The sequence below is a fragment of the Megalops cyprinoides genome, chromosome 2, assembly GCF_013368585.1.
Source record: "Megalops cyprinoides isolate fMegCyp1 chromosome 2, fMegCyp1.pri, whole genome shotgun sequence".
NCBI classification, from domain to species: Eukaryota; Metazoa; Chordata; class Actinopteri; order Elopiformes; family Megalopidae; genus Megalops; species Megalops cyprinoides.
The window spans coordinates 43,077,338-43,221,225 of NC_050584.1; the positions used below are offsets into that span (position 1 = coordinate 43,077,338).

Sequence of the window (143,888 nt, forward strand, 5' to 3'; positions counted from 1 at the left end):
TGTGCAGATAAACTGTTATAGTGATGCCAGATCAAACCAGATCAAGCTTATTCATGTGACAAAGCTCACGGGAGTTGTCATCCTGTGAAAGGGGCATAATGCTTCATCTTTGAGGGTGTGTTCTCATGAAGAATGTGTTGGTCTTACCCTATAACAGTGTCCCAGACAGTGTCTCTGCCAGTGTCTTTGACAAGAATAGGATGTTAAAGAAGACAATGTTAATGACAATGTTGTGAAATGAAAAATAATTATAATTAAACTCTTGTTTTCTGAAGAGCAATACTCAAATTTAAATACAACGCACATTTTGACTTTACATTAAAATTTTACCATTATGTGTCAGTGGGAGTGACTCCTCATACTATTATGATTTGACCAAAGTAGAGTCTCCTAGACTCCAGGAATGGTGTTGAAATTGGCCAAATGTCAGTGTAGCCTCCACGATTTCCCAATATTTCCGAATGAGCTGTCTGTTTCTGTAGCCTACACATTGTCTAGCCTTTGTCTCTACAATGCAATGAAAAGCAACAATCACCCTCCTCACCTTCTTTTTCTTTCTTTCTCCTACTCTTATCTCTAATATTTGCGAATCACTTCCTTACGGTGTCAGATGGACCTGTATCACGGCCTGTTCTCAGAATTAGTGGTTTTCCTCCACAAGCAAGGAGATAGTATTAAATACAATCTTATTAAATGATTCATGTACATCTGTCTTATTACCTCAGTCTAAAGGCCTGAAAGCGAAGACATTGCACATAATTGCTGGAATGCATTTGTAAATTCACTATCTATGTGCATGCTTTTCTAATACAAAATAAATATTTTTATTTTAAAAATTAATATTTTACACAGGGCGTATTGGGAAATCCATGGTACCAGATGAAATCAAAGCCACAACTTGGTGGATTCCAGCACCTTCTGAAGAGACCTTATGTTCTCCTGTGATGGGATTAGCACGAGGAACCAGAGATGGACCATTGTGGCTTCGAGGAAGTGCCAAGCCACACCTGGCACACCTTCAAAGTAGAGTGGGAGGGCTATGCCTAAACTGACAGGTTTGTCGTAAGATAGGATATCCTATGATGCAATAATTATGATAGGCACACATGTAAGGCATCTCTGTAGTCACTGCATGGTGGAAAGCTGGGTTGGGAGTCCGTGACTACTTCATGAGTCATAGCCCAGGTCCGAAGAATAGGTAAATAGAGACTTGACCACTTACATACGCTCTTTATAAATACACACATATTCATTTAGCACTGTAATGATGACTTATGGCATTTTAATGATGTTCAGATGCTACCTATAATGTACATGATAATATTAACTTATGAGGTAATGTCTTTTTGGATAAAAGAAGAGCAAAATATGTCTAAGAGAAACAAAACCCACTAAAACTATGCCATTTTATTTGCCACATTTGGACGTGCCCCTTTTGGGGTCTTTGATTGCCTGGTTGAGAACAACATGTTTTGTGTGTACTATTTGTAGATATCATTATGTGGGATTTTTTTTTATTTTTAACCCATCTTTTTTCGTTACCAGAAAGGTTTTTCTCTCTGCTCGTCTCACGAGCATACCCTCTTATTTGAAGGAAATAATCTGTAAATTGCAAGCTGGTTTGTGCCTAATCATAACAACTCAAAGTAAATGGGTCAGAATGCGTGCCCCCTAGTCTATCCCCCCCTCCATTAAATGAGAAGCACATGTGTCTTCAGCGTTTATTTTTACTCTCCTTGCAGCAGTTACGGCACAAAACCACTTCATGGCCATAATGGAGAGTGGTCTTGGTGGAAGAGAGGGGATGGAGTTAAGAAGGGAGGGCACATGCAGCACACAGGCGGTTTCCTCGCTGTAGACTGTGAGGGAGATCTAATTGAATAAGCAGATGGAGACGGGGACCATGGCGTAAAGGGAGAGCCCCGGTCCACACAGCTGCTGAGCAAGAGAGCACCTGAGCGCAGCAGTTCTGAACAGCGGTAGAGAGCCGGAGCACAACAACGCCTTTTCCCTCCGTCTACCTGAGTGGTGGTGTGCGTGTGTTTCTGTCTTCGCAGGCCGTGTTTCCAACACACAACATCACCAGGAGACTGCCGCCGCACCTGTTCACAGCCAATCACAATCGCAAGTTTGTAGGCTGCAAATCCGAAAGGGAGGGATGACAGCGTGTTTCTGAAGGGAAATTCTGAGGGCCCCAGCTCAGTGAAAGAGGCCTTTAAAAGAAAAGTAACTTCAGTAGCAAAGGTTTTGCAAAGATGAAAATCTTTTTTTTTTTTTTGCAGATTTACTGTAGCTCTTATTGTCATTATTTAACAGGTGCTTAAAAGGCTAATAAAACATTAACCCAAGATGACATTTTTGCCTTGATAACCATCAGGAGAATGCAGGCCTGAGCAGAGGCAGCCTGTTTGGATTGGGACAAAGACAGCTCAGTGCACCCTCGTCAAAGCGACACTGATTCTAAACACATGTAACGCGTTTCAAGAAACCAAAGCCCAACAGAAATAGACGTGCCTATTTAGAGGGACGGTTTGCATGCCGTCTCCAAGCACTGATGTTTGCAATCTTGAAGCCACAGTGGGTTTTTACATGATCAGTAATTCACAAATGTGGCTTATGAAGGAATTTATCTCCTTTCTTTCTGTTTGCCTGTTGCCATGCTCATATGCTAAAATATCACTTTGGTCCGTTAAAACGGCATTAAATAAGCAGAAGATATGCGAGGAGCAATCCAAAGCCCAACAAGTTTAGCATTCAAATATTTTGCAGTAGCAAAGAGCAAAACCAAAGAATACTTAGAAATTTGCTGTACCTTCAGAATTAATTATGAGTTTTTGACAACCAATTGTATCTGTATTACAGCTGTTGAACTGAGCATTCATTTTTGGTTGTAAAACCAACTTAAAAGTAAAACTACAAATTACCCACAGTGGTTTGGACTTGATGCGTAATAAACATTTAATTGTTGAAGTTAATAGGCTTGATTATATGGGTGATACTCATAATACATTGGTTATGGTGTCTTGCATCTGCTAATACACATCATTCACACCAGAAATAATAATGGTAACTGAAACCTGATCAAGCATGATTATCATTTCTGAGACAACCTTCCTGCAGACAGTGGTCTGACAAATCATTAGAAAGCTGATGGTCAATACCATAAATGTAGCTGTAGTCGATGAATGAATGAATGACTCAATGGTTGTTTAATCATTGTTTCCATAGATTGTTTCCACGGGTGAATTAGGGCCCTTTTTTCCATTTGTTCTTCCCTGAGACTCAGTATTACTGAAAGTCATTGTACTCCAATGTTACTCAAATGATCAAGATTTCCCATGACTGGACAACCACAGAAATCACCTTCCAAATGCTCTTGTGTTATTCACTGCCTATTGTGAGCAGAGGTGTGTAGATGATCATGGGAAAGCAGGAGGTGTGTTCCTTGAGTAAGACCTGTTTTCTCATCCTTTCTGCTTTAAAAAAAGACATTACCGTTATTTCAGAAAATTAACCTGATTTTACTGTGTATGTCAGAATGACTTTTGGGAGTTAATAACAGTGTGCTGCTGCCAAGGCAAGACTTCTTTAGCTCTACAGGAAGACATATTTAAAAGAAGTGGAAAGCTTCTTTAAAGAGTGCTGAGAAAGTTTACCTGTTGCCAGTGGAGGAGATATGACAAAATGCAATTATCGGCTGTAAACCTACACATTACATTAAAGTATGTGTTTCATCTGTGGCTCCGTGCTGTTCCAGACACGTCAAAGCCTCTGTCAATGACTGATGAGACTTTGAACTCTCCTAGTGAGTTTGTTTCCATGACATCGGTGTTCTAAAACATGTTGTATGTCCCGTGGAACCTCTTCCGGAAGACAAATATGGCAAATATGGCAACAGTCCAAACACTCACCTGTGGTGTCCTCACTAGTGCGTGTCAGCTCCCTTCCTACTGTTATCACTGAAAAGCATAGTGAGGCCTAACAGCAGTATTCCCAGAAACCATGGGGAGGAATTATATATATATATATTTAAAAAGCTACACATATTTTCTGAAAAAAAAATTAACTGTGCATATTTATCAGTGGATTTCAACTACTGACTTACACTGTATGTGAACTCTGTTGTCAGCCAAAATTGCTGTACTATCTTTTAAATGGCAGCTGAAATATGTAACCTCTACACCTTTATCAACAAAACAGCATTGTAAACTCCCACTCTTTCTCTGAACTCACACAGATTAGAACAGAATGAAATGAAGTTCATTCCTGTCTCCTTGCTGGGCTCTTGGACCTTCCTGCTGCTTCTTGTGCCATCTTAACTTTGCAAGCCTCACATTCTTGAGCAATAGATATTTGGTGCTAGCCAGCGGGTGAGCAGCTGGTGCGCTTGGTTATTTTACTAAGGACATCCCAGACGAGGTGCATGCCATGTTGTTTACTTTTGAATGAGGAATTCTCAGAAGAAAGAAGAGAAAACTATTTGGCAGGTCCTCCCACAGAGAAAATCCTCTACTAACCGCCCCCGTGATCCACCCCCTACCTTGGTACCTCTCACTCTCTCTGTGTTTTAGCCTGTTATGACATGCCTCGTGGCTCATCCACCAGGTCCGTAATCAGATGGGCTCTTCGACTGAAACTGACTAGAAACAATTTGCCATGCTGTCCCCCTTTATTATCCCCTCAAAGTGAATCATCCACTGTTTATCTTTCAGAACCGTGAGCCACAGCATTGTCTGGGTAGATTGTGGTGCCATTGCCCTCCCCACTGGGGGAACGACTGGCTGCTGACGTCAGGTGCCGGGAGCAGAGTCCTTTCTGTGTGTGCTCACACGCAAGGGCTTCCCCGAAAGAGTGGCAGTTGCTAGGCAACAGCCTTCAAGAAATACACAAACACAGGGCTTCTGTGCGGTGCCTCCGTGCGCGGGTGCAGGTCAAATCCCACGCAATGAGATACGGGATACTATCTCCTGACTGTGCCAGGCCAAAACGTATGGTTGTCATCTGACACAGGGCACTTTGAAATGCCAACAGACTTTAATAGATTTGAAGTCCAATCCTCTCACCCTATGCGGTCATCATCCCTTTCGTGACTGTCCCACTAAACTATGGCCACATCGTAAAAGATAACTGATATACCATGACACACTTTCTGCAATGTAGATGATTTGATCAGAATAGGAAAACAACATTTGGAAAATGTGAGAAATGAGACAAAACATTCAGTTATTTAGGTATTCAATCATGAGATAACTAATTGATTATTTGGATATAATACCTGGATCACTTTTATTTAAATACTTGTTAAGTACCACAAAATGAATAAAGTTTTGTTAAACCAAAATCTATTTTCTCTTGTCAATACTCATAAAGTAGAGACAAAGAGCCCTGTATAAAATGTCAGATTGATATTCATTTTGTCTGAGCAGGTGGGTGAATGCAGATCACTTTGAAGTGGGTCATTGTTTACACAGAAAGACCAGGAGTTTTATAAAGGGACTGGCGAGAAAAGGCAAGAATTAACAATTTGAATTTTCAATCCTGAAAGCAATTCAAATATGACAATCAAAATGCAAAAAAAAAGTTTTTTTTTTTTAATTTAACGTTTGACTCTTCATAGGATATTTTTTAATCAACATAACATATAATTTTGGATTAGAATTAATGCTAGAAATGTGACATGAATGTGCCCTCATCCGTGTAAGCCGCAGGCTGTGCTGCAGTCCTAGGAAATTTCCAGAGCTCTGCTCAGTGATTCACCTCTGATCTGATCTCCAGCCCCCCTCGACTGAGCAGTGAATAGGGACAGCATTTTTGTGGCTCTGTTTCAGTTGCATGTGTGCATGCAGTGAAAACCTGTTGTGAATTTCTCCCGCACGCTCTAGAAGAGAATGACAGCAGCTTACCTGACAGTGGAATGCAGGGAGACCCACGCTGCTCTGACGCATCTCTGCAGACACGCCTCCGGCTCTGCTGATTCCTAGTACTGCTTGACGTCGGGTTCCAAAGCAGTGGTGTGTGACCATGCCGTCTCCAAAGGACAAAAGCTCACACATAACAACCAGGCGTACAGTCTTTGAATGTCTGTTTTGTCTGCTACAAGAAGATAATGGTGCTATGTTTGACACAAAATTGGTGTCCCTCTGTATTTGAACTACAAATACAGGCCAAAATACTTTTATCTGCATTATAATGACAGAGGATTGTGCCTGGCGGTACAGTACAACACAAACATGGCTTACATAGCTGGTTGCATGAATTTTTTTGTTTGTACTTGTCTATCCACAATACCATGTTGCAGAGATCACTGACCATATTATAGCTATAAAATACAGTTGACAGGGTAAGGAAGGGACACATGCAATGGTTATTATGGAAGATGTGACAGTATGTTTGTAGTGCATACTGTCATAAAGAATTTCCTTTGACCAGTAATAATTTCCATCAGTTAAACCGTTGGACACCACCGTTAACACACACCATATTTGTAAATGTGTGTAACTCCATGTAACTCCATAAACTCTAGTCAGCAGCCTACTGAGAAAATAAATGCATGCTTAAGGGTCAACTTCATAAGGGTCACCTTTCACGTGTCCCTAAAACACCTTTGGTGCTGAGGTATGCAAAATCCTAAAATATCTATGAGTAATTACATGTTTGATCTCTAAACATGCTGAAAATATAAGACAATAGAGGGAGAGATGAGGGCTGTTTGGAGTAGGGAGAATGAATCTGCCAGTGAATCATTTCACTGAATCATTTCTACTCTGGAAAATATGATATGGCTGTAATATGGTGAAATTGGAAGTTGCCCTGTTTGCAAATTGTAATATAATGTGATATCACAAGTGGCATAAATACGTGGCTGTGTGATATATAGCACAATAGAATGGCAAAATAGGATTTTCTATAAACTGGTGACACTGAAGATGGTGTGTTTCAGTGCCCCTGGGGAAGAACTTCACATCAATGCAGTACATTGCTGACACACTCACGTGAATCAGCTCAGGTTCATTGTCCACCTCCCTCCCCCAGACAACGCTTAGATACCCCCTGATGGAATATTACAAACTCCACTTCAATGGTACATTTTTTTACTTAACTATGTGACATGAAATAGGCATTTTCTTGCACTCTAACAACACAAACATCACTACAAAGGCATAACAGTTTGCCACTAATACATAGTACTGGGTTGTGATAACGGAAGAGATGTTGTGGTTAATCAGGTTTAGACAATACCCTCCAGGATTTTAGGTGCTGCTCATTGTCTCATCGGCCTGCGGGTGGCAAGAGTGTTTACCTGCTAGCTTCACCCAGGCTGGGTACAATCACAGGCCCAAGAGTAAACAGCTCTGTAAAAGCAGGCGGTTTCTGTGCTGACACACCACAAAGTCCCACAACAGATGCAGCAACCCAGGCTTCCTCTCACCAGTTTACAGCCAGAGGTCTTTACATGCTGCAGCCAATGGGATCAGAGCACAGCTGTGTCCTGGTTCTCAGCACCGCAGCCTCATTCACTTCAGCACCTCCCTCGGCCTAGCACTGTCATACTAAAGTAATAGCCTTGTAAACACAGCAAATACCTATGGGTTTAGCAATACAACCCAACATACTTGTGTGAGGACTGACCGTAAAAGTGTTGATTTTCAAATTTATATTCTTAGTTTTTCAAATCCCACTGCTACAGAGCGATTGAATTCTTGCCCCATTAAGGATGGACATGTGCTGAAATGCTACTTTTGTATTGCGTGTATTAAGTGGAGTTATGCTGTGACCGGTATTTCTGCAGCGCCTGTCAGTCAGTTGCAACCACATTGAGATATTGCAGTTTTCATTGATGAAGCCGGAATCATTTCCTCATTAACTTTTGAGCTGTGTGTCAGTGGAGTGAGAGAGTTTGCAGAGGGGTGATTGATTTGGTCAGGATTCAGAGCTCCAGTGTGGCGTATGATAGCGGAGGAGCGGTCGATTTTTAATGGTTGAACAATCAAAAAGGGCCTCACACTGCAGTGACAGAAGAAGTAAGATGGAAGCTAAATTGGAGAACAATTTAAAGCAAACATACCAGTAGCCAGCTCCACACAAGGGTTGACGGCGTAGGCATGCATTACTCAAACAAGGCAGTGAGAAAACCAAGGTTTCATGCTTGAGAGAGTTTGGGATCCTTCAAAACACATTCTCTGTGTACCTTCACAAAAATATTGGGCAGGACATGCATACAAGGTGGCCAGTTTACTGAAGGATTTTCAGTGATAACATAGGACACTTCTCCAAGGTTGCAAAAACCAGTCTAACCAGCAGTTTTTTCTTGTGTGTCTGGTGTCACAACATAACAGTGTATTATACAGATGCAAAGACAAACAAGAAAGATTGCATGGTGCCCTCTTTCTCTGTGTTTGACTATAGTAGCTATTTTGAGACAGATCAGTAAAGAAGGTACAAGCTGGCTATGATGCCAGTGCCCTCCTGCAGCTATGGACTAAATTTCCCCTTCTCTCCACTGGTTTCAAGGAACATATGGCTTTCAATCAGCCTTCAAATTCTCCCTTCTAACATTTTCTTCTATTTTTTTTACAATAATCTAGACAAAATAGAGAAATAGAGAAGTAAACTACATCAAACCACATCATGCATGTGTTGAAACGGATTTACAACAGAGTCTAAATATTTTCTAACGCTTCATTTTCCTCCATAATTCGAGAACATGCAAATATTTGTTCCATTGGCTTTAATGTGGAAGTGGGCCCTCTATTGTCAAATATGGGATATTGCAGACAATGCCATCAGATTTACAGCACCTAGACTGAAAGGTCAAATTCTGAACAACTTCAAGTAGGTAAATTGGTAGGATTATGTGGCCAATAACTAATTCTTTTGAGTCTTCCATAAAAAATAAAAAGTATAATTATCTGAAACGCTACACTGGCAAATTTTAAAAGTGTTTCAAGATGTGTTTGCCATTACTAAAATGAATCAATTTAGCACACTTGTCCTTCAGTGGATTTTTTTTAAACCAATCTGGTCCTAAAGCAAGCTCTCTGATGGTGTCAATTTCATAAAAAATTTACATTTGATCGCAGTTTATTCTGATGTAGTACCCCTGAGAAACACACACCTACCTGTTAACTCTCCTTAGACTATTCCTACTAACCTCAGCCTGAATGACAGCATATTCACATTGTTTAGCAGTGTGTGTTACAGGACAGGCACAGATGTGACTTTATTATAAAGTCTTGCACGGTTAGAGAACGACAAGGTCATAACAGATTTGATATATGTGCAGTGTTTTCACCCTTTCCACCTCTTTTATCCATTTAGTTACAGGGAGATGGTAATGGTGATGGAGGGTGTGGGCTGGACGTGGTATTTGATTGTGTGCTCTCTCTCCATCCCATAGTCCAAGATGTACTGCGTGCTCACGGCCACCATTTTGTAGGTAATCAAGGTTATACCTTGTGTAGTTCTTCAAAGCATTTTCTCAGTTTTGAAGGGGGCTGTCATTAGCAGATGGCATTGCATTCATATTGTCACAAGGCACTAACGTCTTGCTGTTATGTTCTCAGCTCTACTTTTGACATGGGAACCCACTTCCTATTTTTCATCTTCCATTTGGTACAATTTCCCCACAAGTACTTTGATTAGGGATGTAGCTGTAGAAAGTACAACAGCTACACCCATGGCCACTAAAACTGATACTAACCTTGTGGTTTGAGTCCATCCATATCTTAGAGGGGTTGATTGTTGGCTTGACTAGACCTGTTGTGCATTGAAAGTGTTCCAGCGCACTGAATCGTGCAAAAGTCAGGTATTGCAGGCCACACTTTGTTTGCTGCTTTCCCCTGTTGTTGGTTTCTGTCTGCACTGGAGTCTGATTGAAGTAGCATGCCCTGTCAGAGTGACTGCAGCTAACGCTGTGTAAATTGCAGCACAGTCACATCCTACTCCACTACATGAGTCTGTTATAATTTCTCTAAACTACAAAGATCAGGAGCACAGATAAGAACAGCGACTGTTGAACAAGGCCAGGAAAAAAGTCAACAGACCGATCACGTCACAACAATTGGAAAGATATTAAGCTCACACCCTCCACCCACCACATTTATTTCAATGTAGAGAAGCATAGAGAAGAAAACACCATATTCATTGCAGGTGAACACCTCACTTCTCACCCTGTCCACCTACATGGTGAGAACAAAAGACTTCTCTGAGTTTCCTGCATGACTACAGCCACTGTAACAAAAGATCCAAATTGTTAACCTTACTCTGTGTAATTCAGTACATGATTTTTCAGTCTTAACTGTAATGAAAAAAATGAAACTTTTTCAGACACAAACCATCTACTGCAGCTGACTGGCCGGTGTTGTTTCTGGTCGATGCAAAGAAGATCTCCCACACGCGATGCTTCACCATTTACAAGTGACTGGAGACAACCTTTTCTGTCTGTCTTTCATTGTACAGAAGAAATTACATAATCCAGGCACTTAGTTATCTATTCAACTCTGTCACATTGCTTGTAGATGGAACGGGAGTAAACATATTTTAATGTCATATTTTAAAGTCAAAGTCACTCCTGCTGAAAACCCAGTGAAAATGTAATTAGTCATTCCAATCACAATTTATACTGCTGGAGTAGAAAACTGCAGGGTTTATAGCTGCAAGGAAACGGATCTGGAGTCGATCAAGTGCCGTTTTTTTTTTTTTTATAATATACCGGATTCCCAAAATGGCTACATAAAGGGAATTAAAGTATGGTGAGATTCCTCTATGTCTCAGAGCATTTAAAAACACAGTCCAGTGAAGGCATACTATGTCCCAGACCACGGTCAATAAGCCAGCATAGGCTCACAGCTGCTCCGCTGCAGCTCAACTATGTGGCGTTGCCTCTCCACAGAAACAAACCACAACAGAACAAAACAGAGAAAGTCTTCTCCGATGTAGCCTACAACGCACACTCATAATAGGAGAGCATTATTGATCATTGTAACCTTATCTTCTAAAGGAAGAGCTGAGACGGGTGGTTGTATCAAAGTTGCTCTTTTTCACTTCCTCCTGCCAGTAATGAAGCTTGCTTAATTTCTGCACACCAGGTATCCTGTTTGCAGAGCTGTAGGTCAGCACAGATCACTTGGCCCATAGCATCCATCAACAGACATTCATGGTGTCTCAGATAAAGCCACATTATATTTGGTTGCACTGGGACAACTTCCCCACAGCAGACAGAGCCTCTGAAATTAGATAATCAGGGTTTGGAGAAACTGATGTGTGCTGTTTTTCTGCTCAAACTGCAGTAATTCCCTCTGTTTCACAAAAAGCCATTTGGACCGTAACTGTGATGCCTACAGCCTGGAAACATTCACTTCAGCACCATGACGATAAATAATATTTAATGGGTTGTTGACTGTGCCGTACCGAGCCTTACATTGTAATGGATAGCGGCAGTTCCTCATGTGGACTCCTTTCTAAACACAAGCAATATTTCACCCTCTGATTAGCACTGGATGGAGTACATTAGTATTCCTGTTGCAGAGCAGGACTAAAGCCAGTGTTAGAGCCGGCTCCAATCTGCCCGCACAATTACTAAGATCTGAGTCATTTCAACCTTATGTTATTCCAAGGGAATTAACACCCACTTAAATACACATAAAACATCTCTGTTAATTAAGATAATACTGCTTACTAAAGAAGCACACTTGTGCTTTCCATAATACCAGTTGCTCAGAGAGAGATGCTACATTTTTTATATTAGAATTCAAACCCATCCCCCATAAGATACAAATAAGTGTGAGTAAGAAACATACCAAAATCATATGACTGCTACTGTCGAAGCATGACAGTGTTACCTACATATGTTTCTGTTGGCTATAATATGTATGTCATAATAACTCCTGCTATGGCTTCTTTAAACTACTTTCTATTACTATGAGATGGCTTCTGAATACTGTATGGGCATTGGTTTGATGGGCTACATACTGTGTTTCTTGTGCAATTCATAACAGTTCCACAAATTTGAAAAAAAAAGTTTATCCTTTTTCACAGATTAATTGCGAGAGGTAATGTGAGTATCTAGTCTGCATTTCCATCATTTATAACACCCTTAGCGAAAGAATTCATCATATACTTTAATGTTTTAAACTCCTGTAAAACAATAGGTATTGAAATGGTCAAATTATACTTCTGTAAAGGAAAATACACTGAGAGATTGAAATGCAAAAAAGCTCTATTGTAGGACAATTACAGGTGTGGAAGTGAGCATTTCTGAGAACAAAAATGAAAAGCAGGTTCAACGGAGGAAAGCATAAAGTTAGAACATGATGACAGCTTGTGGCATTGCTTTACACGCTGGCTGCATGGGATTGCATAGCAATAGACTCATAAACCGAAAGAGGAGCGTTGCCTAATTTGCGATCACGGTCTGTCGATGTTTTAACAATGACGGCTCTTTGTGAGGCCATCCTGCACGAGAGTTCAGGAACTCGCCAGAGTCATGCAGCGGCGTCCTTCCCAGCGTGAGGCCTGTTCCCCTCTTTGAGTCACTTCCTCCTGCACATTCCCCAAAATCATTTCCCAAACGCTGGGATTCAATGTGTGGTAGGTGACATCAGAGGGCCTGAGCGAGAACCGCACCGGTCCCAGAGCTCCAGGTTTAAAATAGCCTTCAAGGGCAGACAGGCCGCCTCACAGAGGGAAGCCACTGTGCAGTCATTTTCCCCCCATTCAGGGCTTTGGGCCAGCGTCGTACCACTTTCACAGTATCTGCCCACTGAGAAACACGCCAGCGCTTCCTGTCCCCTGCACCCACTGCTTGCCCCTCTGTTTGGGGGTTATTTTTATCTCTGTGTGGACGCATTGGTTCAAACAGGATATTCAGTGGGCTTGACAAAAGCCTGCACTGGCTGCCTCCATTGAGTTCTCCCATCCTTCAGTGCAATACTTTATAAATAAAAGAGGTGCTTGGGGAGCAGGTTAAGTCAGGTCAGCTATCGAGGAGAAATACACTAATCTATTAATCAACTAGTCATGCCCACTACCCTTCCCTCTGCATATACCTTCACCCATCTTCTAATTGCAACTTGTCTGTTCTCCTCTTTTTAATTTTATGCTGTTACGGTCATGTACTTCCATGTCTCACCCATACTGATCTACTTCATTTTGCTATTAGTGACGGCTCGCACTTGCATAATACTGGTGCAGGCCTACCAACTAGTGCAGGGAATGGCTTCCTCTAATCTTCAATTGAGTGTCAGACCCTACACACTCTGTCCAGGACACCACGCTCAGCTTCTTCAGGATGCCTCACATTCTGGTGGTGTCCTCTGTCTCTCCCGGCCCCTGTGCTGTGGTGCAAGCTGAGGATGAGGCCAGAACAGCAGAGACACTAACCATCTTCCATTGCACTGAAGACCCACTTCTTCAGGCTACACCTCAACCTTGGGGAGGGGGGGGTGGGGGATGCTGAGGTGCAGCCTCTTCAGTAAGAGTAAAGAAAAAAAGACATGTCACAAGAAGGTTTTACCAGAAAACTGCTTTAATGAAATGTGTATGTTCCAAACGGATACTTGGTTTTTAATGATTCTGACAGTAATCAAGATGATACAGGCAAGAAAATTACATTGCTGTCCTGGGGATGCCAAAGGGATTTCCCCGTTTGCCTCCTACAAATTTTTCACTAAGAAGTACATTAATAATGGCTTAAGCTACAAATGTATAGGCCACATACAAGTAAACACAGCCCATTCTTTTTGGAAAGATTAAAATGGATACCATGGTAACAGACTGATTACTTTTTTAAGTATCTGTGGGTGCTCTCCCTTCTTTTCAGTGTTACAAACTATTCTAAACAAAGACAAGTTTTGGCAGCTCGTTTCGAGATGATATCAGTCAACACTTCAGTTGATACAGCTAACACTGCTCTGCACCAAGTCACATTTTTGAAGGACAGTGCAAATATCCAACTCATGGGATCAATATGAAGGAAACTGCAAAAGAATGGCATGGTATCTGAACTTTCCAGTAAAGTCAACCTTTTGTTTTTCTTTTAGTGGTGCCATTTTAGACATATGGGTTGAGAGCGTGTTCGGATGTGTAAGTCGACTTAATGATACGTCTGCTTATGACTCTAGTCAGAGACTAAAGATTCTGAGTGACTCAGCTGGAAAACCACAGTCCATACATAGTCCATTATAAGTCTAAATTAAAACAGTTGACACATAAAATACTCTCCCTGGCCAAAATGATGCTCCTTCAGCATACAACATATGGAACTTGTAAGTAGCTCTCATACTAGAGATCCACTCACGTACATTTATTTTCATGTAATGGCTTTACGTGTATAATTTCTACAGTGTGGACTAAGCTCATTAACACCGTTTTGACACTGAGCTGATTTAAAAAAATGCAAAAATATGACAGTATCACACAATTTCAGTAAAAAAAGGAAAAGATGGCAAATAAATTCTCAAAATAGTTGTGGTAAATTGTAAAGTATATGTGGTTATTGAGAATCCCCATCATTCCTTCATGTCTGACTTACTGACCAAAAGGGGAAAAAAATACTGCCTTCTAAATGAATGCTCCATCATTAACTTCCCAATCTGTCACTTCTTCGTGTAATTAAAATGTCCTTCAGCAAGTATGATATGCCTGCAGGTTTACCAGCATAACATTAATATGTTCAGAGTAGAGGACAGCCTGTATGAGTGGTATTTGTCTGTTTCATTTATTTTCCTACACTAAGTGATTATGTGGATGTATGTCATACAGGCTCCCTACCATTAACACAGCTGTTTGTCAAAGACAGCCTTTAAAACATAAGCATGAAAATCACAAGAACACTTTGAGGGGAAATGACAAACACTGTTGTTGGTCATAAGCTGTTGGCCATGAACTCTGTCAGTTACTTGTCTGCCTCAGTTAAATAACTGAAAGAATATAACTGATGGAAACAGTACCTTATACATCCTCATAGACATGAAGTGCTATTGTGCTAATCCACACATACACTCACCTCACTGCATTCACCTCACACTGCATTCTGCTACATTCTGAGTAACATGTCACATGAACATACTACAAGATCTGCACTTGAAATTGACCTATTAATGACCTGTACCTTCATAAATTTTCCCAGTTTAACTGGGGAATAAAAAAATCTGCATAACATGAAAAAAATATTCAAAATTAATTTCTTGTGAAAGATGAATGAAATATGAGAAAATCACTTCTAACCCTTTGAATAATAAGAAATGTTTTGCATTCATTTGGTTTTTGAGGTTTTCTTCTATCTCAAAGCTGCAAAAGTGGCACAATCTGTAACCCAGGTTGGAGTTGTGAATACTGTAGGAAATATATTTGTACACTTCAGTTACATATGGGATCTGTGAGGTTAATTCCACATTGCTCTTGACATAAACACAACAAATACTTCTTTAAGATTTACATCAGAGGCAGAAGCCAGTGCCACTGGATAGGCAAACTATTACTGATGCTTCTTCTATTGGGTTCTCAGCTGGTAATCTGAAAGACAAAAAGGAAATGACCTTACTTAATTACATGGACAGAATGGGGGAGCATGCAAAACAAAAAAGTGACAGCTGAAAGTTCCTTCCGTTACCAATGAGCCCATGCAACGGAACCATGGGATGTCAATTTTCCTAATGTAAATCCACTGCACATCATCAGTCCAAATGGTGATATCACACGCTGAAATTATAGGTGAATGGGAAGAATAAAAGTTTGCAAAACTGTGACTGGGAGCAATGCAACAAGAGTACAGAGGCAACGCCTCACCGACAGGCTCTAAATATGAGAAACAGCACCGATCTGTTCCTGTTCTGCATCCTCTTTTTGAAGAATCTTTCAGACTCTCCCATGCCAGTCTTCCCCACACTGCATTTAGTTTGTCAGGTTGCTTAATTATTGCTCAATTTCTGGAAGTTTGGGTCAGCAGGTCAAGCGCATCTAGTGCCAGTGAAATACTGAAACCCACGGAACACACCGTATCATTGGTGAATGAGATTGGACAGAAGGGCTTACTTTGCACATGCAACTCATTCCTAGTAGTAAAACCAAGAGGCTAAAACAAACTAATACACCAGAAAGGAGAGAAAAGGAACGCTCTCTATGTTGCATTACACCACTGTTCAGATGACCGTCGAGGAATGATGTTTTCATGAAGGGTACATTTTTGTCAGTTAGCATAAATGTAAAGCTCCAGATTTAGGTGGCAACTGCTTAAATGCCTTGACAATCATGGTGTTAGTGGTATAAAGCATGAGGAAGTGTGCACAGTAGAAAAATTATGCACAGGTAAGGTGGTGATACAGCCCTATATATCAGCTTCAGCCTCAGTCACCACCTTAGCCTTGGATCATTTTGTGTTATACACGCTTCCTCATGTTTTATACCATACCTAAAGCTGCATTGTTAGAATGATGCCACATTGACCCTTCTCGACCTGGCTTGATTTTCAATGCGGACACATTCACAACAGGATTCTCTCCTCTGAGCTGGATCCATATGTTGTCTAAGCCATCAAATGTGACAAATAACACAAAAAAGGCCTCTTGTAAAAACAACTCAATCTTGTATATACATTTACCTAACAATTTAGTTGTTTTTCCTTCACCCAGTGACTATGCTTGTCTCTGGACGCCTGTGTTAAATTTTCTGGTTCTGTGCCTAGAAGTATGGGTTTCAAGTAAACATGTTTGGTACACACATTCACAAGAGAGTGAAAACAGCTGTGTTTAGTTTCTGTTCTTCACTGCTATCTGTACTGGGATCTCTGAGGTCCGCGCAGAGGTGAGTCTGAATCCAGACTCCTTCAGACAAAGGGCGCAATGTGTATTTAAAGTGGGATCTGTTGTTAAGTGCGTCACACTGAGGGCACAGGCACAGCTCAGGCCTGATTAAACAAGTGTGGTAACGCCTCTTTGTGGAAACCATTTCAAAATCACAGTTTTAGGCCAGCGTCTACAGCCCACATGCAATAATAATAACAATATAAATAATCATTAAAATTGGTTGTTATGGAAACAGTGTGGTATGGAAGACGTCAAGTAACAAAAACATCAACCTCCAGAGCCCCCCAAAAAAGTCTGGTTTTCATTTGCCTTTAAATCACATCTGCATTAAGAACAATTCAGTGCAGAGCCTATAGTGGAACACTGTTTAGTGGTTGCCATGGGATATGTGAGGCACTTAGAACAATTTTTAACAGCCCTCAATAGACCTGTCCTAAAGGCTAAAAAGAACTTAAACATTGTGATAAATATTTCAAAATGTACTTAGTTACGAGAATCTGACAATTTTGACAGTACTTAGGAATCAACCAAATGCTTCAGTGTTGCACGTGCTGTCCGACACCTATGCTAAAATCAAATAACATGTCATACAATGTCCCAAAGAAAAAATGTACCAGAGAGATATACAGTCTACAAATGGTTTACACAATTTGAAGTGTAGCTGGTGAGATTTAGGTATCAATTCAATAATACTGCAATATGTCAAAATCAAAATCAATCTGTTAAAATTGCTTATTACTAATGCAAATCAGCCTTACGATATCAGTACTTTTGGTTTCAAAAAAGGTCTGTCATGTCATGCTTTAGTTACTGAGCTCTCTATTTAGAGCACCTCTGGGGAACTACAAAGAGACAATGGATCCAGATGCTTCTTCTTTCCGGCTTGAAAATAAAAAAGCTCTCAGAATACTTTAGAAATGCTGTCATCTAACCCTTCAAACACTCACTGGTTTCCTATAAGGCTTGAGAGATGCGAACATTAAAGGGTAAAATAAAGCAGCAAACTTCTTTGGATTTCAGATGCGCTAATTGATAGGTAGTGTTAAGAAGCCTTAACTGCTCACTCAGGGGAGGTCTCTAATTTACCCCCCCCAAGCAGGGGACCCTCTCTGCAGCACAGCCGTCACCCAGAGGATGTGCTGACTCAGGGCTAGCCACCGTGGAGCTGTCGCACAGGACGTGGCGTGCCGTCAGCTCTCCGCTGTCCACAACAAAGCTCCGGCAGAGCGTGGAGAAGCCACAGGGCCTTGGGGTGGCGTCACCCAGCCACATGGCCCCACACTTTCCACGGTTCCTGCATTGTGCTGCTCCGGCCTGCCATCTGGCTACGGCCCCGCCACAGCCCCGGCGCAACAGCAGCTTCCAGCGCCACATGAACAGATGAGGGCCTTCTCACAAATCTGACGAAGGTTTTCAAGTGGCACAAGTAAATATCCACGCTGTGAATACAGAGAGGGACCGCATTTGTGTGTGTGCATGTGTGTGGTGTGTCTATTAGTACTGTACGGCTTGGACTGTACCCTGACAAACAGACTGTGGGCCTTCTTTAAATACTTGTCCCCTTTTTAAGGTAATATGAAACTTGTGACCTCGTAAATCCTTTGTAGTTCCAAAGTATGAATCTGACACATCATGCACACTTTAAGACAAATCTCTTTCTTAAATACATTTTATCAACTTTCAGTTTCATTTCACAAAAGCATTCAAAGCACTGTAGCCAGTGAACACTTTGGCATGACCCAGGTATGCAACAGAGGCACAATCAGATCAGATATTGTCACTTCATGTTAGGTGGATGGCTGATACAGGTATGGATTTCATCTCTATGTCACAAAAGCAACACCTGCCAACATTCTCAAACGCATGTGGTTCAGTCATGTTGACATCTAATTACTGCAGTTTGTAATTATATTGTTGTGATCTCCTCAACATCTGACATAACCAGACAATTTAATTACTCTTTTCGTTCAGCATAATTAAGGATTACCTTCTCGTGATTATGAAACAACTAACCATCAAACTAAAATTCATGTACACCTGCACTGACTTCCATTAAATACACAGTTTTAATGTGACATTTATCTCTTGATTTGATTGTGCTGCTTTAATGTTCACCTCTCAAACACATGCAAATCTCAATACATCTCAACAGTGCTCAGACTGCAATGGTATAATCAACCGCAGTAAGCAACACGGAACAAAGCAGTCAAACTGCTTAGATCATTAGTGGGATGTATGCAACCTCTGAGTACTGGCAAATACAGTGTAATGGTGTTATCTAAATAAACAAGTGTTGTCACAATGTTGCACCACTGTGTCTTAACTGGGTGAAGCAACAAACCGATATGATCAGGAGAGGGCTGAAAAAACAATCACTTTAGAATTCTTTCTTCCCATTACTATTCCTTCTAATGCATGGTATCCCCCCATCCCACATGTGCATTCCTGAGTCATTGCTCTGTTATTCAGTGTACTTGCAGTAACCCTAAGACAAAAGGTAACCCAAACAGTTAGGAGCAAAGTCATACTTGTGGAATCCCTTGGGGCTGCGCACATTAGTCATCTGCTAACCCCAAACGGCAAAGTTCAGAGTGCTCCAGCCGGCCCCGCTCTCTAGCAGCAGGTTCACAACCCATTCCCCCTCGCAGTTTTCGCTTTTCCCCCTTTTGTTTTTCTTTTTTCGTTGCCTTGCAAAAGATAATATCAATGTCAAAGTTACAGAATATTTCCTAAGTATTTCAACATGTTTTTGCTTATCTTTCCCCACAGAGAATGCAAATGGAGGGTATCTATACGCAAATGAGAAGCCCTCTCATTGTCTGAGTCACTGCGTTTTAATAATTACGTCTTTTGAACATCCATTTAGTAAAATTTGTTTCGGTTTCAGAGGTAAATACATTGGCCGGCGTTCCGTCAAAGGCAACCAATGTACAGAAATCACAGGTCTGCTGCTAATGGCAAGTGTTTTACTCCAAATAAGCATGTTGTTGTGTCATCACTGCCATCTGCACAGTGTAATTTCTTCTGTCATGTGGTTCTGTAATTTGTTGTAAAGCAGAGTTTTCTATTAGCAGGAAGGTTCAAATTAATTCAACCTGGCCCACAGAATTTAGAAGTTTAACTGTTCATCTACACTCCCTTCTATCAACAGGACATTATTCCAATTTGCTTTAGGCTATATCTCTCTTCACCAAGGTGGAAAGATAGCACTAATAGCTAAGTGAGGCTGTTATTCAATGCCTTTACTTCTATGCTGGTACAACCACTAACACACATGAAAAGGTGTTCTGATGCAACACAGCGCACAGACAAGTGATTCCCTAGACGAGAGACTCAACCCTCCAGGAGAATAAAAACAAACTTCCTGTCAAGAGGATGTCTTCTGTGATGAATGCTTTCCTTTTGTTGATATCATAAGTAATTAATATATTGGCCCTGTCTGTACGCCCCACATTTTTTTTTATTCACGCGCATAATTCACAGAGCAGTCATTTGTTCAGTGCCCGACAGCTGGCCTGCAGCGGCCAAGAGCAACGCCGCGGCCCGGCCGCTTCCTTCCTCCCAATCAGAAGCCCTGGGCTCTCTCCTCAGCCATCTGCACAGATGCGCCGATAAGAACAGCGCAGGCAGGACTCCGCTCATCACTGGTGAAAAATTGAAGCTAATGCATTCAGCATCACTCTCCATTAAGTACTTCATGCCAGCAGCCCCACATGCAGAAACAATCAAGGCCTACAAGTCACACAGAATGTAGGTCAGTTATCAGTGGGTCATTCCAATGTTGAAATGCTCCTGGTTTTCATCCCATCCCAGCTCTTAACACCTAAATGAAGATTCCAACATAGTAATTAAGGAAAACCTGTAAACCCTCATAAGGCTGCACAGAGAGGAATGAGATGTTCACTGGACAATAGGCAAAACTATGAGACCCTGGGTTGGGTTATGTTTAGGAGCTCTATGTTCTTTTACACGTGAATCCCTGTCTTTGAGTCAGATATTGGAGAGATCATGGATGCATTTCAGTGGCCACCTCATCGTGGAAACAAGGTGCAAACAGGCAGTCTTACCTCCATTCTGTGTGATGTAGCGAACCCATGGCAAGGCCTGGTAGCCACTTTTCTCAATGATCTTCAGATAGCGCACCTGTGGAAAGAGAGCACCTCACTCATTGCCCAGCACTCACATGCACTGAGTGATTAAAGGAATCAGTCAATTGACTTTGATCAGGACACACTTGGCATAATCAGAGTGCATACTGAAGAATGCACAAGGAAGGTCATGTGTTGACAGCCATTCTCATATGGCTGTTCAAATGATTATTTTAACAGCATACACAGAATAATGCAAATGTGTTAGTGTTTCAAAGTGTTCCAGGAGTGTAGAAACCTGTACTTTTACACAATCTGGCTCATGTGAAACATGCTTTACGTAACCTGGGGCAATATTCCTTGTATTAGATTTGCTTTAACCCTGACTTTACAAAGCCAAGCATCTGGCAATGCCCAAAAAAAAAAAATGTACCTCACGTCTAAAGTCAAGGTTAGTGTACCATGAGAATTTTTCACACGTTGCAGAGAAAAACACTTATGAAGAAGTGGTTAAGAAACTGAAGATATTAATACAAATTAGGGAAATGGCACTTTCCGGTGCAGTGTAACATTTCATACACTTTTCCTCGTTGTGAAATTACAACTTTCTGTTGTTGCCACTGCGAGGATGCGTTGCATAATTTTGTTTAACTGAATTTACAAAAATGCAAGACAAATCCTATGACAGCACAGAAAAACATTATTTGAAGATAATAATGTATTATACCACAAAGGGAAAACTGTAAAATTAATGTAGTATTTTCAGGGCAATCAAATACAATAATCAATACCTGAAACTCAAACTGATATACACTTAAATCGCTTTGTGCTGTCTACCTTTTGCTTTTAGCATCTTTTGCTGATACAAATGTGCACAGTGGCCACTGGACAACAAAATTCTCATAAGTACCGCTACCTAAAGTTTCTGAAGATCCATGTTGCACAATATCCAGTAAAGGGTTGGAAATTTTGAACCAAAACACCTATGAATCTGAATGGTGAATTCAGTTCCTAACTGCTAGGAGTTTCAAACTGGAGGCAGAGAGAGGCATGGGATATCATACATAGGAGTGATGTTAAGTGCAAGGTAAAAGACACTCACTAGCTAAGCCAATATTCAGGATATATCGAGGTTTCATACAATGTGACGTAATGTGACTACAAATAATATATTATGCCTGAACCCTATATGGCCACCCTGTGAAAAAAACAACACGCTGCTGTAATGCAGGAGAGGAGCACTGATTCTTGGTGGAGCACTTTCATATGACTTTCTTCATATGACCTTCTTTTCTCTTCTCTTCTCCTCATTCTAGTGTTATTACCCGGACATTGTTACTGCTGTTATATCATTCAGACTGAGCTATATCTGCGAAATGATTCAAAAGACCACTGCTGGTTAAAGTGTCATGTTGGTGTCCCTTTTGACATAGCATTATTAACTGCTTATTAAACAGCTAACAGCAAACGATTTAGACAGAAAGATGCTATGCAGTTTCATGTGTACACCCCAAGATGTTTTAGTGAATAAAGAGGATTGCATTGCAAAAAAAAAGGGAAAAAAAAGAAAATAATGCAAGATAAATTGGGCTGTGACAATCTGAACATGACTTTGGTAGACCACAGTCCGGCTTAGCTGACATCACTAATGTGCGTATTATAAACACCATATGGGATTGTATTTCACACCAGGGAGAGCACATTTGACACTGGGGGAACATCGATCACAACGTGTGCGTAATTAAGAGACGCAAAACTGCAATAGGACGCAAACTGGACGGGGTCCCCGAGGACATGGCTGTACAGGGATCTGGCCTCCTCTTCTGTCCTAAGGAGCACTGCGCAGGCAGCTGGGAGACCCACAAACCCAACCCCACCCCCCGACAAACACGAGCGCACTGCCAGTTTCACAACAGTGTTCTCTCTGCTTCCAAGAAACACAAAACTGTACAGTGCTGCAAGATCAGTGACAGCACAGCAAGGTCCTTCAAGAAGAAGAAGAACCAACAGCTGCTACATTTCTCTTTAAAAAAGGGTGGACTGTCAATATGTGACTCAGTGCAGCATATGCTAGATGGGGGGATGAAACATACTTTTTTGAAGAGAAGAAACTAATCACAGACTTGAAAAGCAAAATATATATATATAAAAAACACGTAATCCGTACTTTAATGACACAACAAGCTGCCAACAGATATGCAAACAGTACCAAATTAAGCTGAAAGGGTGTGTTGGCCAAGGCACACAATCACTTAACAATGCAGAAAGGATGGCCAGTGCTATTTGGATGCCATCTAAAGAAAGCCTGCTCTCATGGGGACGCCACCCTCCAGGCCTCCTGCGCTGCTTATGGGGCGTCTGGGGCATGTCAGAGCACAAAGCCTACACCCACCCCAAAAAGGTGTGGCCCCCCACAGTCCACATGTCTCTGTCATGGGCAGGACACATCTGAAATGGACACACCAAGAGAGGTGTGGGCCCCAACTGCCACAACGCTGTGGGAGCACCTGGCCAGCCCTCTCCTGCACTGCAGGAGTGCGGCAGCCCTTCTGACCACAAAAACATTCTACCGCTCGATGTTTCACTGAGGTCAAAACCTCCCCTTAACCAACACCCATGCATAGCTCACACCCATTACAGATGCATTTGCTTTGCAGACTCACGCTTACACAGTGATTAACACAGCTAACACTTCACATATGACATGACCCTTTCCAGCTGATACATACACACTGATTTATTACACCTGGAATACACTGCTCAAGGGTGCCACACCAGTAGAATGCCTGGGATTCACACTTACAGCCTTCTAGTTACAAATGCAGTTTTCCAACCACTACCCAAAGCTGTCCAAAGCAAGGCATGAGCCCACAAACCAAGCAACAAACATCAAAATTAAATGTAAATTTTGTCTTTTTTTGTCTTAATTATCATCCAAAAGAAGACTAATATGTATTAGGCTATAATTTTCATTTAAATATAATAACAGAACAACATACAACTACAAGATAGCTAAAAAAACCTTTAATAACGTCATACTGACAGATGAAAACACTGCTGCCTTGACCTGATCAAAACTATAAACCTAAAGTATCAGCATACTGTGTGCATAACAAAACAGACCAAACATGATATCTACCTGTGGGGATACATTACAGTCAAGAATGTCAAACTGTCATTTTTTTTGGTGGCAAGTGGGGACAGCAGGAAAGGTTCAGCAGGACGCTGTGAACTGAAAGAGCTTGCCGCTCGGCCGATGCGCACCTCCAGCCAGGAAGACCCCACAGCGCAGAACAACAACACGCTGGCTGCCGCTCAGGCTCACGCTGGTCCTACACGGCTGGCCTGTGTCACAGCTAAATGCAGAAAGCGGGCTACACCAGCACAGAGCAGCGCCTCTTCTTTATTTATAGCCGCCTTCAGTCTGATGCTCCTGCCAGCCCACTCCCTCTGCAACGACGTTAACTGGGGTGATGGAGAACATGCTGCCAGAGTGGCCTGGCGCCCGATCCCTGGCAACAGCCACTGAACTCCAAGGAAAAGCACTCGGGGCAGCACATTTCAAGACTTCGCTTGTTATTTTGTCCCTGATCTTTCAGCGTTTCTCACAGAGGATGGAATACAGAGCGCTGCGGTTACAGTACTCAGACAGTGATTTTCTTTGTCAGCTCGACTGCCTTTTGATTCGGCATCTCATGATTAACTGCACTTCAAAAAACTGGTCTTGGTGACAAATCCGTCAATACATCAAAGAAACCGAGATGTTAAGAGACCAGGAAATTACCCTGTATTCAAGTGAGCTGCTGACAGGACTCTTAACAGCTGTAAATACTGCACTTTGATATTTCTATTTATAATAGGAATCACAATTCACTTAAAAGTCAGATCTAAAAACACAATGGAAACATCACTGTTCCATCTGAAGCATCTCCATCACTGCATTTCTGAAGCCTAAAAAGATAAAAGAATCTACACGGTAGGGAGAAAAAAACAGCCTAACTCACTTGTGTGACTGTCTCTGTTAACATAAATAATGTATACTACAAGCCACCTTTGTTGCAAACTGTTACAGCTATGGGTGAATGACATAAGGCCATCCTTTTGGAGGCTGGAATCAGTGGCATTTGGTGAGGTCAGAAAACAGCATGCGCTCTGGCTCTGATTACACGGCAGATATAGGAGAGACATGGGGCCTGATGTGGCTTCCCCTCCACCCGCTACTCAATAAAAAACCCATCCAGCCTCTTACTCTGCGCTACCGTAATCGCCCTGAACACAACTTCCCTTTTACATCAGCAAATAAAAGCTCAGCGCTCGGGGGCTTGTACTTTACGTGCTGAACACAGACCTGCCCCCAGCATTTAGTGGTGTAATAAAACACAACTTTGATATGCTTTGATATACAGCCGTGTCTAATTAAGAAGCTGATTATGCGGTGGACTTTTTTTCATATGCAATGCAAAAGAGAGTGCACAAGTAACGCACGCGCTTCCACACGGTGAGCGGCTGGACCTTTTGGGCTTGCTCCCTGTAATAAGCACAGGCGCCTGGCGCTCAAATGTGCTTTAATTGAGAACAGAAACCCTTGGTGGCAGGCATGCGGCAGCCTTGCCTTGCGGAAACCGCAGGGACATCAGGAACACCAACGACGTGTCCCCGAGGCCTGACTCTGCCACCAAACACTTCCTTATCAAACCTGTTTCATAGTCACATCTCCTTTCATCCTTTTTTCTCCCCTTTTTGTGCTTTCTTTTCACTGTCAATCTCTTTGTTAGTGGTGTGTTTTCAGTGTGAAACAACTGGGGACCCCCACCCTGCCACCCCCCACCTCCTCTCCACGCAACACTAGTTAGAGTTGACAGCAACCTCACTGCTGCTCTGAGAGCAGCACGGCCCTGATGCTGCAACCCTTCTGTGAACTTAGCAGGTGGGAGCACACGCTACGGCAGAGCTAGGGGGCGGAGGGGAAATAGTCAGGCTGTCTCAGCCACTCCATTTGATTACAAAAATATATATTTTTCAATTCTTGTCAAAACTTCCTCATTTACTGAGAAATTCAACCTAATGTGATTTTCCTGAGTTTCAGTTCCGTGTGGGATGCCTAATATTCAGCGGATGACAGAACATAAAGGGAGACAGATAGAGAGAATAAACAAATGAAGAAGCATAAAATGTCACTGAGCAGGAAACCATATTCACTCCATTTCACTCCTCTGTCACACATCTATTCAGCAGCACCTGTTCCACATCCTTCAGTGGTGTTGAAAAGATGATTATCACAGAGTCATTACTGAGGAAAAAAAAAAGATTAAACAGTGCCAAGCTGAAATTGACAGCTTATGATACAATCTTGAAAGGATCCTGTTGAAGAGATAATTATAACAGGTAATCGTGTTCAATCAGAACAATTTGCAGTTAACTTGGAGTGAGAGGGCAATGACGACTAGAATATGGGTGTTTTACCTGAAGAGAAAAGAAATAACTCAAATATTCCACTGAGCAGATTGGAAGACTGCTGCAGGCATTTTCAGATATCAGTGTGACATATATTTATGATGGAGTAAAACAAATGTCTGGGGTATTAAGGTGCCCAGCACTTGCAGAGATTCACATGGCTGCCCACTGATGCACATCCACATTAAAGAGGAATGAGGACATTTTAGAAAATCAGCTAAGAAGAGGCTGACTTTAAGTCACAACTACTGTTTGAGTCACATATGCGATGAGCCTTCCCCCTGTGTTCTGCTAGACTAATATATTACAGTTCTGGATTGGAGCACACTGATGACTGTGACATTGTCCTATGTGCTTCCATTTATGGTTGTTTAAGCTGATACCAACACTTAAGGTCACTTTATAGTAAAGGGTACCTTTTCTCCTTGCTTTTCACCAGGAAATCAGAAAACAATAAAGCAGCGAGGCCAAACTCTAGACTAATGAAAGAACTTTTCCTTCTATTCTTTCTTTCAGACCGTTATTTCTCTAGTGGCAGCTCCCTGAGACAGGGTGCACAGGCAGGGAGACAGTCCCGCAGCTCTGAAGCAAAGTTCATCCCCTCCACATCCTCTACTGTCTCTTGGCCGCAGGCAGCCACTGTGTGCCCATCAGGCCACCGCAGGACAGACAGCCCTCCCACGGGCCGTCCCACAAGCACAGGAACATTCCCTCCCAGCAGCACCAATCTGGCCCTATCCGCTGCTCAAACTGTGGATCTCTCGCACATCTCGCACTCCTGCTGTCTTCTACAGGAGCACTGGGTTTCTCATCTCAATATTTTTACATTTTTCTTCAAAAACATTTGGGTAAAGCCTTGTTGTCACCAACATGTAGTTTTGCTGTTTTTAACCATTTGAGGCAACTGTTAAAATATAGTCTTTCTTCAGCCCAAAGAATGGACAAAGGCTTTAGTCTGCCCTACATGAGAAAACCCTGATGCAGAGAGGACTTCAAAAGATTGAAGCTGTCATCAGTGGTCCAACAGTGCCCCCTACTGTATGAGAGGTTGAAGTAGCACAAATTATAGACTCAACGCAAGTTCTTGTCAAATGAAATTAAGTGAATTGATAAAATTCAATTCAACAAGTTAACATTCAAACCTTTTGATTCATTTTCACCATCTGAGTCTGTATTTATTATATCAAGTTAAGTTTCAGTTTATCAAGTTCCCATTTAGACCACCTGATTAATTTTCTCAAGGTACTTTTGGAGTCTGCCTTGATCTCATATACTTGTAATTCAAAATGCCACCTTTACCTTATAAAGTCTGCTTTGGTCTGTTCCACTAATTAAGACCTAGGAGATTATTCTTGCTGCCCATTTTTAAAAAATTTTGTTACTTATACCCTTCATACTACTGTTGCTTAAGATTCCATACGATGTGGTGATGGCAGACATCCCCCAGCTGGCTAAATAAGGCATTGCAGTACTCACCTGGATACCAGAGGTAGTGAAGTAAGGGATTTCAAACTTCACACTGATGGGTGGCTTTCCTTCCTTGTCCTCAGCCTCGACACTGGGCAGTCCAAAATGCGCCCGCATCAGGTACTCCTTCCCTCCCTGAGAGAATCAAAGACTGTCAAAGATTTGATTCTGTGTCCCTTTAGCCTACTGATTGAAACAGTTTTGACCCCAGCAACCCCTGTTAATATCTGTTTAAAATTTGGCTGCTTGAAACAAATGGTGAACTAATAATGAATGAAGCATACTATATCAGCGTTAATTCCTTTCTAATTCTAATTCCTATTTAGTAAATACATCATGGTTACAGAGACCGTACAAGATAAATTAATGTAACAGTTTTGGAAAAGCAAAAATGTATTGGTGCACATTATTTCACATGTTCACGACCCAGTTGAAGCTTGCCATATTTTTAACCCAGCACCACAGTTTAAAAACCACCACTTTAATATAATGACCCAAACATCTATCCTTGTTAGTACAGAAGTACGGCCCGTTCAATATGTGCAATTGGGGGAAAAAAGTCTGTCAGACAAACTGCAGTTTATCAGTAGTATGAAAACAATCTTTCACAGGTTAAGAATTACAGAGCATTTAACTGCAAGAGTAGTGTTGTACTATTTTACATGATCAATACCAAAACATTTTTGTGGTCATAAAAGCCGTTAAACTGTGGGTGTGGGCAGTTAATGCATATCGTGCTGCACGTGGCCCACTTTCACAAATCACTGCTTTCACGTTGAGTTTCAGCAGGAATACCTGTTTGAACGACACAGGTTTCCTAAACTGACACAAGCTTGGTCACCTAGCATGCACTAGCACATAAGGTACAAGTAAATCTTAAGAGAATCTTATAAAGACTTAATTATTGCTTGTTTGACACTTGAAATGTCTACATCAGAATTTGATTGGATGAAGAACATAACATGGTATGAGTGCAATACGGCTCTGATAACCTCAACCAAATTAACCTACTAATAAATGATATAAATATTATGCAACGTTAATAAGCAAAATCTCATTCATTCAGGTCAAACTTATCACGCTTAACATCCCTAATTTCCAAGTAAAAACTCCATTACTGTGTAAAATGAATCTTGTGGGTCATTCCATGCAAAGTGCAACAGGTTGGCAGCCTGATCAAGATCTCAGATCTTGTGAGAAAAATTCACACACGGGCTAATGGGCATGCTGAATTAAGGAATGATAATCAGGATTTTGCTACAATGTCTGCTTTTGACCTGTGACCCTGCAAAACTAAGCAAAAGAAAAAAATCACCCTGAAGACTCAGAATGCCTGTAAGCCAGTTATGCTCACCGGGAATGATTTAATTGACCAGACGATCTCACTGTTCTCCGGTATCCACTTCACACTGCCCACTGTGGTCTTGAACTTGGGTGAGTCAGCATCAGTGGGGACTGGAATGTGTATCTCCACATTGTTGGCTGTCGACCTCCTTTTGAACTGGCTTTTAGCCTGAGATAATGTGAAAGGTATGCGTGTTCTATTTTTGATAAGAGCAATACATGGTGCATTTATCAAACCATTAGTGGAATACTGCCTCCCCCATCACCCCCCCCCCCCCCCATGTACATTCTGAGTGAAAGGAGGTGCCATAACACAAAATCTGCTAACAGCACAACTGCACTTTGTCAACAGAGAGTAGTGTCATCGGCAATAGCCTAAATATAACTAAATAGTAAAATGAACAAGAGCTGGGACAATGACGGAGGCGAGTTACCTTAATCATGTACTCAATTCTGCTGTGCGAGTGTTTCTCGATGACAGACTCAATCCAGATCAATGGCTTCACCTGCCACAGAAAAGTCCACAGTTCATGATAAAGCCAGAGCCATAGAGGATGCTTTGCCAGAGATCGGGTTTTACATACATGCGTGTTGAGACGGTAGGACATGAGCTCAAACTCTCCATCAGGTGGAATGAAGGAGATTGTGCGGTCATTCTCGAAACGGGACAGGCGCACACACTGGTGAAACTTCACATCTTCCAGCTCCACAGACTTGCTCTTCCCTCCTGTAAATACCATAGGACACTGTATCTGTGCTCTGCTCTCTCCATTCTTGCAGCCAGTGGCTACTGATGTTGGTAGAGGAGCCTTTTTCACAATATAAAGTGATTAAATGCATTAGTAATACTATAGTAAACTCAGAAATAGTTTCCCTCGATGCCACAGGTTTTTGGACAGTGACCGGGATAAGTGTATGACAACTGAAAACATTATGCACTTGTAATGCAGCACAACTACACAGAACAGTGGAGATCTACAGGCAGACTTAATAAGGAATCCATCTTTCTTGTTATTCAACACCAGTACAGAACAAAGACAGCACAGGACAGTACTAGTAGAACCCAATTTATGGAACCTTAATGATGTGGTACCTGAGGAACTGACAACCAATTTTTTCCAGACAGAGCATTTTGATGCACTACTGAACTACTCATGGCCAGTATTCTCAAACATTACCCATGCACTGTTGCATTGTCTTCTGAGAGATTGTGCAGTGCCTTATACCTGACTGTCATAGTGTTTGCAAGCACTCTTGTGAAGATAATATGGCAGTTGTTTACAGTTGTTTCCGTCTTTCCATTGCTTCCCCTATTTGTTGCAAACAGCTAATCTGTTATCTTCTTTTGTGTCAGCAACTCTTGAAAAGCTCACATTCTGTAAGCTGAACCACGCAGGCTTGCTTTGCATGTTGTAATACAATTGACAGGTTCCACATAGTCATGCAACACTCAGCATTTAGAGACTATATTTTGATAGTAGAACCACAGAAATATATAAATTTACATACAAGTTTACCACAAACTCTACAAAAGCCTGGTGTACACAACCGTCAATGTACACCACCTGGCAGAGGCAATGGTACTACTGAGGATTTCATTACTACAGAGGATTCTCAAACAGGACATTAATAATGTGGCACATGCCCAGTGTTCTCAAACAGCACATTAATGAGGAAATTCTGAAGAACTCATTCCCTGCATTCTCAAACAGAACACTGATGATGAAACAGTGAGGAAGTCACGGTGTGGGTTCTACATTAGTACATTAATGATACAACACAGAGGAACTCACGGCCAGTGTTCTCGAACAGAACCTTGTCATTCAGGCCCAGGCGCAGTTCAGGCATTCCAGACAAAAACACACGCATCTTAATGGAGCCAACGATCTCGCTGCGCAGCACGTTCCCGTTGGCACTCACCTACAGAGAGGAGGGAGAATCGGGTTGCATCTCAAAAACGGCCCGAGCAGTCTGGCCTTTCTCCCACAAAGGCTTGCGTGCTCTCATTCTCAGGTCATCCTGGATGGTACGTTAGTAATCTCATTTACTGAAAATGTTTACTTCCATTTTAAAACACACAGGAAGGGAGTGGAGGATAAAAGACATAAATAAGCTGGCAGCAATTTTCAGACACGGCTTCCTACCAGAAGATTGACTGACTCAATGACGTCCAGGAAGACCTCATTCTTCCTGTACTTGATGCCCTCTGACCTCCATGACACAGCATTGGTAACGGTGGCAGGGGGGCGTGGGGCTCCTGTGTCCAGCTTGTGCCCCTCTTGAGTGATGTACCTGAGGACACAGACAGAAACAGAATGAGGTGATGGAAGGAACAATCACACGCTCCAATCGTGACTGACTCAAACATTCAGTCAGACACTTTTATTGAGTAAGTGGGCAAATAATCTGAAATGGCTATACAGTGCTGCAGATCAAGCAAGAAAGGTTTGCACTGAGAAAAACTGAACTGTCTTTCATTGCATTACATTACTGGCATTTAGCAGACACTCTTACCCAGAGCGGCTTACATTGGTTACAATGTTATCCATTTATACAGCTGGACATTTACTGAGGCAATTGGGGGTTAGGTACCTTTCCCGCGGGTAAAACAGCAGTGCGCCAGCAGGGAATCGAACCAGCAACCTTTTGGTCATGAGTCCTGCTCCTTAACCACTATGCTACACCTGCTGCCCCATGTGTAATGTAATGTAATGTTTTTCAGAGGAGTCACAAGAGGACACTCACTCCTGTAGGATCTTGCTGTCTGTGGTCTGAGGGTAGCCAAAATCCATTAGCTCATCCATCAGCTCATAGATGATGACAAAGTTGTCCCTGATACTCTCCTCCTCCAGCTCTTTGAAGTATTCTGAGAACACCTGTAAAACACAGCACGTCACTGTGAGGCGCCCACATCCCAGGTAATCCCAATAATGGCACCAATAATGAAAAAAATTCTAAATATAAGAAAGGAAAACTTGAATAGTTAATAATGCTGTTCAGTTTTCTTTCCATTTCCACTTAGCCTTTTACAGTTTACTCATAGTACATTATATCTGTAGTATTTGAGGCAGCTACAAAAATGTTGTCCTTTCAGGACAGCCAGGACATGGTATTCAGCGGTAACAAAGGCTTTCAATATTAGCGTCCAAAGCTGTTCACGATTTTATTTCAGGCGATCCACACCTCAAAACTCTTGACTGCTGATCTGGTAATCATCTTGTCAGTGATGGTGTGACCCAGTCACATTGTGAAAATATTTTTGTATTTCATTTCCATTCTGGCAATGGGAAGACAGTAAGGGTGACGACTTTTGCTGTGGTTTATTTTCAGTACATTTTTTTGGGTGGGGGGGCAGTTGGGGTGGATTCCTTTTTTCATGATTTATTCTATTCAACCTTATATTTGAGGACAGCATGATCTCTGAAATATTGGTCTTTTCATATGTTCATGGATGAGCCCTCCCTTTGTTGAGGTGTCTGCTGATTGGAAAATGTGACTCTGCCATGGTTTTCTTTAAAGTGGTCAGTTCAGCATTTATTTTTCTTTTTTTTATCACAGTGCCACTGCTTGGCACAGACACCTGAGCATTAAAGTAGAGCCACCTTATTTTATGTACAATTCCTGGCACATCATTTATGTCACTTGTTCATGCTGGTTACTGAAGTAGCATCACTTGTCTGCTCTCAAAAGATATCTGACCTCCTGGTCCCTTGCTGTATGTTATCTGACTTTATGCTTCTGGGATTTTATGCTTGGTTTCTATGGCTTTTCTCATGTTCACTGTAATCCACTCCATCCTTTTCTTCTGACTGTAATCTAAAAAAGCTTCACTGCTTTGCAGATTGTAGTTTATTTTACTGTCCTTGCAAATTTGTCTCAACCTTCCTGTCTTTATCAAAATCTGAGAACACCTAGCACGTTCTTGAACTGCAGAAAAAAAAGCCGTATGCCCGGTGACGGATGCCCAAAGATGGTGGCAAGTGCTCACATCTGCCAGATATGACATTCAGTGAATGTATCTATTTGATAGAGATCCATAAATTATCAATCTATTTTTCTCTATAACACTTCCTGAAGACCTTTGTAGATCTTGTCAACTTGCTTACAAGGTTTGTACATTACAGATGCCCAAACTCAGTTTTCAGTTCAGTTAGCAGTTACCTTGGCCGTATTTGTGCCAAGAGCTTCCTTTCAGATTTCATGACAGGCTGTCATTAATCAGTCATTAACTCTACATGGAAGTCACTAATATTTCTTCATTTCTGTTTCTGTATGTGATTTACATAAGACAGAACTGAAACCACTTTCAAATCAACATCAAATGACAGAAAACATGACAGAGATGTGCCAGTATAGTCCCTTTCAAACCAGAGACTGATGCTGCCTAAATGCCTGAAATTGCTTGTATAGAGCATTTAACACTGCACAATGTATTGGTACCTTTTACCCTCTGGTCCATCGTAAAGAAGATCACAAAACACAAATATGGGTGGTTCACTAGGAAAACAAGCCCTTGCACAATGAAAAAATGCAGACGCTAGAGATTCCTTTCATGCCTTATACAGCATTTTTCAATTCCAATTCATCACTGCTGAGAAGGGAATGTAAGGTGTGCAGCTACACCAGTTTTCCAGAGAGCAACAATGAAAAGAAGGTCGGTTTATGAACCCATATGTAAAATGAAAACAAACTGCTCCGTTTTCTACTCTCATCATTGTATGGTTGGACTCAGAAGATCAAGAACATGAACAGTACTTCATTATGCATTTAATGACTAAATAGAGTGACTCAAATCTAAATTGACTTAAAGTAGATTACCAACAGATAAACTTAGTTCAGTCAAAAAGTACCAAAGCAATACAAACCTGGATTATTTTATATAGGAAGGAGAAAACCAAGGAGACACAAGCATTTTTCTTGGATGTAGCGACGACTGATGGAAAAAGTGTTATAAGAAATAACTGCCTTCTCACGTGATTTTTTTTTAAGAGTTAAAGTTAAAGTGTCTTTATGTTAGATTTTGAGGTTTTCTTAAGCTTAGGCTGTGTCTGATACTTCCCAGTAACTAACAGGTTTAGCTGTTTGCCTTACACTGATTTCAAGCTTTATTGTTAATGGAGATTTATGATTCTGGGTAAAAGATCACACCAATTCCCTTTGTGAGGACCATGGTAAGGATACGGTACAGGTTGTTGTGCTTGATCCACATGAACCGGACTCCTCCGTGGGCCAAGATTGGGGACAGGGTGCCCTCCTCTTCCTTGTCCATAAGGATGGGCATGAAGTGCTCAATCTCAGACATGTCAACATCACCCCTGTAGTTGCGGCAGATGAGGACCTAGTGATTTTATAACAGAAAGCACATACAATCAGAACGTCTGTAGCTTTTGACATTTTAGTGAAATCAATTACTGCAGTATTCCAGCATTTTACTACTAGTTTTACTAAAAATTTTGCATAACCTTGAAACACCAACTTTAGACAACACCTCACTACAATTAGAATTCACATACAACCCACACCTCAGGCCCTAATTTCAGAAAAGGCTAAAACGGAAATAACTTATACTGCAGTTAATTAAAACCTCAAATATTGTTTTATTTTTAAATATCAGGTACAAAGATTGATGGAACATGCATTTTAAGATTGAGTCAAGGAACATCTAACTCAATTAAGCTCCTGTATTAGCACTCTACACAGTGGGTACACTCAACTGAGACATTCTTGAGGTCTCAGTATTCTAGCATTGTTCATGAAAAAAGCAAGAACCTATCCCAACACCCTGCATGTGATGAAAGGGTTGAGTCTCCATTTATCAGAATGCTTATCTTGAGAGTTATACCATTAGACCTACACTAATTTGTGATTCATACCCATAGCTGCCAATTTACTGATTTAGACCATGCATGTTGGGAGTCCAGAAAAATTCTCACAAAAACAACCACAGATGTCAAATACTGTCAGAGGTTGCAAACACATGTGTCTATAGCATTGCATTAGGTAAATTATAAAATGTTTGGACCTATACTGTATCATGATACTGTAATGCCTACTTGATTATTGGATACAACATGCTTGACTGCAATTGACAACAATGGTCAATCACAATCTTCTGTTTTCTACAACAAAATTGGGGCAAAGCAGGTTGGAAAGGAAGCAACGGATGGCTAATCCTACACTGGCTCTTCCATAAGGATGCCATTTACAGATAGCGTGAAACACAGAGGGTGTCAACCAAGGTCTTCCTCCTTCAGTGGGCCTCCTACAGCTAATTCCAGGTACTGAGACACCCTCACAAGGGGAGAGTCTTCAATGACTGGTAAAGGTTTTTGAAATATGAGCCAACACTGACTCCCAGAAGCACAGGTAATCTTTTCATTGTTTTGAGTTCAGAGGCTTAGGCAGGTGACACTTCACACGCGAAGCTTGTCGGGTGTGCATGAATGAGAAGACAGTGCCCCTTCACCTCCATCACTGTGTAGGCTCATAGCTCAGACCCTGTTCGATAAGCAGTCTGCCAGAGATGCAGACACCCAACTGCAGGACAAGATGCTCTCCTGCAAGCCCCCACTAAAGAGTTGATCATTCGGCCTGCTTGGTCACAATTTGGATACCAATTCCACGCCTTTTTATTTGTTAGTTTTTCGTCTTGTTACTGTAGCAGAATGTAATTCAGTCTGTTCCTGTTTTTGTTTTTTAAGGATGTGACTACCAAATGAATGGACACATCGACTGCTATACTAACATGAATCAGTTGTCGAGCCCTCTTAAGAAAATGAACCCTAATATGTATCAGTTTTTTTTTTCGAAGTCATCACCATTCCAGAAAATATAATGTACATACGTTACTATACATGTATACTTCACAAATAATAAACCATCAATCAACGAATTATACAGTGCAGGTGAGCTAGCTATCTTGCTCCATGGCTAACTTGTAGAAAACACCAATTCTACAATATTAAAAATGAATTTACTTCATAACAGCTAGGCACATAACAGTTGTACAAATTATCTAGCTGCTCTGCTCATTTCGAATGACACAAACGAACCCAGCTAGCTCGCTAGCCAGCTAGCTAATTCCATGAACCCACCCCAAATGTCGTCTTCCCGTTTTCTTACCTTGCCCTTTAAATCCAAAACATACACCGCACTTGCCGACATTCTGCCTGCCTTTTTGTTGCAAAACTTCTGGCAATACTGTTGAAGGTTAAATTTCAGCGAAATCTTAAAAGTGATTCCATGTAGCTAACTTGGTACTTGTCTACCTCAGTACATCCACACCAACAGCAGACGTTGCTGAGCTAGAGAGAAAGCGATAAGCCGTGCATCGTCACACACCGGAAGAGGGAAACACGCTGGAGTTCCTCTTCCGGGAAACAGCGAAAACACAGGACGACTTAAGTCTGCAAAGGCAAACCCCAGCTGTGTTTGTTTTTCTCTTCACAGACAATGTCCTTTGTTATCTTTCTAGCTAGTAGTAGTAAAGACAAAATGTGCTACAGTCACACTTCATGAAGATGTAATGAGGTCTATCAGGATATAAGCGGTTCTGTCTCCAACTGTCTTGAGTTTATGTGAAAACGTCCTGCATCCCTGTCCTGACATACATTCAGCATTTAGTAACCAAACGATGACTTAACACCCTCACTGACAAACAATACCAATAATCTCCTGTTTTATACTACATCAATGCATACCCACATCATTTTAAGACATTACAAATATTTTCACAAAAAATGCTTTCAGCGTACAAAAAAGTTTATGCATACATTTTCTCTATAAGACAGTAGAAACACTTGAAAAACTAAGGTGGCAATATTATCTCACACAAACTGGACAAACACTACTTACTCCAAATCTTCCTCAAATCTTTCATATAACTTAGTCATGTTTTTGTATTTACAATCTCAAGAGAATGAGGTCTTTCATTCTCATCTCTCATGTTGGCATCTGAAAAATTCTAACAATGGCAGTGTTTTCAAATTAGTATAAGCAGGAAGATGAAGATGAAAGATGAAAACAAGAATAAATAGTACTAGGATAGTTAGTCTGTGATTTAATCAACAACTGGCTCTAGAATGCAAAAGACACATCTTGATAGTTTTACATGCTTCACAGTATTTCATACATATAAAAATATGGCCTAAATATGAGGTGGAGTTGCTGTAATTTATCAATTGGTCTTTACTGTACATGCTATTGCTGTACTTGTGACTGTTGTAATGTTACAATATGAATAAAGCAACAGATCTGTTGTGGGGGATCATCTTTTCAACTATGCAATATGACATTCATAGAAAATATGTATTATATTTTGTCAAAATTGTATATTATAAATTGGCACAGCACTTCCTCAAGAGTTTTCAAATACATAGTGTATTTAAATGCAGATCACAAAGGCAGACAATCAAAAATGCAATCCTGAATACCTAATACAACGGTTTCCAGCAGTAAAAATATTAAATACCAAAGCACCTATAAAAGAAGACCAAAAAACTTTATTGAACAAAACAAAAATTACATTATTCAGTTCTCCCCAAAAACATGCTACAGTAACAGGTTCGAGAGAAAATGTAAAGTTGTAAAATAAAAAAAAAAATGCAAGACTGACAATTTTTCCTTTTTATTTGGTCCAGCTGACTTTTGGAATATCATAATGTTCTGTCAGGGTGTCCAAGTGGCGGTTGAAATCCTAGAGTGAGACAAAGATAATCAGAAGTCATACTTCATATAAATAAATAAAAAAACCCAGCAGGATATGCATTTGAAGATTTGTGATAGCCCCTAAAATAATGGTTATTTAAATTTCTTAAGACTGAAATTGAACAAACAATTAACTTCCTGTATTTTCTTTCAGCTTCTTACCTCAACTCTTCGCTTGTGAGTTTTTGAAGCTTTGTTCAAAATCCGTTCCATTTGCTGCAGAATTGGGTGAGAAAGAATTTGACAGGTCATTAATGAACTTGAAAAACCATTAAATCATCATTAACTGTAACAATTTTACATAACCTGAACTGTGGAAATTGAAAGTAAAAGGAATTCAACAAAACAGCAGCAGTACATCCACACCAACAGCAGATGTTGCTGAGCTAGAGAGAAAGCGATAAGCCGTGCATCGTCACACACCGGAAGATGGAGAAGAAATGCTGGAGTTCCTTGTTCTGAATCTTACATACACACTCACACCATTTTTATAGACTACAAAAAACTGCGTTACTCGTGAACACAAGCTCCCTTTCATAGAGACTGATGTCTTGGCGATGTGGTAGTGGAGGTTCTTCCTCTATGATGTAAGAGTGTGTTGGGTTCTCACCACTTAGCCAACTAGTCCAGGAACTTGTACCTACACTCGAACTACTGCAACTACTTATTGGTCTGCCTCCCTGTCTGTGCCATCACTTCAATTAAACTCTCTCAGAATGATGGTGCTTGGCTTCCACAACTACACCATATATCCTGCCACTGCATGTCTCTATCAACATCAAGAAGCTGGTGCTAGTTTACTGAGCAGTCAAGGTGCTTAACATGTCGCTGTGACGGAGTGCCGTCACTACAGTTGAGTATGCGCTCTGACTGCCATATCAACAAGCCAGGCTCTTTGGTGTCGTGGTCAAAATTGCATGTTTGGTACCCCGTTGACCCGGGTTCGAGGCCGGGTGGGGTGACTGCTCTTGTCCTTCGCTACAAATGGTGTCAGCAGTGGGATGGCTTGCCACGAGGCCATCGGAGGCGTGGCCTGGTGTGTGAGCCGTATGAGGGACCACCAGGTTCAGTTGACCCCGGTGTGTGAGGGACCCCAGAGATGGGTGAAGCACTGGTGAGTGGGGCACCCTGGGATGGGGGAAGTACGGCAAGAGAATGCGTGAGAGACGCCATGGTGCGTGAAGCGCATGGGCGTGCTTCCCGAAGGGGAGGGCAGTGTGACAGAGTGCCGTCACTACGGTTGAGTATGCGCTCTGACTGCCATACCAACGAGCCAGGCTCTTTGGCGTCACGGTCAAAGTCGCATGTTTGGTACCCCATAGACCCAGGTTCAAGGCTGGGCGGGGCGACTGCTCTCGCCCTTCGCTACAGTTGCACAAAGCTGGCCATTCATATTTTAAAGCCACTGGTGTGTTGTTAAAAGATGCAAAATTAAATCTTCACCTTCTTCTTCAATAATCAACTTTTCTTAGGCACTCATCAATGCCTATTTTGAGGGTAACAAAATGCTTATTGTCTGAATTAAAGGACACTTCCTACATCAAGGGGGCGCACAATCGACTCAGCTCCCTACCTTATTAACTTACTTGGAAGGTTAATGGAAACTATCTGGCGAGTATGAGTCATAAATATTGAGCATATTAAGCACTTGGCACATGCTGTTTGACCTGTCCTATCCACAAGTATAATGATGCATTTGTTATGATGCTAATGGTCTAATAATACAGAGTAATATGGAGTAGTAGAGTGCCACTGTGTGTGCTTACAAAGTAAATACAACATAACCAAATGTTCATCAGGGAGGGAGGCATCAGATTTGTGGTTACCGAATTCAGTCAACTCTCAGACGACACTGTGACTAAACCAGAACTATTCAGAATTCATTAGTTTATGATCAGTTAACATGACATCTTTATCAGCTAGCTTCTTATTTGCAGCTTTTTATCAGGCCATTTGGTAGAACTGAAATTTACTTCTGATTTGCAGCTTCCTATTCAGATTGCTTCTTCTGTGACAAACCAATCAAAATGGGCTGGTGAAAAAACATTTTTGTTGAAACTTTCACAAAATTAGCAATAATTAACTGCCAATATAAAACTGACCGAAATGAAACCATCTATACTGATATGCGATATACACACAAATTGTCTTGTGGATGTATTCACACAGATAAGGTCTGTGCAGATGCCAACTTGACAATCATGACATTCTTAAGTTAAGGGAGCAATTTCAATGCCTTTAAGTGGCTACCTCATGTTGGATCAGCTGTTCATCAACCCCAACTGTAGGATTTATAAGGCCCAAAATGATTTTACCTGTCTAAATGGGAAGAGAGGTTGGCATATATGCCTATTTCTCAATGTGTTTAAAGGGTTACTTCATTTCAGACCATTCATTTACCAACTCCCATTTGATGACTTCTATATTATCTATCAGGAGAAGCTGTTTTGCCTTGGTAAAATTGATTTTACCCATCTGCATTGGAAAATTTAGCTATTTACAGTCACACAGCCATTTTCATTGTATCTAAAAGGTTAATTTATCTCAGACCACTCATTTATCCACTCCCACTGGAAGACATCTATAATGTTATCTACCAGGAAAAGTTGTGTTCTGCCTGGGCCAAAATGATTTAGCTGTTTCAATGGAAAGGGAAATTACTTTCTAGTCTCTAAGGTAAATGGCTGTTGCAAGCAACTTTCCGGGGGGCAGCATGGTCATATACAGTACATCTCAACTGCACTCTCAGCAGCAGTACGTTACATACGTATTAAAAATATATCTTGCACTCTGACAGTTTTCCCACACTTCAGACTTGACTGCAACACATAAAATCCAGACTCCATTGAAGTGGTAAGATTAAACATTATACTAAATTTGTGAGTAACTGCTGAGTAAGTTTGTTCAGTTTGTGTGAGGTCATGTCACCCAAACTGAGCAGTGCTCCACAGCTTCATGCTGATATCAGTTATTTGAATGTTTGGCCTAATTTTGCAATATATGTGTTTAACTTGCCATTACACAAACGAAGTGAAGCCCCCCGTAGATAATACAGCTGTCCCGAAGAGTGAGTTGATAAACAGCTCGCCCTACATGGACGAATTTAAATTGCTTCCTTGACCTCAAAAGGCCCAGTAAGACACTGCGAATACGAAGCCAGCTGCAGCCTCGTCGCACATGTGATCATGTTTTCTTTCTGCACCATACACACGAGTCAGATTTATTTAACACAGCCCGAGAAAGTAACACAAGTGTGATTCAAAATTAGCGCGGATAGAGTTTTGACGTCACGTTCAATGCTTTCAGGTTTATTTTACAGTTAAAACAAAACAACGCAGTTACCCTTTTTTCCTGCATTTTATCAAACGCCAGTTGAGCTGGAGTCCTTTTGTCGACGTAACTTTTTTTAGGCTCTTCGTTCTCGGTCGTCATTATTTGCTGCTCCAGATGCTTTCTTTCTTTGTCCTTCTTCTTCTTCCTAAACACATGAAAATAAAACAACAGAATAGTAACATGGCAATCTGCGTCGAATCAAGAGGGCAATCTGATACGAAACTGAACTGAACTATCTAATTCGATGCCAAATTTCAAACGTTAACTTGTTAAGTAGGCTGCGTCAAGAAGAGTTATAAAGCAAAGTAAAGCGGAGTAACGTTAGCTATCAAGTGTTTGGTATCAGTAAAATAGATAGGTCTAATGAGCTAGACAATCTAGAAAATTCCAAGCGAGCATGTCACTTCTACAATGTGTCAATTCTCAATTTTAAGACCACAATCAATTAATGGACGAAAGAGTAAGTAAGCAAATCTTACTTTTTCCCGGACGAAATATCCCCAACTCCTTTCAGTTTTAAGGCTCCTTTCTGGACATTCTTATATTCCGCCATGTTTTCCTCCACCATATAGTTGTTTTCGGGCCCTGGAATGATTTGCGTTTTCATTGGTTCGCACTTCGCGATTCACAAGTATTCATTGGTCTCTACAATGATGAGGCGGGACTTACAGAGAGTATGTAATGGGAAGATTCTGGGCCTAGACTAGAGTAGCAATTTTTGCGTACGCAAAATACGAGGAGCTACTGGAAGAGATTGCCCATAAGTCCGGATCTAGGACCAGCTTTGCAGCTCAGTCTATAATAGTTAAGGCTGCAATTGTGATTGGAGAATCTGGTCCTAGATCAGCAGGCACGGGCAACTTCTGCTTGGTGCGGCGGAAGACGTTGCTTAGAGTAACTGACACATGACCGGACGTTGAGTAAAATGGAAGCGACCCATGCTTAGTGGACTGAAGTGTTGTGGGATCTCAGAAAGATGGCAGTGTACGCTGTACTTAATACATTAAAGACATTGAGATTGATTTCGACAAATACTTGCACGGAGCATTATGTAAACAACGTTATTTACAGAATCCAGACGTGCGGATATGCCAAGAAAGCCAGTAAGTGTATTTTAAAACCCTCTCTCTTCAGCTTGCTCCTCAGTTCGCTCAGTCAACCATCTGATAAATTCACATGTGACCTTCATGTTTTTAGTTAGTTAACTAGCTACCTAGCATCTTATAGACTGGATCAGTGTTATAAATAGGTTAAATAGGCGATTCGAAATGCTCGTTGTTTGAAGAAAACCTATCCAAATGCATTATTTGTTATTGACAAACATCGGATAGATAAATTTAATATTCTCTATGCAGCCAGTCAGCAACTGTGGTCTTCAAGAAGACTTGAACTAGTGAGCAAGTGTTTTTTGTTGTTGTTGCTGTTTTTTTTTTACATAAAGGTAGTTGGCTTTACTGTTAATTTGGCTTTAAGATCCTGGTATCCTGAAATACTAATTGTTTCCTGCTTCGTATGAAAAGCGATGAAGCAAAGGCAAGGGATAGTAGCAGCTTGGTAAAGAGCACTGGTTTTGCACTTGCTAAAGTGGTATTGTTATCTACTCCAGTTCTGTAGAACGAGTATATTTTAATAAACGTCTCTCTAAACTGGTAGCTCACATGAAATAAAGGCATAGAAACAAATGGCAGGATTTACGCTCGAAAGAATTCAAGTAATTGAATTTAAATTTCATACCTGGCATCTCCTACCATAACATCTAGCACTTATAATATTTTTGAAAAAAATAATAAGTAAGTTGTGCAGTTCTCCTAAGTGCTTGGATGCCAGTAGACATAACCAAAAAAGAATGATGTCATTTTCTGCCAGGAAAAAAGTAACCTCTGTGAGCCTTATGGGAGGGAGATCGTGGAAAAAAATAGCATATAAACCTAATGCAACCAGGAAGGCATGAGGCAGGGCACTGGACAAGTTTGCAACAGTGACTGTGTTACCTTGTAGTTTACAAATATGGAGACACCTGTGCCATTTCAGACTAAACGGCATTAGCAAATTCATGTTTATTTGTTATTTCATTTGTAATTTTAAGAATACACCAGCAACAAGAATCAAAATGTCTTAGATGGATGTGATTGTTTTAAGTGGTGAACTGGTTTTGAGTTAGGATTTCCAGCTTCCTGTTGTTGAGCAGATAAGTTACATTGTGAAAGGTAACCAAAGAAATTGCAGAACAGAATATGTGACCTTAAATACTAGGATCTGAGACAGAGATATACATGGAGTTAGAAGTGGAGACTGGGTCAAATATTTTAAGAGGCCTATAGCTGTGCATCCTTACCTTAATTAGTTTGAAACAAGATGGAAGTTATGGGGTCTCTTATACTTCAGTATCACCTTAGTCATCAATGTGAAATGAAATTACCTTGGAAAAAGGTAAATTAAATAAGTCTTCATTTTTCTATATATTAACACTGGGGGATTTTATTTTGAAGTTTTTTCCTTGATTCCTCTGTTAATATTACATGTTAATGCATTTCCTGAGTTTCAGAAAGGAATGGCAAAAGCTGTGAATTGCAAAATACTAAAAGTGGTACAACAGTTGTCATGTGTTTATTACTGAGTGCTTGAAGTAGAAAATCTTTTTTGTGAGAAATACCACTGTGTGGGAGGATCACGGTCATGGTGTTTACAGAGATGGAGCCTAAGTTCCTGCCAGAACTTCCTGTGTGATGTCAAGTGCAACCTTTTCAGTCAGCTTGGTTTGGTGCCTTAATTTATATGCACATTTTCAGACCCACCCACATTAGCATGTTCCTGTTGTCTGAGGCACAGTTCCCACAGCATTTTGCTCTATCTGGATTGCCCATCTTAAATTGTGTTTCTCAGTCAACCATTTCAGGTTAAACTACTCTAGTACGAGATCCAGAGATAAGGTTGGTTCCAGTTCTTCTCTGTTAGTAACAGCTTGTCCAAATCGTAGCAGGAAAAAATATTCATATTAAATTCATTCCAATTTGATTTTGATACCATTCAGTAAAGAGACCTGTGGAATGCCAATTTTAGTAGTAGTCCATGAAAACTGATAACCATCCTAGACAATAAAAGAATGGTTGCTTTGTTGTATGCATGAATATGATATGCATAAATATTGAAATTTTATTTTAGGTTTGTATTCTTGCCAGTAATTATTGAACACTTACCGATACATTTTTACTGTAGATACATTTTTTGGTTGGATATGTCTCACCATATGTTTCTTTTCCCAGCTGGAAAAGGAAAAGGGAAAGGCATGGCGAAAGATACTCTGAAGGGCCCAGAAGTGTGTAAGGACCCAGTGATGTTAACAACTCATGCCATGGGGGTGAACATCTTCAAACAAGGGCAGGACCCCCCACTGAGGCCCCGTGAGGAGTACCCGGAGTGGTGAGTGCTCTAAAACTGATTACAGGGGAACGTGGTTATCACTTATAATTCAGTACCTTTTTTGGGTTGGGTGGGGTTGTTCTCTAGTGGTATGTGACATCCAGTCCTTCGACAATTAAATGTGATTGTCTAAAATGGCGTTTCACTCTCTTGACGTAAGTATTCAAACCTAGTTATCCTGTCCCTTCCAGGTTGTTCCAGTTGAACCTGGGGCCTCGCAAGAAACTGAATGAGCTGGACCCAGAGAGTTATGAATACTGGAAGCTGCGGAGAAAGGAGCATATTTGGCGCTTCAACCGATTACACAAGGGCAAAAAATTTTAGAAGACAGGGCTGCACCAGCCATCTCTGTTTTCAGCCCCAAAGGCATGCACTCTCTGGATGTTGACATGTGGCGTTACTGGATATGGACATGGCAGCTGTCCTTGCTGACACCTCACACCTGGGAAACCTCTCCAGCTTACATCATTTAGGTCACCAGATATGACTTTACTAGTTCTGACATTTTACTTTTCATTTAAAAATGTGATGTCAGGGTTGTCTCTCCTCAGCAGCCTCAGGCTGCTTGTCATTTCTGCAGGAGGGACAGGTTTGCCAGCAGTGAGAAACAGGTTATCCTGTACAGGAAGTCTACTAATGGCACGATGAAGCTTGAAATATAACCAGGAACATCTCCAAGAGGGTCCACTTCAAGGCAATGTTGATGGTTTCCTGTCTGAAATGAAAATGGTATGCAGCGAGAATGTATTGTAAGAATGTTATTGTTTTAGAATACCGTCATTTGAGTAAAGTCAGTGGAGAGAAGCGTGAATGCTGGTTGTAATAAATGCCTTTATAATAATCGTACAATTTTGAGTTGTGAAAGTGAGAATTGACCACAGGAATGGGAACTGTCCAGGAACATTTGACTTATTGCATACATCTCAATGTGTTTTCTTGCACCAAAACATGATAAATTGTTTTTGTCTAAAAGTGATAACATACAGAAACATTCAGAACCGCACAGAACATGCTTAATTTACAGTGTAGATTTGTAATTACATTTTGATGGTACAACACTCATCAGCACTAGGACTATACACCCCTTTATCCCTTTGAGTGCATCTCTCTACAACAATTGCAGCGATTGTTAAAACTGGTGAGGGCTCTCGTGGATCGGGCAAATATTTTCCCTGACGCTGTCAGTGTTGCAGTTTTGCTATAGGCTCAGGGAAGGTGAAAGAAAACTACAGTTGTCACGGGGGAAAATAGTTACGCGGCCATGCAACTGCAAAGAATGAGAAAGAGGAACCGATAAGAAAGGGGAAGTCGAGCGTTTCATCTGTTTTCATGTTCACTGGCAAGATTTCTGAGCTCTCAGTCGTTCTGTCTGTCAGATGAAAAAGCTAACATCCGAGATTTTAATTTATTTTCACCTGAAGACTTCACTGGATACAGATGTCCCTACCCTCCTTTTCTCTTAAATTGAAGCTTTCCGTTTGGATGTTTTACATTTTCTCTGTAGCTTCCGACTAATTCATGAAGTCGTTGTTAGACAGAAAACCACAACGGGTGGAGTATCATTATTTCTGAGATTCTCACAAAATAGTTTTGTAGAAGTCTGACGAACTGAGGTCTGTGTGTAGACCTCCCGGAAGAAGATAGGTAACCGTATACAGGTAAGATAAAAGGGTAGCCACAATTCAAGCAAGATTTATCTTTTCCCGTTGGCTTTGTCTCGTAGTAACTTCCGACCGAGACCAGATGAATTCATCAAGGTGTTATCACCACTGCTGCGTACAGGTACATGTTGGTAACAGTATATTAAACATTCTGAAATGGCAACATTTACATTTTCGTTATTTTGCAGACGGACTTTTAAGTTGCCAGTACAAAGTGCAACGATGGCAAGGTACTTGATAGACGTAGCTTACATTAGCTATGTACGTGAGATCTGCCTTATTGTTTCCGTAAAACCAGCTACAATAGCCTACTGCACAAAATGTTCACTGTCCGACTGGAGTTCTAGCCTGGCGAAGGGGTTACTATACAGCCTTTTTCTGGACAGGTTTTCTCCACGTTCAGTGTTTTTCTAGTGAGTCTTATTGTAGTAGCGTTTTATGAAACTCTTTGAAAAGTTTGATGTGTAACGAACACCAGTAGTGTGGCCTAATACGGGTACAACACTTGAAACGCACCAGATGGTGAAATCCCTTAGCGACTTAAAAAAAATGTACGAGCTAGGTAGTTAGCTAGTTGTTCCCTGTAATCTTGTCGACTAATTATATATTTTCTTTTGTCCGACTCGGTGTACTAATATAGAATCTGGGCGGCTTTATAATGGCGTAGCTGGAACAACGTATTTGTCTTGATTTGACAGCAGTATAGCTATTCGAGCAAAAACTATACAAATTGTGATACTCCGAGCGTCCCGGCTTCTTATGGGTGTACCAGTCACTGCCTGGGTACACGCGAGTGTGCGTTTTTCATACAATGCGTTCTGTGTCTGAGCATGGTCTGTAATGGTGTTCATGCCCATCTCACAGTAGTAACCCATCAGTTTGTCAATAATCCAGTAATCTTTACTAGTTATAATGTTTAAATCAAACGACATTAAATCGATTTAATTAAATGTCGACATTAGTGTTTTTCCAGTCCTGTATGTGGGGCCCACATTTTCTAGTTTTCGTCTGTGCCATCTCTTCAGCTTTAAGTTTATTGAACAGTTTAAAAGGCTATTCATCTTGACGTTCCTTGATTCTGTCGTAGACAGACGGAGACCTGTTACTGAAGTTCTTTTCAAAAAATTTCATTATTAAAAAGACCTACATCAAAATGTTTAACTGTTTTGATTTTAACACTTTAATTAGGAGTCCAGACTAGTGTTCAATTCAAATAATCAGGCCTTGTTTTCATTTTAAGAACCTTTGTATGACAGCTATAAAAATGTAACTTGAGCAACTAATTAATCTAAATTAATTCAACTGACCACTGAGTTTTATAACTAATTTGTATAGCAGTACAAATGGACAAAATATGTACAAGAAACATTCTTCCAACATTCGTTGTACAGTATTATAAAAATGAACATGTTTCCAAAATTTATATGTGGAAATAATGCAAGATTTGAGATGACAAAGCTGGATAAATAGTCTTCTGAGTTAACATCTTAGTACAACAAAATGAATTACTTCACAAACACTGGCACATGAGGATTGTCTCCAGGATTTGCATTGAGAAGCAGTAGTCTACTTGCATGTGTAGTGCATTGTGGTTTTTTTTGAGCCACAAATTGGATATCACCTGTTTTTCAGATGTACAACATCATGAAAGTCTATATAATGTGCAGTAACTAGTAAGAAGCACTAGCCTTTCTGTATGAGTTGCTGGGGTTGACCCAGAAGTGCGGTTTGCCTCTGTGTAGGTGCAGTGAGCCGTGTCAGAGGCAGCAGTGGCTGAGAGATGGATGACTGGAATCTGGGACTGGGTACTCTGAGAGAGGGTGTAATAAGCAAGCTAGCAGATTTGCTGGACAACCCAAAATGTGGTTGGAGACAACTGGCAGATGCAGTTAATGAGCAACCTCGATTCCGCTGCAGGTAAGACACAACGGAGACTGTCTGACAATTACAAATCATTGGACCGGGTTCACAGGCAAGCATTAAGCCTAGTCGTAGTCTAAGACACATCTTTTAATGAAGTCTTCCATAGAGAGGAGCTGCTTAGTCTAGGACTAGGCTTAATCCTTGTCTTTGAAACTGACCCAGTATGAGCTGTGTATTAAAACTGTAATTGGTTGATAAATACTCCTGTGATCTTGTATATATGTCAATATTTCACCTTAGAAAGAAACGTGTGTGAACAATGTTTGTAAAGGGGTGCTGATATTTTAGTGAACCTTTTTGTTTTTACAACGATGGGACAAAGGGGAGTGAGTATAAGTGATCACACCTACTACAATGTACTATGTTATCAGTTTTATACAGACAAAAGGTATATAGATACTATCTTTCAAGTAATTGTGTCACTTTCTCAGCACTCCTGTGCTTCCCTGTCTTTTTTTCAGTGGCTCTGTGAGTTTTGGTCACAAAAATACACCGGGGATTTTTTTTTTAAAGGAAATGTCTTAACCATACCGAATTCATAAGAAATTATCCGCATATTAACCTGCAAAACTGTACAGGTGCATGTGAAATTTAAGGCTTAAGATTTAAGATTTGATTTGCAGATTTGCAGACTGTTCTCACCTGCTTCCATGGTATTTCTGTACTGCAGTGAAAAGGAGCTGATGAGCTGCTCCCTCCAGGTGCTCAGTGCCAAGGGCAGCCCCAGCCGCCTACTGCTGGCCATGTTAGCTGACCGCGCCTGTTCCCTGGGCTTCTTGCTGCAGTGCCTCAAGAAGATGGAGCATCGTGAGGCTGTGCAGTACCTTACTGCTACAGGTCACTAGCTTTTCTGCCTTGGATACATTCCCTGTTGAAAATAAGATTGGATTAATGGATCCAGTCTGTGCCAGAATTGTCATTTTCCTTCCTTTTATAAAAGGTTGTAGTGAGTCCTATATGGTGCTTTATTAAAGCAGGATATGTGCATTATCCTTGTTCTTTGCAATCTAATGGATGAAGTCAGATTATGTGATAAACTTACAATACCTTGACTTACAACAATGTAACCACATTTAGATTGGAAACCATATGTCCACCTAGTATGTGGCATCACCCATCTATACCAAAGAGAGGGTTCCAGTGGTCAGATAATTTTGCCAAGTGCATTGTTTTTGTGTGCTTTGTGAAGTGATGGAGCAGATCCGGATTACAGTGCAGCCACAGTCACAGCGTGTGCCGGAAGGGGGCAGAGTGGTCCTGAGCTGTCAGGCAACTGGCCCCTTAGGACTGGGGTATCAGTGGTTTAAGGGTAAAGAAGAGGTGAGGTGCCAATCACATATATACATATTTATCATGATTAGGGTTACTGTTTCTGCATTGTCATATTTTGTAATAGTCACAGGCAAGATAAGGGTATTTGGTAAGCAATGGAACAATACACAATTAATGTAATACTTGATGGAAAAGTACACACCCTTTTGCATCTAATGGAATTCTAATATTGTTTCAAATTTGTTTTGAGGCTTATAATGAAAAATTAAGTGTCATGGCTATCTGTTACAGTGTAAACTGTCTATGAATGTACGCGGGGTCTGTCAGCATGACAGCTTTACATGATGCAAAAATTCACACTGTGTGAACTGTTCATAGTCATTAACAAACACTTCAGAGCCATTGCAGACAAAAGAGGGGGCTCAAGCAGATTTAGTGGATAATGCAACACACAAAAGCAGATATTTGCTGGGGTTATGATTAAACGCTCGGTAGGCTGTCAAAAAGAGGAAGCAGACAGATAAAAGCAGAAGCAGTCATTATAGTTTTTCATCACTATTTTCATGAATGAATTTTAACAAACGTCTCTCAGTAATGTCACCAAAATACTATATGTTGCCTTATTTTGAGCCTTTTTATGCAAAGCACCTACAATATTTTTTCTGTAACTTACTTTTAGTTATTTATTGGGACATTAGATGCTATATATAACATTCATTATGGCTTTCATTTATGGAAAGGTACTGTTTGAATTTTGAGCTGGACTTCCTCTTCTCACACTTAGCTGCTTACCCAATAGGACAGAGAAATGCCCTTCTTAGTGAGCACTCAAAATAGTCATCAAAATGTCTATTTGAATTGAAACAAGCCGTTTCTAATGTAATTTTTATACTCCGAATTCATGCTTGTCAGTGACCTATTTTTGTAGATTACCTCAACAAATGAAATGTAACTAATTTAGGTATGCCTTTTCCTATCCACAAGTTAGTAAAAATGTGGATACATGTATTATAGAAGACATGAAAATGTGATTGACTTCATAGCACAGTTAATGACTGTGTTTGCTGGTTTACCTCATGTCTTTCAGGTGCTCAATGGTAGTACCCCTGAGTTAGTGCTGAGCCCCCTCACTGTAAATCAGCAGGGGTACTACATCTGCCGTGTCCACCAGGGGGAGAACTTTGTCTTCTCCCAGTGGGCGCAGGTCTGTGTGGCCAGGTCGGGCGGCTCGAGTGCAGGTGCAGCTCTGAACAGTACATTCATTAAATCATTTGTAACAATAAATACACACCGGTTAACTGTTCATGGAGCGTAGGTGTTATCTGAGTGCGAGGATTTACTGGTGGTGTCTTTCAGGTAGCAGTAGCGGCTTCGTGCTCTCCTCAGTGAGTGGACTGCGGATTACCCAGCAGCCCCGGCACATGGCAATTGCTGAGGGAGACGCCCTCTCTCTTGAGTGCAGAGCTGAGGGAAACCCCCCTCCGCAGTACCAGTGGTACCACAATAAGCAGCCCCTGCCACCAGCTAACAGGCCCAGCCTCAAGGTCAGTGTTTTGGGGAAGCATTCTAAGGTTCTAAGGTGAAAATTCTAAGGTTGTGTGAAGCCCACAAATGTGACATATTCTAACAAGAATCTGGAGTGTAATATTTGCTTGAAAATGAATTATAATGTCTTTCTAGACTAATAAAAGTTTTGTTATTGTAAGTTTAAGAATGGCCCTGGTTGTTTTTATGGGTGGAGCAAAGCATGCTCCTGAGCTGAAGCATAGCAGTTAAAATCTTATACACAATCTGATGTGAAGGTAATGTAGGGCCACACTGAAGAGTGAGGAAAGGTTTATGTGATATTCAGATTTCTCTTTCAACAAAATAATTTTTTGTTTGGCTTTGGGGTTGTTGTGTTGTTTTCAGATACCCTGTGTGACCACTGCAGACAGGGGGCAGTATAGTTGCAGAGTGTACAACCTCTACCATGAAGTGTGGAGTGATCAGGTCCATGTGGAAATCGGTGAGGATGTTACATTAGGGATGCTTGTTGGTCAATACAAGTGTAAGTGGTTTGTTTTTGAGTGGGTCAGCCTGTTAAGGTGTTTGGTTTACACAGGCTGAGACCTACATCTCATACCTGGATTTGAGTCTGAGCTGTGTCAATCTCCATTCGTGACCAGTGGTTTGGAACAGTGGAGCACAATTGTCTATTTTACCCCAGGGCAGGGTGTGTTACATCAGCCAGCGTCTACTCACTGTGCCACTGTGACACTTTCTAGCAGCTAGTCAGACCCCTGTGGAGATGTGAGTTGGGATGCACCTATCCTCTCACTGCCATTCAGGTCATTGTGGTGCACTGTGAGACCTGCAGAATGAAAAATAGCCGTTGGGTGTGTGTGAGTGGATTGCGCATTGCTGCTGTGTGAGCATGAGGGTGTATGAAGTAGCAAGCGTGCCATATTGGCCATTGGCCATTTCACATTGCAAAAACAGAAAAAACAAAATGCTTAAACAAAAACACTCAAATTAATGACACCAGGACAACTTTTAATGTTTGCCTGAAGATTGACCAAAACATTTTAATACAAATCAGAATCCCATTATTGTAATTTGTAAATCTGTATCGGTTTTAGTAATTTTTAAATTACTCATGGCTGTGAAATATATTCAGGACTGCGCAGGCATTAAATCAGCACTCAGTAAGACCCTGCTTTAGTTTATGCAAATCACTTTAATAAAGTGGAGACACATCCTTCAAAAATGTGTAGAGCAGGAACAGGGACCCTATCCAAAATATCTTGATATTAGTACACTGTGAATTTTTGTGTATTAAATTATGAGCAGAAAAAAATACATTTCTTTATGAGTTTAGAAAAACACGCAAATATAGTTATTTGGAAGAGCCGAGAGATAGCTTCGTATAAGGTTTCTATACAGAGAAAAGCTTCATAATAGGCCAACAGAAAAACGTATCTCTCAGAAAACATAAATTGAAACACAATGAGCGCATTTCATGTTTCACTGTAAGGGTTCTGAGTGACATGTAAAGTTTAGAATTACGTTTTGAATATGCAGATCTATTAAAAGCAGCTTTCACAAGTAGAGGTTTGTGTATATCCTCTAAGTGTAAGAAAGGTTGCATGTTAGGACTGAAAATTCAATATTATTGGAAATTGCTGTTCTCAGTAAATGTGTTCCTCAAATATGGAAGTGTTCATTTAAGTACACAGTACCTGATCTGGAACGGGCAATGGCTGACATCTGTACACCTTGTACAGTACAGAACAAGATTCCAACTTTACAGTGTATGTGGTGGTTTGTGATTGATAATTTCTCTAATTTAGGATTGGGCAACTTGTCAGTTTAATCTGAGATGCATTTTGAACAAAGCTTCCTTTAAGCATAATGAGTTGGAACTTTAATGGACAGCTTGTCTGTTAGATTCTTTTGGGTGACCTTCTATTCCATGCTGTCTGCAGGTCCTGGTTTTGACTGTGGTGACTCCTGGGTAGAGAATACAGAAGGTAAATTTGGAACTTGCTGAGAGAAATTCATAGCCCCTATGCCAGGGCATGTTCATCTAGGGTTGTATTGGCTCTGTTCTACATATAGACATCGATTCTACCCTGACCACTCTCTTTTACAGGTTTCACTCTTACAGCTTCCAGACAGCTCAGTCGATTCTATGGTAAGTGATAAACATTGAAAGGAAGTAACTAAATTCTAATTTTTCTTGCCCTTTTCCAAAGTATCCCAGTTTCTGGATCCAGTCTGTTAAGTTGTTGAATAGTTGAGTAACTGAATGGTGACATTTTTATTTTAATATGCCACACCTCCGCCCTATTGTACATAGCCACAGATAAGGTGGCGCTCCTCATGGGCAACATGAACTATCAGCACCACCGGCAGCTTCGAGCTCCCATGGCTGACGTACATGAGCTCACCAACCTGCTGCGCCAGCTGGACTTCAAAGTGGTCTCTCTGCTGGACCTGAACCGACAGGAAATGCACAGCGCTGTGACTGAGTTCCTGCTGCTACTTGACCGCGGCGTGTATGGTGAGTGCTGGTGTGGGCATCTTTGAGTCTTCAGACTCTTATGCTACATAAACAACAGCTTTGTAACTGTTCCTGCATTATGTTTACATTGGATTTGGTTAAATGGTGTCATCCTTGCACATGAATATTCAGGCCATTAGGTACATCGGACAGATAAGCAGGGAATCTTGGTGCATTGGAACAGTGGCATGTGTAGCATGATGGTAAGGAGCAGATCTTGGAACTGAAAGGTTGCTGGATTGATTCCCCGCTGGGGCACTGCTGCTGTGCCCTTGGGCAAGGTACTTAACCTACAATTGCAAGATTTATTTGGCTAACTTCAAGAAGTTTTATTGCTGAGTAAAGCAAAGCAGCTGTTCCTTATATCTGTAAAAGATGCTAAATGGCCAATTATCAAAGCCAGTTCTTCTTATACTGTGATTTGTACTTCATTATTCCTACACCAGCATGAAGTCTTTGGTTTTGTTCCCCTTCAATGCTGCAGGGTTGCTGTACTTTGCGGGTCACGGTTATGAGAACTACGGGAACAGCTTCATGGTTCCCATTGATGCGCCAGCTTCCTACACCTCGGAACACTGTCTGTGGGTGCAGGACGTGCTACAGCGTATGCAGGAGCGTGAGACTGGCCTCAATGTCTTTCTGCTGGACATGTGTCGCAAACGGTATGGAATGTTACTGGATATATCTTAAGGTTGATGCTGTTGGACATGTAAGCAATGCATAAAGTAAAAGGAACGTTTGAGACAGGTGTGAATCAAATGTAAAGATACAGTAACTGTCAAGTGTATAGTAGAATTATGTTGAGTGATGATGTGGAATTGGAGAGGAAGTGCAGTTCCACTCGACTATCTGGGACTTAACTAATGGTGGCCATGTTGTTTCAGAAACCTGAATGATGACATCATCCCACAACCTGGCCCCCTGAAAGTTACAGCTAACATTGTGTTTGGCTATGCCACGTAAGTGTCACCAGTCACCACCACATCCCGCTGTTGTTTCTGTCTCTACATTATGACCATATGACAAACTGCAGCGAAACAGATTAAGTTATGTGATCCATTACAGTTTTTACCAAAAGTCTGCAAATGATTCCAAAACCATGTTTATGTGTGCAGCTGTGTGGATGCTGAGGCTTATGAGGTGAATAAGGATGACCTGTCCAATGGAATTTTCATCAACTTCCTTAAACAGCGCCTCATGGAAGACGAAAAAGTTACTGTCATGCTGGACAGGGTGGCTGAAGGTTTGAGGCTCTATCTACTACTTCCTTTCCTTGTAATTTGGACGTATCACTGGGATGTTTTCAGTGTTTCTTCCTGCAATTATCTCTTTGGTCGTAAATATGGCCTGGAGTTTTTCTTCACCATGTAACCCATGCGGCTTTCAACCTGTATTTCAATCAAGGTATCCCTGGAGGCACTCATATCTCAGGTGTCCCTAGAGCCACTCACATCTTAGCATAATTGGAGCAATCAGCATGAAACATGTCTATACACTGCATACCAACATGTTTAATTAACCACATAGAATACAATATAATAATATACATTAAACCACACAGAAAATATAATACACCAGCTTTTAAAGTCGCAAAACCACAAAAAGTCTGAGGCTGATGTGAGCAAGGTGGAATCTCCTGCCAAAAAAATCAAAAATAAAGTTGTCATTCATGATTTGATAGATGTGTTAGTCTGCACAAGCATTCCCATTGAAAAAGTGGATCATTCAGCATTAGGTGCTTTTTTTAAACAAACACATAATAAATAGCAAGGCACTTCCATAAGGCAGTCACCTTTAAGGCAAGGTGTATCTGCTACAGATTTCAGACTTGCATGAAAGTCACTGATAAATCAGCAGATGTGAGGAATCGTTACATATTGCATATTTTCTTTTTCACCAGGACAGTTAATTATTGTTTATTTTGGCAATTTAGTGCATGTAAACTCTGAATTACTTTTCAGTGGGCAGATGGAATGGTGAAATGCTTTAAAATGCATTTGAAGTTGATTTTAAAGACAGGACTGTGTTTGTGTCCGATGTGAACGTGTTTGAGATTTATGACATCCTTTGACTCTTGTTGCCAGCATGATGGCAGAATCCAGGAAACCTACCATAAACTCGAAGAGCGGACAAAATGAATATTGAGTACTGGCACAGCCAATAGACTGCTTATCTGTTAAAACATTCATCAAGGTAGCTGAAAAGCTAATGGTGTATTACAACCTCAAATGACTATCAGTCAGCCAGTTCACAAATTTCTAAGGGCTGCCAAGATTTTTACCCCATTATAAATTTTGCAGTTTGGATATGGAATCCCTCTCATTACATTATATTCTCAGTTTTTATGAGGACTGTAAATCTAAACTGGATGAATCTAAATGATATGCAAAAGAAAAGGAGTGTCATTGGAAATTTTTTTTTCTTCAATACTGAGTGAAGTGTGTCCAGGCAAGTTTTCACAAGGTACTGTGAAAGGTACCATGAAAAAAACCCAGCTATCTATGATTAAGTGTACTGACAGAATTTAGAACACATTTTCTTTCTCTAAACTGTTTGTGACATTCTTGTATTTTATCTATTTTGTGTGCACTTGCTGCTAAATATGTGTCTTTTGCTGTGTGTTACTTGCATTGTGCGCATTGCTGTGTGTAATTTCTTGTGGTAGCAAATCCGTTTCTACACATTCCTTGTGAACATATTTGTTCATTACTGCATTGCCTACATTACCAAAGAATAAGACGCAATGTGACATGTGATAGTGTCAATGGAGGTAATTGTTGCAAATGTAAAATCTATTTCTCTTTTACTGTTTATTTCCCTATGGTCCATTCTGCACTGCCTTTGTATCCTGGCTAAGTATGGTGTGACATCTATTAATTGCGTCTCTAGCCTGATTTGCCTTTTGGTTTGTACATTATGTGAACTCTCTCCCGGCGTTATGCAGATATGGGTCAGTGTGAGATCACACGAGGTCGGCAGGCTTTGGAGCTGCGCAGTAACCTCTCCGAGCGTCGTGCTCTGACTGACCGCATTCAGTGCTCCGACTGCCCCGCAGCCACCTCTGCAAGGAACCTGCAGTGGTCCATCGCTCATGGTGAGACCCCAGCTCTGGGAGCCATGATATCCACCACTGCAAGCTGCCACTCACTGATTTAAAAAAAAACAAGTCTGCAGAAAGTCCCAAATGATCAGTGGGTTTTATGCAGATCAGAATATGTGACCATTTGTGGAACAGACATTAAACTGTTCAGCAAAGGATTATCTTCTACTTGGTAACGTTTGGGGTTGACTGAGATTTGTGTCCATAAATATTTCACATTGACACTGCTTTTACACTAAAACGTTGCCCATCACTTGGATAGGATTGACAAATACTGGTGTCCTAATGGTCATTAACATGGTATGCTATGTTATGCTTTGTCAGTGCTGCCAGAAAGCCGGTACCTGCAGTTTGAGTGTGGTGTGAAGGTGCAGTTAGGCTTTGCTGCCGAGTTCTCCAACATCATGATAATTTACACCCGCATTCTGGAGCAGCCCCATGACATTGTTTCCTGCTCTGCTCAACTCTCTGACTTCTCTGAGGTGAGTGAAACTATAATCTCTACTTTTTGTTGGCAGATTGATGCTTTGTTGATCTGTTTGCGTTACAGATATTACAACCATTTGTTGAGAATCATGGGGCATGTCTTCCTAAAAATCCTCACCTTCAGAGTGAAATATTTTGTATTAAGTTCTGTAATTTTTACTGAATGAACAAGGTCACATCAAGGAGCTACATGGATAGAGAATGCAAGAGTAGACGTGGTTTCTTCTTTTTGGTTGAAAGGCTTGCATCGTTGTAATGTGGTGCTGCAACAAACCTGTGGCTTGTGGCCACCTCAAGATATCAAGTCTTGTTCACTGTTGTTTCAGCTGTTTTATTAAAGTATTTCCATACAATGCACCTTTTAATTAATTCTGTATAGTGAGTGTTCAGTAAATGAAGGTGGTGCTATGGTTTCACTCCCAAGAGCTGTCAATATAGCCCAATTTTAATTAGCTTGGATGGCTTGTAAAAATGTTTGACAATCAGATAAGCTTCTTTTTATAGCATTGTACAAGAGTAACTTTTCATCTGTGGGTTTATGACCTGTGGATTTTATGTGAGTCATGAATTGTTCCCACTTTTAATTACTGCAGTTTTCTGTCTTGATTGTCCATGCTTCAACATTAATTTAATTGGCTGAAATCTCCATGCTACCGCTGTCCACTTTGTGCTGCCATGTATTTTTGCATGTCAGTGTATCAGGTGAAACCCCAAGGTAATAGTACATTTAATGTGAACTGAGTTACAGAGCTGTAGGCAGTACAAGAATCGCACTGAGAAACTGGAGAGCGGCACTCTGTAAATTGAATTCAAACTTGAAATCTTTTCAACTTATTGAGCTTGTGTGAGCATATTATTACACTTCATCATCATGGTATAACTCTTATTTAGAACAGCCAAAAATATTAAAAAAGGAAAGACTGCTCAGTGTGACACAGGCTTACTGAATTCAGCTCAGAGTGAAACAAAACAGATTTTGGTTGCACAAACTGAAGGACTCAAGTAAACAAACGTACATAGAGGCATTGGCAACTTGCCAAACCTTTCCCACTCCTACTTTGGAGCTGTATGAATTGATTGCTTAGTCCAGAGTTGTTTTATTTTCGCTACAAACTAATTAAGGTAATGGATAACATGCTGAAAACGGCTAAGCAAGTTCAGAATTCATTTTAAACAAACTTTTTTTGCCATAATTATTGCGGTAGGCTGCCATTCTCTCAAAAATATATGGTACATCTTACCCTTTTGCACTCTGACAACTCTAAAAGCAATTTCAGGTAACATACATACACTGATGTATTTACAGTTGGTTTTTGAGTAGAAGTTAGTCTGTCTTGTTTAATTGATATTATTAACACAAGTAATTCAACTACTGGCTCATTCTCCAGTCCACTTCATACTTGAGCAGCCTTCTGTGTCAGGTTGAAAAAAATACCATGTTGTCCTCCTCACACCTCCTTTGTACCAGACCATTCCACACTGCGTTAGGAGTTTGCACTATTAAAAAGGGGCTCTACTTGGTCAATATTATAAATAAGAGTTAAGGCCATTTGATCAAACACATTAACTATTCCCCAGTGACCTTCTCCCCTGCCAATGCACAAAATGAGAAACATTGTGGGATAAATTGTAATAAGACAACTCTCTAAAGTCAATAAGATAAAACACCTAACAAGCGGCATATAGACAAACAAAGGCAATATAAAAAACAAAATTAATAAATAATGATGGGCAATAAAACTTTAAAATATGATTATCCGAGCATTCAAAGTTAGTTTCTGCTCGCATAGCAATTCTATATAATGCAAGAAAATATATTATGCAAGTTTAGGATGTTATTCATAACCTCAGTGTGTATATTATAGGGATTTTAAATTTTTCTCTCAAGGATAATCTCCAGTTTCCCATATTCTCAAGCCCTCAAGCATGGATTTTTCAACCATGGGATGCTATCAGAATGTAACCCCTATGGTTGCTGACAACAAAATGATGATGATGATGATGATGATAATAAATAATAATAATAATAATATATTTAATTTTTTATTTTTATTTTCTATTTTTATTTTTGACATTTTTCAATAAAATGAGTTTTTAATGCTCAGACATTTCCATCCCTACAGCAATCTAGGTCAGGGTAGGGGTGTAGCCAAGGGTGTGACAAAAAATTAGAACAAGCTAGCCAATCATATAAAGAAGGATAAAACAAGATGAGAGTGAAGAACATTGTTGACATTGTTTTTACTTTCTTCATTGTTTATATTTGTATGGAAGGGCGTAGATGTGGATCTGAAGCTGACCAATCAGGAGAGTCCCAGGGACGCAGGCAGTTTGCTGTTTACTTTCGATGCTGCAGCGCGGCCAGAGCTCCCAAGCCTCTACACCCGCCTCAGAGCACTGCAAAGACTCCAGGTTACTCTCTTTTAAAACACTTCTGTTTCTGCAGGTAGACTCTGATTGTAAACAGAGAATTTGTCGTATAGGTTTGGCCCTTTACATTTGTGAGTGTTTGCCTTCAAGCACATAGCTTTGTCTCAGCAGAAGTTCAAAACATGAAATAAAACAAAATGCATTCATTTTATTACAGAAGGAGCTCACGTTCACAGTGTGTCTTCACTACCAGTACTCCAGTATGGATGAAGAGGTGCAAGAAAAGCAAACGGTCTCTGTAGGAAAACCTCTGGTGGCCAAACTCAACCTCTATCAGCCACGGCTGCCCCGTTCCTTCTCAGCCTCATCCTCCAGCGATCTCCACACTTTCAGTCTTCCTGAGTCATCCTCCTTCCCAGAGGGCCTGCAGTCTAGTATCCCTGCCTCAGAGACGTCCTCCCTCGGCTCAGCCTCCACGTGCTGGTCATACTACTCACCGCCAGGGGAGGTTCATGGAAGTGCAAGGCATGTCAATGTCCCAGAGGAGACTTTCAGCCCTGAGTTCCTTGAGCGAGATGCACCTCAGCCTCTGTCTGCTGAGAGCAAGAGCCTGCCACATGACCATTTAGAGGACCTTTCCTTCCAGTTCCATGCAAAACAAAATTTTCACTCCTGCTAGGCTGTTTGATGATATTACAGTTTATGTTTTTAGAATTCCCCATTCTTTTTAGAATTTCCAACTCTGAGTTTATTTCTCTAGGGCTTTATTTATGAATGCAATTTACTTTACTACATACTGTTAACACTGTAGTCATGTGGAGAAAAACTACAGAAACTGAATTTTAAGCGCTATTAAGTTAATACAGGGCAATAGCAAGTAAAAGTGTCCATAAAAATGTTGCATTAATCTTTTGGGCATATTTTGACAAAACAATGGTAGATACTAAATATAAACAAGAATAATGCAATAGGTAAAAACTGTAGAAATTACACTTTGCATCTGCAGAATCAAAGATGAGGTTCTTGGCAGGTATGAAAGTGTATTTTCCTGATTAAAATGGATCGGATCTCTAAACTCTTTTGTGTGGCTGAATTAGGCAGGAGCATGCACTAAAGAATGAAGTACAGTCAGGAAAGACTCACAAAACTGACATCTTTTGTCACACTAACAATATTATGTTAATGAAAATGTTTTCTTTCTTCATTTCTTCCAATACAAAATTAAACTGAAGTGTTGGTAAGATAAAAATTGTAATGTATCCATACATCTTTATTTATTCCATTCTCTTGCTGTGCCATCAGAAATGGGATCAATTCTAAACAGAAGATTAAAGTTACAGAATTGTAATTACAATGGAACTTAAGTTTCAATGGAGCAATGGAGTATCTCAGTACAAATCTTTATATTTTAGTGTAATTTGAAAGCTATAGTATTGTTTAGGTTAAAGCATCTGCCCAAAACATAATTAGCTGAAACAGTGGGCTACCACAACAGACCTGTTTTGTTACTTAGTTGAAATTCTGAATGGAGAATTCACAGGTTGCACAAGTCATACATTTCCACTGATGAATCACTCATGGCCTCTTTGCAATGCAGACAATTGGTATGAGACTATGAAAACATAAACATCAGTGATAAGAGTTTGGCCCAACTATTTAATAGTATACTAATGTGAGAGTTACAGTACTGTCTGAATGAAATATAGTCTTATATAGTTAAATATAGTCTTTTTGCTGAACATGCTTAGGAATTACAGTGTAAAGCAAATTAATGATAGTTTATGTTGTGTCCTAACCTTTGCTTTTGTGGTGGATATCCCCCTGGTCTGGGCCAGATGGACCGAGTGTTTCTCCTCCACATTTCAATGCCTTCTGGAAATAAGAAGTCCTGATGTAATTAAGTTTCGTTTATTGCATATGGTTATCAATCACACACAGTAAACTGGGTTGGTCTGCGGAGCAACAGGTCACAATGCATTCGCAAGCATTCCCAATCACTCTGGCCATCCGTCTGCCTGCATCCTCTTTTTATGCTGTATTCCCAACTCCTCCTATACCGTGGCTTAATTTCCTAACTCCTCCCAGGCTCCTCCTTCAAGATCACCCCATCTCACTTGATACACCATTATCTTTTGCCTGGAAAGTCCAGGAAAAACCCCATAGCCATTAATTGTGCATTATTTTTTGAAACATATCACTTCTGGAAATTCCCATTATTTCCACGTCTGGACCTGGATGATTTTTTAAAAAATAATTAAATAATACAGAGCTGCATTTTATTCTTATGTATACACATGTCTGGAATTTACCATTATTTCCAGGCCCTTGTCTAAATGGGGTTTTTTTAAGGGTTAAATAACTCAAAGTGTTGGTCTGGCAGTGCTGTACTTCTCCAAGGTCACAAGTCTTGATACCGACTGTCCTGTAATAACCTCCAAATGCTTTTAACCTAGAATAACCCCTCAGCCATGCCTAGACTCATAGAATCATATTAAAATCATATAGAATCACAGCATATTAATAATAGTGCTTAATGCTTTTCAGTAATAGACTATTGCTTGAATACATACATTTCAATAGTGCTTAATGCTTTTTAGTAGTTGTGCTTGAATACATACATTTCAATAGTGCTTAATGCTTTTCAGTAGTAGTGCCTGAATACATACATTTCTCCACCACACTTTTCCATCTCTAATTGTACAACTCAGGCCCCTGTGTTACCTCCTCACATCTGCACATGAACTCACGATATGTACCAGGATTGGTGACTGCCAATGTCATTTGTTTAGAGAAAACATACTGCACGCTGCCAAGGATGATCCTGTTGAAAGCATGTTTTCAGGTTCTTAGGTTTCATATTTGACAATAAATTGCCTTGTAGAGAAAAAAGATGTGAAAACCAAAACCAAACCTTCCAAACATACTTGAAACTGTTACATTTTCTTTGGTGAGTTCTGGGTTTGTCAGTGTTAACGAAAAAAATTGAGCACCCAGTTATAGAGTAACACAGAACCGACCCTATTAACTCTTTGAAGTAGTGTGTTAGATTGCACTCATGGCTCTGTTTATATTTTTTATTTAATTTTATGGCCTGACGCCAAATTGTCCTGCACTGAACTCGTTCAGAAGTAGCGGTCATGTACACTTATGTGCTTACAATGTGCCAATCAAATCCGCCGAGGACAACTGAGGCGGGAAGTGCACATTTGCGCAAACTCAGTCACAGTTTCCGAATGAGAGTGCACGCGCGCCGCTTCCTGTCTGTTTTTCTCAGCCAGTCGCCAGTGAACGCCATTTTGTCCTAGGCCTTTTATTTACGTAGAGTGCGGCTGTGGGATTTATTATCACCTAACCTTCAGTTGTTTTACTGTAGTCATGGCTGAAAGCTCGTCGGCAGCAGAACCGGTACCGGTTGAGATTCCGGACGGGGCCGGTGTTCGCAAGCTGTCGGAGCTTAGAGTTATTGACTTGAAAGCCGAATTAAAAAGACGAAACCTAGACACCAGCGGCAATAAGAGTATGTTGTCAGAGAGACTGAAAAAGGTAAGCTAGCTAGCTGAAAGTACTTGCTGGCTAATTGTCCGGCTCCCGATGTACAGTTTTGTGATATGTTGTGTGTATGAAATGGTCTGATGTGTGAGGACGTTGCTTGCAAGCTAGCAGTATAGTTTTGAAATGGAGCGATCTGGTCCCTTGGTTTGTTATTGCTGCTGCGTTTCCATTGCATAATGTGGCGATGCGGCCGCCTAAGCCACATGGAGATGGGGGTAGGGGTATTCGTGCAATATGATAACTAGGTAGCTAGCTAATGACCAGGCCATCTGGCACCGAGAAGTTTTAGGCTTCCGTAGTAGTAGAGCTGCCTAGTTGGCGTTAGCGAGGTTCAGGAAAGAATGTAACTAGAGTGCAACTACTAGTGACAACGAGCTGGCTACATGATTGTATTTGTATCCAGACTAACATTACCTCTCTGTGTATCATGCTAGTGAGCGAGCTACCCTGCCACTATTTGGAATACACTTTATTTAGCTACCTAGCATGAGCTAACTAATTAACTTGCTGTCTAATAATATAATGGCATATTATTGATTGTGGGATAAGAGAGTCAGTTAGGTATCGCATTTAAGATAACAAGTGTAGCTAGCAACACCTCGATTTTACTTGCAATAGACATGCAGGCGCATGCGTATTTTTGAATAGAAGTAAACGTGAGCTGCTTTAGAGTGGCGACGTAGCTTGCTGAACGTACATTATGTTGGCCTAGTACAAATTAATTTAGTCGATTCAGCATATTGCGTTTGCAGCCTAGGTATCATCAATACCTTAGATAAAACTGTGGTGTCGATACATTTGTTTGGTCGCAATGTAGGTAGGTAAATCCCAAGGCTAACTAACGTTAATTAATGCTGCCTGTCTGCAAGGAAGCTGTTGGCACATCTCCAACAAGCGAACGTCTGCCAAAATCGGAGTCTTTAATTAGATAATTTAGTAAAGAGAAACTTGATGGCAACCGTACCAGTGTTGGCTAGGTACATATAAGTCACATGTTCTTGGATAATGCCAGTCTTCGTGATGTATATATTCTGACCTTAAATCCTGCACATTGATCATTAGAAATCAAAGTACACAGGTCAGTGACGTTGGATCGTTTTGAAACAACATTAACGTCATTTGCTTCCTGTCAGGCAATTGAAGAAGAAGGAGGAAATCCAGATGAAGTTGTTGTCTTTTTAGAGGCAACTCCGAAAAAGACACCAAAGCGGGCCTCTAAAGGTAAGGTCGGCTCTTTGCAGTTGCCATATTAGCTACATTATAAACGCTTCTTTCAAATGTTTCGGGCAGTTACATTCCTAAAGTGTTTGTTTGCCTATTTATACGAAAGGAGAAAATATTCTTCTGGGATTTGTCTGGCAGTTTCTTACTTCCTTTAATCGCTGTTCAGGGAAAAGGCAGGAGAGTGATGAGCCAGAGGACTGCACCGTGGAAGAGGATTCTGGCGATGGGCAGGTGAGTCCATTCACATCAAAAAGAGAATGTAATGTAAAACTGGGTGTACTCTCTGGAAAGGTGAGTAAGGCCAAGCAAAGAGTTGCACGCATCTCAAATTCAGCAAGGTGTTGGGGATATTTCTTTGTTTTTTGCAGTTTGCTTTACAGTTTGAAGTTAAATAAATTAATTTCAGTAATCTCAAACAAAAATATTCTTGCAACATATCAATGTGCTTGAATGTTTACATATAAACATTAATATTTGTACATATGATTAAGATCTGTGTTAAGGTGTATCTTTATGTCCTCATCTGATTTCCACTGGACAAGCAGCAGTGAATTGGAATTCCTGGTAGTACACATATAAGACTACATTTGAAAAGGATATATCGTCAAGACTGATATAGAGTCAGCATTTTGGACTACTATTACATATTGTAATTGAAAAATCACATTCAGGGCTCTGGAGACTGCCTGAGTTTTGTTTCCTTGTGTTTTTTTATGCTGACCTGTAACAATTCCCAAAACAAAAGTGCTGAAAACGATTTAATTGACAATACAAGCTAAATACATAGCCTGTTGAAGTTAATTAGTAGCATACGATCAGTTAACAGACTGCAGAGATTTGTGGTAACAATGTTAGCGGGGCATGGCATCATGCTAGTAATCAAATCCAGTTTCATCACTCAGTGAGATAAAAGGGTTCCCTACAGTAGAGCAGGACAAATTCTCATGCTTGGCCTACAGGTTTCACTCAGATTGCCCTTGGTAGCTCTGGTATTGGGTTTACTGTACATGTAGGTCAAGATTTTGCTTGTAAACACGACCTTCCAGATACACTGTGATGCACATTGTGGTGCTGATACGCTTTGTAGTTATTGAAAGATGTTCTGATCTGTTTCACTAGGTGTTAATAAATTAATTCCAGCGATAATATATGGTCCAGAATTTGTTTTCAGATACATGCGGTGTGCACAGCATGTCCTGTTTCCCTCCATAAATCATGAACATGATTGGTAACCTATTAAATTTATCATGCATGTGAAAATATAACGTATGTTCAGGTTCTGTGTTTTCCGGTTTTGCATGTGTATGTTAAATACTACACTCTACTGTTGTAATTGGATGGACATCTGCATTTGTTTTAGTCATCCATTAAAGACTACTGGTTCTTTCCAGGACGATCCTGAGATGAACCTGGATAGCCTGCAGGAGATGGACATCATGGACATGAGTGTGCTGGATGAGGCTGATATCGATAACGGAATTCCAGCAGACTGTGAGGAATACGATGCTGATGAGATCCTGGACTCGCTATCGAATGAAGTCAACCCTGAGGCCATACCAGAGGAACCCAGTAGTGATAACGACAATACAAATGATTCTGACTGTCCTGAACCAGTGACTGAGCTGAAAAATGAGGAGGTGAGAGGATTTGACATAGATTAATATGCTCTGTGTGTGTCTGTGTGTCTGTATGTGCATGCGTGCATTTTTCAGTTGGTGAACTATTTCCTTTTGTGCATGTGGAAGTCAGTTGTTGAATTTATTTTTAATCGAATTTCAACTTTTTAAAATACAGGAGGTAACTGAGGCTGAAGTTGCTGACATGGACTCAAAAGATGAGTGCCCATCATCTAAAGAGGTTGGTAATAGGACATTTTATTTTCTAGTTTCAGAAAAATATTTAATTTCTTTTGAATGAATTGATCTTTGAATTTGTCTAACATAAAAACGGTCTCTTTTTCTAGGAACCTGAGCAGGAGCCCGAAGCCGACAAAGAAGAAATAGGTACTGTTGAAAATGCAAATGAACTCGGCTGTCATCTTTAGTCTTGCTATGCAGTTGCTTCATTTCGGTGTTCTTGCTCTGAGTTGTTGTTCTCAAGAAGAGACTGGAAATCCAAAGCTAATTGCTGGCTTTGTGTGGAAACGTCGATTAGCCATTATGCCATCTTTCAGTGAAATTGGCTTAATGTGTAATTGTGATCTAGAGTTAGTGTACAGTCATTACACTTGGGTTGTTTGAGCCCCAGTAAGTAACGACATTGCGCACATAGCCAGTAATTTAAATGGCGCAGTATCTATAAGTAAGGCCCTCGCTTAGGTGTTGCAGATGCTGTGCAGTGTTTTTAGGTTGCCACAAAAGAAGAATAAGAAGCTGCGAAGAGAAGACTCGGATACCCAGCATGTGAAACGTTTAAGGAAGAGGCACCAAAGAACTTTTTAGGACTTCAGTTTATGTAATGTACACAATGGAGATAACCCTTAATGGACTCTCTGCCTGTATACAACACCAAAGGAATCTGAATTTCCTGTTAAAAGACAGAACTACTTCCTGCATCATGGACTCTGAACTCTGAATTGGCATGAAGATGGACTTGTCTGGAGCAATATCCTGGTCTTGTGGCTTTTCTTCAGATCAGAATTCTCTTTTCTCCCTTCTCGGATCAGGTGAAATGAGAAACAAAGTAGGAAATGTCGACTATTTCTAAGGAGTATAAGAAGTAGTTGCTTGGTCTGTTTCTTTGGTTTTTCCAGTCTCTTGAAAGTGCATAGTTAATATACATGTGTAAAGGGAAAAAGGAAAGGGTCACGTCCTGTTCCAGCCTTGCCAGTTCCTCGTTAATGATTGCTGTGTTTCAGAAGTAATTAAACTCTGTGCCATTCTATTCCTGTTACATCCGTAGAAAATGAGAAAATAGCCGGGTCTTGTATATCTGAGCCACTTAAAGAAGAGTCCCTGGAACCACCATCTGAAGAAGAGGCAACTGCCACCGAGGGCTCTCTGAATGTCTCCGAGGAAGACAATGTGTTCGTCGCCATTAAAGCTGATGATGCCCTCAATTTGGAGAGCGAATTGTCGACTAGCGACATGGAACAAAGCGAAACGAAGCAAAACGAGAGCGAATTCAAAGAGGAGGACAAACAAAATGTCCAAGAAGACCTTATGGACACAGAAAGCGTGCGCCCTCAGGCTGCTAGTGTAAACGAACAGGGTTCAAATGAGTCTGAATGCGCTGTCGAGTCTCAAACGGAGTCAAAAGCTGAGGGTGAGGAAGAAACCAAGAAGTCAGAAGAGATCGCTGCGGAACCATCGGCAGCGAAAGAGTCCTCTTCTGTTGAGGGCGATGATCAGAAAAAGAGGTTTGTTGTTTTCTGTCTACTAGAACAATGGCTATCTTTGTTACATTGGCTCCTTTGTTTACGAGTTTGGTGCACTTTGGAGGTAAAATGGTCTGCGCATTTTGTTTTTTTGTTTTTTTTTTTTCCTCCGTCATTCTGTCATCCCCTTCCCCCATTTTCTTCTCTCCCATCATATAATGTAAAGTAATGGAATTTCTTAGGGCAAGTAATGGAGGCAGCTAGAAACACTGAAAAACTATCCTCATCGATTGCTGTTTGTCTAATCATTGAAACATGGCATATGCAGGGTGCATTCATAGTCTACATTTGCAGTGTTTTGCATAAGGTAGGTATTTTGACATTGGATGAGCTGCACCTCAGGTATAGGCCCGTCCAGATGTTGACTGTGTGTTTTTTCTGTCTTTAGTTCTGATGAGGAAAAAGGTGGTAAGCCTGAACCAAAAGATGAGAAAGGTAGGTATTTCTCTTAGTAGGCCAATGAGTACTTTTACCAAATATAAAATGTGGCTGTCAAGTCCATATTTAGGTGAAACATCCACTACTCTAGAGAAAATGGAAAAGTGAGTATCTCTCACCTGCTTTATCAGTCTGTAAGTAATGCAAAAAATGTATCGCTGTATCGCATAAATTGATCATAACCTTTTTTTCTTTGTAAAAAGTGCTTGAATCATTTTGTAATAGTAGTTGGGCAACCTGACCTGTGACCAGGAGGTTGCAGGTTTCAGTCTTGAGTGGTACACTTCCGTTGTACCTTTTAGTGAAGTACTACACCCAGATTGCTTCTCTTAATATTCAGCTGTATAAATACTGTATAATATAAGCTACGATAATAAATATATAAGCTGCTCAGCCTTTGAGAAGGGAGTCTGTTATACCTTAGATGAATTATCTAACTCACTTTCATTTTTGTTTTTTTAAAAGCCCCAGCTGGTAGCACTGCAGCCAGTAGTGGAAGAAATTTGTGGGTTAGCGGACTGTCCTCCACCACCAGAGCGACGGATTTAAAGAATTTGTTCAGTAAATATGGCAAGGTTAGTGTCTTGCTTGGGCTACACACCTAAATGGGGAATTGAAAGAAGTGAATACACAGAACGGACTGTATTTGGCTTTAGGGAAGTCTTTTCTTTAGTAGTTTAAGCCACACTAGAGGAAGCACCATTCAGAACCATTAAATTAGCTTTTCTGCACAGAACAGAAGTTGCAGGAGGTAGAAATACTGCTTCTTACTCCTGTCCATTAATGGTGCACATTCTCCATTCAGCACTAATTACGTATTAAGAGCTAATATTGTATGCCTCTAAAAATTACAGTATTTTAGGAGGGAATTAGAAGTTATCTTCATTTTCAATGTGGATATTTGAACCCAGAATTTTCATCCACCTAACTCTCACACCGTAAAAATCTGAGATTTTTGATTACAGACACCCCTTGTAATTGCGTCTATAGCACTTCTGTGTTTTACTTTTTATGCAGTCCCCTGCAGCATCATATTTTATGTGTTATAGCACATTGACTGTAGTATTTAATTATGCAGTGACATGGTTTCAGTTGTTATGGATCATTTTTGTACCTGTGTAGTTCATCTTTTTTATTACCTGTACTATGTAAGTGCCCTGGGACAAGAGTGTGTGCTCAGTGACTAAATATGAATGCCAGAATTCTCACATTGCACCCTAAATTGTTTTAGGTTGTGGGAGCTAAAGTGGTTACGAACGCCAGGAGCCCAGGAGCTCGCTGTTATGGCTTTGTCACAATGAGTTCTACAGATGAGGCCACCAAATGTATCAGCCATCTGCACAGGACGGAACTGCATGGGAGAATGATCTCTGTGGAGAGGGTGAGTGTTCAGAAGAGACCTCTGGGGTCATTTTGAAACGTAATAAAGCTTGTAACCCACAATGTCCTCCGTGTCCTCTGCCTTTGAAGAGGCGCTAAGCATCAAAACGGCTCCCTTTTCATTAAGTTCTTTACCTTGCAAATGAGGTGCATTAAATAGTGCAGAGAACTCTCCCATTGGCTTCTCAGTTTGTGCCCACAAAGCAACAGCATATGAAATCTGCCTGGGATGGTGAGGAGTGAGTGGATGCTCATGTCTGTCACTTTTTTTTAACCATAACCGGGAGCTCTTGGATCATGTTTAGGTGACTGTCTTGGGCCCATCAATCCATATGCATTTACAGGGATGTTGCACCATAAGATTTCAGTTTATATGTACAATGATCCCTTCAGCATTGCTGCTTTCTGCCTCCACTCTACTGCAGACATGGTGAGGCAGTTTTCATTCAATTTGTGAAATTTATCCATTCATACTTCCATGTTAAGGGGATTGCAGGCAAACATGGGTGCTGCTGTACTTGTGTTCATTTACTCTTCTTTACACCAGGTTTGTCAAATTCAGACTTGATCACATCAGTCTCCAAGACTGGAGAAGTGGTTCCAAAGGCTTATTCATGTTTGACTTTGAATAAGTGTCCCCTTCTTGAAGCAGAGGGCTATCTTGGAAATGATTAATTATGTTTGATCAGTCAATTTTGTTAAAGTGCTTTTATACAGTTGAAATTGTTGCAAGGCACTGCATGTGCAGCAGTAGTGGGTTTTCTAGAGGGCATTAAAAAGCAAAATCCCAGGCCAGTTGGGGGGGGTGTGCAGTGTGGAGACTCCTGGACTTCAGCACTCACTATGCACTCTAGTATGTTTTCCCTTATGCATGTCATTTTCTTGCCATATTACCCCAGTTTGAAGGTTACCCTTTTATTAACACTCCTGTCCCTCAAATGCGGCGTTGTGGGTATTGTTGAATATTGGCTGTTCATGGTTAGTCAGTCTTATTTTGTACAGACCATTAGGAAATGTTTTGCATGTAACACCATGACCATTGTTTAGTTATGTCTTCAACATTTGGTTCAGAATACTGGGGGAACTATTCAGTTGTGTGTTCACAAAGTGACCTAATTTTTTTTTTTAATGAACAATCCAGTCATTCCTCTCTGACCCTAAGCTCCCATGTGATGTCTGAGCCAGTAAGTTGAATGTTTCAGCTGGCTAGCAACTGCTGTATTTGACACTTTGGATCAGTTGTATGCACCCACAGTCTGCAGCAGCACCTATAACTTGAACATTTAAGCAGGAAATGGGGGCCCTCTACTCAAGCATGTAATATCTGAATAAACTTCACACCACATTGTGGGGCACTGAAAACAGTGGGTCTGCACATGCATCAGATCGTAGAATTGTAGCTACAAATGGTCTTTAATCAAGGGCTTTGTTTTTCATTCTAGGCTAAGAATGAACCTGCAGGAAAAAAGCCTGCAGAGAAGAATGACGCAAAGAAGTCTGGAAATGATAGGCGACATTCTTCAGACTCCAAATCCGAAAAGTAAGTAACACAAATTGAAACACTGAGATCTTTAAAATGGGCCCCATTTTGTAATCCTAATGAATATTTTGTTAAACTTCATTATGCAGATCTGACGTTAACAAGGATGAAAAGGCAGAAGGCGGGGATGCAGGCAAAGATGGCAAAGGTGAGGCGTGCCAAAGAAGATAATTGTTTGGGGTGTACCTGTGACATTGCTCTTCTTGAACTATCGATTTTTTGTAAATCTCAGTTTATTGACATGATATTGGCTGCACAGTTACTCAATACTCATACAATACATATATGTAGAGTTGAAGTGTTTTTCTTAACTGTCATTCTTTCTTTCAGGGCGTGGGGCAGAAAGGACGGTTGTGATGGATAAATCCAAGGGAGAGCCCGTCATTAGTGTCAAAACCAAAAGCAAAGAAAGAGTAAGTCCAGTAAAGTCCAGCCTCAGTTAGATGCTGCAAGTCTGTTTACCGCCTGTTCTGTGGTTTTCTGGAAAGGTGGCTTAATACAGTACTGTTCTGTTGTGTTTGCTACCCAGAGCACCAAAAGTCGCGATCGCAAATCTTCTAGCAAGGAGAAGAAGGACATCCTCTCCTTCGACCAGATCAAGGAGCAGCGGGAGCGCGAGCGGCAGAGGCAGCGGGAGCGCGAGATCCGGGAGGTGGAGCGGCGGAGGCATTCTGGGTAATGGAGTCTCCATACTGGACGCTTTTTCCCTGCTGTCTGCTCAGTGCACACCATCCTCTCTCTGCAGTGCACACAAGGAATTACAGATTTTCTGATTGTGCTTGCGAACATTTAACCAGTGTAATATTTCATTTGTTAAAGTCAGATCTGTGTAATGGGCTTGCCTCGGAAAAGGCGCAGGGGATTCATGTGGCTGTCGTTGTGGCGTTGTTCTGTGGCTGCAGCGAGCGAGACCGGGACAGGGACAGCCGCGCGGAGCGGGAGAGGATCCGGCTCTTCCGCGAGAAGGAGGAGCGCGAGAGGCTGATGCGCAAGCGCAACTGGCTGGAGGTGGAGAAGCAGCGGCTGGACGCCGACCGCATGGAGCGCGAGTTCCTGGAGCGCGAGCGGATGCGGGTGGAGTACGAGCGGCGGCGCGAGCAGGAGCGCATCCACCGCGAGCGCGAGGAGCTGCGCAGGCAGCAGGAGCAGCTGCGCTTCGAGCAGGACAGGCGGCCGCTCAAACGGCCCTACGGCATGGACAGGTGGGCACGCTTCCCCTTAAAAGCGGGCCTCTGACGCATCCCTCTCCGCTATTACTGCTTCTGACTTTTCTCCCGGAGCGGTTTTCAGCTTACACTAAAGGGTTTCTTTTATGAATTTCCTCTAGGAAAGACGACTGGCAAGACAAGAGACTTGCCATGGACGATCGCTACGGGCGCTCGGACTTTGGCCGCCAAGACCGCTACCAAGACTTTGACCACAGAGATCGGGGACGTTATCAAGATGACATTCTTATGGACAGGTACATTGTAGTTAGGAAATGGGAGAGATCTATGCGAAGTGAAAGCAGCTGCATCTAGAGGTGTTGTGCTTCACAAAGCAAGATTATGAAAGTAAAAACCACATTGGCTTTTAGGCTTACATCTTTCCTGTACAGTTTCCAACGAAATGAGCACATCATAAAAATACAGAAATTTGTTAGTGTTTTTTCGTCTGGCTTCATCAGTTGTTAGTGACATGCTTCTTTTGGTGTTTACTCAGAATGTCTTAAGGGTGTGGGTGTGTTCTTCAGTTATTCAAAACTTAAACATTTAGCTGATGAATGACATGAAAGTTCAGTTTCCACATGCTTTCATAAGGACATTGTGTGATGCTCAGTTTTAATAAGGGCATTGTATGATAATGCTAAATTCTTAAACTCTTGTAGGAGGGATGGGCCACGGGGAATGATGGGAGACAGAGATGGACAGGTAACAGAAATGGCTCCTTTTTTCTAAAGTAATTGTAATCTTGAAGTATGGTACTGTAAGGGTTTTGTGTTTAAACTCCCCTCTCTGCCCCACCAGCACTTCTCAGACCGTGGAGAGAGGCATGGCAGGGGTTCTCGGGACACTTGGGGAGGAGGGTACGACAAACGTAGTCTCAATCCCTCAAGGTCAGTGTTTGTTCCTTGTTTGCATTATTTTCAGGGTGACCCAACAAGACATGTATCATCATATTTCTTTCATTAGAAATACTCGTTCTGCATTAAACTGAGATGTATATGTTTTGCACAGTTTCGGTATGTAAATCACCCTTGTATACTGTATTTTACCTGTCTTACTTGAGAATCATTCATTTCTATGTTATAAATGATAATGCTGTTAGTCTGCACCTTACAGGTTTCTCCATGGCAGGAAACATTTTGATTGGTGTGGCACATTATAAAGATACAGAAAACAGTTGTTACTGGTACATTAGGGTGGCACACAGCTTAAAAGCTCCGCTGACCTGATCATCTTGAATTAGTTGATATGCAAATTGCATGCCACATTTAATCACTGGGCATTAACTACAAAATATCTGGGGCATAATCTTGCAGAAAAGTATTTAGAATCTTTTATTTTATTGTAGGGATGGACGTGACTGGGACTCTGGACGGAAGATGGATGGGGACAGGCCCTGGCAAGGTAAGATTTAAAAAAAAATCTTTCAACATATCAGCTACGCTGTCGAATTTTATATTAACTGTTAAACCTTAAACTTAGTTCCACATAGAAATGTTCTCCTGTTATTGCATTGAATTAATAGTATTACTTGACCATGTAGCTGATCTAAAATCTTGTTACAGTGTACAATATGAATTTACTGCTTCCAAACCATTGACCAGATTTATGGCAACGAAGTAGTACATAACGGCTTGTTCTTGGTGTGGTAAAAGCTTGAAATCTTTTCTTTCAGGAGATCGAGGAATCCCTGGCCAGAGTCATATGGCCAGAGGAGGAATGGCAGGGTAAGGATTGACTGCGAGAGAAATACTGGCTGGTTTAAGGATTGTAAAAGATGCATTTGGCTTCAGTTTGGCATAGGTGTTGTGTATATAAATATTAAATCCCTTGTCCTTTGTCCTGCAGTCGCGGTGGCTACATGCGGGGTGGAACCTCACAGAGCCTCTCTGGGGCCTTGAATCGACAGAACCAAATGATGCAGGGAAGTGGAATGCAAGGGGGTGCTTTTGGTCGTCGTTATTAACTTTTTACAATTCTCCTGTGACGCCTGTTGAACAGTAATAGTGTTATTTTTGGCAGCGTATATATTGCTTTCAGAGCTTTGTGAATTCAGATGTTACTTTTGTAGTCCTCTGCCTTCTCACTTCCTCCTGTAAAAGAAGCAAACAAGCAACCTGGTATTACATACCTGGGTTTTAAATGTCACCTGATTTTTTTTCATTGATTTTTTTTTCATTCCAAATGTCCTTTGTTTTAAAAGTAAATGGAAAACAAGTCAATGTGAAACAACACTTCTGTATGTTTTTTTTTTTTTTTTCCTATTTTCATGTCTTTTAAGTGATATGGGTGTGAACTTAAATTGAGAAAATGCTCAGGAACGTTTCACAGTGCATACAGTTTGCTGAAGCCTGTGGCTTGGAGTGAATTTTGTTGCGAGTTGTGATACCAGTAATGGAAACATGCAATATTGGATGTATTTCAATAAATAACTTGGATTGTAGCTTTGTCTTATCTTTTTTTACATGGTGTACAAACACATTGTTCACAAACCTATTGACCAAGTCACAAGTCGACATCTTTGAAGTGTAGTTTCATAAAACAACCACAGGATGTCACCTGAAGTGCACGTTTCTGGCCATTTTTGTTGTGAAAATAGGAGTGATTTCTTAATAAAGATTTAATCTTGTGCAAAACTGCTGGTAAGTTTGTCTTGTTCATTGCATTTACAAGCTGGATTTATTTTGGCCCTGCAGTATTGATCAGACATAGCCTCTGAAAAGTGTATGTTTTACTCTAGAATTGACAGTAGAATAAAACTGTACAAAGCAGAAGTAGGTTTTCATACATAAATTGGTCACCTGCAAAAACACCTTTTCCCCATGTTTTGGTTAATTTGATATTGTACCACTAAAGTCAGTCACAATGAAAATGGTTGAAAGCAAGTTTAACGTTGAATTCTTGCACTTGGAAAAAGTACAGGGAGAACTAGGCTACTACGTGTGTGTGCCAGAGGTCGGTACACTGGAATCGTAGCTACCAAACACATATGGAGTATGTGGACGTGTCATGTTTCTTTGTGCTATGGCCAAACTTGCTTTGGGGAAACAGTGTAAAGAGCAAGTGTAAATATTGCAGCAAGCAAAATGCTACAGAGTAGGATTTTTGTGCTAAGGAGGAAATGACTGCTTTGTGCATTCTGTTGTATTTTACATACACGTGCAGCTATGTGTATGTTGCCGCTCCTGAACTTTGAACTGTTGAGGGAAACTGCAGTGCATTTCCCTTACAGAAAATGAGAATTGTGTAGTATGACACAAGTTTGTTAAAGTCATCCCTGTCAAAATCAACAGATCCTGTATTTAGGCAAATGAATAAGGGGACCTCTGCATAAATGTACAGCTGGCAATTTCCCCTTTTATCATACAAGGGACACATCAAGGGCAGGGCTTGGATTGTCAAGCTGAAATGGTTTGAAAGGTAGAACAATATTAGGCAAGTGTAAAGGTATTACCTCCAATTACACTTGATCCAGTACTGCTAATCTGAAGGCCACGTTGCACTAGACACGCACATGTGTCTTTGGTCGGTACCTTTATGGTGAGTCAACTATTAGTTGCTTATGTAGATATTGTGTGTAAAAAGACCTGGAAACCCAGAAACCTCTTGTTAGAAGCAGTTAAACAAGTATGCATGCTAGTGCATTTGCTTTCTAATCACTGCTGAACTTTGTTTCACAGGCACTGATGCCATGGAAATGCTTTGCCTCCTTGAAGATAGTTTAGCTTTGGATAAGGTCACTTAAAATAGAAATTAGCACACTAAAAGGCAACTTGAGGAAACAGGGTTGTGGAGTTTGAACAGTGAGAATTCTATCCCTGAAATGGCAAGTTAAGTAATTGCTTTCAAAAGTAAGAGCATATCATATTGTAAATGGTGACTCATGAGCAGTTAAACATGCATTATTCGATTTAATCTTCATGAAATAAATATGAATCCTGCCATGAAGCTGTAGATCTTCGCCATCCTGACAAGACAATACTCATCTGCAAATGTGCTTCAGAATGGTTTAGTGCTTGGCAGCCAAATTATTTATATTGCAACTTACATTGCCTACAGCAGCGTTTCTCAAACCTTTCCTGAAGGACCACTTGTCCTGCATGTTTTAGATCTCTCCCTGCTCCAACACAGCTGATTGAAATGATCAGTTTGTTATTAAGCAGCTTCAGGAGTTCATAACGAGTTGATCATTTGAATCAGCTGTGTTGGAGCAGGGAGAGATCTAAGACATGAAGGACAAGGTCCTCCAGGTGAGGTTTGAGAAATGCTGTCCTATAGAACAGGCTTTTCAGTCCTTTGATGCTGGTCGCCATGAATTTTGACAATCAAATTGAATGGCTTTTAAAAAATGTTATGTTTTTGACAGAAAATTAATTAATAGTTTAAAAAATTCCTTCGGCATCCCCATGTAAGTGTATGATATGTTGTTGAGCAAGACAGATTGCCTGTAGTTATGACGTGACAATGGCCTTAAAGCAGAAATGATAAATGGAAAATGCAAGAGTGCACTTTTTCAGGGTGGGGTTAAAACTGCATGTGCCTCTCAGCTAGTCTTCCATAGTTAATACATGAACAGTATGAGTGCACTATGACTGCAATGCTCACAATCTTATCAAGCTCATCATTTCATGGGGAGAAAGGAGAAGACTCCAGGAGAAGTGAAACAACTGAACACATTGGGCTAGTGAGGGGTAGGAGAGGGGGGAACTTAACACAATGTTTTTACATATTAGTAGGTGGTATATGCAATTTGTCTCTTTTCCTTTTGACACTGAATAGAAGTTTAAATAAATGCTTTATAAAAAATAAATACTTTGTAAACTTTCTTTAACAGATTTTGGCTGAACAACAATATTTAGATGACAAAGAAAAATCTGTCCATTTGAATGATTTTAGGTATTTATAGGCTTAGAGTGACCATGCAAGCTCACATCTAGTGTCCAGAAAATTGCAAAGATGACTTTACATTTCTAACATTTCTAAGTTTCCTCCTATTTCTTGTTCATATTGTTCATATTGTAATTATAAATTATGATACAGCCATGGTCAGTTATTTGTAAAGTTCAATATAACAAGAAGGTAAGAATGTTTAAATAGACAAAATTTAGAACACCAGGAAGAAAATGGAACAGGATTTATGTGTGCAAGGTAATTTCACAATAGGTACTTTTGGTTTATCGGCACAATCATTTGCTAGTCATTGATTGTCTACAAGGTTCCTTTGAAACGTGCTGCATAAGACGTCACATATATATCTTGTGTATGGAGTCATCCTATCATTTGTTCTTGTCTGGAAATAGAATTGATAGTGGGAAGAATCCTTGAGCTGCAATTCCTTGTCAAGGCTTCATGCAGAGAAATATGTAGTGCAGCTGAGAAAACTGAGAAACATCTAGTGCAGCTCACAGGTTAATGCAGTGACCTGTTTTCCTCCCCCACAATCTGTTAAAATCCATATATGAGCAAACTGTTTCTTTTTTAAAAATGTAGGTATTAGTCAATAGAATACACGTTCATCTTCAAAGATATTACATTCCAGGAATAATTGTATTTCTTTTCAGATTACCAAACACAACCTCTGATACAGTGTTCCTAAACATGACCAGCACTTATTCTCTATTGATATGCTATGCACGCTTGTGTAAACAATACACTCTGGAACCTTTGCTCTGACTCTTGTTTTGGGGGTGTTAGCGTTATGTCCTTGCTCCATCAATGTCTTCAGCAGTGAAAGGCCTTAGAGCAGAGCAGATTCTGTTGGTGCTGCAGATTGCAGTTTTACACTGATCTGTTTACATTATTTGGATTCACCTGTGCATTATAGCTACAAAATTAGTGCAAAAATCATTGGGAGCTACAACCAGTCATGGTTTCCTATTACATGTTTTATTATTGCCATTGTGCTGTGATAACTTATAAATACAATCATTTGAGAGTGTAAATGTATTTGTGTGGTATATTTTTAGAAGGGCAGCACTGTTGTAACTTATAATGAAACAATTGCATCTTTTAGGGTGTTACTGAAAATAAAAACATGAATGGCAGCATGTGTGTGCATCAGAGGATTGCTCTTGCCACTTGTAGGCACAGAGGTTGCTGTAGTGAGAACAGCCTAATGTACAATTGGCAATCCCAAACTGGGAAAAAAACAGTTACTAAAATAAGGTTTTAAAATGGCAATTTCTAAGTTAACACTCTTATATTTCATGTTTACATTCCTACTTCCTTGCTTGCTCCCTCTGTGCTGTAAATCATGTCTGAATTATAACAATTCTTACCTGCAGTTCCCCTAATCTGGCAATGATAGTTAAAAACGATAGTTTAAAATTCAACCCCAGGACTTAGTTATGATGAGACACCTACCATTTACTAAATGTAAAAGTCAAAAAAGAAGGTTGGAATTAACATGGAGGTACACATTTGAAAGCAAAACTGAGACATTCAGGATGACATTGCCAGAAGCAGAAAGCAAAGCCAAAGGCAGACTGGAAAGGTAGATGTTGGTTCTGGTCCTGTGGAAGGTTCCAGCCACAAGGACGACAGTTGCACTGTAAGACAGTAGTCTTATAAGGAGCTACTGCTTAACAGACATTTAATCCATTCAAATGTTAAGGACTGATTACAATACTCTAATCATTCCTAGATATCTGAATGAATCTTGTTTTCCTATTTGAATATGGTGAGCGATTTGTCATATTTTGTTTTTCACATGTTTATTTTTCTCTATAGAGATAATGAAATCAATGTCTTTTATCACAGCATTCCTGAGTTTTTAACAGTGTCAAATTTGAAAGTGTATTAAGGCAAGGATGTCACTGGGAAATTCCAAAGTATTTAACACATCCCGTGCACATAACATTTCTGTATTTTTATCTTATAAGCTGTGATTTTCCCTTGCTCTATTGTCTCTCTACAACCTGCTGTTTTTTTTTGTTTTGTTTTTGTTTTGCTGAATTCTTTGTGGAGCAAGCAGGTAAATAAATCTGTGATAACAGTCATCTGACCTTAGCATTCTTATCTTGTTTTCTGGGCTCAACTGCCAAGCCTCATAAGCATGGCCTATGAGCTGAGGAGAGTTGCAAGTATGGTAGACTTACTTCATAAGTGAATGTTAATTATGGGGTGCTTTCTTATCATTCAGGAGGCAAAGTAAGCATTTACCCTATTCGGCGATTTTATTAGACCACCACTGTTGCTACAAGCAACAATTTTATAAGAGCAATCGAATGTTTGAAGATAACGCATTTGTCAGCTGAAATTAACATTTCTCGTTAAGCATAAGAATATTGTAACAGCCTAAGATAGGTGGTTGTAAATAAGGCCAGCAATCCCATATGGCACTGAGATCTCATTACATGACATGACTTGGGAATTTCCTCACAGAGTGCCTTTGCAACTCTATATTTCCCAGTTCATATAATGTTGAGTACACTTTCAAATGTATCATTCAGTGAATGAGAATAGGGAAATGTTTATAATGTGTTCCTCATAAACAATAATTTACCTTTAGAGTTTCATGCTCAGTGGGCTGTGAATTCAAAGGGTATCTTTTAAATGAGCTGCTGGAATGAGGAATAAAGAACCCGTCTCCCAGAGGTGCAGAAAGGGGGCGATGTGTGCCTGTGCATTGACTCAAAGAAGCTGTGACAGTGATGTCATTCAGTTATTTAATAAAAGGAAAAGGTTGTAATTTCTGAATAAAAGGAATTCTTAAGCGGCCCGTATTATTTTTTTAATTGATGTAGGCTGTCCTGTCTTCCATTGAAACACTTATATAGCATGCAAAATATTTGCCACATGTCCAAAACCAATCCATTGTAGTATATTGACATGTTAAACGCTAACTACCAAAGGAGTGCACCTATGCAGAGCATACTGATGAAAATGAACACTATTTGGAAAAATCATTAGATCATGAAACGCTGTTTTGTATTTTTCCTAAAACAATTGAAATCCTTTCTATTCTCATGTTATGCTTGTGAAGCAAATTGTAAATACTGAAACAGTAAATGATGCTACATAGATTAATGAAATCTTTTTCATTAAGTACATAATAGCTGTACTTTAATATCTCAGTAAGTTAAATGTCAGTGGGAGGTAAAGGGTATGTTGCCCTCTTATATGATCCTCTTAAGAATTTGAACCTATTGCAACTAAATTCCAACTCATTATCTCTATTAGTGACTGTTTTTAACATTTTTTAAATTCAACCATCTGGATATCCCATGTTTAATTAGCTGGACTTGTCATCAGTTTTTGAATTTCAGTAGAAACTAGCTGAAAAGCACTCATATTTAAATCAGTTGTATGTGCTGAAAGGGTTAAGGATTTTGCCCAGTGCATGAATTGTTTGGCATAGTCATAGTACCAGAGACCCCTTGAAGGGAGGTCAGATCACACAGCATCTTGATGTATGTTGTTTCAATCTGTCCAATGTCCTAAAATAACCTTTTCAAAATGTGGTTTCTTATGGGAGGGCTGGTTGTGTGATGTCATACTTTTAGATCAGGCCGTTCTTTCTCAGCCAATCGGATTGTGCCAGGGTATTTGGGGGAGGTGGTTAGCAGAAGCACGGACAAAAAATTTGGAATCGTATACCGTGAAGGAAATATAGACATGAAGGAGGTCTGCTCACTTTCTCTGCCTCATGGTAACCTGTGATTGCTGAGAAAAAGACCACATCTAATTTTAGGGATAATGCTACTGGGTTTTTTTGTCTTCATACAGCCACATATCCCAAGTCAAACACTTGGGTCAAACTGGTAGGACAGTGAGATAAGAGGCATTTGATCCTGATTGAACTACATTAGGTGAAAAGATGGGATTCAAGTCTCTCAGCCTCCAAACCATGAACCTTAGATGAATTTACCTGTAAATTGTACAGCATGATGACACAAAGCAGTTTCTGTCATGGCAGATATTTTTATTTATTGTATTGCTTTGCAAGGGCGTAACTTTGGGTTGAACATTGGGGGGTTGAGGTCTCCATGAATATGATTATTTAGGGGGGCTGTATTGGCTGGTTTTGATTATTGGGGGGGTTACAACCCCCCCATCTCCCCCATAATTTACACCCATGCTGCTTTGTTCCAACTGCATCTGTTGACTCTTCCACATTCTGCGGTGCTTGACTTGACAAAGTGCCACTTCACATACCTCATCGCAGGCGAGCTGGACTGTTTGCAGCAGACAAACCGAGCTGGGGATATAACCCAGAACACCCCACAGGAAATGCACTTTCCAGCCTCAGCCAGTATGCCTTGCATTTCACAGGGGTTCAGTACCCAAAAGAGCCATTCACGTACAGTTACAGACGATTGAGATACAATGACATATCGCTTTGTCTAGTCTTTCCAATAGGAATGTGTCTTGGGCTAATAATTTAGTGCAGGTCCAAAATAGAATGAAAATTTAAACAATGTATTTGCTGCTGGAAAGTTGTCTTGATTTTTTATTATATTTGCATTTATAGCTCCTTTTTAGTTGTCAACTTAAATTGAAAACTTTACAAAAAATAATGGATGGGCAAAAAGATAAAAAAATACTGAAATGTTAGTACATGAATGGTTGTTTACAGATGCAGTCCATGGTACCAGTTACACTGTTACTCATGCCAATCCTCTCCAAAAATCAGTAGCGTAACACATATGCCAGAAAACCTGTGCTGCCCATGAACAAGTCTGAATGTGTCTGAAAATGTGCTTTTTCCTCACCAATGAAAAGTTCTGGTATGAGTAACAAGTCACATTCCACATTGAGGAGAGTGCAGGTGAGTACCTGGGGAGCAGGGAGAGTGAAGACAGCACATATTGGGGAGCGAAAGCATGAATATCATCCGCTGTGGACTCTTGGTGTTGTATGTTTGCTCTAGCGGACCAATCACAGGTAAAATACCTTTTATTTGCCCTGTTTCTGATTTGTCCTGTGACTGTTACGCTGGTCTTAGGGTGTGTCATACTTCACAGCTGTCTATGGCTGATTTTTGTCCTCCAAGTTCAGAAACACCAGCTAGGAAGAATGTGTCTGGACTTGCCATCCCTGGAATGTCCCTCTCAAATGAAGCATTTACATACAGTGTAGACTAGTACAAAGTAAGGTATTGGATTACTTATGAACCATGCACAGTGCAGTGTCCGAGGCTTTGTGTCTTGTGGAAAAATATTCTAGTTTTATATGTTTATTTTTTACTGTCATGAAGGAGTCAGTTGAGCAACATAATGATGGTGTAGTGATAGTTGAAAGAACAAAAAATCAACAGTAAAGAGTTAATGAGTAAGTAAGTCCTAGCTGGGAAATTCTCTCTCTGTCATGCCGCCCTGGTCTAAAGGTTACCCTAATCAACTCAATGTCCAATTACTGGAAAAGCTTGTATTTAACTTCCCTGAATGTCTCAACCGTCCACTTTAGGCTTGTTGTAGCTCAGGGCTAAGGATGTAATCAATGCCAATGTACACTGATGAGCCAAAACATTATGACCACTCACAGGTGAACCGAATAACATTGATCATCTCCAAACAAGGGCACATGTCAAGGTCTGGGTAGATTAGATGGTAAGCGAACAATCAGTTCTCATAGTCAATGTGTTGGATGCAGGAGAAATGGGCAGGAGTAAAGACCTGAGCGACTTTGACAAGTGCCAAATTGTTATGGCCAGATGACTGGGTCAGAGCATCTCTGAAACGGCAACGCTCGTGGGGTGCTCCCGGTCAGCAGTGGTGAGTACCTACCGACAGTGGTCCGAGGAGGGACAAACCACGGGGCAACAAAGGCTATCCCGACTGGTCCGAACCGACAGAAGGTTTACTGTGGCACAAGTCACAGAAAATACTAATGATGGCTATGGGAGGAATGTGTCATAACACACAGTGCATCGCACCCTGCTGCATATGGGGCTGCGTAGCCGCAGACTGGTCAGAGTGCCCATGATGACCCCTGTCCACCGTCAAAAGCCTATAATGGGCATGCGAGCATCAGAACTAGACCTTGGAGCAGTGGAAGAAGGTCGCTTGGTCCGATGAGTCCCGTTTTCTTTTAGATCGTGTAGATGGCTGTGTATGTGTGCACCGTTTACCTGGGGAACTGATGGCACCAGGATGCACTGTGGGAAGACGAAAAGCTGGTCGAGGGAGTGTGATGTTCTGCTGGGAAATCCTGGGTCCAGCCATTGACGTGGACGTCAATTTGACATGTGCCACCTACCTAAACATTGTTGCAGACCAGGGACACCCCTTCATGGCAATGGTATTCCCTGATGGCAGTGGCCTCCTTCAGCAGGATAATGCGCCCTGCCACACTGCACACATTGTTCTGGAATGGTTTGAGGCACATGATGAAGTGTTGCCCTGGCCTCCAAATTCTCCAGATCAATCCACAGCGGCTCCACCTCGCAACTTACAGAATTTGAAGGATCTGCTGCTAATGTTTTGGTGCCAGATACCACAGGACACCTTCAGGGGTCTTGTAGAGTCTATGCCTCGGCAGGTCAGCACTGTTTTGGTGGCACACGGAGGACCAACAGCATATCTGGCAGGTGGTCATAATGTTTTGGCTCATCAGTGTATACTGTTTTACAAGGGTGCCTTATATGAACTTGAAGAAAATGGGTGTTTCAATATTTTTTGTTCCTTTAAGAATTACAGAAGACAGGGATGAGTGTATTATGATTTATAACTGAAGACCTATCTCAACCACAGGTTTTCGAATTTGTCATTGCAAGTATTTCTTTACACGTCCTCATGCAGGAAATAAAGCCCTTTGAAGTGCATTTCACTTGTACAGGTAGTCATTAAGCTGCATGAAGTGTTGCCACACATTCCAAGTGGCTCACATACCTAATTCATGCCACTGACATTGACCTGGTCTTTGTAACTAAACTAGGGCTATATTTTATTATCTCGCAGGAGCTTTGGGTGCCATCAGCCCATTCATAAGACATTATGAAGGACTGTCCTATGACCGGAAAGCTGTGCACAGAAAGCACCAACGAGCCAGGAGAGAAACCAACCCTCACAGTCAGGTGGTGCAGCTGGACTTCAGAGCTTTTAACAGGTACAGTGCCACCCTCTACCTAATGACCCAGCTGGCAAGAGGAGAGACTGTTTCATATGCTTCCCTGCCCATTGTGATTAAAGTCCATGTTGTTGTCTGTGCTGGAGCCTCTTGCGTTTTTGAAGACATAGATTATAACTGGTTTCCTTCAGGACCTTCAGGCTACGTCTGAAACGAGACACAACAGGATTTTCAGAGGACTTTGAGATCCATTTAAAGCAGGGCTCCAAGCTGGCTGATCTTTCTCACATCTACTTAGGAGAGCTGGAAGGTATGGCCTTATGGGGACCCACTCACAAACAGATTCTTGTGCCTTCCCTGCTCCAACAGGCGCTGCCCTATGTCTCAGGTCCACTAACTCTTAACCCTCTGCTGTTTTTCATAGATGAAGGGGGTTCCTCTTGTCAAGGCTCCATTCTTGAAGGGCAGTTTGAAGGCACTATTCAGACAAGGAGTGGGACGTACTACGTTGAGCCTCTACACAGATTTACCACCAGCCAGTCAGACCACCACTCTATCATCTACCATGAAGACGACATTGGTGAGGGATAGAGTTTGCTTTCGCTACATATCGGGCCATAATACTGACCAGCAGACAATGCTGGACTTAAGTTATCCGTTTGAGCATTGTCAATATTTCACTTTATCATTTTTAGCCTTCCTCCACAACTTCATATAACTACACACCTCCAGTAGCTTGGCTTTGGGTTTATGATCTAGCAGTAATGCACTGCTCCCTATGGGTCAGCAAGGAAAGCGTTAAAGTAACAACTATTTCCTGGCAGGCTGTTCTTGAGAGGGGCTGCAGAAGGTGGGGTGGGAGTTACTTGAAGTCAAATCCAAAGAAAAGAGAAACCTGAGCTGGTCTGAGGGTGAATAAGGAGCTTCACGTGACCTTGCTCCCAGTGCAGGGAACCCCGAGGCTCTCTTCTGGCAGTGCAGCGAGACCCCAGCAGCGCAGGGGTCTGGGCCTCTATGCTCTCGGCGAAGAGTCGGCCAGGTGCCGTCCTGTTTAACTGAAAAATCAACAGAAGACTGATTCCGGGAAAATGGTCTGTTGGAGACGTAGTGTACACACTGAGCCAAGACACCCTGCTGGCTGTCTTCCCAGAGTTCTTTTTTAAAATCAACTGGAGAGTTACTGCAATTTAGAGCTCCAACCATTCCATCTTAAGCAAAGCTGCTTGAGCTTTTATATGTGTGCCAATATGTCAGCAAGATTACTTATAATATATGATCCATGCTAATTATACTAAGCATGTCCAATTTGACAGAACCTCCACACAGTATATCATGTATGCATGTACTTCTGGGATGATTTTCCTCATTTCTTCTTCACCCCTCGCCTCTGGTTGTAGTAATCATAATGTGAAGGCTGGGGTTGATCAGGGACTGTAGACTCCCTTTTGACAGACTTTAGAAAGAATTCCCCCTAGGTCTCCATGACAAGCAACTGGCCATTGAAAACAGCTGTGATAATCAGGTCTGTGCAGCTGCCTGCATGTGACTTCAGATATCTACCCATTCTAAAGAACAAGAGAGCAGTGCCACTGCTGACATGTGTGTTAGACATCAGAGTATGTCATAAAAATATGCAGAGGGTCTGTGTGTTATTACTTCATCAAGCCTGCATGATATTCATTACAATCTTAGTGATACAAACCAGTACTTCATGGTAGAAACTATGACAGCAGCTGCGGGCAAATGCACTCTTATTTATATAACAGTAAGACTTCTGCCTGCTAAGGCTGCTAATCCCCCTCTGTGTCCAACTCTGCAGCAGTGTAGTCTTATTGCCTTATGATAGTGAATATCTTTGATACACCTCCATAGCAGAGAATTTGCCGTCATTTATGGCAGGATACCTCAGCACAAAGAATCTTCTCCATACAATTATTTTATGGTATAAGCAATTAAAATGTATTAGGTTTAATACAAATAGTATATGAATGCATTTCCTGTGTTTCAGAACAATGCATCAAGATTCAGTTAAAATAAACAATCCATTGTTTGACAGCTTTTGCAGTAATAAACATGTACCATAAAAGGGAGGTGAGGTGTACTTCAGTCCAGTTAAAAGCAAGCCCTACATCAGCAATGAAAGCGCTGCACAGGCTGCTATGACGATTTACCATGCAGGAGGTTGTACACCAGTTGGATAATCTGAAGAGGATGGATCACCTCATTCTTTTGAAGTTCCCATGCTGTTCTGTGAGCATGCTGAGGCAGGCTAGAGGTAGCTTCCACAGCTCCCCCACTGCAGTGTGTGAAAGAGGGGAGGGCGGAAACAGTCATTCTGAGGGGTCCGAGTTAAACAATACCAAGGAGAGGCCCACTAGAGTCTCTGTGACCTCTGTGGTTGCTGCCAGTCATGTGACGCCTTGTTTGAAGTCACACCACCTCCAGTGCCGGCAAAGGGTAACTTTCGGACATTTCCCATGCTCCCAGTGGCTTTATCACTCAACCACAGGGTTCTATTCTGTGTGTCATTTGCAATAAGTTCCGCTAAACGCACACAGACACATACAATGCCCCAAATATTTGGACCTTTTTTGCTTCTTAACACTGATATTTTATTTTGGGCGTAATTATTGTTTATTAAACAAAGAGGCTGTTGACTTCAAACCTTGACATTGCACAATTATTGTAAAATGCTTGTGCAGACCTGAAGGCTTACTTAAACTGCAGGTGGTTGCAAAGTCGACAGGATACATTAATAAAAGTTTGGACAGGAGTGCTTTGAGATGCTGTTTAAGATCTGGCAGTATTACAAGGTTTAAATCTTGCTATGTTTTAAAGCCTTGATGACAAGGCTTGCAGCTCATGTTTAATTACCATAGAGATGTGCTACTTATAGACACAGTCTATAACTGAATACCCCATTCAGCACATTCAGTGGCAGAACCAAAGTCTTCCGCAAGATTGAACTCTAAAAATATGTCTGGTGTGTATAGTGTCCCCTCCCATCAAGATGAACCATCTGATTGTGATGCAGTGTTTCAATGTGCATTCAGTGGGAATCCAGTTTCCAAGAAATTATTGCTAGTGACAACAAGACTAAGGACTGCTGTTGATCAATTTTCCATATCCTTTGTCCATTCTGCCACTATTCTACATATTGTAATTGGATATTTGACAATATATATGTGTATATACAGTTTTTTCATTTTAAAAAATTGTTCTTGTCTCAAATTTCAGGCCAGACTGCAGGCATTCTTTATGAAATTGCAAGTTTTTATTGCAGTTTCCCCCTTTTCTCTGTCTACATGGAATCATGCTTGCACGATAACCCAGCACTGAAGCACGTGCTGTAGGGAGTGCTCTTGAAATCATTCCTTCAATGGGTCAACGCCCTGCATTTACCCCGGCGTGACATCTGTAGAGAGGAGCAATAGCTTATCATTGGCTAGGAGCACTCAGAAAGGGTGGTGTGACCCAATCGTACGTTCCCCACCTCTGCTTGGCCAGCCCAGCTGCAGTCAGAGTCCCAAATTGAGAGAGCTGTCTTATAAGTAACTGACCGATGAAGAATCCTTCATGTTGCAGGCTGTGCCTTCTTGCACCTTTCTTTACAGAAAATAAGAGAATTATACATTTGTTTATTGTTAAGTCAGATGATAGTGTTGTATAAGAATGAGAACAACGTTTGCATTATTTTTCACATTGACCCAACTTGGACCCAATTTCTCCGCTTTAAATCCTCTCTTACAGAGGTGCCAACATTACAGAATGATTTCAGGTCACAGGGCTTAGGAATCCAATGTTTCTGTTGAATCTGAACCACCACCAGATTGCCACATACCAAACTATTGAAATGAGAGGAAAATGTACATGCAGCAAGATATACTGTAGCACATAAACGTGTAGGTACCGCTTCTCTGCTTCTCTCAACTAATTGTTGATTGTTGTCATATGGAAATAAATTTCTTAAAAATGTGCAGCATTACGATCCATATTTTCTAAAGAAATTCAGTGTTAATATACATTTGCTTGCATTTGCTCGTTGAGAAAGAGTGCATCAGTTTATAATACATAATTATCACAATATTAAACTAATATGTTATGGGTGAATTTGGACATCCTTTCTTTCTTTCCTATGTTTACAGCTTTGTAAACCCCCCAAAAATCATATACATCCATAATCACTACTCAGTGACTCAATAAATGTGTTGCTAAGTATGCCAGTAGTTTCATTTAAGAGGAGTGATGGACACTGTGTGAGTGATTTATGTATTAAAATAGCTGGGGCCGGAAGGGTGAACGCAGTAAGGGCCATTGGAACACATACTGCTTTCTGTCCAACCATGTTCATGGTGTCCCGTATAATTACTGTATCCGTCACATCAGCGGCAAATGGTAGTAAACTGTAGTCAAGAAATGACAGTGTGTTGCACAGGCGTGGTGAAAAATCTGACTGGCAGTGTGCGTGAGAGAACAGTTCTTGCTGTCTCGAGTCTGGACATATCAGGCCAGATGTCATTGCTGTGGTAATCCTGGCATTCCTTAGCCTTTTGGCCTCTGTAGAGGTATTTACCACTGATATGATTCCTAGCTTCTGGTCTGTGGAATGACTTGTGCTTTCCTTTTGCAAAAGATGACATTTTGTCGTGACTGTGTTATTCAGTAGTGTATCAGTAGTGTATTCAGTAGTGTATTATTCTCTTCCTTCACTCTCTAGTGACAGTATGTTAATAATACGTATTCAATTTATTAACAATATGTTTAATCTGCACCAGGTCTATTGTCTTAAGATACTGTTGGGTGCTTAGGGACATGGAGTTCTTGGCCTTTTGGCAGTTCAGTATTCCAGAGGGAATAATGGCTACACCCAAGCTATTATAAAAATGTCATTTTAAGACTGTGATGCAATTAGTCACCTCCTGCATAAATACTATCTTGAGCACAATCAAGACATGGAGTCTCGCAGGAATTTACAGAACACTGTGTCTTCAGTCCTATTGAGAAAAAACCCTTGAAACAGTTCTCCATTAGGAATACAGTCCTGAGGGAATGGCAGGGGAACTATGGTGAAGAGATTGCAGTGAGCTCTAGGGTCTTCCCACATGGGTTAGTTCTGTGGTTTTCACACTGCTCTTTTAGCAGAGCAAACAATAGAAAATTTATGGGTGAGCTGAATGCCATGCAGCAAAAGTTGACACGAATATTGAAGCAGGATAGCTTTATTACTCCTATTCGTCTTCTTCTTCTTCTTCTTCTTCTTCTTCTTCTTATTATTATTATTATTATTATTATTCGATTATTTTATTAGCTTTTATCTGTTAAGAAACGGAGAAAATACACAACAAGACATATACAGGTCAACTCTGCTGCATACAAAAGTATAACAGTAGTAGTAAGTTTTGTTCATGTAATGCCTCTCTTGAACTCAAGGACACTCATCTCCATGAAGATTCAATGGTCAATGTCCACTAAAAACACAGTGGTTGTCAACAATAGTCGAGTTAAACATTGTCCACTCCAAAGACAGCAAACAGTAAACAATTAAAACAAAATCAGCCTACAGACAAAAAGTAAGAAGCAGAATAGCTTTGATAATTGAATCTATGACTGCAGCATTTTTCTGCCTTAGCTGGGGACAAAAATCTCCTATTCAGTCTCCACAACATGGCTCCATTCAATTGTCCTGCTAATGGGACACATCTGCTGAAGGTACCTGTGGCATTAACTTACCATGTTTGCTGTCAGTTTCAGTGCTATTGTTACATTGCCATACAGACCCTGTGTCATAGCATTCTTGTATTAATATTGTGTTTTTTTTATGCTGAAAAGAAGAAAATTTATCTAATAACACATAATGTGATTTAAGGCCTTTTAATATTTCTTCAGATTACACATTTTACAAGTTTCTGTTCTGTGTATATCGAAACTTTTATTTCTATTACAACAGCAATTGCCATCAGTTATCTTACGAAACAAAGTAATAGCTGCTATTAGAAGATTTCTACATGGTCTCATATATGCCAGCAATGCTGATAAAGGCTAGTGTTTTGCCCCTCTTGACACTATTACTCAATTATTTCAACAAACCATGAAATTGTCAATGTCCCTGAAGTAGTAGTCTCAGACAACACGGCTGGGTCAAGAAGTTCTTATTGACACACTTGAGAGATGGCTTGAGAAAATTAAGTCTAGTTCCTAAATGGTAAAATGATCCCCCTCCCCCATAGGGGTCTGAAGTGTTGCTCCAAATGAGAGGTAGTTTTGAGGTACTTTTGTCAATGTGCGTTCCTTAATGAAAGGGGAAGATAAAGGGGGGAGATAAAGCTTCCCCCATTCCTTTCTCAAGATTTTGGGCATCCTTTGAGATGAAAAACATATTGTGTGGTGTGGCATGCTGAGAGCTGAGAGAAGATACAGATCTGGGTGATTAATTCTATTAACTGCCAAGGTTGCTGCCAAATTCAGCTTCTCCGCATCAGCAGAAATACAGGGATTTCTCTCACAATCTTGTTTTCTCAAGTAGTCAGCATTTAGCTAATTCTCAAATTATTTTACTGCTATCCATAAAGAAACCCCAAGAGAAATCTGGCCCATGTCATAAGCATGTATCTCTATTTGCAAACTTTTCTTTGTTCTTTAAGTTTCACTTTCAGTGCTTAGGGCAACTGATCAATCAGAGGCTACATTGCAAAATTGTGTTAACAAAAAAACATACCTACTGAATTCTCATTATTGTGAAGAGCCACATTCATTGTCTAAACAGTGAGAAACACATTACACTGAGTGTATAATATTACTGGCAGTCTCATGGCCTGTCAACTGTTATGTTCCATATTTTGTTACCTTGACAGTCTAGATAAATTACTGCACAGTATCAAACAGTACATCTGTATGTGATGTAACATATGTAGCATGTGCTCACCACCACTGTTCAATAAAATGTAACAGTGACCCACCATCCTCAAAGTATTACATCTGCTTTGAATAGAATGTGGACAGATACATTTTATAAAGGTAAGAAACACAATTTTAACCTGATACTGCAAGTGCAAAATTTCCCTCTCTGTAAATGGACACACAACAAACAGTAAAACCACACAAATGAAGATCATTTCACAGGAGAGATGTATGAATTCCAAATAACCTCTTGTGGACATGAACAGTTTTGTTTCTCTGCCATAGAGAATCCAACAATGTTCTGCAAAACAAAACAAAAATGGTCTGGTGCTACGTGAATTAACCATTAAATCAGTAATTTAAGATGGCTGAATTAATTCACAAACATGGGTTGTTTATGGAATCTGAAAACTTTTATTTTTCATGTTTTGACAAGGAAATGAAAAAGTTCTCAGCAAGTGCCTGGGGTTTGGCGTGCCACTGGCGACTGAGTCCTGGGGGTTAGGTGTGTCGTTGCTAGCCCATTTTCTGGTAATTAAAGAGGGCTGTGTTATTTGTGTGTGTGCAGATCCCATCCGCCTGGAGAGAGGCCACGATGGGTTCTGCGGTGCAGAACAGCTGCAGCATTTTGCCCAACGCCTCAGACAGGAGGAGGCAGCTCAGGTCAGACATCACATCACTGTGGAAACCGAATCCCTCTTTATTAAGACTGTAGCTATTTCACCCTATTTTCTGCCCTCCTTTAACTTTCTTTCCCTGTTCTCTCTCCATCTCTCCATCTGACTCTAATTAAAACCTTCTGATCGTGCAAAACAGAATAAACCAACAAACAGAAAATGAAAAAGCTCAGACAAACATTAAGTCACATTTGGGGTAATGAAAAACACTCCTAAATATAAATGCTGGCATAGGTTCTCTTCCCTTTGTCATGCAGAGCAGAATTCTTTTTGAATTTTTTTTGACTTACTGACTTTCTAATTTCCTTGATTTTACACTGAAGTGAACAGGTGCTATGGTGCACCACACTCATCCCATGTATCTGTTAAAGCAATTAAAGCTAGTCTATTGACCTGAAGAATGAACCAAGGGACTACTGCCAATCTTTAATTACTTATGTCGGGGTCAAGGATCCTTGAATACATTATTGAATAAAAGGGATATTTTTATCGATTATGTAACTTGTTATTTTTTTACCACTTAATTGTTGTGATTCCTTATTCCCAGGCATCAGAGGTATGCTGGAGTAATTGAGCAGATGTCATCCTCCTTCCATATCACACTTCCTCTTTAGGCTTTCCCTGCCCCACCTCCCTCCCATATCCTTCCTTGAGACCACTGTCTCGGTGGTTAATGCTCTCTGGTTGTCTGGCTGTTTTGATGCCCAGGGGGAACCCGTGTCCAGGTCAAGGAGGACAGTGGACTACTCTAAGACCAGCTGTCTCCTCCACCTTCACGCAGATCACCTCTACTTCAAGAGGTTCGGGAGTGTGGAAGCAGTAGTCGCTCAGGTAATGTTTTGGGGAATTTGTGCAAAGTAAAAATACTTTGGGTTTCCAATGGCACTATGTGTGCCATTGTAATTTCTCTTCCAATGGTCATGTTACAGTAAATGATCAAGCGGGCAAAACTGAGTTTTTGAACAAAGCTATTAATTCACAGGGCAGAAAGATGTGGAAACATGTAATTGAGAATAAAAATAACCCCCCCCCCCCCCCCACACACACACACACACACACACACACACACACACACACATACACACATACACACACATACACACATACATACACACACCTCTGTAGAATGAATCCCCTGTAGTGGGAGGCCTGGTTTTGGGAAACAGCCAAATTTGAGCAAAGTTTAAGCTGTTTTAAACAGTAGCTATATAATTACATAATATCTGTGTGCCAGAGATAACAGTAAAGAATTATCCCAACTCTTTCATGACCCCAGTCTGTTTTCCCAGTTTTTCTTGGAAACCTGGGTACTGTATGTGCAAGCCAGCTCACATTTGCACAAAAATTTACTGACTGCCCTGCAGTTTTATACAGTTGCTCAATAGTTTTACCATAGTGAAATCTTGATGAAATTGTAACATTCCCCATAATTCCCAATACTCTGTAGCTGAAATACATGCAATATGTAGTTGGGAATAAACTGAGATAATTAATTTTATTGCTAATTCATTTTCATTTTTTAATTGCTTTTTATTTTTTGGTTATAGCTTTGAAATGGTAATCCCATAAGTTCTAGTTCACTATCAGAATATCTGAACATAATGTCTTAATTTAAATTAACTGCACTTGAATAATTACTTTAATTTACCACAAGATTTATATGAAGAAAGCAAGAAAGTGAAAAAGTATTACTCTGACAATCAGGTTCCTGGTGGTCAGGTAACCAGGTAACCATCACTTTGAACACAGGCAGAGGTATCCAGTCAATATTAAAAGAATGAAAAGATTCTTTTTCCATAAACATTTTTTTCTTCATAGAATAGATATTAGTCAGGAAAAAAGGAAAATAAAACAAAATATGTCAACGTGAATTCAACAAGAATATTCAACAAGAATATTTTACTCAAATGTGCATTCCTCTAAGCTTAGAACAAACCCCCTGTGTCATATAATTTTTTGAACTCTAATGTTTTGTTAAGCTCTCTGTTTAAAGCAAAGCTACGTTTTGCCAAAACACACTTACATCAATACTCCATTCACTTGCTTCTGTGGTTCATCTTACAAAAAGGATTTTAAGGTTCGTTGAACTTCTTTTTAAAAGTCCTGCAGACCAAAACTGAATGTAGACAAGGTGAAAAGCATATAATAAACATTTTCTGTAATTTAAGACGAACAATTAGAAAACAATCCTATAGATCCCAGCATGAATTTTCCATTCTTAAAAGTATGTACATTTCCATCCCATGATGCTTTGAGACTGACCATATAATGATGGGCTGCATATCAAAGTAACTACAGTTATTTCAGTAATGTCCCCTCATAAGTTCCATTTATTCAGAGTGCATGCAAATCTTCACAGAAGCGTACATAGGTCTAGAGTAATAACTGCTTCAGAACATTATCTGAATGTTTTTGATGTCATATATGTTAGACCTCCCAGCGTTAATGCACAGCATTTTGGGCAGTATGTGCCAAACTGCCCATTATGGCACGTGGGCTCTCTCAACTATCACCTGGCAGCTGTGGCCACACTGCCAGCCAGATTGTGATGAAGAAAGAGAGCAGGGCATTAGGAATGCAGGGCGGGTGCCGGGCACTGTGCCATTCCTGTGCGCAACCCCATGTGGTGCACACAAAGGGCCTATCAACAACAGTTCAGACATCTCTGGCTCAGTGCTCCAAAAGTCACAACCCCTGCCAACTCCCTTTGGTCTTTGGCAACGCTGCAGTTGAGCCCATTCCTATCCATTTGCCCGTGGTGCCAGCCACATGGCTGTCACTGTGCCAGGCATGCTGTGTTCCCTGGTCTTTCCCCTGAATTCCAGGGCTGTGGTGTCAGCACCTGTGGCACAGTTCCACTGGCTGGTTTTCAGTGTGCTTACTTGCCATCACCTCTGCAGTAACACTGGGTCAAAGGCTGTCAAAGATGCTGTACAAGCAAACTCAAGACAGTGGTTTAGATGTCTGGAGCTTGACAGAATGAAGAAAGTGTGGATCTCATGTATGGTTGTGAAATTGTTCATGGAATTTTCAAACATGACTCCAGTTGAGAATTGGTACAGACTGTGGTCTGCAGACAGAGCCTAAGCCTGTGCTATTAATATGGTGCAGTAAAGAGTGGCCCTTCAATGGAAATGAAGTATGTATGAATTATTTCTTATTAATATTGAAGATTGATCTTGATCAATACTCATCAATGATGTAAGACAGCAATTGCAGTTCAGCTTTGGAAAGTGGTAGAAGAAAAGAGAAAAAGGCAAACTAAAATGAAAGTAATGATCAATGATCAATCATCTTCAGTTTCATGAATTATGCAGGGGAAATGGTGTAATACATGTGCCTTTCTTTGAATTTTCATTAGCATATAACAATACCAATAGAATTGGAAAGGCACAAAGTAATTGGCAGGGATGGAAGATGAATTACCAAACGGTGTTCATGATGAACTTCAAATTTGACCACACCATGACTATTGAACAAGTCTGCGATCTTCATCCGTTGAGAGGGAGAGACAAAGAGAGAGGGAAAAAGAGACAGTATCAGAGGAGCAGTGAATTACTATGGATGCAGAATATTGTAAAACATTACCAGTCAGGATCTATAAAAAGTCAGCAGGGGTCAGATGCTTTATTTGTGTGTGTGTTGCCAGGTTTATATGGCAACCACTTTATGTAATCTGGCAGTAAGGCCCTATTCAACACATTTCCCATTTCCACCGGCTCTAAGCCAATCAGACTGTTTTTTTTTTTTTACTCATTTTTTTTTTACATCTTGGCTGGTTATATTCTGGTACTTACTGTATCTACCCTATATTTTAAGGTAAACAATTTCTATGATGTAGCAAAAGTCATGTCTGTGTAAATGTGGCCTGGATGTTAGCCTTGATCTCACAAGGCATGATCAAACCCTTATGTGTCCCCTCAGGAACAGGCATTCTCTCCACTCTTAAACATCACATGGAGTTCTTTTTTGCCAAGAAATACATTGTCTTTCATGGTTTTTTAAGCACATTTCATTCTATTGCATCTGTCCAAGACTTAGGTCACAAATGTTAAACTATTGGTAGAAATCAGAGTAGAAGTTACATATAATCCTGTTTTTGGTGGAATTATACTGTAAAACACAAACGTGCTGTGAAATATATCTATGTGACTTATTTATTTCATGCTGCATAATGTTTTAATACTTCTTGTATCGTTTTATTCCTTCAGAACAGGACAAGACTAATGCAATCAGGCTAATACAATGCCTGCACACGGTACAATGTGAAATGGGGACAGGCAACAGTGGCTGTTGCATTGAAAACGTTAAACTGAGGCTTTGTAGAAATCTGGAATCACATTAATGCATTATCCCCAGTAATTATGACCAGTGTGCCAGCACAACAGAGCCCGTTTTCTTGCAGGCAGGGGAACAGAGGGTTGTAGGAGAGATATGCTGCCTGTGGTGACTGGAGGGAGTTTTGTTTGTAATCTTCTGGTTGAAGTGATCAGCAAAGTCATCTGCAGAGAGATCAGAGGGGGTTGGTGAGAGGGAGGATTGAAGAGAAGGTAGAAAACAGTCTACATGAGTTAGACACTGAGTTTTGATCGTGGATTCATAAAAGGAAGCCTTATCACAAGTCACACCTGTTCTGCAACACAAAGCTTGGCCCTATTCTTGCGGAGTGAGTCTGTTAGCTATGGACAAGGCGGAGTGATTGTGCAGGCCTTGCAGTAAGGGAACAGAGAGAATCAAGGAAAGATGACAGGAGAGAAAGGTGGATGCAGTGGAATCGGTAGAAAGGTGAAAGAATCAAGAGGTGGGAGAGGAGCAAGAACTGTGAAACAGAAAGCTGAAGTTGAGAGGTTGCATATTTTATGGTGAGAAGTGGTGGTAGACACAGATAAGGGTCATGGAGGAGGTAGAGAAAAGGAGACAAAGTAGTGGTCAGAGAAGTGGAGGGGGGTAACTTTCAGGTCTGAGGTGGAGCAGTCCCTCAGGAAGACCAGGTCCAGCTGTTTGCCTGCCTTGTGTCAGAGGCTACTGTATAAGCGTGAAGTCAAGAATGGAACAAGGGGAGGAAACCAGAAGCATGAGACGTCTCTAGGTGAATGTTGAAATCCCCTCAGGGGGGTGCCATCCTCTGGGAAAGAACAGAGGAGAACATCCAGTTCCTGAAGGAAGTCTCCCAGGGGACCAGGTGGCCTGTAAACAATAAGACACATTCGAGATGGGTTAGTGACAGTAATAGCATGACATTCATAAGAGGAGGCAGATTTGAGAGAGGGAGTACAAAGAATTTCCAGCTGAGATATGAGCACTCCAGTCCCAACACCCAGCCAGAGGACTGGGGAATATGGGATAAGGAGTATTCAGAGGATGGGTCTGCAGTGTTGTCTGGGTTGATCCATGTCTCTGTGAGGGCCAGGAATTGGAAAGAGAGCAGGGAAGCATATGCTGATGAAGTCAGCCTTTTGGGGTGCAGGCTGACAGTTCCACAGGCCTCCAGCAACAGCTAGGTTGTTGGTGGGCATCACTGTGGGGGCAGACAAGGTTGGAGATGGAGTTGAGACCGAGGAGCAATGGCAAGTGCATCTCCTGCAGGAGATGACAGGAATTGGGAAACACGTGGCAACACTTCGAAGGACTCTCGCAGATAGATTCCCTTGTCTTCATCTAACCAAGGCTGCCACTGTAGCTGCCACTGTACCATCACCCCTGCTACTTAAATACTACAGCTAAGCAATAATGCAACTGTAGAGACATTATTGTAATCAGCTGCTCAATCACCCTCTAACTAAATGTGCCGTTGCTGAATCTTCATAACCCAGCTATTTTTCAAAACAATAACACTAAATTGGCAGGAAACGATAACCACAAATCAAAGACACCAATAGATGTTACAAAAACAATGTGAACGAGCGTGTGAAAAAGCTACGAGCTAGTCTCAAAGCATAAGATAATGCGAGTATTAGCTTCAAATAATATTGTTTACACTAATTGGCAATCATCAGTTAAACTAACCTGATCTAGAACACCAGACACTCCTTCCACAATTGATGAAGTGTATAACATGTAGTCTGTGAAGACATGGTGCGTTTTTTATAGCTACTTTTGATTTTGTTGAAATATTTCAAGTGTAGATGCTGTACTGTAAACTAAATCTCCAGATTCTTATGCTTCTTTACTCTCTGCTCACACAGGTTGCCGCCTACATCAGAGCAGTGAACGACATCTACGATAAAGCAGACTTTAATGGCATCAAGTTAATCAACTTCAAAGTGAAATCTCTCACCGTAAGAATTATACAGATTAATGATGGTAGTGATATTCTTTCACATAACAACCAATTCTCTTAGATTTCTTGTTCCTGTATGTATATTGTGTGGATTAAAATGGGGTAGGGACAGCAAGACCGCAGGACACATTTTAGTTCATTTAGAGTATATTAAAGGTGAAGGGCATTTAGTTACCTGGACTCTCTCATTGTCCCCTTCTGGTTTCCTTCACTGCTCAGTGGCATTTAAAAGTGTGAACAAGGATGCCGTTTGTTGTCTTGTGAGCATGCTCAGTTGATGACAGCATCTGTCACAGGTCATCACTGAAGAGGACCGCTCTAACCCTCTCCATCGACCCTTTGTTGGTCCAGAGAAGCTCCTCAGCCTCTTCTCAGAGGCAAACTGGGGCAACTACTGCCTTTCCTACCTGCTCACCAACCGCGACTACAGCGGAGTGCTGGGATTGGCCTGGGAGGGGAAGCCAGGTGAGAATATCAGTCACAGATCAATGGAAACACCCACAATCCATAACCCGAGTCACAAAAGTGTCACATGTCTCTGAATTTGGGCTGTGACCCCTTTCACATTGTGCTGTCCAGCAAACCTCTAGTGTGACCATTCATCTGAGTAACTGAGAAGCAGACTGACCACTTGCCATTAACCCTGGGTTTTTCCTTTTGTCTGTTTATGTCCTTGACATGTTTACTAAAGAGGCATTGAAAGGTTAATTCATAGGTGTGCAAAGATGACTGAATGCCTTACAAAAGCTAGGCAAGCTGATGCAGTATGTGGAGAAGCTGCCTGACACTCCACATAAAAAAACTTATATAAAATTTTATAAAGCCACAAACAAAAGAACCAGTCTGAGTAGACAGTCAGACTAACTGAGGCAAAATGTCAGCCCCAGCAGCTGCATTTAATGATCACTTGATTAGGCAGGTGCGGCCCATTAACCAATGGCTGGTTTTGTTCAATTGAAAACACATATAATTAGTAAATGACAATTAACCTGTATATATGTATTTGATGTGTAATGAACTCAATTATTGACAAGGATGAAAACTGACAGACAAGATCCTATTAACAAACATTTAAACATTTAACAAATTGACTAAAAATTAACAATATTGGGTGGAAAGGTGAAGACTCTTATTCAGACAGTATATGCCTTTCTTTTATTTCAGTTGATTTTTATGTGTTTTGAAATTACATATTCCATAATGACAAAACAAAATCAATATACACAGACTGAGGTAATGTATGTGCAGGGCACATTGTGACAATTATAATACAAATACTCCAGACAATCTCTGATCTCAGGCCATTGCAGCACTAAGGAAGTGGATTAATGCAAAAATGCATCAAATTTAAATTTCTACACCAAATGGCAAGCCATGAATCATATGATGGGAGGAGCATCATGGGACCTAAATGTAAATTTGCTGCAGTTGTGAAGGAAACTAATTTAATTTTCATTGAAAGTAATTGGATAGGTCTGTACCTCAAAGTGATTATAAACTAGTCCATTGGGTTATGGAAGCATCAACAGAACATGTTTTCAAAAATGGGGAATTGTATCATGACTTAATGGTCTTTCCTCAAAGCAGCCCAAAATGAAGACTTTAGACGCTCATTGTTTGTGAGAATTCCTCTGGGCTTTCACTCTCTGGCTCCATAATTAACATTCCTGTCTGCACTGCAATCAGAGCTGTGGTTCCCATCCCTCCACTGGGAATCTATTGTTTCACTGAAATGATGGTGATTAGAGCCGCATTGATATTACGTTGTTGGCTTACTGTATGCTGCTACAGTAAATTAAACAATCTGTATTTAGCATATGACGCCAATCTGATCTCCTTGGTGCCAAGTTTATTTGAAGTCTCAGAAACAGTTTTCTGTATCTTACAATAGCATGATCATTTCCCTGATATTGAAGGTAAAATTAATCAGAATGTAGATGGCAGAAATTGCATTTTAAAAAGGAATTGCACTTTTATAGGCTTTTTTGGGAATTAATCCAATGATTGCAGAAAACACAAGAATATACATCTTGTCTTTATTAAAGAACAGACACTTTTTGCTGTGTCACGTTTGCGATGCTTGCACTTGATATACGCCTTCCATTTTGTTCATTACACTTTTCTGTTGGTGGCTTTGGAAAATATGCTGCAAGATTTAGAAAAGCCCTAAAAAGTGTCTTCCCAAGGTTTTGCTGGAATGTACCATCAACAGCTCTTAATACCACTATTGTCTAGGAAAGAATCAACAACGTGCCTATATTTTAATGTCAGAGAAGTCTGGTAGGGCTGGTGACAAAGCAGCCTCTGTTTTGTTATTGTTTTTGCAAGGGAAAGGGGAGATCTTTTCCCATGGTGGGCTGAGCTGTGAGTGTGTAGCCATCACATTGTCAGCTGAGGCTTCTGGGATTGGCTAATCAGAGGGGTGTGAGGGGGCACTTACATGGTGACATGTGATGGGAGAGCAATGCATACCACCTCCGTCCCCCACCTCCAACCCGCTTTACCACCAAAGGAGACTTGATGACCGCATTCCACAACCCAGGGACATAGGATTTGTCACCATGGAGAAGGCTTACATGACCCACCCCCCCCCCCCCCCCCCCCCACTCCCCTCACACACACAAACAAGCAAACAAACACATGCTGATATTTTGGGGCCTTTGGAGTGTATGACATTGCTTTGACTTTGACTAGCTTTGAGAAAATACATGTGACAGCCAAAAGAATTCCCAGCATGCAAGAGCTCGGAAAGATATGACCCTGGCCTCAAAAGGAACAGCCCCCATTATTAACCACAGCAGTACGTTTGGGTAACATGAACTCCATGGTATGGTGGTGTAAACCCAAGGACCTGAGTTGCCCCTACCCCCCACCCCCACCCAGTCAGAGAGAGTTGTTGTAATTCAGGCCTCGTGCGGTTCTTTCCCCACCCCAGGCTTGTTTATAGGTCTTTTTCAAAGACGTCTGTCTGTTGGGTGGGGGTTGGGTAACCTTGCCATTTCCAGGCAATTGAAGTCACTCAAAAAGGTGTAAGTCAGTAAAACAAAACAGTCTGATAAGTTGTATCACAAGTTTCTGGCTTATTAGGAAGTGACACAGTAGGCTCTCTCTTTTTTCCAGATGAGACGGTTTTATGTTTATTGTCACACTTCCTTTGATATCCAGTATTGCCGTCTGCACCAGCCAAAGAAGCAATTTGCACATTTCTGAAACAGCAGGACAAAAGTTGTTGTTGGATCACAGTTGGTCTGCTCCACAGAGTATGGATTCTTTGTAGGACAAAAAAGGAACTAAACAAAGCATGAAGTCATCTCACATCCCCAGCTGTCCCAGTGTTTACAGTCCCTGTAAATGATTCTGCCATGATGGTGAGAAATTCACCATAGAAGCTCTGCCAGTTCTGCCAAGCTCAAAGCCCATTGTCAGACAGAAAAGTAGCCTGAGCCCTATGAAAATGCACAACACTACTTCAGGCCAGTGACCTTGAGGAATCCGAGAGAGGTCTAAGATTTGAACACTACAGTCTCCTAAGGCCAGAACTGACTCTATCTATTTTCTACTGACATCCATGGCCTTACGCTGTCTAGAAAGTGGGTTTCATCAAAGTCTGTTTTAGTTGTGGTTTTTGGGTCAGTGTGGAAATGCAAATGCTGGCTACTTGCTCCGGTGAACTCACGGCAGCAGAGCCTTTGCCCTTTCTTTGTCATTCACTCAAGCAGCAGCTCTTTGTGTATGTCCTCAGATGCCTTGATTTTTAAAGACTGGTGAATGTAAAGAATATAGACATGTAAAAATGGATTTAATTTCACTCCTTTGAAGGCTGTGTTGACAGGATTTCGCATTTTGAATAGTCCCTAGTGACTATGTGACTATGAGGAAACAACTGGTGTGTGGATGTATGTGTGTGTTAGTGAGTGTGCACTGAATATGTTTGAGTTTGTCTGTTCGGAGAAAACTGAAGTGTCTTTGAACTAGTCCATCATTGACTTAAGTGTCCTTGAAACTAATGTTTCCACAAGTCCACAAATAGATAAACAAGCATGGTTTTTGAATAGCCATGAACCTTTCTTTTCTTTTGTATGCTTTGTCACACACCTTAAACTTTTATTGAATTTCGTTTATTTTTGGACAGCCAGAGAAAGTAATGATGAGTAAATACAGAAAAGCACCCCATGCAACTGCATGGTGAACTGCAACAATCAAGAGACTTAGGGACAGTCTAAAAGAGAAAGTGAAGACAGGTCTGGCATATATACATATGCATATATATATATATATGGAGCAATCCTCCCCTATCTCCCTGAAAAAGGTGTTATTTTGCATTCTGTTGAAGGGGAGCTCTATAGCTGAAGGTTTCTCCAGAACTGGGACTGAGGCAGGCCATATTTCTCTGTCAGTTTAGCAAAAATTAGTAACTGCTTTGTGCAATCCAGTGTTTTGTTGCTGAAATTTTGAGGGAACATCGCTGATTACTTTTGCAGACCCCCATCCTTCTTTCACTCACGTTTCCTTGGAGACAGTTAAATAATAGTCCCTGTTGTTTGAGATGTAGGCTGTTATATAAATGGGATATTTTTTAACCCTAAGGAGCTAATGTATTCTTAAATGCTTTAGCATGTCTCCTGCTGAAAAATCAGCCTGATCCCAGGACTGGACTAAGGGAATCCCAGTCCCAATCAAAAAGACTTGCAGACATAAAATTAGAAATTACCCCTGGACTTATGCTGCAGGCTGACTCACCAACATCAGTGGATTTCCCTAGAGTATGTTGTGTTGTAATATGCTCCCTTAACTCCATTAACTCCATGTAGGAAGTAGATCAAGAAAATGTGGTTATTTCTTTTTGTTCAGGTCCATGTAAAAATGGGGCCCCTTTGCATTCCAAACATTCTCTTGCTAATCGATCAGTCACTTTGTCCCACACACACACAGATCTTGTAGGATTTCCCACTGAGTGAGTTAGTCTAAGCCCCAGATCACCCCCTCTACATACACAAGGCAATGCCCTGGGGTTTTAGTGACAGCTCCAGGAAAACGTAATATTAAACCTCAAACGTAAGTGCTGAGGGCAAGAGACACCAAAGTGCAGTGCTATGTGTGAAAAAAAACCCAGGTGGTTGTAACTGATGTTTTAACCAGCTGTTTGTAACTAAGGTTATGTAACTCTGCAGGCATAGTTTGACATTGGAGAACCCCCAGTCCCCTCTGTGCAGTCTGATACTATAGAAAGAGGTCAGGACACACTGAAGCGGCCCTATGAGCTTGTCAGTAATGCTTTTACAAGGACTGAGGGCATTGCTAATCTGAGACACTCAATTTAAAAGCCACAGATGGTAGGGCGAGGTATTTACAGATGGGTTGAGGTGAGTTATGGTTAGTTATGTAAAAGAGTATTCAAACAATATGGCATTGTTTTTTCAAAAGCATGGAAATGCTATTGAGTGTGGTAGGAATGTGCAGAAGACTTTATAATTTTATCCAAAATCTTGAATTATCTTACGTAATTGCCTAATTATATATCTGTCACACAAATTACCTCCCCTGATGCAATATTGTGTTCTGAGTCTCTGTGGATAACATTAATAGAATGGCTGTGTTATTTCCAGCTTTAATTGACCCTATTCATTCTTTTGAACCAAAGATTCACTTTTCTATAGCATTAATATATAAATCTTTTTTCTTTCCAGAAATCTGACAATATGCATTTTGCATTTAAAATATTGTAGAGATGATATTACAGGTACTTGGTAATGAGTGATTTCCTGCACCATAAATGAAATTGCACTATAAAAATGCACAAGACAACAAATACATGATGTTTTATTACAATGTACTCCAAATTTGCCGGTAAACATGTAGTTCCATTCTCTAACCCACAACGATGCAATTCCAGCTGTTGATATGCATCATTTCTGCAGAGTATTCTCCAGTGAACACAAGAAACAAACAGTGGCAGATTGACCCTTTGCTTTGTTTGTTTCCAGACACGCAAAGCTTGCTCTTTCTTGACATATTCAGGTGTGGGTTGCGGGCTATTAGACAGCTGGAAACGATGCATTAGTGTTGTGGTATTATCAGGCAGCCTGTGTTAACTCAGGTTGTCAAACTATCAAGATTGTAACTCCATCTCCATCCCACCTAGAGGACATAATCTCTAAAAGATAAATTCCAGGCTTAGAGGTGATGACAGCCAATGATAAAATGCCTCAGATTAGTCTAACAGTTTACCAGTGTGGGTGGGTTATCTGAAAAAAAAGTTATGGGAACCATAAGAAGCCTAACAGTGTAAACCATGTTGTCTCATGTCATAAATTGAGAAATCTCATTCTCATTTCCAGGAAACTCAGGAGGGATATGCTCCAAGTATGTGCCAATGCAGGATGGCAAAAACTCTACTCTGAACACGGGCCTGATCACACTGCAGAACTATGGCCACTACCTGTCCCAGAGACATGTCCATCTGACCTTTGCCCATGAGCTAGGTCACAGCCTGGGAGCCCCTGTGAGTGATGCAGTTCCTGTTGTATACAGCTTCATTGTCATCCAATCACCTTCAGCAGAATGTTGTTGAACACCATGGCTGTTTCTTTTTCTGTTTAGTTCATTACTTGGAAACGCATCATTTGCACATTGTAACAATGATCTCACTTCATGTACTACAAGAGGTGCCTCCCCTGCTGCTGCAGTGCTTTTAGGGGGCATTGCTATTTTTCAAATGAAAAAAAATGTTTTTAAATTTTTAAACATTATCTTGAATGATTAGATGCAGCATGGTTTTCACTCATTTTGAGAAAAAAAATGCATTTGTCTTTTGGCCAACAGGACATGAAATTCCCTTTTTGATAGCTGTTGAACATATCTTTGAATGATTTGTTTCTTTACATGTAATGGAGCATGACCAAATTTGACAACCATGTGCTGCAAAGAATTTTGGCGAGTGCTCGCACGCTATTTAGGAAGATGGCCGTAAATGGGGTGAGAGTTCTCAATCTCATTTTCCCCCACCACAGGTGTTACTGCTCTTCATAACTTCCCCCTCCCGATGACCTTTTGCCCACTACTGCTCGTGCCCCGCCTGTCCCCCAACACTCTTAGTCCTCCACAGGCAGTGGATTCCTCCCCAGCGTTCCTGACAAGATTAGTTCTGCTATGGCATGTCTGTCTGTGGTCCCTGATGAATAAAGTCAGATCTGGTTGCCTCCAGCCCTCCCTGAATACACTCACAAGCATTCTCCATTGTTTCCGCATGCAGCAGAGGCAGAGGGCATGTAGAGAACAGAACAGCCACTTTACCTGTGATTTATGACATAAAGCTCGTGAGAGAGTTTATGACCTATGGCCCATTTCAATGTTTTTACCCAGTGAGTGTCAGGAGGGGACACAAGTCGTTCTCTGTGGCCTGGTTTTATGTGCGCTTAGTTTAGCATGTGCTGTTCTAATGTGCCCCATCATGGCAGTTTGAACATCAACCGACTGAGTCACTTGCTGTTCGAGGTGACATATTTGGATTTGAACTTTTTTGGTAGCACCTACAACTGCGTGCATTTGCATCTCGGCAATTATGCTTTTATTATTCCTGTTAGGGTAAATTACGTTTTTGTTTAATTAAACTAACTACTGCTGGAGAGGTGGAGATGAAGTGATTTTTTTATGTGAAATATCAATGATCTGTGAACAAGACTGTGCAAAGTAGCTAAAGTAAGCACTGAAATTATTCTTTCTAGCTGCAGTGTTTCACACGGGGGAAATGGGTCTGCTTCCTCATGACTTTGTTAGGCATAAGGTCACCCTACTAATGTAATTAGAGCTGGCCAGCATACTGTTTGTTGTGGAAATGCCTTTGGCTGACCTCAAGTGTAGAAGCTATGGTGCGTCAGGTAGAGATGGACATGTTCCATGTCAGGCGCTTATGTGATACAGACTTGCTGTAAAATAGATGAACAAAGAAGAGCATAGATGAAAGTGCTCACTGACCACCAGTAGTAAAGACAAGATTTGTATCGATACAGTCTTCCTCACTCTGACTGTTTCTCTGTTATTTGTTTTTCCTCTAAATGTGAACAATAATGATTAATCATATCAGACCCTGACATTGTAGTTTTAGTATGTTATCTTTTCAAGTTTTATATATTTTCCTCTGGGATCTGTGGTTGAGTGATTTTATTGCATTATTCCTGTACAAAAAACGAAGATAAAGAAGTCTCAGCGGTTACCATTCACAGGAGAGCCTGTGGTCAAGTGGTCATGTCTGTAATGCCTGGCATTCTTTGCACCAATGTCAGCTGGGGTCATTGGTGCAAATGAGAATACCATGCTTTGAATTTGTTAAGGTTCACCAGCATAAGGAACACCTCAACCGTAACCTCAAAATGAATGGTTCTAATTAGTTACAACAGCTACATCTTTTTTGGAGGATTCACAGGATTCTTGTAAACAGAAATATTGGGTCATACTTTCACCAGGGGTTTATATCAGATTTTAATTTTAATTTTAAAAAGAAAGGGTACCAGGAGGAAAAGCCTTTATTAATGTACTGGAACTCCTGATCTTGAAGGCTTTGCACTCTGGTTTATATGCTGTCAAGGGAGGTAATGCTGCCTCAAAAACAAGCCTTCTTTGTAATCCCTTCAATAATATTAAATTACTAAAATATGTTGGATAAAGACAAGACAAGGAATTGACAGTCACGGTTTGTCTAGCAAGTCCTCTGTCTGAACCTCTGGAGTCTGTGTTACAGCATGACGAAGGCGAAGACTGTGGGAACCTGGGGTCCACTGGAGGGAAAGGCAGGTACCTCATGTTTCCTCATGCCACCAATGAAGTTCAGGAGAACAATGACAAATTCTCCCCATGCAGTATTAAACACATCAGTCGTATCCTGGAAATCAAGAAGGACATGTGCTTTGTGGGTAAGCAGCTTGGCCTTGAGGTCCTCTTGTAGACAATTTTCTGCTTCCACATCTATATGGGAAACAGACTTTTTAGCATTAGAAATCAGAAGCCTATGAGTGAGATGAGATGAATGTATTTTCTGTCTGTAGTCAGTGACCAGCCCATCTGTGGAAACCAGATTGTTGAGGAGGGTGAGGAGTGTGATATTGGACACAATGAAGCAGATCCGTGTTGCTATAGTGCTACACAACCAGTGGGTGTCCAGTGTCATCTGAAACCTAACAAGCTTTGCAGGTACGTGATTACGGATTCGAAGAGCAGTGTTCCTGCTTTGCATGCCAGACGGAATTCTGATGCAATCTCTGTTCTCTGTGTAATAGCTTGAAAAAGGTGCTGTAAGTAGCTGAATGTTTTATGGACACTGGATGCACCAGGGGGAGAAAAATTCTGATGTTTTATCTCAGGGCAGATGCAAATGAAAATCTTTATTCCCCCCTATATCAGAAACACATCCCATGATGAATAGTTGTTGGCCTCTCTCTCTCCCTGTGGTCAGTCCCAGTCAAGGCTTGTGCTGCAGTGCCAGTTGTGACTTCAAACGCCAGGACGTTACCTGTGAAGAGGAGTCTGAGTGTCAGTTGAAGAGCCAGTGTTCTGGAACCATGGCCACCTGCCCCACTCCTGGTGCCAAGCCCAATATGACAGCTTGTGGCCTGGGCACACGAGTCTGTATCAGTGGGGTGGGTAAAAGGGCATGGAGGGGACCCAATCAATACTTTTAGCCATTTCACAAATTATTATAACTTTAAAGACACTCTACAGTAAGCTGAACCTTTTGAGTCAGTGCTCATACTGAGAATGTCTGCCATGTTGCGTTGTTTTTTTTTTCATAATTTTACCTATTAGAACGATGAATGATACGTGGACGATGGTTGTATGATTTGAATGAGGAGATTGCTCAATTTGTAAACTGTAAATTCCAAACAAATGACTCCCCAGTGGTGGTGGGGGGGGGGGCGGGAGGGGGGACTTCCTTACTTCCTGAAAACAAGAAAACGGGAAGAACAAACAAAGACCTGTAGGGGGAACTTGGAAAGATTTAGTACACTCCTGGTGCTGATGCAATGTGGAGTTAGATAATGTACAAGAACTGAAAATGTAAATATTTGCGTCCTTGCAGAGAGGCAGCGCTAATGTTTATGTGCTGTCATGCACTGAGACATGTGCTCTTCCTTCCCAGGAGTGCTCCCTGTCACTGTGTGTGAAGCATGGGTTGGAGCAGTGTGACTGCCCTGGAGAGTCCATGAAGGAGAAGTGCCACATGTGCTGCCAAGAGCCAGGTTACTGCGTCTCTCCCGCAGCCATCCACAGCACTACCACATTCTCTGCCTCTGCTTTCTGCCAGCATAGTCGTTTTACATCTTTGAATCATGTGGCTAACGTTCCTACCCCTGGGCTTTCATGCTCCGATCGAAGGAGTGAGTTTCCATGCCTGACCAAGCAAATGGCCTTTACCTAAGCTGAAGGTTGTCTGACAGTATTGGAATTCTTCAGAATTTAACCAGGAAGTTAAAATTATTCTTGTGTAATTTGGACACAGTCAAAACACCATGGTATTACGACCTGTTACCATGACAATGATACTAAAGGGAGACATTGCAGTTCCTGATATTGCTCCAGAGGTAGTCTTTAAGAAACGTCTGTTTAGACACTTACGATCAACACAATAGTACCTACTGATAATAAATTTGGCGGAAGAGTAGTGGGCCCGTGAAAAAAATGCACTCTGGATCTGTGGGTCACGCAGTCAAATAACAAAGAGTTCACTGCTATTACACCCTTGAACTGTATTCATCTGGTCCAGAAAAAAAGCAGCCACAGATATATTACTCATTTTGTTAGTATGGATTGTGCTGTCATTAACAAAAACATCGTACCTGTATTTTCCTTCATGTCAGGTAAGCCCAAAACCTGTGCAAGCACCACCTCCTCGGTTTTGTCCAGGTTCTTCCGAGGGGCCCGCATTGCTCTGGTGCCAGGGGCTCCCTGCTCGGACAAGCAGGGCTACTGTGATAAGTTCCACATGTGCCGCCTGCTGGATGCTGATGGGCCCATCGCAAGGCTGAAAAATGCCTTTTTGCATCTAAATGAGTTTGACGACCTGGCAGAGTGGATGAAGGTTTGTGTGGGTGAGAGGGTGGCAGTCATTATTTAACTGACTTGATGTTTACTGTGACTTTATTTGTAACAGTGCTGAAGGTCTCACCAGATGTGAAATGCCTTTTAGTGTGATGTGTACCAGAGGGCTTCCTGTTTTGATGTATTATTATTGGATGGCCATGTGTCACTTTGCTTTGTGCTTTAGTCTTGTATGGGAGCGTGTCGGATCAGGCATGTGAGGACTGGTCTAAACGCAGACATTCAAAGGAGCTGCTCTAGTCACAATAAGGGTGAAGGGGGAGGGTCTTCTGAGAATGTTTTTAATAACTGAAGTTGTCTCAAGTCTGACCTTTATTTGCCATCTCTCATTTGCTTGGTTTGGGTCCGTGTGTTGCTCATGCTGATGTGTGTTACCAATATCATTCCTTTCTGATCTTCCTTACTTGCTTCATGTTCTCTACGCTGTTCTGATAGTTTGATTTCCTTTACCACATCTCCTCTAACAGAGAAAGCTCACTTATATTTTGGCCGTTTGTACATATTCGTACTAGAAATGAGTGCACTAGTGAGTGATTGCTTTCCTCACAATGTAGTCAAAATTGTCCAACATGGACTCCTTTTTTGACAGACTGTTGTGTGCACCTGTGCTAGAATGAGTGTTTGATTTAACTTGTTTTTTTCCTCAGGCTCACTGGTGGGCAATTCTCCTCGCCATTCTCACTCTCTCAGCTGTGATGGCAAGTACCGTCTTTCTGTTTGGGAGGGCCCTGGACAGCGAAGAGGCTGAGTAGACACCATTGCACCTACTCCCAAAAATAAAAAAAAACAGAGGCTGCTGCAATACAGCAATGCAAAGCTTGTCATGGATCAGCCAGGCCATCTTTGTATGTGAATCAGTAGTGAAAGAGTGCAGATGATTTCAAACCACAAATTCTTTCTATTTTGCAGATTACAACTTTGTACACATTTATCCATTTCCATAGTGATACGCTCCATGTCCATAGCCACCATAATCTGTAGGTCATTATGCATCCCAGCACATCTGACAGCACTGCATATGATGGGAACATGTTTACATTCCCATGTGTGCTTTACTATAAAACACACTGGGTCAGATATGGACGAGTCATGTGCTTTGAGTGTATACATGTGACTCGGTTGCATGTGCTCTCTTCTTTCACACTCGCTTGTCCAAACATTGTGCAGTGTGACACAAGTCCTTGAATGGACTTCAACTTGTTTGCTCTGTACATAGCCATCTGAACCTGATGTCTAATTTAAGGTTTGACAATCTTCCAGGTTTCCACAGTTGTTACATTACAATACTGTGGTAGCTTCTTAGTGCTCAACCAGTATGGAGGGTAGGACAAATGAAAGTAAAAAAAAAAAGGAGCAGTCATTGATGAATGCCATTGAGCACGATGTAGTTTGCAGGCCTGGCTGCGGTCATCGTGGTGCAGGTTGGATATTGCTAGAAGGTGGTTAGATAAGGTTGGCAACGCAGTTGAAAAGGAACACAAGGCCTCACACCTTCATTCAACGTGTACCTTTCAGTTGTGCAATTTTGATGACAAGCCGATGTCAGCTGTGTTTGTCTCGTCATCCTCACACTTCAAAAGTAAATGATGGGTTACCATACTGAACTGAACTCGTGGCATGAAGTGCTGCACAAATGGCACTTTCCATTGCCTCAGAGGCACCTGCCTGACTCTATCGTTCTTGGAAAAACGATAAAGGTTGTTCTGTTGCGTCCTTGGTTGACAAGTGCCCATTTTCGGAAACACAGAGTCAATGTTGTCAGCTAGTCAGTTAAATGAACATTAGCTGATCTGATCATTTGCTGATTGGTATTGGTAATTGAAATGGAAATGTAATTTGTACTGTGAACCATGCACCTCACGAACACTGAAATCCTTTTTAACACATATTTTACTATCTTTAAAAAGAAATCCCAAATTTATTTGAAAGGTAAAGCAATGTTTGACATGTATACTATACACAATGCGCAATTCACAATATATTTATAATGTTTTTGTTTATTTTATGTAGCTAATGTGTAACTAATTATTCATTAGTTACTGGAATTTTATTTGTTTTGTTATTACATGTTTTGACTTTGATGGACTTGGAAATTATGAGCTGTATAATGTCACTGCACTGTACAATGATGTCTCTTTTTCTGGAATATTTAGTAACAATTTAGGATATACTGTAAGAGTACAAACTCTTAGTTTGGCCAGTGGAAAATCAACATGAAGAAAAGGTAATACATGTTTAAGGTAGGGAATTTCCCATAACTTTAATTGTTGTTGGCCACAATGTGAAAAGACTGACACTGAAAGCAGACAGAATGGAGGGAAATAAGCATATTTAAGCCCTGTATCTGTATAGGGAACATGCCTTTTGCCAGCCACAGTAATTCCTTTGTTTTGTAAGCTTGCAGTTGTTGCATGCAACTTAAAAACAGAACAAAATAAAGAACAAATCTTCATTTTAGAAATAGTATATTGATTTTATTATAATATATATACATATTTACAGTTATATACATGAGGACAACAAGTTGTCTGTTGTTTTGGATGAAGCCCATCCAATGGATTCATATGTATAAACATATATGAACAACATGTACCAACAGGTTTACATCATTGTCAATACATAGTATTAACACATATGCTGCAAGTTATTTATTGGTTCTTTGTGACCTCTTTTGTTACCAGTGCAAAAACATAATTTAATACGTACCGTTTCCATCTCCTGTCTGAATAGAGCTGATATAAACAATGATAGGGAACCATTACAGTACTGATAGTTTCATATGACATTCACATTTAGGTACTACTTGACAAACTGAGTTCTCACTTCACACCTTTCAAGACAATGCTGCAAACACTAGACAAACAAGAGGCCTCTTCATTAAATACTACCCAATGCAGGGCTGTACCAACATTGGCAACAGTGAGACTCGGTGTTGCTTTGCCTGAGTTAGTCTTTACAGGCGATGCAATAATGATATGTCTGTGTTTACACATTTATTTTAAAATGCTAGTAAGATAAGCAGGGGTGAATTTTTTTTTTTAATTTCATTTTCATTTATTCCTTTTTCAAATAATAGAGTCAAATTGTTATTCACCATTCTTGCGATGTTTGCAAGGGTTTAATCAATAGCTCAGGTGTAATCATTAGCAGAAGTGGACCACCCATGCACTACACCTGCTGAATTTAATTAGCACAACTCTTCAGCCAAGTAGAGGAGCTAATTAGTAAAATCACCTTTTTTAGTGAATGGCTAGAACAAATACATGGTAGGACTTTTACTTTCTGAAGCCAGGGTTTCCACCCCTGATCATTAGTAGGTATTGTGTAAAAGACTGCAATGTCCTCACTGTCAGCAAAGGCCCAGATTTTTCACTCTAAACGAACAAGGTAATTTACATTGACCTTAATAAGATATCTTGAACTAAGTCATATAAAAAATAATACACATCTTTTTCACTCAAGTGCTTGAATAAATAAACTGGATAGACTCACTAAAATACTACTGATGTCTTCTAATACCTTAGAATTTAGACATTACACTAACCAAGATATGCACAATTTACAATAAAATGATTAATGATACAGCAGCACAGTAGACATCGATTAAGACAGTTTACATATTGATTGCAGCTCCCATTTGTACTGCTCCCAATATTTTAAGGCACACTCTGTCAGTTCCGTAACCCACAAAGTGAGGCAGACAGTGGTGAATGCTGTTTCAGCCATTATATACAAAACAATACCAGTGGGTGGGACAGCAGTTTAGTCCTGATCCACCAAAGGCTTTGTTGACAGTTCATTTGCTAAGAATTCCCCTGTTAGATGAGGACTACTACCTACTACTACCTGCAATATGTAGGTAATGTATATATACATTCAAGTGTCACAGCATAACACAGAAAGTTATTAAACTGGCAGTCGCACTGATACTTGGCATTGCAAGCATTGCTTTGAAAAAATGAGCCAAAGTTGTGTTTTGCATTCCCATGATTTCTCAAGGCGAGCTCTAATGCAACAATGTAGTAAAGCTTTCAAAGGCATTACAGACATGCACTCAAAAAATGTCTCTTTGGGTTGCCAGATGGAAAGCACAATATTGTATGGCTCAAAAGCAGTTCTTTTTACATATTTACAAATTATGAATGACAGTTCACATTATATACATAGCAGTACATTATGTTTGAGAAACATTAATTACAGCTGAATGGATTACTTTCCAAGTGCTTTTTCAATAATAGGTTACAGTTGGTCCACAGTAGTTCCTTACATTCAGGGTCAGTGTCTCTTCAAGTTATGCCTACAACAAAGAATATGTAAGCAATAATAACAACCAGTTAGTTATTTTACCATATTTGAATGATTCGAATTAGGTTTTACAGAAAGCAACAAAGTACTACGGTGGGTAAAACAGATATGGAATAGTGCATATTCGGATTTCATGAAGCAATGTACAAACGGGGTAATTCAATAATAGGATTTTGAGATGGAGAGAACCAGATTGGAACACTGGCCAGGAAAGACTCGTGTTTTGCTTTGAATTTAATCACCTTTTTGAGTGGCTCTTCCAATCATCCATGCACTTCACAAAGGTGACTTCCTGTGCAAAATTGAGAGCCTGAGGACTTTTGACACAAAAAACCATCCTGGGAGAGAGGAAAGAGAGTCATGTCACATAATGTTGCCCAGCTATTTTGAAATGATCACTGACATTCATAATAATTAAAATCTGGATTTCAGAGTTGATTTCAGCAAAGTTTAGAAGTGATCGGCTGTATCATTTGCTGAGGGCTTTACTCACTTCTTCTGTGTCTCCCCAACTTTAACACGGATCTTGTGGACCTCCACACCAGAGGTGGCAGCAGAATTGCCTGACCACCAGGAGGACACCATCTGTAGCAAGGAGGATGACGACCAGCTGCTGGACTCCTCCCACTTGAATTTCATCATCAGCAGGTCCCCTATGTCCTTCTCTGTCACCAGCAGGAAGGAATGAGTCTTGTTGACTGAAATCTTGTCCTTCCTGCCAAAGAAAATCCCATAGAGGTATATTAATGCAAATAACACCACCAAACCAAAATGTAAGCATTCTGCATGGGTTGATTCATTGGCTAGTGTTTTAAAATCTTATTCCCAGTAGCTGGTGTATTAGAGCATTAAAAAGAACCAGCAAGAATTAAGATGCATGTCAGAATTCAGGTGATACTAGTAAGTCAAAGCCATTCGAATGAGAGAGTGAGTGTCTGGAAATGTCAAGGGTATGTCGTTGTCATTTACTGTCAGTGGTTATTGAGGTTCTCACATGTTCAACTGAAGGTCTTCGGCATCCCCTTTAGTTCCGTACAGAGAGACAGTCAATGAGGGCTCCATCTCAGACTGGTTCACCTTACAGGAGAAGTGAATCTTCAGCTGGTAGTGGTAAACTGTTTAAATAAATAAAAAGAGATGATGCGATCAGTATCATCAGTTTGTTAGTGTGTAAATGTTCTTTTGTTCTATTTATGTTCCATTTTTGTGACTGAAATTTCAATGACACCCAAACAATGGGAAGACCCCACGACGTACCTCGGAATGGCATGGAGGCTCGTGTCTTAGTGAACATCTTGACACTGCGGGCCTTGCGGACTTTGCTGACATCATAGCCCACAGTGTTACAGCGATTCTTCCTGCAGCTAAGGCAGACACCGCGGTCAAACATGTCATTGCTCCCACAGCTGTACGCCTTGCTCGCCTCCTGCTCATTCAACAGTGAATCGATGAACAGGTGGACGGACCTCTCATGCTCACACTTTATTGCATCGGACATTGCTGTGGGCAGAGAAATGGAATATTCCATTGAAATACAACAGTACAGGAGATGGCCCAGCAGACTGCACTATTAGCATATGTTTCTAAACAAAGTGAATGGGGCTAAGGTTGTCGTCATGAGCAATGAACGTTTAACCTGACACCACAGAACTTGTGCTGAACAAAGGCCTTTTTAGAAAGGAATGGCATCATCATGGGTTACCTAATGGGAGGCTTTGCAATTAGGCACATGTTTGGGCCCAGAAGGTTTTTGTTCAGTCATGTGATGATACTACTGTTTGTTTGCAGACATGAATGGTGGGATTGTTTTGACTGGTGCCAAAGCCTAAGTAAGAACAACTGATTAAAGAAAGACCACCGAGTTTGGCTAAGCAGGATGTTTGGACAAACACATACACAGTCTGACATAACACACTTGGTCATGGATTCCTTTTAGATGTATTATGCTTGTTCCACTGGGTCCTTGTTTTTAATCCCCGCCCACCAAAACTGTGTACTTCAAGGAGCAGACAAATGTTTGCATATTTAGGAAAAGATGAACTTAGACAATTATATAGCAAAAAAGACTCTCTGAGTAAGAAATGAGAATGTGTGTTGCAGAAATGTGTGGAAGTTGCCAAGCTTGATGTATGAAAGAGAAAGGACTGATGGTATGAGGCCTTTTTGAAGAAACATTTAAAAACTCACATACTCATAGTCCAAAAAGTCCTTTCACAAACTGTAAGCAAGTGACTTCTTGTAACTGGCAAAGTGTTAAATCATTATGTCCTTTCCATGTCTATTCTTTTTATTTACATTGAATCAGAAAATATTAACCTATTTCCTACTCAGTGTAAAATAAGAAACATGGGTTTCTTGACTGCCATGTGTCCATCTGCCAATTTTTAATGCTCACCTAGTATCCCAAAATTAGCAATTTTCTCAAGGGCTCCACGCAGATTGCAGCCGGGCTGGAAGCTGCCACCATTGGGATAGATATCCACGTGACCCACTGGCTGCTGGATGCCAATGCTCAGGCCCAGAGAGCCTCTGGTGAAGGTGTGGAGCACATCCACAAAATGGGCATCATCAGGGGAGAGGCGGTGATGGGCATGAGCTCCTTCAAAGTCAGGTCCAGCTGGATCCAGACCTGCACCAGGCCCAAACCCAATGTGTGAACAGTCATTATTCAGTTCACCCTTTCAAACACAGCCAACACCTGCAGTACTGTATTCACAAATATATTATAGTAGATGCCCTATAATTGTTCTTTGCTTTACTTAAAACATTGTAGAAATATGATGCTATCACAGGACACAATATAATTTGACATAACATGTCGCAATTCCTGCCTGGGTATGTTTAACCTTAAGTGCTTGAGAAAAATGCTTAATGTATTCTCATCTTTGTGTACACATTATCTCAGTTTAAAGCAGAAATGTCACAAGATTTGTTGTCAGCCCTAAAAATGTGTGGCGTAAGGGTATGTTCATCATTTGTTGCTGAGAAACAGTCCCTCAGGCCCAATTAGAAAGTAACACTCACCAGTTATCCTCCCAATTTTGTTAGAAGCATGACTTCCAGCAAACCCAGCTACATGAGCTCCCAGACTGTAGCCAATGAGGTGAAGATTCTTGAGAGGCACATTAGTATTCTCCTAAAAAAAATAAAATTCAAACTTGCATTTCTTTCAACTTCATATACAAATATGACGAAATCCAACATCTAATCTTGATTAGATCCCCAGATCACACACCACTTTCAAATTAAGAATCAGAATACCAACCTCTATCCAGTCTATAAAGTGAGCAACATCTTGTCCAACTGCTTTAGTGTTCTGGGCAGCCACAACGTAATGATTCTGGGCTGTGCTGAGCCAGTCCACAACTATTACATTGGCATCACGCTCCCTCTCATACAGTGCAGCCACAAGCTTGGCAACCCAGCTCTCAAACATCCCGCTCACCTACAGAGAGAGAGAGAGAGACAGACAGACAGACAGACAGAGAGAGAGAGAGAGAGAGAGAGAGTGAGAGAATCATTATAGTATTGACACACCACCATTTTAAAAATAAATAGTATTATTAATGGTGACTCAGAAAGTTTTTCTTTCACATGCGACATAAGCAAATGCATACCGTCCATCCATGAATCACCAAAAAGGTTTTAGCGGTGGTGTTGAAGTGGCAGTCACTGAGGGTCTCTGGTTTTCCAGGGATAATATAACAAACATCGTCATCTGGGTCTGAAGGTTTTCGCAGAGAGAACTTGGCATAGGCACTGTTGTCATCATTCTTGTTAAACAAGCCCTTCAGTGGCTCCAGAAAATTGTCTGGGAGAGGAAAATTGTAACGATTTAAATAACATTTTTTCGATAACTAACGATGTTTTCCCAGTAAAACATTTTATGGACTTAATTTCATTTGAAACCTTACGTGAAGGTTTACACTTCTTAAGTCCTATTATGAAACCCAACAGCTGACGACACTATATGGGGACTCCTGTAATTGCCCTGTAGAGGGAGTGACAGGGGTTACTCGAGTTCAGTCGGTCAGGCAGCCCCTATTGTGAGAAGGACGTCCCGGTTCTGTTGTAAGCTTTCATACAGACTCGTCATTCTACGTTTACGGTAGAAGCGTTTGGTCAGGTGGCGCCGAACCATGATTGTAAATACACACTTCTTGTTTCTCTCAGACGTAAGGAGAGGGCTGCCATGTTTTACTTAATTTGCTCTAACGGGTGGGCTTTATTTCTCATTTTCACAAGGCACTATTCCTGGCTGCTATATGACATTGATAACAACAAGCAGTTTTTGCTGCCAGCATGGCAGTCATTGTATCTAGCAGATGTATCGTAAAATGTAAATTATCTGAGCTGTTGTTTAAATATAACGATTTCAACAACATTAATTTATGAAGCGAATCAATGGCAAGTACATTCTTACCAACGCGCTAACAGTATTTTTAGGGATCGCCGAAATTCCTCAAACTTCACTCCAGTAGTGCTAACGCGTCACCAATTACCAATTAAATCAATGGAGAAAGTATATGCGTTAAAGTAGCTAACATACATTGCACGCTGTTCAAAAGCTTACACATTCATTTATATGTTTGAAACGAAACAATAACTAGATTTTTACAGCAAGAGTTGAAGATCACAAATATATTTGGTATTAATTGTGCCACACAGCGGTGACATTGCGCAAATGTGCTTTCATATGTGATAATTTCTCACTATCGATGAGTAACCATTGAAACTGCATACAGAGGCATACACAAATTCAGGAAATTATGCAAACTTACCAAACAGAGTATCGGAGAGTTCTTCTTCCAAAGGAGTTACAGGGAACACCGTTAAACATATCACAAACAAGAAAAGGCATTGGTATGCTCCTCTTTTCATGTCTTCTTTTAAATAATAAAGTTCAAGATTAGCGATACCAGATTTATTATAATACCGAAAAGACTGTAATGCAGAAAGAATGGAATATATCCCACAATGAGTGGGATTTTTATTTTCCCAACAAGAAGTCTCAACCTCTCACCCTTGAGCTGGCAGTGTCGTTATCTGAGAAACCTCATACTGATCACTTCTTAAATAGCACCTCTCACTCTGTCGCTTGTCCCATTGGTTGCTGCGTACGGGCGGGGAACCACTTGCAAGAAATAAGCTCTAAGAGTTTTATGCCATTGCTGTACGTACTATAAATGAAAAAAAAAACGTAACGAACACTGATGATTTATTGATATATTACAGTTTTGTTCACGAATATTGAGTTTTGAAGTGTTAAATATAATTCAATTTGAACAACGCGAAATATGCCAATTTGCTGATCCCTTTATCACTGGCCTAGTAACTTTACGATGTTTCCCCATGTTTGAAGATCCAATGTAAAGTCTTAATGCATAACAGTATTACCAGTCATAATAGTCCTCTGAGCAATAATGTTTTCATTCCATTGGCATGGACTGGATAGTATTTGAATAGCTTTTGTCAGCCTTAATGAGCAAATTTTTATGCCTTTTCAGAATGGAAACCCAAAGCTCGAGGTAATTTAAAACACAAACAATGTACAGTAGGCTTCAGGACACATAAACTGAAAAGCCATGTCCTGTTTAAAACAGCTTGTCCCTCCCTGGGGTCTCCCAAAAGGAAATGACCTCAGCCCCTACAAATATTGCCCAGTGTTGTATTGGGCAAAATATGTTTTTGTGACTACAGCATGTTTTTCCACGACCTGCATGCCAGTTTTTACCATCTTTTTGTTTATAATCTTATCTTTATTATAACCATGTGGACAACATTCACAGCAGCAACCACTGATATAAAATACCAGTATAAACTTAATGTGATGTAAAGGAACATCCACTCATCTACTGAGAGATGCTATGATACTATCCCGTCAAATCCAAGTCTTAGAAATGTTAACTCCATGTAAAGCAGTGAGCAACAATCTCAGCCATAGTGCATTGAGATTTTTCTGGACTTTTCTGGACTGGATTTGTATGCATCATCGACACAGAGAAGGAATGGATTGCTATTTTTTTAACTTTCACAGTAATAATAAGTCTGTATTTGTTGTCAGCTGTGGCATTTAATGATAGGCTCAGCACTGAGCTGCTAGAGTAACTGATGTCACAATTTTACAGTTTCCTCTCATGGTTGCATAATATTATTCAGTGAGATCCTGTTTTTCATCCAACACCTAGAAAAACATGGTTACTAGGAATTATGGAATATAATCTGAGTAACATAATATTTAGAGAAACACAGCGTGAACCACACATGCACATTTCATGCATGTTATCCCTTTTTTCAGCTTTACTTCCAGCAGTCGGCACAGGTATGTCTCTGGGGGTGCAAACAGATGTCCATTCTGCCCTGAAAAAATATTTATTCTTCTGTTGTCAAGTGGTTTTATAGTACAGGGAATGGAATTTACTACAGTTTGGTGGCTGGGCAGCTGCAAATCAAATATTGATAAACAGAAAATGACCACACACTTAATCTTGCATGTGTCTATGGATATGAAGACAAAAGGGCTTAATGTACCGTAGAGGAGCCAAATTCATTTCTCTGTGTTTATTAGCATTGGCAGTCTAGGCTGTAGTGTGGACAAAAAGAGATAATGTGCTCATCTTTTCAAGGCCTTGTTTGATTTTTTATCACGTTCTGATATACAGTTTTAAGATTTAGTGCAATCATTATGATGTGCGTTTATACCTTGCTTCACCTTGTCAATTATGAAGTGAGTAACCACCCCACATAAGCCTTGTTAGTAGAGGAAGTAGTCAGGAAGTAGAACATTACAGTACAGTGGAGTAATGGAAATAAGTGAAACACCAGCTCTGCTTCCATTATCTGAGAAACATTTGTGTGAACTGTGTGTGTGTGTGTGTGTGTTTGGAAGGGGGGTGGCTATGAATGCTGTCACCTGCTAGGATCACATGCCTGCCTTCAGAAATGTACTTGGCAAGTACATCTCCGTGGCTGATTATTGTCCAGCTCATAAGATTACATTGAAACTACAGCCATGAAAAACAGTGATCTGTAAGAGTGACAGAGAACGCTGGAGCCAGGTTGGCATGCATGCTGGAATTCCTAAGGTTATTGTGCAACAGAGAGGCAGTGGAGGGAACACACATTGCAGTCAATAGAGTGGTATTTCTATGTACTAAACATAAGTCAGATTAAATAGATAAGGGCAAGGTACTTATGTATATGTGGTTATATTTTTGTTTACTGCTCCATTGTATCAAGTTGTCCTGAATGTAAGACATTTTACCTGCAATCCAAAGAAACTGTACCACTGAAGTACTTACCATAGTATTTGGAAAATTGTTTATTTCGGTGTTTTTATTTTATTTCACAGTTCTCATTGCTTATAAATAGAGCTGTACATCTCTCAAGGTGAATTTCTGTATGGCTATTTCTTTTGCCTGCAGTGGAAACAATCTACATAAAAAACTCTGAACTGTGTGCACATTTCTTGAAGAATGTGTAGTCTTGCACGTGTTGTACGGAAAAACATCCCTTTAAAACAATGGAACAACACATCTGTCCAAAAACTTACATGAAGTTGCTGTTCTTGTCAAGGGACAAATCTGGCAGGAAAATGTTGTGATCTCAATGTGCCAAATACCTTAATAACAGGAAGGTGATTCAGTTTGGCAGAGAAAAGTTCATTCAGTTGAAGTCCTTAGAGAAAAAACATGGCGTCCTCTTGTAGAATAATTAAGAAGTTGTATTAGTTATTAACACAAAACAAAAAAGAATGATAAAAAACAACTACATCTTATGCACTTTCTTCTTATACAGTAATGTCCACAACAGAGAGAACAACATTGCCCTAGCAGTCAGGTACAATTATTTCCTTGAAATTCTGCCTGCGTAAAATAGGAAATAATAGCCTTTGAACTGACCCTACTGGGCAGACCTCTGCTGAATTGAAATACTGTTGCAGTTGAGATGGTTGGCTGCAGTCAGTGAAAAGATATTGATTAATCAGATTAATAAGAAAAAACAACATTCTGTGTGCATGTTTTTGGATGGAATCAACTGTTCTGGATGGAAGAGGCTCTTAAGAGGTATTCTCATAGCTTCTCCAGCAAAAATAGCCATAGTTATTACATTTCTATGAATCCTAAAAATGCTCATGGTCCATGGACATTCTCAGTGAACATATATCTATTTGGATATTTATTTGTTTGTTTTTTTTCTGCTTATTGATTGTGAGTGTTTTCATGTTGTTAATACCAACTCACTTTAGAATTAAAAGTTAAGGGGTCATTCAATTTCAGTTTACTTTCAAGAAAATTTACAGTGGTCGGATTTTTTTGATTGGTGCTTTATTGAATACACCTTAACCATTGTTGGGTAAAGGACAGACTAATGTCTATTAATCCTATTTTGAACTCAAGGATCCAAAATATTGTGAATATTTCCTGTTGAACTACAGTGACTCTTTTCTGTTGGATTCACATCAGTTACATAAATGCACACATGCATGCATGCTTCCTCCCATCGCTGCTGATGTCTTCAGACTGCATAATAAGATCATTGTTAAGAGTTACTAATCCGTAACCTTTAGCTGCTCATGTTCATGAAAGGAGAGGGGTTCTGTTCAGCTGGCTCCTGTGTTTGTATTACATACATGTTTTGCTTGAATCAGGCACTGGTTCCCATGAAAGTCATTTTTGCTTCCTTGTTTGTAGTACTATACAATGTAGTGTACATTTTCCCATGCATTCAACTAGTAATAACAATTAAAATGTTCTTAAATATATTTTTGTATAATATTATTTGTTGATTAGCAACTATAAGTTTATATAATCTTATTACAAATGTCCTTGTGTCATAAAACATTTAACTGATATTTAACATAACAAGCAATGTATGACACAATGTCTCTTCACATGTTTTGGTTTTTTTAATCATTGGGCAGCCTCCCAAAATTCCAAGAGCTACTGAATGGTTTCAGTGCTTTTCCAGTTCTCTGGAGATCTTCCATAAAGCATTCTCAACTCTAGGAACTTGGGAATAGGTTTAACATTTAAAAAGGTCATATGGGTATTGTGTATTGTCATTATAAATTGCAACTGTTGCTTTAGTGGATCAGATACCATTTTTAAAAAAGTAATCCTGTAATTTGCATCCATAAAATACAGTACCCTTTTGCTTTAAGTCTTAATTAATGTACGAGGAGGTCAAAGAGTTAAAGTAGGTCCACAATGAAAGCCCTGTTTTAAGACAACAGGAATAATGACAAAGTTAAGAAGAATTTGGAGGTCAAGAATTTTGTCGTGCATGTCTCATTAGAAGCTATCCTCCTGAAAATTGCTCAAGGTCCCAAGGTCCAATGCCTAAAAGACACATTTACTGATATTTCTGAAAGAAGTGCATTGTGGATTGATTAGAATATAAATCTCTTGGGCAAAGGACAAAGTTGCCATTCTTGTTGCATGTGGTGACTCACAAAAACAAAATACACACAGAGAAAAGGTGATTCTTTTATGGGTCAGTTTTTCTGTTGACAAGGAGTTTCTAACACTTGGCCTTCCCACCATGCTAAAATGCTATGGAATTATATGGAGCTGCTTTCATCAAAGCTTTGCCAGATATGCAGGGCTAAACACAAATATGGTATAGAGACTTGTTGAACTTCCAAAGAGTCTAGTTAGAGTCAAACGTGCATTTTCTTGCTCAAATCATTTCACAATTTCTTTTTTTTGTCCTTACCCCTATTGTAAAACTCACCTAAAACACTGCCCTGTTGGTCTCCATTAACACTGTTAACAAGTAATAAAACAGTGTTGTCAGCAACTGTTCTGGTGTCTTCTTGCATAATTCTGGCAACATCAGTATATCTATCCTTGGTATAATTATACATTAGTCACAGAGACAAACTGAAGAACTTAATTTAAATAGGTAATTTTCCATTTAATGCTGAGTAAATCTAGAATTGTACAAACAAGCTCCATAACCACATATTATATGACATACTGCAACCCCAAAAGTGTGCCTGTAATGACATCATACTAGAAGCACACTCGCATATTGCAGGTAATGAATGTGCGTGAGTTGGAGACTTTTGGACAGGTTTTTGGACCAAAAAAAGCTTTCTCGTAACTGTTGACCCCATTCAAATTAAATATCATAGGAGACAGACAACGACAGAATAGGCTCTAATGTGTAAGCAGTTTATTACAATTTCATGTTTTTCATACAGAACACTACACATTGAATCAAAATTATAAATGCACTTGCACAGCACAAAGACCAGTCTACTCAGGCTGTACACTTTCATCAAAAAGCTCATTAAAAAACATAAGCATTGCAATGTTTAAAATAAAACAAAAATGACAGTATCAGAAACCTGCCACAATATATTACAGCTTAATATACAGATATATACATTCAATAAATAGAATATGAAGTCTTCAGATACATGATGGCTATTATGCAAAGCAGTCCACCCAGGTCTTGACCAGTTTCTTTGCCTTTCATGGAACATTAGTTTGACCTCTCAGTGAAAATCAAAAAGGCGTGCCTAAACAGCTAAACAGTTCAGACCAGCTGTGGAAAAGGCAAAGGTCTTGTGTAGTATTAAACTCTGGAAACATTTAAACAATCTCCTGAAGTTGTGGCCACCACTGTCCTCAAAATACCAGGAGCTTCAGTGAAAAGGACTTCAATTCAGTGATCTGGTTGGTTCCACAGTAGACTATTAATTCACTGACTGCATCCCTTAAAGTGACCTGTGCCAATCACAACAGCCAAATTCAAATAGAACAAGCAGTATGTCATAGTTTTGTGCAATGGCAATAAACATTTAATAAACCTCTATGCTAACAATAGAACAATTATTGTAACAGAATTAGGTACAAACGACTACCTTTGGTCCCTGTGATGATTAGTGGTTCAGGTCTAGGATTGGCAACATTGACAGGTTTTCTTCTATAGATTTAGGCTTCTAGATACTTGGCCTATGTAAAGCAAATGTCATCATTTTTGTGTGAAATTAAAGCTAGTGTAAAGCTGTCTTCTGGCAGCAAGTAACATGAGATGTTAATGTTAGTTCAGGAAACAAATTCAGTTATCTCAGAAACTGAAGATAAAACATTTAATTACTGCAATCTATGTGTTTGGTGAAAAATGAATGGCACAAAAAAGTACAATGGAGTACATACAGCATGGCAAAAACAGAGAAAAGCGAAAAATATCAAACACTTGGGAAGCACAATCTTTCCCAATTTAAACTGCAAGTACAGAAGCTAACAGCTTGACTCTCTGTCAACATATCTGTTTGCTTAGCCCTTTGCTTTCAAAGCCACAATTAACACAGTTCCAGGACGTGAATCAATTTAACAGCATCTGTGAAATTACTGAATACAGACAGGCTGTGCTTGAAAATTTCATGGAAAGTAATAGTCACAGAGAAGTACTTTACAGAATACTGATACAACATGTACAGTACACAGACAGATGTCATTGCATAACCACCCCTTGGTATTTGTTTTCTTTGTTCACATTTTGCAATCAGAGGCAGGTTCACTTTGTGTTCTGCTTGAAGAGGCTCCCGTTCATCTTGCGTTTGTGTAGCCTAAGAGAAAAAAAAAGCAACATCCAGTCAGTTTGCGATCAGGCATATAACACCATTTATGTAAATCTGTGGTAAACATAAGAACATATTATGACGGGCCAGGTAAAGTTTGATAATAACAGCCATCCCAGACTATGCAAAGTACAATTCAGATGTAGCATTGCCACAAAGTCAAAGCTTTTACCTCTCCTCTTTTCGGCTACTTTGATCCTCTTTGGATTTCACGAAGACTGCTTCATTCCCTCCTCTCACAAGGTACTCAAACTCCCCTTCTTTGGCACTGAAAATCACCCTAGAATGAGAGGAGACCATAAGTAATGACTTTCATGGATTAGAGGAGACATGTATATCAGTTAACTGATTCAACAGGCTCCGCACATGGGTACCTACTTGGCCTGGGTCTCCCCTACTTTGACACGCAGCTTACGGATGTTAAATTTGTTGTTCCCCCACCAATCAGACAGGCTGAAGTAGGAGTCTTTTTCCCATCGCATCTTCACCATCAGCAGCTCACCAATGTCCACATCAGTGGTCAGCAGGAAGGAGATGGTGGTATTGGCGGTCAGCTGGGGCCTGCAAGGACACACACAGTTGATCACTCATATATCCATGCACATTTCAGTAGGTATGAATTTTAATACAACTAAAAGAATTGCTGTTTATGACGGTATAGGGGTACAGGCCAGGTTAACCTTGCCCCCCTCCATTTGAACATCATTAAGAGGAACGGAAGAAAAAGGAGTTTATGGAGTGGAGGAGAGATGCCGTGAAGAGCTGACATGAAAAGAAAGTGATGAGAGGGTTTTTTATACTTGAGGATGGTACAGGTTTGTTAATTGTGTAAGGATCTCCCTTCCAAATCTTTACTTGGAACTTTGATTAATGACTGGTAAACACAAACAGCAACAGGATGCCCGAGTGTCTAAGGCTTGTGGCAGGGTGTTTTGAGTGAAAACACAGATATGATAATGAGAGTACATACAAAGTGACAGAGATGTCTTCCTTTTCGCTGTGGGTTCCGTAGAGGGACACCTTTATGGGCTGCTCTGTGAAGCTCAGCTTGTCCTTACTGAAGAAGTGCACTTTCAGCTGGTAGTGGAAAACTGAGGGAAGAAAGCAGTTTTCAGAAAGGACCCTGTTCCAGGCCAGGATAGATAAGAATCAGAATCAGAATTGAGTTTATTGCCAAGTATGTTGCCCCTACAAGGATTTTTTTTTGTTGGTATGATGGTGCTCCATACAAAGACAACTCTAAATTACAATGAGTAATAAAAGCAACAAGTAGTGAAAAACAAAGATCAAGAAAAAAAACAGTGCAAAAGCTGTACAATGTACAATAACACTATGAATACAATATGAAATATATTAAAAGAGGTAGAAAAATATACTACGTATTGAAATATAAAATATAAGATATGCAAAGTAGAATAGAATAGACAGAACAGACAGACTGAAGTGATAGGTAAGTGAAAGGTAAGGTAAGTGATAAGTGAAAGTCTCATTTTGTGAAAACATGAGGAAGCTGACAGCTGTAACCACCTGTGCGTTCAGCTCAGACACATTCTTGGTCTATTTAAAGCTCAAAATAGACCAGACATGTGGTTATTATCACAGAAATGAGGCCCTAAACTACACTGCAGAAGACTGCAACTGGTAAAGCCTCGGCACTTAAGGCATAAAGCTCCAAACAGAACCATATCTCTCCGCTGACTATCTGAAAGAGTGCTTCAGAACAAAAGAATGTTTTAGCTACTTGTTTTTCTTAAGCCCAAATTCAAAATAACTGTGAAGCATTTCTGTTTACCTCTGAGCAAGAAGTGAGCAATTATCACACTGTATGTTATTTCTCACATATTTAAGTGATTTCAGTTGCACTAATAATGTGTAAGAAATGAAAGTATGTCACTTAAATGTGTTACTTACAGTTACATACAAAGCATGCTGTGATTTGATTGAATTTGGGGCTAGCCATTATGATGCTTTGTCTTTACCTTAGTAACAAATTTATGTTATATTTTTAGAGTATTTTGTTTACAGGCCACTGGAAATTATGAAAAATACTGTGAAATGGCTGATAAAATCAAAGAGTTTAATTATTAAGGATAGATCACCATAGTGGTTAGATGATGTCCCTCTGGTTTTGTTAATTCAGCCTCAATAAAAACAAATAATTTATTTGGACAAAACCTACAGCATGTACAAGAAACATTCACACACAGTTATGAATGAACTGAGATGAAAGCATTTCCCAGCTTGTGACATGGCTTGGTCATCAGCTTTTCGCTTAGGCTGAATTGATTACATGCGGGTGTAGGATTTCTAAAGTATGTCCACTGAAATATTCATAGTCATCATAACGTTACATCATAAGATCTGTCCCTGGTGTTTTATTTCTTCCTGACGCAATACTGCAAGAGACTCCTGCCTGCACTAATCCTATGGAAGCCTATAGGAGGGTGTCCTGTCACAGCGGTGGCAAGACTGATGTTTATGGCTTTTCCCCATGAAAGGTATATGCAAACCTTCTGGACCAGGGAGGTCTGAACAGCCAAAGGTATGGAAGGACTGGAAATTATGCATGACTAAATGCCTTGTGGGGCCCTGATGCCAAATGCTGTATTTTCACTGGTTACATTCATCGTGTATGGGCCATTTAAAATGGTAAATTGTATTTTTGTTGAATATCTGAAGGTATTTTTGACCCTGGATTCCTTCCACTAGTAACAGAATTTGGTTGATCAGAGATTCCTTGCTATGCCACTACATACCAACTGTTTATACAACAGAGAACATGTACAATGGTGTGCTTGCCAATGTGAAAAAAAATGTTGTGAGTGGATGCTATTTTCACTTGCCTATGCTGAATGTACTTTGAAAATTATGCAAATGTAATGGAGACCATGTAATACTGTCCCTTCTCCTCTACATCATTTTGAATTTAATTTTAACTATGTTTAACTAAATCTGCTTGTCTGAGGATATTGAGAGCTTCATGTTGGTTTGTCTTATCATGTAAGAATATACCAAATCCTGTAATCATGCCCGTGAGGATACTTAATTAAATGAGTTTTTTTTTTTTAGCTCATTTGACACTTCTCCCCGAAGATGACTCTAAACACATCCACAGATATGGCTGTGTGCTACAGATCTGGACAACTGGATGAATTCTAGGCATATAACATTTACCAACTACAATAAAACTAAAGGACAGCAGAGTACTCCTAACTTTGAAGTTGATGGCTATCTTTAGGAATAATGCTCTTTGCCAAGACCAAACTTTTTCCCACGCTTAACTGTAAAAGCATTGACGATCAAACACACTTGATGCACTGTGCAGCTGTTACTCATTCTGAAATCTGGTTTGACGTAAGTTTTCCTTTTGAATGTACTCATAGCCATAAATTGTAGCCGTATTGTTCTACTTTCACAGCTGTGAAATATTTATCACAATAACTGTCCAGCGCTTTAGCTTCACAGACCTGCAAGAAGCACATAAAACACGCAACTCTCCCCCTGTCACAAAACCAGCACCACCTAGCCCCTCGCTCACCTTTGTATGGCATCATCTCTCGGGTCTTGAGGTACATCTTGGAGCTCCGACGGGAGCGGATCTTGTTCACCTCGTAGCCCAGCTTGTTGCATCGGTTCTTGCGGCAGCTCAGGCACAGGCCCTTATTGAAGGCTTCCTTGGAGCTGCAGCGGTACGCCAGGCTCTGATGCTGCTCGTTCACCAGCGAGTCGATGAACAGGTGGATGGAGCGCTCATGGGAGCACTTCACGATCTGATCCATGTCTGCACAGAGGAAGGGAGCCGCGATGACATCACTCATTTACATCACTCATTTACCCCTTAGTACAGATGTGCATTTTTTTCTGATTATCTTGCAGCTACTTCAGATCCTTCAATAATGCAGTACACAGGATCAAGGAAATGTTCTGCCGTCAGGCTCAACACAGGGGGATGAGGCTACATACTTTGTAAGCCAGTGGTCGCGATCATCATCATGGTGCTCTGGAATTCACAGCCCGGCTGGAATGTTCCCCCGTTGGGGTAGATGTCCACATGGCCCACGGGCCTCTGGATCCCAATGCTGCGGTCCGGGGACCCTCTGGTGTTGGTGTGCAGGACGTCCACAAAGTTGGCGTCATCAGGAGACAAGGTGCTCTGCTCATCTGCATACTCAAAGCTGGGGCCAGCAGGATCCAGACCTGCCAGAGAATAGAAAAAATAAAGGGTAAGATGTAAGTGCAAGAAAAAAAGCGTAAAAAGTTAAGACATTCACTGTAGCAAGTAGAATTTTAACGGCTTACAGATTTATCGGCTTGCCTGCGTTCTTTGGTTTGTAAGATTGTCTGGTCAAGTAATGCACAAAAACACATTCATTTATATTTGAAACATCCTGTACTGTTTTTAGACCCCTTGATGGAAGGGGGCAGAAGGTGTATTGGAAATGACAAATTGAGATCATCGCTGTGGATAAATTGTTGATTGCTACAGCAAATGGTGGCTCACCTGTGATTCTGTTGATTTTGTGGTCTGTCAGGAGCCCTGCAATGCCAGCCACATGGGCTCCAAGACTGTAGCCCAGAAGGTGAATCCTCTCCCATGGGTATTGTAGCTCTGTCTAGGTAGAGAAAACAGCAGAAAAATTAAAAACCCATTAATTCTCCTTTAAGTTTAAGTTAATGTCTTCATAAGACCTCACCCAATCTTTTTATTTTAACTTAAAAATATACATATTTGTGTATTTCAACTAATAATAATGCAGGTTTCACCCAGGCAGAAAATCATTACTGACACGCAAACTGATGCCAGCGGGTCCCAGAGGTTGCCTCATTTCAATGGGGATGATTGTTTCATGCTGTTCAATGTGAAAGGGGTGTTTTCTTAAAACAAAAAGCAACACATTTCGATGTGTCGTTGTGCAACATGTTGAACTCACCTCTAACCATTTGACAAACTTTGCCACATCACGACCCACCAGCTTGGTGTAGGCAGCAGAGATGGGGTAGTGCTGTTGAGCCCGTGTCAGCCAGTCTACCACGATGACATTAGCACTGGGCTCTCGCTCATACAGTGCTGACACCAGCTTGGGGACCCAGCTCTCAAACATCCCTGTCACCTGAGCACAGAGTAATTCATTTGATCAAAGTTAAAACTTTGGTTCTCTAAATATGTTTGTACTTTATCAATATGAAGAGTTGCCAATGTATACCTGTAACCATTATAATTCCTGGAAATAAATATCTTTAAATATCAAACAGCTATGAAAAGAGAGTTGGTTAACAATGAAGTTGTTGATCCATCTATAAAATCCATGGTGTCTCAGACATTACTGACATTCACTGTTAAAAAAGCAAAACCTAGCAATACTCTTAATACTGAGGTACTTCAGCTTGCAATGACAGTAAAACAGAGTTATTTGCGAAGTAGTGTACTATAGTCAGGTGTTTGCAGCAACCGGAGTTTTACCGTCCATCCGTGAATTATCACAAAGGTCTGTGTCTGCAGGTTGAATTCACACTGTGATATGGTTTCTGGCTGTCCAGGCACAATGTAGCAAAGATCGTCGTCTGGAATCTCTGCTGTTCTCAGTGAGAACTTGGATTCGATGTCATTGTAGTCTAAAATCCAGTCGGTTGTGTTGCCTGTAAAAAGCACGTGAATATTCCCATTTTATGTCTTACATTAAAAATTTGATGTTTTTCCATTGTTAATATTTCCACTATTTCTGAGAGTTTCTTAGAACTCTTAGATTCATTTTAGCGTCAGGGAATACGTATTTTCCCCGGGTCAGGGGAACTCAGTTTTGGCATTCTTAATGATACATAGCCTAAGTGGGAAGAAACCACGACCCTTCCAACAACAGGTAAGCGACAATACAAACATTACAGGTCAATTGAAATAACTCACAGCAAAGGTTAAAACGTCGAGCTCAGACCACTACACCACTGAGCGTTATCAAAACTGGAATGGCTGTGTTTTTATCTTAAATATTACTAACAGCTGCTCTGGTTCTAGAGTTCAGTCGTATAGTTATCAGGATTCGCGATTTAAACTCCTGGCGAGGTCGTTACAATTGTCTCCGTCACAAGACAGAAACGTCTGAACAAATGGCCACCTTTAAACCGTTGTAACGTTGTAACAGTCAACGAGTCTGTTCATAAGCATCAGTTATGAGCAGGGGCGCGCACTTTCGCTGTTACATATAGTAGTTGGATGGGGTGATAGTACATTAGACATAGACGCATTCAACTAAATCTTACTATTGATACTACTGCATTAATAACAACAAGAAGAGTTTTGTCATTTTGTTTTTCACGCTGTTTGCTTTTGAATAAAATGCCGCATGAATAAGCTTTCTTCTTCCAAACGTTGTCTGTCTGTGGTATTTAACTGACGCGACAGCGAAGCACCACTTAGCGCTTAACAAGGGGAACCCCATCTCATAAATTGGTTTAATTCGAGTTAGAAACGAGATACTCGAATGGTGCAATGTCGCCCTCTATTGCCATAAAAGAAGACATTTGGTTAAATTTATTATTATTAGGTAATAAACAGCTCCCAGTCATGCTAGTGTAATTGAACATTTCGTTTCTTTTTAGGTCTGGCATGCTCCAATGTAACACCTTTGTCATAGAGCCTCTCTGAAAAATCTTTCTGAATCGGAGGGCGAAAGCGCATGATTTGATAAAATTGCAGTTGTGCAAACCAATTAACCTTATTGACCTGCAATATATAACGACGCGATTAAAAAAAGAATTGAACTATGGACACATTCATTAAATGTAACAAATTCACACTGGAGGGGGAAAACAGCGTGTAATTACACATGTTGCCGGCTAATAGCACGCTTTGTCTCAACAGATACTCTACCCAATTGAATTGCAACTGAACTGTTGCTTAATAGTTTTGCATTGTGAATGATCGTTGACCCGGCTGATTCAGAGTCCAGAATTACCAGTGATATCAGAAGGAGTTGAAGAATTTTAAAGCAACACTTAAACTACCTACTTAAACAACCGATTTAAGCCCGTCGACAAAAGCAATAAGACACCAAGCAGATCGCACTGCTGCGTAAGCGCTCAAGGTTACTTTCGGTCATTATACAGGAACGGTTTTAATTTAACCGCTTCCCGTCAGCAACATCGTTTATATTTCTGAAAATTATTAAGGCCCTTCCAAAAGGGAAATAAATATGCAAATGAAAATATGATATAGAAGAGTAAAGCTCCACATTCATGACAGGATAATTCATTAATACTTACTGAATAATGTTGGTTCAGTGGTGGTTGAAAAACTTGCACACGTTTTAACAAAATATATCCAAATAACCAGCAGCCAAAGGTTTTCTTTTCCCATATTATTGTTGGTTTAGCTGTTTCTCTTGAAAGTCCCAAATAAAGTGATATCTTTTTCTGACTGGTTTGCTAATCCAAATGGAATGATTGTTGCAGTCTAAATGCTTGCACAAAACTGTTTGGTATGACCGTGCACGAGGGTTCAAATTTCTTGTAAAGTCTGTCACACTTGCCGCTCTAAACGTGGCTTTATGCTTAACTTAGAACTTTATGCAAATATCTCATTTTCCATTGGTCTGAAGTACATGTGCTGGGCGTGGACATTCTCTTTAAAAGTAATACAACATCACCAACTCTCACCCCGAAAGCTTACAGCCCACCGCTTAATCAATTGCCCGGCCGGGACAAGTCTGGCAGTTTGCTTTCAGTTCGTTTTTTTTTTTTTTTTTTTTGTTGTAGAGTGACGATTCAATATTTACATAAATAGGTTTTGATATATTAACACATATATGTTGGTTCGGGTCCTGTCTGCAATATGTTTCATACAACAGATGCGTTGCTTAACTGAAACCAATACAAAGTTCATTGCAATATGATAAATTACAGTCTGAGGGAAACGATTGCCCTTTTCGCCTGGAATTCTTTGTCAGAAATTGCTTTTAATTTCATTATTTTGCTCATAGAGGAAGTTTTCTTATGGGTTACCACACACCAGGTGCAACGGATTCTATAGAAATAGAAATCACATATCAGTCACATGTTTTAAGTTTTGTATCAGTAGTTGCCTATTGCAATTCGTTACAGTATCCATGATTGGCCTTACTCTAAAGCTTCGCTTTGCGTTGGACAATTATTTTTAATCACATACACCGGTGAAAGGTTACTCTGCAGGAGTAAAAGTAGCGTGCTTTGGAGGCCGTTGTTATTTATTTCTTCGCCAGGTAGTTATGTCCAATTGTTCATTTTTTATGTGCTTCTTTCTTCGGTCAAGGACCTTTCGGTCAAATCCCCCACGAGATTAAAACTAGTGTTAGCAAACCGACTTCTCTACCTACCCACTGTCCTAAAAGTTCTCCAGGTGTACTTCATCTCTCGTTTATCAAAGAAGAGAGAGAGAAAACTATTATGAAAACAGTAAAATTTGTCATAACGGTTTGTCCAGTAACGTATTCCATATGCTCCAGCAAGTATGCCTAAATACAATAAAACAGCTCACAATCATAAAGCATGAACTAAGTTATTTTATACTCCAATCCACGTTTTTGGAAGCTACACGCAAACCCATCTCGAATGAATACATTTACATTTACATTTATTCATTTGGCAGACGCTTTTATCCAAAGCGACTTACATAGGTTACAGTTCTTTACAATGTTATCCATTTATACAGCTGGATATTTACTGAATAGCATGTGTCCTTGGCGCATTTCTCACAAGTGTGAACATGAGTATTTTTCATAGCAGTACTGAGCATTGCTATTGAAAACGCTAGACAGGACCTAATATCTTTTCCTCTGTGAACAACTCTACAGGCGAACGAAGGGTGTGTGCCATCCGATGCTCTTTCTCATTGGTCCGTTCTGACTGTGCAGTCTTGAGTCCGTGAAGCTGGATCGAGTGAGCATATTTGTTGGAACTGACTTTGGAATGATGCTTGGCACAAATTAACTGTCACGCCAATATATAGTTCCGATCATTCTTTGCACTGCCAGACACAAGTAGCCGCAATTCTTTATCGATTTGCCTGGAAACACTGCCCCTCTTTCTTACCGAGTGCAGCTGTCGCCCGCGTTACCAAGTAGTAAAGCGAATGAAGTAGGAGATGTAAAGTAGTAACAGTCGGAAAGCCAATCGTGTATTTTCCGGTTGACGCAATCTTACAAAATGGGCTATGTTCCAAAATACTGGCTAGACACTGCATATAAGAATAAGTCAAATATTCCCAACATATAAATACGCCATACATATTTGTGCATTTGCATAAAGTTACAGCAAATAAATAAAATACAGCATAAGGATTCTGTATTGTGACATGCGCTGTGTAACAGTTTGCGGCACGACAGGGCATGGGGGAACAGCGTGCAATGGTGCGTTTCCACCAAGCAGTACAGTACAGGTCGCAGTACGATACGCAAAGAGATCACGATTGGACAGGTTGTTATTATAGCTTATAATATAGCACACACACACACACACACACACACACACATGCTATAATATAGCTTATATTATAGCACACACACACACACACACACACACACATTAGTAAAAGGATAAAAAATACACTGTAAACGAACATCACAAAATTAGCATTTGACGGATTCTCCGGCGACTTTCAGCTGATGGCATCTTTTCAACTACCACTCATATACTAGTTCAAATCATGAAACACGTACACCTTTTTATTTCAAAATAACTAATTTCAATTTCAGCAAAGGAAGGTGAAAGTTGTTAAGAGATAAACAAATAAGCCTGTAAGATCCTCCTGAAAAGGAAAGTTATGAAGATACTAAATCTCGTTTCTTGAGAAATGCAATCTTTGAATTTGGAGCAGATAGTACCAGATGATATAACAAACAGAGTTTATCATCAAATCAACAATGAAACAACAGGCAACAATACAGAGGACTCAATATCAATATTTGACAAATGCAACATCTAATTATATTATTCTCTTCATATATTCCAAGTAGCCTAACCAACCAATGAAGATAAAGGGAATATCCACCACCCACTAACACCCATTTTTGAGTGTAATACAAATATGCTTCTTTCACTGAGGCAATATTTTTCTAGGAAATCCTCTAAGAATCTAACCCCGTGAAATGTGAAGGCGTGGGACAAGGGAGCAGATGTTTGTTTTTTCTTGAAGAAGGCCTCTTGCTTTGCTTTGGTACAAATGGACCCACACATTTTTCTATGTTAAATGTAATGTATTGGTGAAATTGAAGCTCACCTTATGGTCAATCATTTTTTCCTATTTTGTTGCAGCATCTTATACTGAGGGCTTGAATGTTCTTCCATGCTTTGTAATGCATAATGCATTTGCCCTGAGGTAGCTAGTAAAACATTTAGGTGTGTGTTACTCTTTTATACTTGCACATGATTGCTCAGTAAAACAGTAATTATATATATAGTGCTGACACTATACACTTTACTGTTACACTGTTACACTTGTTGCATGTTACTCAAAGTTAAGGTCAAAGCACATGTTAAACTGAAACAAAGGTTAAAATGAAAGCCCCCCCCCCCCCCCCCCCCCCCCCAAAGACTATAATTCAATTGAATAGCACACTGGTATAGCATGAGTCAGGTCTTTTAAGTATACACTTTTTGCATTTGCATTGCATGAGGATGATTAGTGCTTTGCTTGCTTGGCTTTGCTTCCCAGGCCTGTGTTTAAAAAGATGGAATTGCCTAGCCCAGATCTGTGATATCTTGCCCAGACAACCACATTATAATCAACAGAGAGGTTCCTGGTTGCCAGACTAGTTATATACATGTGAACTCCCCTCTGAAACCCCAGTCTGTAAACATTTTGTGGCCACACTTCCTATTGTAGCCTGTGGAACTATAAACAGAAAAAGAGATGAGAGTAGAGATATTACTTCAACATACTGCCTTGACATTTTTGAGTTTCTCAACTTAATGGGTCACATCGGGTTAATGAATTCCACTTCTGGTAATACTGGAGCTTATGGTGAGAGGTAAGGTCAGTAAGTAAAATCAGTAAGAAATGCACACGGTTCCTCAAGGTAGACACAGTTATAGCGTATTGCATACTGCAAGCTGTGGTGCAGAGTCCACTATCATGTCATTCCCTTCTCTGATGGGTTTGGCCCTGACCTTGCTTTTTTAGAGGAAATGAAAACTCAAATCAGGGTAAACTGAGAGCATCTGGATCAAACAAATAAATTTCCTGTTCGGTATTGAATTTCTTTCTCTGTTGTTTTCCTCCAGAAAGTGCTCAAAGTTCAAGTGAAAAAAATGCGTAAGGGCACTGATAACACACAAATTGAAATGAATAGATTTTTTATTGCCAGAATGACTAAAATCAAGATCAAACAGGAGTGTAAGTAAGAGAAAGAGATTTGACAGAAATCCACTTCCTATTCATCCAGCATGGAAAACAAAACTTTGCATGGGTTGTGAATAAAGCCACATATGCTCTAAAGGCAGATTCACAGAATTTATGGATGTCAAAGAGGAGTTTACAGTGCCACACTCATGGCGTGACCCAGGAATCCATGTGCATATCACCTCACAAAAGTCAAGGTGCATCAATCACTTGAGTAAACAGACTGATTAGTCTCTGTGGGAAGAAAAGGGAGAATATCAGTGAAGGCTGTGAATGTGACCCCTGGTTCTCTGCGCACTGAAATGTGAGCTTTCTCAGAGAATCATTGAGAATGGGTGAAAAAACATTTGCCTACTACAGACCAGAGAACTGTCAGGAGAACACTGAGTTTGTGCCTGTTGATCCCTGCTCTTTATTCCTGCTGACTCTGTCATGCTTGCTGTAATTCTCTGTTACACTCAGTTTCGCTTGGTACACACACCTAATGCTGTTCTCAGCTGTACATGTTTAACTCTCACTACTCCCCAGTCGCTCATTGTATTCCCACTGTGACCCTTGCATGATCCTGCTGGGTCTGACACCAACACATGTCAAGTTTTAGCTCTGTACCTAGTCTGAGGGAGGTATTGATTGAACCTTGTTAACAACACTGCTGACAATCTGATCTGCAGCTCTGCCTGCATATGTGTTGGGTTTCTCTGTGTTAATATTACATAATTCTTTACTACGTTTAAGGCTTGCAGTTTTTACATTTTTTTCCTATCCAGAATATTGAGCTTAATAAGGCAATTTTACTTGAGTCTTTATTTAATTTATCATGCTGAACTTTGTGTAAAACCTTCCTTGGAAGCTACCAAGAGTGAACACCCATTTCTGGTAACACCTGAGATTATCCACCATGGGTAAGCACATTAAAGCTGTCATTATGAAAGGCATCAAATGTTTTTGGTACTGCGCTCACGAGTTCCATCACTGGGAGGGGCGTTTTATGGTCGCCCTTGTTATTCTTCCCAGTGCCCAGACATGACCGTGCAGCGTGATGAGCTCTCTCAGTTCATCATTTCTCATGGATGTATCAGGCCGAGGCAACACAGAGGGACACAACATGCCAGCCATTGTGCCCGGTGTTTTTCTCTGGCTCTCAGATGTTTAATTATGAATAGTACAGTTGGGTTGCTCCCCTTTTTCACCATGCCATGGAGGGAGCAGCTAGAACATTGTGTTCAAGGCAGGGGGGTCTATTCCTGGGGTAATGAGAACCAGCTTGCTTGTGGAGGACTGTAAGGACAGGCATTCCTGCATGCTCAGAGCAGTGGGGTCTGCACAAGTGATCCAAGCATGTGCTCCTGGGGGGTGTTGATGACTGGAGGTGGCAGAAGAGCTGCTGCTGTGTGTCCCACGTGTGCCATGGCAGCATCAGTCTCCTTTTTCCACCTCATTAGTGGCACTCCTCGTCTGTACCCCATCACACCCCAAAACAAAACATGAACAGTAAATGGCATGCTTAGGACATTTTACGTTGTTATTATGAATCTTACAATAGCTGATAACAGCTGGGAAAACCTCAATGCAAGTTGCAAAATAAACTGAAACGTAGCAGATATGGGCTTTGCAGCAAAAATAAAAGCAAGACCTCACGTCTAAAGTGATCTTAATGTGTGCCACATTGGTCAACTCAGGTTCTGTACATCCTTCACCCCGTTTCAAAGTCAGACTGTAAGTAAGTCTCCAAATGTACTCCAACTGTAAGTCTCCAAATGTACTCCAACTGTAAGTCTCCAAATGTGCATTAACTCTGTTTGTTTCAAAGTAAAAAAAAAATTATAGAGCTTTAAGTATAGACTAGTCCCTAAATGGGGTGGAACAGCTGGATGATGCAAAGGGTCACATATGTGTGCTTTCTAGAGAATGCAGTGGCACATTTGTGGTGATGTCTACTGTGCACCCAGGAAACCTGACAGCAGATAACGCAGCATGGCACCAGTATCCATGACTGTGAACCACATTTCACAGCTCATCACTTCTCTCTAGAGCAGGAGCAGGCTTCTGCTGAGCTCCTTGTTTCTCTCTGCAAGATATCAGCTGTGTGTGGGGCAGTTTTTATTATTCTTGGTGTTTTGCCTGCTTCTGAGATCATTGGCAACAAGATTGCTTTCTAAGAAAGACAGAGACAGACTGCGCTATTGTTCTCCAATTCCATCTTGAAGGTTTGCTCCCTGCTGCTTGGTTATATTTCTCAGGGTGAATGCCCTGAGAAAAATGCGCGAGTGGAGATGTTGAATCATGGCTGCGCAGGAACATGCCCTCACATCTTTACTCTGGCCGCACTGTTCAGTGAAGGCCATCGACAGTCAGGGAAACATCCTGTGCCCTGGGAGGAGGTGCCGTGTCCCTCTCCCCTCCTTCACAGCAAGTGTTCACGTGACTTTGATCATCTGGATGCTTGCATTCTGCTTCAGCTTGGACTAATCATAATATCACACATGGCCAGCAGCGGAGGAATGTTCAACAAATGACTGCCCGAATACTTCTTGCTGTTCTGCAGGAATCTCGTGTGGTGGTGTTTAATCCTTCATAGCCATGAAACCCTCGCATCGGCTCGTGCTTTCTGACCCACAACAGTAAGCATAATATTGACAGTACTCTGTCATGGTAGTGCCTCTTCTTCTGACAACTCCTCAGGCAAATCTGAACACACCCACTGCCGTCTGCTACATATTTGGAAATGGGGGGGAACATCCCTGAGGACCTCTGGAAGACTGGTTGGTTTGTCATTTGGTATTTGGGATCGGACTTTCATTATGAGAGGAAGAACAAAACACAGCTGAAACCCACGCAAACACTTTAATCATTGGGCGTAATAGCGACCAGTGGGTGGGTGATGTCATGTATGGCTGGCAGACGCCAGCAGTTCAGCAGCTGCTGGGAGCGGCACCCTGGCCGTGGGCTGGCCAGCTCCCAGGCCTGCAGTGCCCTTCCTAGGGGGGCGGGGGTGTAAAATGAAATCCGGCTGCTGTGCCCCTCCTCCCACTGGTTACACCACAGGGATGCTCCCTGAGAGCAGTGTCTGCAGGCAGGGTACTGCACTGTACAAGCTGCCCTCTCAGTTCCTTTGCTTTTCATCTTCGAGACAGAAGAGAAATAAACAATCAAATAAAGAGGCCCATGCACAGACCAGTCCAGATGTGTGACTTTGCATGGTTTCAGTGCTCTGGGGTTTGTGAGATTTTATCTTCATAGCGGAGGCCTATGTTGGAAGGAAGGAAGAACAGGGACCCAGGTATATGGCTTGCAGAGATAACTTAATGCATGTTTCCCATTCCAATAAAGAAAGGTTATTCAACTTGGTCAAACTATTAAACTGCCTTAGTGAAATATTTTCCTGCAGACAGACACAACAGGTTGTGCTGTCGTAGGCTATCCCATCACGCCCTCTGCTGGAGAAGAGAGACACTATCAGACACTAGTGACCTAGATTCACAGGGTGGTTTGTACTTGAAGAAAACTCCTCAGGATTTACTTACATATGGTTTGCTGGGGGGAAGATTATGTTTTGGACCAACAAGGGTTTTAATGTCTATATGATATGTACATGACATGGAAACACCATGTAACATAGCTGCCAGGACAGTTAGCAGTGACACATAAAAAATACAAATACAAACACACAAATACACATCTGTTAACACGCATTTGAATCATATATAAAATTGGAAAGTTCCCTTTTATACTTAATTAGTTCATTAGTTCACTTTCATTTATGTTTCACGATACCTTACACTCCTGTCAGTACTTAACTCTGATTAAAGCCACTCTGAGGTATACAGCAGTGTTTCTCAGTTCTTTTCTTGTTTATGCTGGTTTTCCTTTCATTTGAGCTCAACTAATTATCTTTTATTTGAAAACATTTGGTTTTGAGTCAGTTGACAGTTTTCTGCTTTATGTCCTTTGTGGAAGAAATGTGTCAGTGATTTGTTTTTTCTACTTTCACATTTTTATGAATTTTATTTGCAGTGCATATGAGGAAGCATCGTCATGGGGACTAAATACTCAGAGAACTGAACAGGGAATGATGTTTTCTGACAAAGACATTACAGTTCCTTTAATATGCAAGGTAAAGTTTATGATCGCAACATTTTATATTTCAGGACCTCATGTACATTCAGGGTTAGGTCTTCTAGGCACCCCTTCAAAGCAGCTGTCAAAGGATGTTTGACACAGTATGTTTCAAATGTGAACAGAGCAATTATGTTATTACATTTACATTTACATTTATTTATTTAGCAGACGCTTTTATCCAAAGCAACTTACAAAAGATGCATGTACATGTGTGCATAGTACATAGTTGTGACCTGAAATAAAATCATTGAGGGGTTAAGGAAGTTTTGGAATCCCATTGTGTACAATGTACAATCTCACATACAGTATATACTTACATGGCTCAAACTAAACTTGCAGCAGTAGTGCAGTCATGCTATATTCATTTGTGCATACATGATATTAAATTTTCTCTATGTGGAAGTGGAGGGTCTGTGCTATCCTCATATGCACAATTGTTTACTTTTAGTTGGTATTGTTAAATATATATTGGTTGATGACATCTTCTGTGGCTTCAAAAACTAACTTATGTGATTAAAAATAAATAAACTATAGGTTGCAGGCAACCAAAAAGCCAGTTACTGACAACTTTGAGCTGTGGTCAAGCATATCTTAAAAGCTGCTCGAGAAATTTGTCAAAGATAATATGTGTGAATGCTCCAGAATGTTTGAGGATAGTCATATTTTAAATCACCAGGGACCAAGAGCTAAGAGAACAAGTTAACATGCATAGAAAAGTCAAACCACACATACCTGTGTGGCAGGAATAAGTGAATATGGTGATGCTCAAGTTGGACAAAATTGTTCCGTGGTTGTATTGGGTGTAGGTTGTGACTTCAAACACATACAGATGCTCCAAGTAATAACTGCCAATTTCAAGTGAGAAAAAGTAATGCTGTCAACAGTTATGAAAAAGTCACTGTTTACAACCATATTGATGTAGCTGTGTGTGGCCAAGGACCAAAAGCTATGACAAGCTTACAAGCTTGTCACATGTCACAGTCGGTTTACTGTGGTACACATGGCAGCAACACACAAGAACCTGTGTTTAAGGGATTCTGGAAAACACTAAAGAAATATTGAGCTAACAGCGGGGGGATGAGACAATATCTTTTGTGGAAATACTGTCTGAAAGAGTCTTGAAATGGTTTATACTTTCCACTGTGAACATTCCAGGCTCTATTGCTCCTATCACCATGGTAACAGAACCTGAACAGGCCCTCCCACAAATTACACAGCAAACTAGAATTGAAGACTCTGGTTGCATGTGCTTTTGCTAATGTGTGTGTGTGTGTGTGTCGTTGTGTGTGTGTGCGCGCGTGTGCACGTGTGTGTGCGTGTGTGTGCATGTGCATGTGTGTGCTTGTGTGTGCATGTATTTGCGTGTATGTGTGTACGTCTGTGTGTGCGTATGTGTTGTGGGTTTGGAGGAGGGAGAAAGGGGAAAGGTTCAGTACCTTCCTCTCAAGCAGTGAGCCACAATAAACAGTAGAGGGGGATATCCACCTTATAGAGAAAACCCTTGCCATTCACTAGGGATGCATTCCAGACATTGCTATGAATGCAAATCTGGATGCACTATATATTACTACTTAATATTGCTATATATTACTAATAATAAAGGCTAAAGGAAGGTATTTTCATGTCAGTTAGATAATGTAACACAGCAACATAATAAGCAGAATTTCTGAAAAAATAAATTAATATGTATTTTTATGTAGTAGCCTACATGTTGCCTGACACAAATATTTGAAAGAGAACAGATTACAAATCAGTGAACCGTTAGGGCCTTCTAAAGAGAATACAGTCAGTTTGTCAGAAAGCTATAGGGTGTCCCTCTAGAAACTTCATTCTTAGTTTTGAGTATATCAATTATCTATTAGCTCAGGTTTCAGAAACTAAATTGAGATATTATTGTAATAATACGACTCTTCCTCCTAGGTCTACAACGTGGTCAAAACCCCTTTACCACAGAAGAACTGTTGGAATTATGCTGATTTGCTTAATTCAAGCTCTGGTTGTTTTTCCATAATCATTGTTGTTGCTCTAACACATGTCAGTTCAGCCTGATACAATTACCTGTGCTTGGTGGTTATATGTAACCAGTGAGTGAAGCTGGCAAGCTGTGTGACTAGGTTGTCACAGCATTGAAAACTGAGGGGATACGATATGAGAAACAACTGAGCGTGCTGACATTGTATGTGACAGTAAGCAATCATGTATCATTACACAGACAGAAGTGATGCAGAGTGACTTACAGCCTCTGTCAACAGTGGGCTTCTGCCGACTGTTATTATTGCTAAGTATATCTCTATGCTCTATCAAGTCATTCAAACAATCCAAACAGGTGTTACTTTAAGTGCATGTTGATCTGATAAACTTGGGACATGCAGAAGAGGGGGATGGAATTATTTCATGTTGGCCCTCCATTATCCTGATCTACTTTCACAATTAATTGTAAGAGTTAAATATTTAAACCGTGTGAAGAAATACGAGCCTGGGGGAGTGAAACATTTGGTAGATATCAGTCCATAAATTACAGTGATGAAAACCTCATCAGTCAAACTAACAGCAGGAATTTTAGTTGGCATTAATTCAAGACCTGGTTGTTGTAGCCTGGTCATTAGGAATGGCTAGCCTGGGAACCACCAGCTGAGCCTCCAATAGCTGTAGCCTGCTCACCATTTCCCCTCAGTAGTGTTCAATGGCTTTCTACATGCTGATAAGAAAGGGAAACTGCTGCAATATATTGCTAAATGAGTCTTTATCCTCTTTCTCAGTCACTTCCAAGAGAAGGCTTGTGTCAAAGCAGACAATTAAAACAAATAGAACTGGTGTGATGCAATGTATGTATGCAAAATGTAATGCAAGGGGAAAATGTTTGCTTAGCCATACCAAGCAATTGTCAATGAACAATGTATGTGTAAAAATATAAGGAAAATGCAATATCTCTCTTGTTTTTCAATGGGAAAATCTACCTCTCTGAAAAGACCTTGTTCCATCATACCCCACATTCCTGAGCACACTCCTGTAGGATACTGGCTTGAATAAAAAGTTCATTTCAGCATAACCTCTTTGTCTGTGAGCCGGGCAGCACAAGATATATTTGTGTGGATCATACATTCCAAGCAAATTCTTATAAAATAAACTAAATAAAATGATATTTATTTAACAAGTAGACACAAAAAGTAGAACTAAAGTCTGAAGGGAGATCTATTTGTCCTCTCAAAGTTCTGTTTTGCAGCACTATCTATGGCAGCATGTCATCAGACATGACAGTATCTGATAAGCCCGTGAAAGAGTCATTGTAAAAAAAAACTGACAGAGAAGACACCTCTGTGTTGATTTCTCTGACAGCTGTGATCCTGTCTTTTTACAGCAGCA

At 40.5% G+C, this 143,888-nt stretch overlaps 8 protein-coding genes across 9 annotated transcripts; 4 read left to right on the forward strand and 4 right to left on the reverse strand.

Moving 5' to 3' along the window:
- Positions 1–13,528: 13,528 nt before the first annotated feature.
- LOC118773219 (AP-1 complex subunit mu-1) lies at positions 13,529–36,482 on the reverse strand. Its single transcript, XM_036522059.1, has 12 exons — positions 36,278–36,482; positions 34,337–34,493; positions 34,021–34,088; positions 31,901–32,031; positions 31,300–31,447; positions 30,949–31,075; positions 29,740–29,882; positions 29,590–29,661; positions 29,166–29,324; positions 27,821–27,946; positions 20,870–20,945; positions 13,529–15,513 (listed from the first exon to the last, which is right to left on the reverse strand). The coding sequence occupies exons 1-12, from the start codon at positions 36,317–36,319 to the stop codon at positions 15,491–15,493; spliced, it is 1,272 nt and encodes a 423-aa protein (XP_036377952.1). The 5' UTR covers positions 36,320–36,482; the 3' UTR covers positions 13,529–15,490.
- A 1,271-nt stretch (positions 36,483–37,753) lies between these two features.
- fam32a (family with sequence similarity 32 member A) lies at positions 37,754–41,876 on the reverse strand. Its single transcript, XM_036522747.1, has 4 exons — positions 41,674–41,876; positions 41,204–41,339; positions 38,024–38,077; positions 37,754–37,850 (listed from the first exon to the last, which is right to left on the reverse strand). Exons 1-4 carry the CDS (start codon positions 41,799–41,801, stop codon positions 37,782–37,784), a joined length of 387 nt encoding a protein of 128 aa, XP_036378640.1. The 5' UTR covers positions 41,802–41,876; the 3' UTR covers positions 37,754–37,781.
- Positions 41,877–42,110: 234 nt separating this feature from the next.
- Positions 42,111–45,413, forward strand: mrpl54 (mitochondrial ribosomal protein L54). The gene is made up of 3 exons (XM_036522746.1): positions 42,111–42,297; positions 44,458–44,614; positions 44,806–45,413. The coding sequence occupies exons 1-3, from the start codon at positions 42,171–42,173 to the stop codon at positions 44,936–44,938; spliced, it is 417 nt and encodes a 138-aa protein (XP_036378639.1). The 5' UTR covers positions 42,111–42,170; the 3' UTR covers positions 44,939–45,413.
- A 665-nt stretch (positions 45,414–46,078) lies between these two features.
- On the forward strand, positions 46,079–60,242 carry malt2 (MALT paracaspase 2). Of its 2 annotated transcripts, none has more exons than XM_036520662.1 (17): positions 46,079–46,272; positions 48,018–48,192; positions 48,869–49,035; positions 49,388–49,518; positions 50,558–50,708; positions 50,827–51,014; positions 51,382–51,478; positions 52,938–52,982; positions 53,105–53,146; positions 53,312–53,515; positions 54,000–54,177; positions 54,400–54,474; positions 54,631–54,758; positions 56,460–56,609; positions 56,940–57,097; positions 59,376–59,513; positions 59,689–60,242. In XM_036520662.1, exons 2-17 carry the CDS (start codon positions 48,056–48,058, stop codon positions 60,148–60,150), a joined length of 2,451 nt encoding a protein of 816 aa, XP_036376555.1. In that variant the 5' UTR covers positions 46,079–46,272; positions 48,018–48,055; the 3' UTR covers positions 60,151–60,242. The 2 variants fall into 2 exon arrangements, with proteins under 2 accessions (XP_036376555.1, XP_036376556.1); XM_036520663.1 differs by lacking the exon at positions 46,079–46,272 and adding an exon at positions 46,357–46,396.
- Positions 60,243–62,744: 2,502 nt separating this feature from the next.
- On the forward strand, positions 62,745–74,356 carry safb (scaffold attachment factor B). The gene is made up of 21 exons (XM_036520661.1): positions 62,745–63,014; positions 64,157–64,244; positions 64,414–64,478; positions 65,639–65,884; positions 66,042–66,104; positions 66,211–66,250; positions 67,149–67,605; positions 68,012–68,058; positions 68,527–68,636; positions 69,293–69,442; positions 70,884–70,981; positions 71,071–71,129; positions 71,312–71,394; positions 71,511–71,656; positions 71,884–72,183; positions 72,309–72,443; positions 72,849–72,891; positions 72,988–73,076; positions 73,535–73,590; positions 73,862–73,913; positions 74,035–74,356. Exons 1-21 carry the CDS (start codon positions 62,847–62,849, stop codon positions 74,150–74,152), a joined length of 2,613 nt encoding a protein of 870 aa, XP_036376554.1. The 5' UTR covers positions 62,745–62,846; the 3' UTR covers positions 74,153–74,356.
- An 8,755-nt stretch (positions 74,357–83,111) lies between these two features.
- On the forward strand, positions 83,112–110,868 carry si:ch1073-396h14.1 (disintegrin and metalloproteinase domain-containing protein 10). Its single transcript, XM_036519235.1, has 15 exons — positions 83,112–83,187; positions 84,087–84,234; positions 84,387–84,505; positions 84,620–84,775; positions 91,661–91,755; positions 92,478–92,600; positions 97,955–98,047; positions 98,346–98,514; positions 104,388–104,551; positions 106,787–106,958; positions 107,091–107,235; positions 107,498–107,681; positions 108,182–108,281; positions 108,900–109,120; positions 109,788–110,868. Exons 1-15 carry the CDS (start codon positions 83,112–83,114, stop codon positions 109,890–109,892), a joined length of 2,070 nt encoding a protein of 689 aa, XP_036375128.1. The 3' UTR covers positions 109,893–110,868.
- A 1,501-nt stretch (positions 110,869–112,369) lies between these two features.
- LOC118770925 (lipoprotein lipase) lies at positions 112,370–118,475 on the reverse strand. Its single transcript, XM_036518707.1, has 10 exons — positions 118,227–118,475; positions 117,063–117,256; positions 116,711–116,890; positions 116,470–116,581; positions 115,841–116,074; positions 114,703–114,945; positions 114,440–114,560; positions 113,939–114,160; positions 113,688–113,783; positions 112,370–113,437 (listed from the first exon to the last, which is right to left on the reverse strand). Exons 1-10 carry the CDS (start codon positions 118,324–118,326, stop codon positions 113,416–113,418), a joined length of 1,524 nt encoding a protein of 507 aa, XP_036374600.1. The 5' UTR covers positions 118,327–118,475; the 3' UTR covers positions 112,370–113,415.
- Positions 118,476–123,609: 5,134 nt separating this feature from the next.
- On the reverse strand, positions 123,610–132,541 carry lpl (lipoprotein lipase). Its single transcript, XM_036520819.1, has 10 exons — positions 132,296–132,541; positions 130,500–130,675; positions 129,970–130,149; positions 129,540–129,651; positions 129,002–129,235; positions 128,577–128,819; positions 126,009–126,129; positions 125,417–125,599; positions 125,211–125,318; positions 123,610–125,026 (listed from the first exon to the last, which is right to left on the reverse strand). Exons 1-10 carry the CDS (start codon positions 132,387–132,389, stop codon positions 124,975–124,977), a joined length of 1,503 nt encoding a protein of 500 aa, XP_036376712.1. The 5' UTR covers positions 132,390–132,541; the 3' UTR covers positions 123,610–124,974.
- Positions 132,542–143,888: the final 11,347 nt, after the last annotated feature.

Bases quoted from the DNA above. Each gene is read 5' to 3' on its own strand.
- LOC118773219 (XM_036522059.1), bottom strand. From the start codon at position 36,319: ATGTCGGCAAGTGCGGTGTATGTTTTGGATTTAAAGGGCAAG. The intron at 34,494-36,277 runs GTAAGAAAACGG...TAAAATCACTAG, and splicing joins TTTTGGATTTAAAGGGCAAG to GTCCTCATCTGCCGCAACTA. The intron at 34,089-34,336 runs GTATCCTTACCA...TTTTTCCATCAG, and splicing joins CAAGCACAACAACCTGTACC to TCGTCGCTACATCCAAGAAA.
- fam32a (XM_036522747.1), bottom strand. From the start codon at position 41,801: ATGAAAACGCAAATCATTCCAGGGCCCGAAAACAACTATATGGTGGAG. The intron at 41,340-41,673 runs GTAAGATTTGCT...TCATGTGTTTAG, and splicing joins GATATTTCGTCCGGGAAAAA to GAAGAAGAAGAAGGACAAAG. The intron at 37,851-38,023 runs GTAAGAAGCTGA...GTCTCACTCTAG, and splicing joins CTCACAAGCGAAGAGTTGAG to GATTTCAACCGCCACTTGGA.
- mrpl54 (XM_036522746.1), top strand. From the start codon at position 42,171: ATGGCAGTGTACGCTGTACTTAATACATTAAAGACATTGAGATTGATT. The intron at 42,298-44,457 runs GTAAGTGTATTT...TTCTTTTCCCAG, and splicing joins CGGATATGCCAAGAAAGCCA to CTGGAAAAGGAAAAGGGAAA. The intron at 44,615-44,805 runs GTGAGTGCTCTA...TGTCCCTTCCAG, and splicing joins CGTGAGGAGTACCCGGAGTG to GTTGTTCCAGTTGAACCTGG.
- malt2 (XM_036520662.1), top strand. From the start codon at position 48,056: ATGGATGACTGGAATCTGGGACTGGGTACTCTGAGAGAGGGTGTAATA. The intron at 49,036-49,387 runs GTCACTAGCTTT...TGCTTTGTGAAG, and splicing joins GCAGTACCTTACTGCTACAG to TGATGGAGCAGATCCGGATT. The intron at 49,519-50,557 runs GTGAGGTGCCAA...CATGTCTTTCAG, and splicing joins GGTTTAAGGGTAAAGAAGAG to GTGCTCAATGGTAGTACCCC.
- safb (XM_036520661.1), top strand. From the start codon at position 62,847: ATGGCTGAAAGCTCGTCGGCAGCAGAACCGGTACCGGTTGAGATTCCG. The intron at 64,479-65,638 runs GTGAGTCCATTC...GGTTCTTTCCAG, and splicing joins AGGATTCTGGCGATGGGCAG to GACGATCCTGAGATGAACCT. The intron at 68,059-68,526 runs GTAGGTATTTCT...TTTTTTTAAAAG, and splicing joins TGAACCAAAAGATGAGAAAG to CCCCAGCTGGTAGCACTGCA.
- si:ch1073-396h14.1 (XM_036519235.1), top strand. From the start codon at position 83,112: ATGACCCCTGTCCACCGTCAAAAGCCTATAATGGGCATGCGAGCATCA. The intron at 98,048-98,345 runs GTAAGAATTATA...CATCTGTCACAG, and splicing joins TCAAAGTGAAATCTCTCACC to GTCATCACTGAAGAGGACCG. The intron at 106,959-107,090 runs GTAAGCAGCTTG...TTCTGTCTGTAG, and splicing joins GAAGGACATGTGCTTTGTGG to TCAGTGACCAGCCCATCTGT.
- LOC118770925 (XM_036518707.1), bottom strand. From the start codon at position 118,326: ATGAAAAGAGGAGCATACCAATGCCTTTTCTTGTTTGTGATATGTTTA. The intron at 116,891-117,062 runs GTATGCATTTGC...CTCTCTCTGTAG, and splicing joins TGGTGATTCATGGATGGACG to GTGAGCGGGATGTTTGAGAG. The intron at 114,946-115,840 runs GTGAGCATTAAA...CTCTGCCCACAG, and splicing joins TGCTAATTTTGGGATACTAG to CAATGTCCGATGCAATAAAG.
- lpl (XM_036520819.1), bottom strand. From the start codon at position 132,389: ATGGGAAAAGAAAACCTTTGGCTGCTGGTTATTTGGATATATTTTGTT. The intron at 129,652-129,969 runs GTGAGTTCAACA...TTCTCTACCTAG, and splicing joins AGTTTGTCAAATGGTTAGAG to ACAGAGCTACAATACCCATG. The intron at 125,319-125,416 runs GTAGGTACCCAT...CTCTCATTCTAG, and splicing joins GTAGGGGAGACCCAGGCCAA to GGTGATTTTCAGTGCCAAAG.